The following is a 144,179-nucleotide window of genomic DNA, read 5'->3' as shown; positions in this document are numbered from 1 at the left end:
ATGTAGTCAACCACTCAGGGTTGTGGATGACATGAACAACTCTAGGAAGTGAGCTCAAAACTGTAGATGCTATAAGCAATTTATGGTTATGGATGAGATGAACCACTTGAGGTCCTATGAGATAATGACGTTAGATGCTATGAAGAGCTTAGAGTTGTGCATGATATGAACTACTTGGGGTTGTGAGCTCAGGGCTCTAGATGATATAAACAACACAATGTTGTGGATGGTTTGAACAACTCGAGGTCGTCAGCTTTGGGCACTAGATGTTGTGAATAGCTTAGGAAGGTGGATGACATGAACGACTTGGGGTCGTGAGCTTAGTGCTCTAGATGCTAGTAAAAGCTCAGGGTTGTGGATGATATGAACTACTCTGGGTCGTGAGCTTAGGGCTTTAGATGCTATGAAGGGCTCAAGGCTATGAATGACATGAACGAATTTGGGTTGTGAGCTCAGGGCTCTAGATGCTATAAACAACTCAAAAAAAAAAAAAACAAACAAACAAACAAACAAAAAACAAAACAAAACAAAACAAAACAAAAAACAAAAACAAAAACAAAAACAAAAAAAACAAGTTGTTTGCATAAATTGAATTTCACATACCTTTTTTAGGTATTTACAAAAAATTATTTCTTCTTACCCTTATGGATTCCTTGATTGATTCACATAAATAAATAAAAAAACTTTTTGTAGAAATTGAACTTCGTGGACCTAAGGCTAGGCTGAAGTAATTTTTCTCTTTTTTCTTTTTCTTGTTTGATACACAAAGATGGCAACTTTTTAAAGGTTTTGACTCCATTAGGACTATTCTTTTTGGCTTTTTTACTTATTGGTATTTTGGTTACTAAAGGTCATTTTGGTAATTTTAAAAAAGTTGACCTCGAAGGAATTTTCAAAATTTCTCTTCACCTTTGTGAGGACTTAAGAAGAATTTTTAAAATTTCTCTTCACCTTTTTTTTAAGACTTATCATATTGAGTGACCCTTTTAGTCATTTTCACACTTAAACCACCCTATACAATAATTTTCAGGAGAATTGTGTTTTGAGATTAGTTGTGCCTGCTAATTAGCTCAAGATCCTCCTATTACTTCATAATTAAACTCAAAACCCAATGAAAGAGTAGCAATTGAGATGAAGGATATTTGCCTTTAAAAATTCCTAAAATACCCTTGGCTATTAAATAGAAAAACTAACCGACTACCCCACCTTTCTCATCCTCTCTTTCACTCTTTCACCTTCTCTCACATTTATTAGTGGGACCAAGTTGAATGATTTTCCAATCATTTTTCTCCAAAAAAATTGAACATGAGAGATAAATAGTTAAAAAATATTATTACCAAATGCATTTTTGAAGTAAATAACTTTTAAATACTTCATCAAACATTATTCTTGCTTTTTTTTTCAAACTTACATAATATATAATAAATATTTTTTAAATACCTTGGAAACTTCCATAATATATAACAAATATTATTCTTTATTTCAAACTTACATTATTTCTCATATATATTAAACAATTTTTAAAAACCTCGTAAAATATTAGTACTCTTTGTTTGTTCTAACTTGCAAATTAGACATCATCAATTTTTATTTTTTTTTCAAACTTATAGAATATATAATAAATATATTTTAAATCCCTTAGAAAATATTTTTTTTGTTTCTTACTTACAAAATAATAAATATGTTGTACATTATTTCTCATATATATTAAATAATTTTTAAATACCTCATAAAATATTATTATTCTTTTTTTTTTCTAACTTACAAATTAGACGCATGGTGTTTATTATTTTTTATATTATTTTAGAAATAATGTAAACACTCACATGCATATATATATATATATATATATATATATATATATATATATATATATATATATATAAGAAAATAATATTTCTAAGACAAATTTACTACTCTTCCAAAAATAGGGTAATTGGCATAATTAAAGTCTTCAAGATATTCAAAAAATGGTAGCCTTGTACACCCTTGTACACTTAGTACATTTCCCCTGTATAGTTAGTGTAATACCCTTGTATAGTGGTACAAATTCCATATCCCTCCTAAATTATGTGTCCACATGGGTGTGTTAACTATGTTTCCAATGGTTTGGTTGAGAAAATGGTAGATGACTTAGGGTCAAACTAGAGAAAGTATTTGAATTTCTATGGGGGAGTTAAATAAAGTGTATGACATGGGTGTACAATCCGTGAGTGGCAAGGAAAATAAATGAATAGCTCAAAATCGATTGAAATCTTTCACGAAAGATAGCCTTCTACACCCCTTGTACAGTTAGTGAATACCCTTGTATAGTGGTGCAAATTTCATATCCCTACAGTGAATGTGTGCCTATAGGCATATTAAACATTATTCCAATAGTTTGGTTAAGAAATGGTGGAAAACTTAAATCCGACTTCTTTTGTGAATATATTATATTTTTGTGAAAAAATGCACAATTGGCCAATTCCTTTGTTTAATTGTGAACATATTATATTTTTTATTTTATTATTAAAATAACTAATAGAAAAAATAAAAAAGAATAATCAATAAATTTAATTTAATTCTTTTTATTATTTTCATATAAAAAAAATAGTACTAACAAGGTTTTCAATTTTCATTTTTCAAAGTAGTTTTTATTTTTTAGAGACAATATAGAAAATAAAAATAAAAAATAAAAACTAGAAAAATATTTTTAAACCAAACTCAAACATAATTTATATAATTTTTAACTACTTGTTTTCATCTAAAATAAGTAAATATACCATTCAACCTTTTTATATAAGAAAAAATCTATTCTATTATACTATGTATTGATATAATCCACTTTTAAAATTAAGTCATACGCAAAACATTTTAATTGGATATTTAAAATAAAAACTTTCCATCCATTCTCTTTCTTTCTTTTTCTTTTTATTATTTTGATAAATTTTCAATTAATTCAAATCATTAAAAAAAATCTTTAATAAACAAATTTGCAACATTTCATATAACTTATTACCAAAAGTCATGCTCAATTAAAATAAGGAAGAAGATTAAAAGAAAATTTAAACTTTTTATTTTATAATAGTAAAAAATGATAAACTTTAAAATACTTTTTAGTATAAAAAAGAAAAAAGAAAATGGTGAATATGTTTATTTTGAATAGTGTTTTAATCATTAAATTATTTACTTCTAAAATATAAACGATAATTTTTATTCATTTAAATTAATATTTTTTTAGAATGTATTTTTCAAAATAGTTTTTGAGTCATTAATATAATTTTTGCTTATTTATAATTTAAAAATAGAAAATGATGTTGGGTTTTCAATTATTTATAAGAGTTAAAAAAAAACAATGAAAAATTAAAAAATGGTTAAATAAGGATGAATTTGCTAACAGTGACATGTTAAGAGCCCGTGAATGAGTCAAATAGTGTTTTTTTTTTTTATTACTAACTCATATCCATATCTTGTAATCAATTATGGATAATAGGACTTTATATCAATTATCAAGCCCAATAGCTGAAAGCACAATTCTCCCTACTTATTTAAATATGATGTTATAAAATTTTTATATCTTATTTTCTGATTTTAAAAACAGAAAAAGAAAAGCCTGGAATCCAATATCCACCAGTTGAGTAGAGCCAATAATAATAATAATAATTATTATTATTATTATTTTCTGATTTTAGAAACAGAAAATGAAAAAGTATGGAATCCAATATCAATATCTACTGGTTGAATAGAGCCAATAATAATAATGATAATAATAATAAGATTTTAAAAACTAATAATGATATTAAGATTTTTAATACAGAAAAGGAAAAGCATGGAGTTTACCAGTTCAATGGCACCAATAATAATAATATTAATTGGCATCCTTGCATATCTGGTTACCAATGCCACGGCAGCAAAGAATAATGAGACGTAAGTGCTCATTTTCCAACCGACAAATTGAAGTCGGAAGTTGATGTATGGCTGTTGACATATCAAATCATGAGCAATTTCAAGTGATCAAATCATCATGGCGAAATTGATTCAAGAAGCATACACTTCATCCGTAGCTTCCTCAACCACCATCTTTTCATGCTGCGTACTTGGCCCGTTCAGTGGAAACAAAATAACATGCAGAATATGGAGCATGAATTCAAATCAAAACTTCATACCCGGTACCCACAATGTAATATGCATAAAACCTCAAAAACTAGACCACAAAGCAAATGCTCATCAAGACAATTAAGTTGCTAATGACACTGATAATTTTCATAAAACAGATGAACTAAACAAAAAGGAATCACTAGTTTCCATTAACTCTTGCCATGTTTCCATTTTAACTCTTGGCAATATAAGAAATTCTGGCTGCTGGCTACTAGTGATTGGTGGCCCTGGTGTATATCTGCTGGCTAGCATGAGCTGATACCATCCTAATCGAACCTCTTGCCATCAAATCCTTGATTGCCCTGCGTGCTAGCGATCCATTAATCTGCAGATTTGAAAAAGATGAGGGTATCAGACAGACTCATCAGTTAACCATCCCAAATATCGATTTTGGCATTACTGCTGGCATTACAGTAGATGTCAATAGCTTTTTTTTAAAAATAAAAATAAATAATAAAGCCCTACCCAAGAATGCAAAAAAGATTGACGTTCTAAATATGCTAGTATTTGATTGTTTTATGGATAGATCAAAAGGCAATCAATCACAATGAAAAGGGTAACTAAGATTTTCAGCAGCCAGCATCCCATGGTGCTTCTACTTGTCTGAAACCGAAACGTGTCGCAACTCAATAAAATGATGATAGATGACTCAGAGAAATAAAGAGACTGTATTATATATATGTATACATATAAAGTAAAATATATTAAACACTAGGCCTCTTATAAATTTCTTTGCTGATATGGTTTTTGTGAGTTCCAAATTCTCTATTTTTCCCATTATCTTTGCTTGGACCAAATCTAACAAAATTGAAAATTTGCAAAGAAAACAGATGGCAACAGATGTCTTATGTCAATGATTATCCAGTTGTCACAACTCAGATATGATTGTTTTTAACAGGTGAAATGCAATAATAAAGCATACGATAAGAGGGTAGCAATTGATTCAAATAATCTGTTAGAAAAACAGCAGTTATGGTTCATCGATGTTGATTTATTTTGCGTAAGACTGTTAAAATAAAGAGTGTGATATGGCATCTGCATAACTTTCCTACATAACAGCAATCAGTAAACACCAAGGGACATAATCAGGAACACGAAAATTTCTTTCTTGTTATCATTCAGAAAACTCGTAGACAGATATACCAATACAACTTTATTAGATACATTTCAAAGTATCATTAACAAAAGCCAGTATCACGAATTGAAAATAATCACATAACAGGTCTCAGTTCCCACCCATCAACAATTCATACAAACACCAGTTCAATTACTACTAACTTAAGCATTAAATGAAGAAGGCATATGATCAATTAAAGATAAAAGATGTATCTTAAATCCCCTATTTTTAGCTTGTTTCGTTCTCCTTTTTTCCTTTTTTTCTTCTAAGGACTACTACAACAACACATAACAGTAAGTCGACTTCTAGCTATAAACTCTTTTTCTTGGAAATAATTTTTTTTTTCACTTAGATATCTTAATTTAGAAAGCCATGGAATGATCGACACCATAGCACATAAAGTGATTTCTATGCCAAAATCACACATAATGTATAAATGTCATTTAATACGAAGGACTAAATATGTTCCCAACCAAACCAGAGATGATCTAAGTTGCAATTTTAATTAATGAATGTTAAGATGAAAATACCTATCCAAGGACTGTGAACTGTTAGATATAGATTAAGACAGAAAAACGCAACATATACTGCTAAAAATTGCAAAACCAGAAAATTACCCTGAGTCTGTCGGACAGGATCGATGGAGTAATAAGCTTGTACTTAGGAACTTCAGAGAGAAGCTTGTCATAAGTACCTTGATCGAACAAAACCATGTTGTTCACCTTCTCCTTTTGCTTACCTTTGCTCCATTTCTGAGTATCAAGCACAATTGAAATCTCAGCACCCACTAAAGATGAATTAAAAACTCTAAAAAATTAACTAATTTTCTGTTTGGCAGAGAGAAAATCTATGAAAAACCTCATGTAAGTGGTTGCATTAGTAACCAGAGAGTTGGGGATTTGATGATTTAGTATTTCCAAGTTAACGAGATAAAAAAGAAGAAGAAAAACCGAATTTGTCTTATTTTCCCAAAATTTCTTAGCAAACAAACGGGGAATTAATCAGGCTTCGACAAACATGAGTTTCCCTCTTTCCACAGACTAAAACATAGCACTGAATACAAAAATCGTAAGCAATATCTTCAAAACTCAACAAGCTAAAAAAACAGAACGAAACATGAAAACCCTAACCCTAGAATTACCTTCTTTTTCTGTTTACCTCCGCCAGATTTGGCGGGCTTCGAAGACGGTGGAGGAGCCTTTTCCTTCTTCGGCGCCTACAACACAAACCAACTCACATATCAGTACCCCAAAACAAGAGATCTGTTTGTCTGCTGAGAAATTAAGACTTTCTTTCCCTACAGTTTCTTAGCAACCAAACACATAGGTGAAAAAGATACAAATCCAAGGAGAACCAGTCGGAAAATTTACCATGAAAACAGAAAAATGATCTGAGCTCGAGGAACGGAGCACAATGGGAGCTGCCCTATAGGAATGGAACAATTTATAGGGCTAGGGTTTTTAGATAGGCGGGTGTTTGGGGCTGGAGATATGAGTATTCCCGTTCCGGATTTAAGAAATACTAGTCCTTTGATGTTTTTTTTTTTCTTTTCTTTCGCGTGTATATATATATATATCACTTATAAATATACGAGTTGCTTTTCACTTTTTTATTTCTTGAAATACTAATAATCAATTTAAATAATAATTTAATGTTTTCTTTTCATTTTGTTACAGTTTTAATTATTTGATGTAACACAAATCATTCTTAAAATTATCATCACAATCCTAAAAAGCTATTTCAAAATTTAATATTTTTCATACTCATAATTAACTTAAATGGGAATTTAATCATTTTATTTTCTTAGGTTTGACATAAGTCATTCCCGAAATTGGCATCACAAACCTAAAAGGTAATGAAAAAATTAATCTTTTTATTTGCTTCCAATTTTTATTCCATCAACAGGGCTTTAATTTAATTTTTTTTAATTACTTGACATAAAAGACATCCGTATTTTATAACTTCATTTTGATTTTATATTCAAATTCAATACTTTATTTTAATTTTATATTTTTTAGGAATTTGAGACTAATCCAAACTATGGTAATCACTCTATAGGGGGGATAAATAGGGTAAAGGTCTCTTTTTGCAAATTTAAACAAGTGAATGCAAGAGACAATTATATGCAAGTATATAATAAACAAAATAAAGACAATTGCATATAATTTAAAAGAGTTAGGGAAGAGAGAGTGCAAATACGAGAGTTTATAGTGGTTCGGCACTTCTTTGCCTACGTTCACTCTCCTCAACCTCCTAACCGAGTGAGGGTTCCACTATCTTAAAGCTTCAACCAAGCTTCCAATCTCTTTACAATTGGATTATGGTTTCAATTCACCCTCTTGGACTTTTGGTTCCAAACACCCTTTACACTTTTTCAAGAGATATCCCTCTCTTGAACAACCTCTCAAGTGATACCCCTCACTTGAGAAAATTCATCACAAAAATATACAAATAATGATCTCACAAAAATCCTAGTAATAGAACTTTAGGCTCAAAGATACAAGAAAAACTAGGATTGAATGGTGCACTAAAGATATGCAAGTTATGAAACAATGGTGTACTCAAAAACACTCTTCAAAGGCTTAAATATAATCAAGAATGATTTGGGAAGGTTAAACTTATGAAACAATGAAAATTGGAGCCTTTTTATAGAAGAAAAAAGTCAAACTAGCCGTTGGGGGTTCAACCGATCAAGTTAGGGTTCGACCGGTTGACTAGCCGTTAGGAAAAGTGACCATTGGGCCTCAACCGGACCTCGACCAGACCTCAACCGGTTGAGGTTCAACCTTGACCGATAAGAGAAAGCCACTAGGAGAGAGAGAAAATTTTTGGCTTCCCTCAACCGGTCCTCGACCGGACGAGCATAACTGGTCGAGCGGTTAAACCGGTTGAGCCATTTTTTTTACTCAACACTCAACTTTTTTCAACTTAAAACCTTTTAACACAAGTTTGAAAATCATTTAACACAAGGTTTTAGTTGAAAACATGAAATCATCCGATTCTTAAGATATTTAAAACAATATTACTCTTACATGATTTTAGTGCATAAATAAAGAATGAAATGCATGAAAGTCCTAGTGCACCAACAACCTTACAAAGAAATCTTAAGAAGCTTTGGTCTTGAAAAACTCTTCTTTTTGAGGTGGTCTTCTTCTCCATGATTTCTCCTTGGCATGATTTGTCTTTGTGATTGCTACTTTGGAAATTGTCTTGCCTAATCACACTTGAAATATGATCATTAGTTCTAAACCTTGTTTTGTTATCATCAAAATCAAGATTAACCAAACCTTGGTTCCACAATATTCAAATTCAATCCTGAAAACTGCTCTAAAAAAACTATAAAAGAAAATTATAATGTTTGTGGGAAACCTCTTAAACCGGGCATTCATCTTTAGGATCCCCTCCAATATAACTACTTTATCCTTCATCTTATTTGACAAAAGATGATATGATCTATCAATATAATGTTTATTAGCCTCAACCATTGATTTTGGCTTATTTATAATATGTATGTAAAGAAGTCTAGTTATGGTAGGAGATCATCACAAAGTGTTTTTTTATTTTAGATTTAGAATTTAGATGAAAGATAGTTAAGGTTTGTTTGGAACTCTCCCATAAATTAGGTTTTTTTTTTTTTTTTTTTTTTTTAAAAATAACAAATTTGAAGTATTTTAAATCATATTTGAGTGTGTTTTGAGAAAATAAATAAAATGTATTTAATACTTATATTTATTATTATTTTTTTCTTATCCTAACCTATCTTTCATTTCTAATTAGTTTTTTTTTAAGGATGATATGATCTATTAATATAATGTTTATTAGCCTCAACAATTGATTTTGGCTTATTTATAATATGTATGTAAAGAAGTCTAGTTATGGTAGGAGATCATCACAAAGTGTTTTTTATTTTATTTTAGATTTAGAATTTAGATGAAAGATAGTTAAGGTTTGTTTAGAACTCTCCCATAAATCAGGTTTTTTTTATTAAAAAAAATAACAAATTTGAAGTATTTTAAATCATATTTGAGTGTGTTTTGAGAAAATAAACAAAATGTATTTAATACTTATATTTATTTATTTATTTTTCTTATCCTAACCTATCTTTCATTTCTAATTAGTTTTTTTTTTTAAAAAAAAAATTACATGAAACTTTATACTTTTTATAACCGTAATAGTGATTTCCATTCATTTTGAGATATTTAAATCTTTTAAACTTTTATATTTAATTAAATAATAATGAATTAATAATAACACTTATTATATTATAGATAATTATTGAATAAAAAGTTTCATCACTCATTTACATTATTTATTTAAACAAATTTAAATTTATTAAGAAAATTACTATACTGTTTTAAAAATATTAAGATTTTGATATAAAATTTACCAAAATGATGAAAAATATTCTATTGAGATCTTAATTCTTTTGATTTTTTAAATATTTTTAGAACAAAACTTATTTTTCTTTTATATATATTTCGTTTGATTGAATAACTTGATATATTATATATATTTTTTTATATGAAATTGTTTAATTTAATTTGGATTCTATTTTCTGATATGAAATTATTTAATTTAATCTGGTTCTATTTTATATCTTTACAAACAAAAAATAATAATAAGTTTTACAAAATATATAATAGTTATTAAAAACGAAATAAAAATATAATTTTTAATAGCATAATATAAGTCAAAGATTTTTTCATAAGAATTTTAAAATTTAACATATGGTAGACCCCTCTTTTCAAATCAAGTGTAATGGTTTGTTGTTACTATTTTATTATTACTATTTTTATAATTTGAAACAAAGGGCATTTTATGACCAACCGGGAGAGTGGAATTTTTCCATTTTTTTAAAGTAGGGGGACCTCTTTTCTGGAGAAAGACCAGCTGCATGGACGGGTGGCAAGGAGCATGGCTGGCCATGGTGGTGGTTAAAGATGACATGCTTCCTGATCGGCGAACAGGGGAGCGTGTAGTGGCTTGCTAAGGAAGACAAAAACAAGGTAGAAAATGGAGGATATTCTGAAAAGGGGTGAGGTTTTTTTTAGCGGGTTTTGAGAAGAGAGGTAGGGGGATTCTTTCTGGAGGGAGGTTCTTTTGCTGGAGCAAGGGAGGACCTGGAGAGTAGAGGAGCGTATTCTGATGAGGTTTACAGAGAGGTTTTGAGAGTGAAGCTTGGAGAAGGAGATAATAGAGAAAGAGAGTGGCTGCAGGTGAGCTTGAGGTGAGTTCCTTGCTTACTTTGATTTTTATACTCCTCATCTCCTTCCCATTTGTTTGCTTTGTATTTGTTTGTAGATTTGGGTATGGATGACGAGGGTTACACCCTGAACTCCGTTGATTTCTGGATCATGTTCCTACTTTGTTGTTGTTGATCTCATTGCCATTCTTGTGGTTTAGTTTGGGGCTCGTATGACTCCGCTTTATATACACTGTGCTAACCCAGTTTCAAGAATCCCACCTGTTTTGAGCCTCCTGAAATGAGGCCCTATATAGTTGTGTGTTGCATGTCATCCTACTGGTTCTAACCTCAGCATTCACTCTAACTTATGTTCTTGCTTTCATCTCTATATTCTCACTGTGATGGGTGGATTATTTGATCTGGGGTTTGAATAAAACGAGCCGAGCCGTACCTATGGTTTTGGGCTTTCTTGTTGATAGTTTGTGGTTTAAAAGGAAGATGAGGAGCTAGATGTAAGCAGAGGGGGACTTTTGGAGCATTAGTTACATTGCCGTGATTGCAAAAATGGAGAATGTTGGCTCATTAAAGAAGTTGAAGGAGATCATGGATTTGTGCCTTGACACGATCAGAAAGCTTGCTGACAATTGCATTGGGGTTCCAAGGGTTCTTTGTTTTTTTCATGATTGTTGATGAAAGGACTGGCTCAGTTCTCAGATCTTTGCTGCTGGAGTGTCTTTCTGTGGATTATGGGCAGAATTTGAGACTACGTTTCACTGTTTTCCCATTCCACCACCTCATCTATTCAAACCCATTTCCTACGCCAGGCAAAAGCCACCCTAAGCCCTTCTCAAGATCATACATCACAGTTCCCTTTCCATCATAACTGAATCCCAAACTGAGTCATTATACTATCCCTTTTAGCCACATGCTGAACGTACTCATCATGCGTGCACCTATGGCCATCTTTCAACGGTCACTCAACCTCATGCCACCATGCCCCTAACCCAACATATGACCATATCCATTCATACCCATTCTCCCTCACTTGCCCTATTTCCACTACTTTTCAATCCCTCATGTCTCCCCAACCCCTGTGGCTACGTGAAGTTGAAATGGAGGATCAAGATATCTGAATAAAAAGGGTAGTTATTGGAATCATTATACTTCCAATAAGCATGTGGTTGAAGCACCTATATCAAAATGACATAACATACCCCTGACAATATCTCTATGAACAGAGTTTGTGTTCTGAATGCGATTGTGGGTCCGAATGAGCCGCTGGCGGTTTTGCTTTACTTACCTCAAGCCGTGATTGCTTCGCGGAGAAAGTCCTGAGGAAACAAAAAAATCCCATGAGGGCATCAACCTCAGTATCCACTCGACGTGGCCTCAATCCCCATTTTGGGATCAGAGCAGTAAAGGAATCAACGAACCATATTGTTAAGTCTCGCTGCTGCCTTACAGAAAAATTGCCACGTATTGAGCCCAGAAAAGCTTTGTGTTGCTGACCACCCACTGTGACGTGGATTGGGTTCGGAGCCTTCAAGACCCAGCGTCCCATGATGTCCCGGAGCATAGAAAGCCATGTCTGTTGGTGGGATTGGAATGGATAGAGAGTTTGATTGCATGCATGGCGAAAATCCTTTACCAAAATCCAATTGCACGGGAATGACAGTGCATGATGTTGAGCTATTGACCGAATGGATTCCAATGGAGGCACGCAATCTCAGAATACAAGAAGTGGTTTTCCACTTTGTGGCTCTTCAAGATATAGTATACCTGGCCGTAGGTGAGGAGCTTTGACCCAAAAGACTACATTTAAAAAAAAAAATCCATACAGTACCCCTATTTAAAAAATAATGCCCAATCTAATGTATCTGTGCCACGTAAATTGCCACGTCATAAAACCGTAGTTGGTAACCACAGTTTTATTTTTTTAAAATTTAAAACCGTAGTTGGTGACTACGGCTTTGACTATTTTTAAAAACAGTTAAAGCCGTAGTCACCAACTACGGCTTTAACTTTAATTTTATATATAAATAAATAAATAAATAAATATATATATATATATATATATTTAACTTTAATTGATCTCATTATTTAAAGAATAGTAATATATGAAATTAAATAATTGAGGTCTTTAATTTGATATAAAAATATATTTTGATAATTTTATTAAAATATTTGGCACTACACTCAATATAAATATAATTAGTTATAAATATACTATTTTATACCCTCATAATGAAGAACATTATATTATTTTGTAACTTTGTGTAAAAATTAAAGGCAGTTATGCACTTGAACAAAATATAATACGACTTCAAGTGGGTAAATAATTGGAAAATTACTTAAATACAACAAAAATATTTTTTTTTCCATTTTTCTCCTTTCAAAATGGGATCAAAATGGAATGGAAAGACTTAAAATGTTAAACTTAAAATGCCAACCTAAAAGAATTTGTTTTTCCACTTCTTAAAATATAGAATTGTAGAAAGAAAATACATTTGTTTTTCCAATCAATTCACTATTTAATTTAATTGTTTTGGTAAATAGATGAAAATGCTTTTGGAATATTTTTGTAAATTCATTGATAATAGGAAAAATGTTTCTTATTGGGTACTAATGGGAGTTTTGGGCAAAAAATGATTTCTTTAAAACAGAAAATTCATAAAATAATTTTATTCTCAAAATAATTTTCAATGTGATGTGTGTCATATTCATGTAGGTATTCACATCACAAAACTGTAATTGGTAATCATGATTTTTGATTTTTTTTTTAAATAGTCAAAATAGTAGTTGGTGATCATAACTTTAAATTTAAACCTAAAACCAATTTTTTAAGTTCAAATTTTAAATCATGTGAATGTTCAATTTTTAAAAATTATTTTGATTGGAGGTTTAGATTGTAATTTTTTTTAATACATTATTTTTTCTATATCAATATAGTGTTGTTGTAACTAATTAGTTATAAATATAATTAGTTTAAATTTAAACCTAAAACCAATATTTTAGATTGTCAGATTGCTATATGCCGTTTGCTGACCAGGTATGTACCCACTCTCACTCTGGTCATCCTCTATGTATGTTCTGATTCTCATACGTGCGATCATACTGATTATTCATTGATTACCTCATCAATTGCTACGTCAGTTTCATTTTATTAATAGAGACCCGACTTTAGGGACTTAGAGGGGTGCTACGATCTTTATCGTACCTTCCCGATAAGTAACCTGACCCCCAAGTCTTATCTGGTTTTTCACATACCACCTTTTACAAAATAAGGAGTCATACTTAAGGTTTTCTTTCTTATTTTGTTTACCTTTTTAAAAATAAAACAAAAATAAGTGGCAACTCCAAGTCATTTTTTAATAAATAAAATCATTTTAAAATAAAAATCGAGCTCGCTGTCGAGTGGAAAACGCATGAGCCGAAATGCGGGGTCCACATATATATATATATTTTATTTTCTTTAAAAGAAAATGTATCATAAACCAATCATTAATTTTTTTATTTACTTTTCACTTTTTTCATTCCAAAAATGTCTTAAAAGTTATAAATTTCATTATCTTTAAAACCACACTATTAATATAATCCATGTTATAAAAATTTATAAATAAAAGTTCGAAAACTTTTCAAATTTCTTGTAATCATTTCATTTTTCATCTTTAAAGTTTGAAATTTTTTCTCTTCTTTTGTCATTCTTTATTCTTTTCAAAATTTTCTCTTCAGCTCTTTCAAGTATGCTATCCGTTATTTTTATTTTTATTTTTTTTTTAAAGATTTTTCTTTTTTTTTTAATCCATAAATTTCTTCCTCAAATTAAGTCATTTTTGTTATGATTTCTATTCAAAATCTCTCACATAAAAGAAAAAAAGTATTTAAATTATATATAAAATAATTAATTCAAAAAAATTTACAAATTTAGTGTAAAAGAAAGAAATGATGGGTTTAAATTAAGATTGATAAATGTTATGTTAAGGACCAAGATGGTATTTATTTATTTTTTTAATATAAGAAAATTGGTTAAAAAATAATTTTATTATCATAAAATTTGGTGCCAAAAAGTGTGATCTTATTTATATCTAATTCCATTTATTTTTTAAATTTGGTTTCATGTTTAATTCAATTATTTGATTTTCGATCTCTACCTGATTTCTATATAAAGTCTTGAAATAATAAATTCACATATTAATTTTTTTATTGTACTTTTTTCATATTTCTTACTAGTATATATATATAACATTAATGTGTATACTTCTGTATGGAAACAATTTATTAGTTGAAAGCCTACAATGAACTAAAAATCAAAAGAACATGTTAACTTCACCAGCACACATGTTATTTAGAAACATATTTGATAAATATATTTTCACTTTCTCCTTTGGCATGAATCACCTTAAATTTAAAAGGGTTATGTTTTAAGAAATTCTTATTTTTAAAAGAAATTATACCTGCATCCATTTAATTACTTTTCATATTTGCTTGGTTTGGGATATTTTTAAGACAAAAATGCCCTTTAATAAAACGATCAAAATACCATTAAAGTTCAACATACATTTATCTCTCTTCTAATTGCTTCAAAATCCTAACTAAATTTTGAACAAATAATAGATAAACAAATAGTCATTTATAGATGATGCTAGAAGTGTATTTTTATTACTTTTGTGTATTTTTTTTTCACTTTTTTGAGGTGTTGATAAAAATCAAGAGTGTTTGAAATTGGAAGGTTTGATGGTTTTTGAAGTGTAACACTATTTTTTTTTAGTATCTAGACATCCAATGGTATACCTCCATATCCCTTTAAGGGTGTCCTGTTTTTGAGGTTCTTGCATCCATGATTTTTTTTCTATTTTGTTCAATTTTCTTTCATCTTTTCAAAGGGTTTCACTTCTAAATCACTTTTAAGTTAATCCTAAACGTTTTTTTATTATTATTTTTAGACAAATATTTGTTAAAAATTATATAAATAACAAACGCTAAATTATATTCATGTGAAACAAATAATATATTAGCATATGGATTAAAAAAAACACATAAAAAAACTTGGAATTAGTTTTCAATTAACTACGCTTTTTTTTAATTGACAAATAAGTTTAGGAGAAGAAATTTTTTTGGAAAAAAAAAGAGAATTTTTCAATATATTGGTGATATTTAGGTGGGTGTGAGAGGAGGATTTATGTTTTAAGGTGAATGTCTAAATAAGTTAGATGTATAGAAATATGAATTAATTTCATTGAGATCCCTGAGGTTTAGTATAAATACACCTAACCATCATTAGTTTCAAATTAGTCGACTAACACCCCTATAAATTTATTCCTTTTATAAAAATTATTTTTTAGAGAAATTTTAGATAAAAATATTTTAAAGAGGAGTACAAAACAATTTTCTAAAAACTAAATTTTATTCTTTAAAAAATAAATTTTATATATAAAATATATTTATAGGGTGATGAAATTTGAAACCTATGATCACTTAATATATTTACACTAAACTTTAGGGGTCTTAATGAAATTAACCCATAAAAATATTAGATGGATGTATATATAATTTCTCATTTTTTAAAACTATATTTTTATTATTTGGTGGTAACAATTTGGGCATGAAACATATTTAGAATTTCATGCATTTCCCGTTATTTTTCAAGATACTCTCAAACTACCTTTCTCACTTAATGCGTCATACTTAAGTTTTTAACGGTTCTTAAATATTAAAATTACTGAATTTTTAAAAAATAAAAATTATATTTTCTTTGAATTTTTAAAATTTTATTCTCCTACATTTTATGATGTTTTCTTGACAACCAAATGGATCATTAAAAAAACCACCAAGTAACAATGAAGATAAATATTCTAAAACCGTATAATGATCATTTGACCGTAAACCACAACACAACATGATTTTAGTGGGTCAGAACCTTGGAAATTCAAATTGGTGTGAACAAGTACCTAAAATGAACCTTAGAAAGTGAAATCATAGAAAAAATATTTCTCAAATTTAAATGAAAAAAATTACAAGAAAGTATTTGGCATAGGATAAGAAAGATGAGGTTGAAAATGACACAGAGAATATAATAACATCGACAAAGACACCCTAACGATGACGAGAAAAGGAAGGCTTAGACGGAGAAGGCACCATAATGATGGTGAAATATAAGTACAAAATGACTTTTACAACAATGAAGACACCCCAACGATGTGGAGAAAAGAAAAGATTGGGCAGAGAGGGGCATTGCAACAATGGATGTGCATATGGTTTTTTTTTTCCCTTTCTTTCTTTTCTAACAAGTTGTATTTTAAAAATTTTGAGTCAAATGACAAATCAATTTGATAAAAAAATTGTGTTTTCAAAGGACTTATCAATTTAGGTAATCCCTTCAAGTCATTTTCACCCCTAGCTTTTCCTATTAAGTAATTTTTCCAAAATTAAAGCTTAGTTTCGAACCATTGAGTCACAAATAAGCTCAAATTAAATATGTCTTCCACTTTTAAACTTAGAGTTTGTTTGACAATGTTTTTTTTTTCTTTTTTTTTTTAAGAAAAAACACTTGATGGGTAACTTTTACAAAAACACTTCAAATAAAAACACTACTAAGCACACTCTCAATTTAAGAACTTTAAATTTGGAAAGTTTAACTCTCTTTGTACGTAGTCCATGGTGCAAAAAACTCTGACAATGGAACACTATGTATCAGCAAAAAACAATGGAGACCTAATGAAATCTGTCTTTACATCTCAACTCCAAGTTTAACTTACCAAAAAAAGAAAAAAAAAAAAGGAGTTTAGAATTATTCTAAATGCAACTAATAAGCTCTTTTCAACTCTTTTTTTTTTTCAATAGTTTTTTTATTCAAAAAGAAAATGACTTATAAAAATCATGAAAATTAAGGGTCATTTGGCCATGTTTTCTAATGCTTGTTTTTAAAATTTGTTTTTAGTAAAAAAAATAAAAATAAGAATGTTTGACAAGTTATTTTTAAAGATAAAAAACAAATAACTTGTTTGGATAAGTTATTTTTAAAAATAATTTTTCTATTTTGATTTTGTAAAAACATTGTAAATTCAATTTATATAATCTTAATTAAATTTAATTTAAGTCTTATTAAAAATAAAACATTTTTGTAATTATAAATAAATAAATTTTAATAAAACATGCATAGTAATATTATAATAAAATCATAAATTATATTTTTGTAAAATATACTATTTTAGTATATGTTAGAAAAATATGGATATTAATATTTTGTAATTTTTTGTTTAAAATAAATAATCATAATTTAAAAATAATAATTGTTCTCTTGGCCTCCTTCAAAAAGACAAAGTTGTGTAATATTTTATTTAGAACAAATAACAATTAAAGTTAATTTTTTTAAAAGTCAAGGTTTTCAATATATGCATTCATTTAGTATTTAATTACGAACATAATTGTGGACCCCGTATTTCAGCTCATGCGTTTCCCACTCGATAGCGAGCTCGATTTTAATATGAAAAATTATGATTTTTATTTATTAAGAAAATGACTTGGAGTCGCCACTTATTTTTGTTTTATTTTTAAAGGGTGAACAAAATAAGAAAGAAAAACCCTAAGTGTGACTCCTTATTTTGGAAAACATGGTCTGTGAAAAACCGGATCGGGTTCGGGGGTCGGGTTACTCATCGGGAAGGTACGATAAAAACCGTAGCACCCCTCTAAGCCCCTAAAGTCGGGTCTCTACTAATAAAATGAAGCAATCATGGCAATTGATGAGGAAAACAATGAATACCCGGAACTATCATGCACATATGGCGAATCAAAACATGTATATGGAAATACCGGAATGGGAATAGATACGTACCTGGGTGACGAGCCACAATGCGCTTATCAAAAAGTGAGGTTAGTGCACAATTAAGAAATAATTCCGAGCATGTCATAGAGCAGAATAAAATCAATCACACATGCAATTAAATCAAAGAAACAATCAATCAATCATAAGGAAAACACATATGTTGGGCCCCCACCAAAGTCCGTTTATTTCGCATGACTTAATGTCACAGATTCCATTATTCTGGAATTATGAAAAATTCGTTCACACTTATTAAAATCAAGAGGAGCAGAAGATTGTTTGAAAGTCAGGGCGGAATTAAAACTATTTGGGAGAAAATTAGATTTTTGAAACTTATTTGAAAATTGGAATCTCGAAGATCACTAGAAAATTGGAATTTAGGAATTAACTTTAGGAATTGGAATTTAGGAATTAAATTTAAAAGAAATTGGAATGTTGAAAATTATTTGAGAGTTTTGAACTATTAAATTATAAAAATTGGAAACTTGGAATTTATTTGAAGGTGAAAGTTTTGAAAATAAATAAATAAAATGATGATAATAAATAAATAAATAAACAAATGTGAAAATTGAAAATTTAGAAATTAGAAATTAAATTTGAAAATTGGAAAATTAGAATTTCGGAAATTGGGAATTAAATTTGAAAATCAAAATTTTGAAGAATTATTTAAAAATGGAATTTTAAAAATAAAATATATAATAATAACGAAGATAGTAATTATTAAATAAATAAATGTAAAAATTGAAATTTTAGAAATTGGAAATTAAATTTTAAAAAATAAAAAAATGAAATTTCGGAAATTAGAGTTTTGAATATTAAATTGAGAAAATGAAGTTTGAAAAATTAATTTTAAAAGAATTCAGAATTTTAAAGATTAAATTTAAAAATTAAATTAAGACATCAACATATGAAATAATAAAAAATAAAAAAAAGAGAAAAAAATTGAGATTGGTAGTGGGTTGGTAGTGTCCGTGGAGACAATGGAAATTAGAACATGGAGTGCAAGATGGCTTTTCATGTGATGGCTAGCTTTTATGGGTTAAGAAAATAATAATAGATAAATAAAAAAATAAAAAAATAAAACAATAAAGAAACACATTTGACTAATGATGAGAACTGGGATGGAGGCTTCTAATGGTGCCCTCATTAAATGCTGCTCCCAAAATCAAAGACAAATTGGAGTTAGCCTTAATGACATTTCATGAGAGAGAAAAGCTTCATGTTCCCACTGTGCAGTCTTGCCGGCATCCCCTCATCGCTGCACAGCTCCGCCAAGAACTCCGACGGAGATCTTCTTGTTCCTCCACAAAAATACATCAACGCGTTTTCCTTCGCCGAGAACTGTGTTAACTAGCTTCTCCCGTCCAAAAAGGCAAAAATCCTTGGCTTTGATGGAAGACGGCGAGAATGGCACCCGCGAGATTATCCAAAAATGATGCTTCTACATTCCTCAAGGATGAATCAATTAAACACAACTTTCATCTAGAGAGCTTCCTCCCAATCCCGGAAAAAAAAATCCCATTCCCCTGTTTATATATATATATATATATATATATTTTATTCTCTCACCCAGATACTCTTTTCAAACATCCCCTCCTCTGTAAGACCTTTTCCCTTTCCTTTTTCTTCCATCTTCATTTCCTATTGTTTGGTTTGTCCAGGTGGGGTAGAAAAGAAAAAAAATTGGGAATATTTGTAGCATAAATAGGTAGCGAAAATCCCATCTTACAGTCACGTTAACTTGCTTCTCAATATTAAAACATTGAAACCAATATTTTTATCTCATGCACCAGTATGCGAAATATCAGTTCTTAGACAAATAATAACATAACAGAATCATGAGAATATGTATAGCGAGATGAAATAAAACACGAAAATTGATTTCGAAAGCATAGCATTCACTAACCTGTTTGTTGTCCACCCCAAAATGGCTCTTAATGGTGTCCTCTGTTTTTTCCCCTAGATAAAAATCTCTCTCTGTTCTCTTTTTTTTTTCAGCCGTTGCCCCCCCTCCCCCCCTCCCCCCTTGGCAAGCCCCAAAGAAATACCTATCTTTTTTCTCTACTGGCAGCTTCTCCTCCAAGCTGTCTCTCGCCGCCACCAGCAGCTCGCCTCATCCCATCCCATGGCCGCCCAAAGCAGCTCGTTTCCCAGGTGGTCAGAAAAGTAATCATGATAGCAAAATAAAAATGGCCAAAAAACCTCATTCCCGGGAGGGGGTCTACAAATATGCCCCTCTTCGGTAGAGTTCACGAGTATAAGAAATGAACACTGGAGTGAAAAGAAAGTATGAATAGTGAGTAGAATGAAGTGAACTCTACCGAAGAACCAAGGAGACCCCCATAGGGATAATAGTGAAATGCAAACTCACTCAGGCTAGCAGACTAACACAAAGGCTCTAATCCTAAAACAAAATGATGTCTCAAAATGCCTCTGCAGCCACACTAGGGATCCAAGCTCCCTCACTAGGGATCCAAACTCCCTCTAAGACGTCTCCAAAAGTGACTCGAAGATCAATGTCAAAGATGAGTAACGGTCGAACCACCCTGGAGTACAAGAAAGAATGTGCCCGAAGGAGACTGCCCTATGTGAACTATACGAGAATGCCAAGTGTAGGGTGCCCAACGACATGATCGAAATATGTGTCACAAACTCAAAGAAGTATGTCATGTGCAGTGGAAGGGAAAGTCTAGAAGAGCAATGATGAATAGGCGATAAGCACCAAGTAACCAGGTGAAGAAAACGACTCTAAACGCCCAAAATGAAGGGAGATGGTGACTAAAAAAAATGTCTGGATGACTATGCACAATGGCTTTAAATGCCAAATCTGGAAATGTGACTCTGAATGTCATACTGAAACAAAGACCTGGACGTCGAACTGACCTGATAGGAAGAATGAATGATCGATCTATATGGGTGTGGTCCCGACTCAAACTAAACACAAACTGATAGGAAAATGACCGATCGATATGGGTGCGGCCCTGACTCAAACAGACATGACAAGATAAAAGATAAGAAGATGGTCGATCGATATAGGTGCGACCCCGACTCAAACTGACACGATAATTACCGATCGATATAGGTGCGGTCCCAGAAATTGAACTGACATGACAAGGAGATGGCCGATCGATATCAGTGCGGCCCCGACTCAAACTGACACGATAATGACCGATCGATATAGGTGCGGTCCCGACTCAAACTGAACTGATAGGAAGACGACCGATCGATATAGGTGCGACCCCAACTCAAACTGACACGACGAATGACCGATCGATATAGGTACGGTCCCAGAAACTGAACTGTCATGACAAGGAGATGGCCGATCGATATAGGTGCGACCCCGACTCAAACTGACATGATAATGACCGATCGATATAGATGCGGTCCCGACTCAAACTGAACTGATAGGAAGATGGCCGATCGATATAGGTGCGGCCCGACTCAAAACTGACAAGACAAATGACCGATTGATATAGGTGTGGTCCCGAATTTAACTGACACGATGATGATCGATCGATATAGGTGCGGTCCCGACTCTAACTGAACTGATAGGAAGATGGCCGATCGATATAGGTGCGGCCCCGACTCAAAACTGACAAGACAAATGACCGATTGATATAGGTGCGGTCCCGAAAACTGAACTGACAAGGAGATGGCCGATCGATATAGGTGCGGCCCCAGACTCTAACTGACATGACAAGGAGATGGCCGATCGATATAGGTGCGGCCCCGACTCCAACTGAACTAACAAGGAGATGGCCTATCGATATAGGTGCGGCCCCAGACCCTAACTGACAAGACAATGACCGATCGATATAGGTGCGGTCCCGACTCAAACTGAACTGATAGGAAGATGGCCGATTGATATAGGTGCGGCCCCAACTCAAACTGACACGACGAATGATCGATCGATATAGGTGCGGTCCCGACTCAAACTGAACTGATAGGAAGATGGCCAATCGATATAGGTGCGGCCCCAGACCCTAACTGACAAGACAATGACCGATCGATATAGGTGCGGTCCCGACTCAAACTAAACTGATAGGAAGATGGCCGATTGATATAGGTGCGGCCCCGACTCGAACTGAACTGATAGGAAGATGGCCGATCGATATAGGTGCGGCCCCAACTCAAACTGACACGACGAATGATCGATCGATATAGGTGCGGTCCCGACTCAAACTGAACTGATAGGAAGATGGCCAATCGATATAGGTGCGGCCCCAGACTCTAACTAACAAGACAATGACCGATCGATATAGGTGCGGTCCCGACTCAAACTGAACTGATAGGAAGATGGCCGATCAATATAGGTACGGCCCCAGACTCTAACTGACAAGACAATGACTGATCGATATAGGTGCGGTCCCGACTCAAACTGAATTGACAGGAAGATGGCCGATCGATATAGGTGCGACCCCGACTCAAACTGACACGACAAATGACCAATCGATATAGGTGCGGCCCCAAACTCTAACTGACATGACAAGGAGATGGCCGATCGATATAGGTGCGGCCCCGACTTAAACTGACAAGATGATGACTGATTGATATAGGTGCGGTCTCGACTCCAACTGAACTGACAAGGAGATGGCCGATCGATATAGGTGCGGCCCCAGACTCTAACTGACATGACAAGGAGATGGCCGATCGATATAGGTGCGACCCCGACTCAAACTGACACGACGAATGATCGATCGATATAGGTGCGGTCCCGACTCAAACTGAACTGATAGGAAGATGGCCAATCGATATAGGTGCGGTCCCGACTCTAACTGAACTGATAGGAAGATGGCCGATCAATATAGGTACGGCCCTAGACTCTAACTGACAAGACAATGACCGATCGATATAGGTGCAGTCCCTACTCAAACTGAATTGACAGGAAGATGGCCGATTGATATAGGTGCGGTCCCGACTCAAACTGAACTGATAGGAAGATGGCCGATCGATATAGGTGAGGCCCCGGACTTTAACTGACAAGACAATGACCGATCGATATAGGTGCGGTCCCGACTCGAACTGAACTGATAGGAAGATGGCCGATCGATATAGTTGCGACCCCGACTCAAACTAAACTGAAACTGACAGGATGAATAATCCGATCAAGTGGCCGAAAGCCAAAGGATGCTAAGATGAAGATACCAACAGACCCGACCGGAGGGGATATGCCCTAGTATGACAACTCATGAGGATCGACAACTAGGTCGAAAGATAATGAAGCTTGTGAAAGGTCCGATGAACTCGGAGAAGGAGGGTATGCCCCAATATGCAACTCTCGGGGTCGACAACTAGATCAAAAGTGAATGAAACCTGTGGAAGGTCCAATGCTCTCAGAGAGGGGGTATGCCCCAGTATGTGATGATGAACAGACAGAGATGCAAAATGCCTCAAAACTACTGTACTCAGAGATATGCTCATCCATCATGTAACGAAAATGTCCAACCTCGAATAAGTAATGCCAAACAGGACCATGTATCGTGACACCATGCTGACTAAACAGAAATAACTGACGAATAAAAACAATGATGACCAGTGCTCAAAATGAGAACAACAAGCAAATCAACACTCAATCATGCCAACTGTCAAAATGAAAGCATCATCACTACTAAATCAACAATCTGTTAGGCCTTGCCATCATGGAAGATGTTGAACCTAAGGTCCAAAAGATGTATGAAAACACAACCAAGGTGATCGAGGACTGATCTACGTCTCCTCCTAATCGAGAAAAGGGTGAGGTCATGCGTCACGGTGGGATGTGTAGGATAAAATAAGGTGATGATCAGGCTCTGGTATGATAGGAGGCATGAAAGTATCCAGGGTGAAATAACTGAGTATGAGATGAAAGGTATGTATCCAAGATCGTCCAAGTATGCCGAGAAGACTAGACCCGAGGTGCCAATAGCTCCATAATCCATCAGAAGTAATAACCATGATCGGAAAGTCAAATCTCGATGTCAAAACATTCAACTAGGTGGCTATGCCCCAGTATGCAATGAGGACAACATGAAATAATCCAATAATCTCCATATCATCTAGTAGATGCTCCAATGTAAAGAACCAATCTGATCTCTCTCCAAAAGATGGATATGCCCCAGCGTAAAGCAGTGCATCCGAGTCGACAACTGCTGGAGAAGATCATGCTAGTGTATACGTCAACAAATCAATCAATCTCAAGTCTCACTGCCAAAAATGATAATATCTCAACATGATCCATACGAATAAGAATCCCCGGGCTCTATGAATGTGAATGAGGTGGCTATGCCCCAGTGTAAACCACCTGAAGTGACTATGCTCCAATGAAAAATCAAAGTCCATCACCGATGAGAGGGCTATGCCTCAAAACAAATCGTCATCTCAAAAATCTACCATCAATGAGTAGAGTGTGTCACAATGCAGAGTATCGAGTAGAGTGACTGTATCTCCCTCTCTGAAGTGGCTATGCCCCAGTGTAGGGTCATCCCACAACTCCTAATCCATCATAATCCACACAAAGAAACAAACTGACTATGCCTCAGTGTAAAGCATCATCCCGAAAGAAAACGTCATCGATGAGGGGGGTATGCCCCAGTGTAGATAACGGCGCCTCTGAAAATCCATCACTGATGATAGGGGTATGCCCCAGTGTAAATCATCATCTCAACTCTACATCCATCATGCTCCGAGAAATAATCACCAACCAAGCTCGAGTACTGCCCATGTGTGAGTCGTCAAACACAATGTGAAGTAATGGCCTCAGGGTGGTCTTCAGACACGGGACGTAACGTAGGCCAAGGTAATAGGGTGAAAGAAACGAAAGGAAACTAGACTCAAATATCCCAATGATATAATCTCCCTACCCCTCATGCATGAGATGCAATGCGTAGAAAATGTCATGAGTCCCAGACCTAAGGGTCTCCACACGAAAAGTGATGTAAATGAATGGTCACATCGAATGAACAAGTATGATGTGCGTGTACCAATCCCAAGTCAAACATCAAGCAGGATGAGAAAAGAAAGAAATCAGAAGAGCTAGGGTGGAATGGAGGAACAAAACAAAGATACAAAAAAACAAAGAGATAGAAAAATGAGTGATGGTCAACCTACATCAAAGCATAGAAAGTAGTCACATCCGAAATAGATGAAATGATGGTAGAATAGGGACCCAGAGATACTAAAGAAAAGTCGCTCGTCTCTCTCACAAAAATCGAATGGATGACTCATACTCTCACCCAAAATATATACCAAGATAGAATCTCATAAATAAGCTCTCATACGAACTCTCTCTAACACATGAACTCAATAAAGCAAACTAGCACATTCATACATGTGCTCAATGGAAAACGGTATAATGAACAATACATTTTTTTTTTTTTTTTTGCGCATACTCTGATCAATAATGAATGAACTCCCACGAAAATACATACCCAAATGATCAAACCCTCTCCACATACGAATGCAGCATGAATCCTCACTAACAAGACAACCTCTCAAAATAACATCTCTGAACCACTGCCCATGGGGTGAATGATAGGAGAGGATGTGACAATCCTCCATGCAGTGACGTGTGAAAAACCATCACCCAAGGTGAAACAAGGATAATGTCGAGTAATCAATGAGGAAAGGAAAAGACAGAGAACGAATATCACAAGTGGTGATATATGATATCGAAAAATAGTGATGAAATGATGTCCAAGTGGAAAATATCACAATGAAGAGTGAAGAATGAGGCTCGAATATGTATGTCAGGTCTGGAACTCATGACGTATCTAAACATAGCATGCAAACACTACAGGGTCCCCAACCCGGTGTAATAGGTAAATGAGGTGATGAAAGAAAAGACTATGTACTTGTGTGAGGCTCAAAGGGCTAGCAACGGGTAACTCTATATGTGAGGGTGATAAAGTAAATAGACTCATGAAATGATGGCCACCCATCCTTTGACCAAAACCTCGAACATCATGCTTTCAATATCTCACATGGTCAATACTAAAGACTGGCATCCATCCAACATAGTCATGGCGACTCCTCTGAAATCGTGCGAAAAGCTCCCACTAATGCTCTATGATAACCGTCAATGTCCTCTGATAATCACCTCACTCCATCATCATAAGCCACTCACCATCGTCTCATAAAATCACCATCTCTAATCATCTCGACTCTCTAAAGTCGCGTGCAATGACTCAAATCTAGATGCTCCATGATAACCCCTCTATCTCAACAATATCGTCAAACAATCAAGCCACTCTCTCATCATGATCCATCTATCATCGTGTAAAGCTCACCTCGGGTCTAACCATCTCGGACTCTACCTAGTCAGATCTAGGAAATGATGGAAAGAAAAGACCATGGTACTGTAGCATGATAAGGCGAACAAGGGTAGTAAAGTCGTGTAATGGTACCAAAGGGTGGTGTCATGTCAGGCTCAAAATGGGTAGGTCGTCAAGTCCACAGAGTCAGGGTATGGATATGGATATGGATATGGTACTGCTCTGAACGAAAGGTGAAATGGGTCACAGTCTCGAACTCCCTAAGTCGATCTCCTAATCTTAGGTCAAAAGGCTCAATATCCTCCATGATAGGTTAGACTAAAGTGATCATGATGTATAAGTGAAAATATGTCTCAAATCAAAAGCATAGCACACATCAACGCAAGATATGCAAAACATACTCATTAGAAAAGAGAATAACACATACTCAAAATAAAAAGATCATATCACTAAATGAACCAAATGAGTACATCATGTGTGAAGCGATAGAGGACTACAAAAGATTAGACTCTCAACATGAACTACAAACAACGACTCTGAACCAAACTGGACTCGACAAAGCGACTCTGATGAGCTAAACACTGGACCCGACAGATCGGGAACGACTCTGATGACGACCATAAATCAAAATGGAAGGTGCTCTGAGCTAAATCGTTGCAAAATGATGTACCCACGTCAACTGAAACAAAGTCCCCAACCCGAGGTGTCCCAAAATACCATGCGACCATCAATACCATCAACATCCAAATCAATCTACTGAAGACGAGGAGGAGGAGGAACTGCATGTGTAGAATGTGCAGGCAGGGGATTGGTGGTCACACTTGGCCTAGCCAAGTCAACCACCCCTGAATCGATCAAATCCTGTATCGCATGATGGAGTGCTAAACAACGCTCAGTATCGTGCCCCGAGGTTTGATGATACAAGCAGTGCTCATGTGAACGGAAATGAGGAGGAATAGGATGGGGCAAAGGTCTCGGCGCCAAAGGAGCAATCACTCCAGCATCTCTGAGCTTCTCAAAAGCTCTAGTCAAGGTCATGCCCAAGGGAGTGAACTGTCTCGGGGGCCTCTGTGTATATGGTCTAGGCGGTGGGTGAGTAGCGGCTCTCGGATGTGGTGGTCGCGGCTGCATGCTAGTCTGAGCAATGTAAGGCTCCTGAGCATAATCCAACTGATACTGACACTGTGGAAGAGAGAAAGGAGCTCTGACTGTAGGAGGCCTATAAGCAAAGTGATGCGCGGGCCTCTGGTGCCGATAGCTAATAGCACCAACCTCTCCAGATCTGGTCAATGGTCCAATCAGCTTCTTCCCTTTACTGTCAGGGGAAGTAGCAGTATCTGTCCATAATCCTCGAGCCATAGCCTCCTCTACACTGAAAGCAGCATGAACCAAACTCCTAAGATCCTGAAATGGGATGCCCACCAGACGCCTAGCAAACCTCGGCTGTAGGTTCCGAAGAACCATATCAATCTGATCCTGCTCCTTAGGCCGGTCTATCATACCAACCACCTTCGCCCTCCAACGAGTGATAAAGGAAGAAATAGACTCATCTGGCCTCTGTCTGGTGGCCTTTAACTCTCGTCTAGATACGTCAATATCGGCACTGAAAGCGAACTGGGTCAGGAACTCACGAGCCACATCCTCCCAAGTGCGGAGTCTCGAAGGCTCAACTGAAGCAAACCATCTCTGAGCTGCCCCACTAAGTGACATGGGAAAGAGGGCCACCAGCTGTGCATCATCTATCCCGTGCGCCCTCATGACAGTGCTGTATAATCTCAAGTGGATCTTGGGATAACCAATCCCACTGTAACGCTCGATGTCTGGCATGCGAAACTTGGCGGGCAAGCTAGCCGCCGGTATGCCATCTCTGTCATCCCAAGTCAAACCTCCGTCCTGCAATCTGATCCGTCTCATCATGGACTCAAGCCTCTCAACCTTGGCCTCCTGCTCGGCCAATCGAGTATCCTCAATAGTAGGAACCATGGGAGGCGGGACTGTGACAGTAGGTGGTGGAATGGTCTCATAATGATCTGCTAGATGGAATGGAGTACCAAGTGAAACCCCAGGTGGACGAGTCTGTGCTGTCTGAGATGCATGAGGAATCGTCTCGTCAGTGACCACGCCAGCCGGATGAGGATCCTGGCGAGAACTCTCTAACTGATCCAAGCGTCTACTGACTCCAGCCATGAATTCCTGAATGGAAGCAAGTGTAGAAGCTAGCTCGTCTGACATCTCAACTGAACTATCTGAACTCGGATATGAATCTGCTCTGATCAATCGTCCTCGAACTCTCCTCCAGGAATGTAACTCCAGACTCAACCGACCCCTAAACTGACTCCCTACAATGTAAACAAAACGGATGAAGGACACGAGATAGAACACTAAAAGACGATAATACAACATACAAGCACATGGTCCTGAGGTGGCAATAAAAAATCTGGATATATGACGAGAACTCTGGAGTCATAAAGGTGTCTACTGTGAGATGGCTACAAATGTGACTAGAGAATCTCCATCAATAATCTGAGATAAAAGAGGTGTGAAAAACACATTATCACGAGATCAATACTCCATTTATAACCACATATCCTTGAATCAACCTTCAACTCGAGCTCCATAAGACAAAAAAATGGTAAGGTGATCAAGACAACTCTCTCGAAAAAAGTGTGAATATGAAAACGTGCATTTCACCTTTCCGTAATGAGAATATGAGCATCGAGTCGAAAATTGAATCAAGGATCAAACAAAGAATGAGGTATTGGGATCGTGATAGGTGTACAGTGCGAAAACAAGAAGATCATGATGGATGAACATATCCCGAAGTATCAAGTAAGTGTCAACAAAGTGAAAGGATGCGTCGAGCCAAAAAAGAAAAACGAAAGCCCTAAGGAGAAAACATGACAAACTCATCGAGTGAAAAGCGTAAACTAAGGCGACAAGACGAAAGGTGATCCAACCGTACTCAAACTCAAACCGATCTCCGAGCACTCTCAACTGGAGACTAAAAAGAGGGAATGTCAAATCCGAACTGTAACTAAAGAGGCTCTGAAGGCCCTCAGATGCACCCACGTGTAGGGAGGGAGTCCTAATCGGAGGATCTACGGCTCAACCTACAAGGTCAAAGTGGTTCTAAATGGATATGGGTGGATTTTAAAGATCCCTAGCAGAAGCGATCGTACCCTCCGGCGGTACGCAACCCTTTGCACACCTCCGAAGAGACGGGGCGCTTCCATGCAAGGTGGTCATCACTTCCACACATGCACTACCTCGACATCCCAGGGGGTTTCCTATGGTGAAACCTCTCAAACTCTCAACGCTCAATGGTCAACTAGAGTGCACAGTGAACGGTGTGGGTGCATCCGAAAACCCTAAGAAGCTAAAACAGGAGAAAAAACACACTGGTCACACGAATATCCATGAAACCTAGCTCCGGGCTATACAGGTCTTCAATGATCGGACTCCTCCCGACATCAGTGTCGCTCTCCTCCAGAATGCTCCCGTGCATCGATATAGCCCGTCGCTAGACCCTACTCCTAATCTCCGGCTCGGTCAAAGAGCAAGCACACAGAAGGTCTCACACTTGCAATAATGAGAACCGAGATGAAAGGAATGACCAACACCAAGAGAGTTGGAGGTAGGGGGATAGAAGTGAGACCCACATAGACAAACGACATGCAATCATGCAGAAGGAGGGCAGTCATGCATCATACAGTCAAGCAGAGTATAGGATATATCACTCATGTCCACACAAAAAGCTATAGCTATCAGGATGAATAGCGATATGAACATCATGCTCAAAGGACGATCAAGATAATATGCAAGTCAGAGAAAACAACACAGCAAGTCAAACGATGTACAATAGTGAGTCTATGCATGTGAAGTGAGCAGAATAATCAAGAAGAAACAAAATCGCTATACCAAGCAAAACAAGGTGAGCAATCTATGATAATCGGCATGTCAATGTACCAAACTAATATAACAATGAAGTACAGAAAAAGCGACATCTGAAGCCCCAAATCAAGATGATCAATCATATCAATGTCACAACACAATATCCAAGCATACATCAAAAACTCCCAATGTGCAATCAAGAGACAGGTACTCGCTGATCGACTCATCAAATGTCATATTTGCTTCATCTTAAGTTCAAGCTTGACCCTCTAAATGATCTCCAGTGGAGTCGCCATTTTGTGGACCCCGCATTTCAGCTCATGCGTTTCCCACTCGATAGCGAGCTCGATTTTAATTTGAAAAATTATGATTTTTATTTATTAAGAAAATGACTTGGAGTCGCCACTTATTTTTGTTTTATTTTTAAAGGGTGAACAAAATAAGAAAGAAAAACCCTAAGTGTGACTCCTTATTTTGGAAAACGTGGTCTGTGAAAAACCGGATCGGGTTCGGGGGTCAGGTTACTCATCGGGAAGGTACGATAAAAACCGTAGCACCCCTCTAAGCCCCTAAAGTCGGGTCTCTACTAATAAAATGAAGCAATCATGGCAATTGATGAGGAAAACAATGAATACCCGGAACTATCATGCACATATGGCGAATCAAAACATGTATATGGAAATACCGGAATGGGAATAGATACTTACCTGGGTGACGAGCCACAATGCGCTTATCAAAAAGTGAGGTTAGTGCACAATTAAGGAATAATTCCGAGCATGTCATAGAGTAGAATAAAATCAATCACACATGCAATTAAATCAAAGAAACAATCAATCAATCATAAGGAAAACACATATGTTGGGCCCCCACCAAAGCCCATTTATTTCGCATGACTTAATGTCACAGATTCCATTATTCTGGAATTATGAAAAATTCGTTCACACTTATTAAAATCAAGAGGAGCAGAAGATTGTTTGAAAGTCAGGGCGGAATTAAAACTATTTGGGAGAAAATTAGATTTTTGAAACTTATTTGAAAATTGGAATCTCGAAGATCACTAGAAAATTGGAATTTAGGAATTAACTTTAGGAATTGGAATTTAGGAATTAAATTTAAAAGAAATTGGAATGTTGAAAATTATTTGAGAGTTTTGAACTATTAAATTATAAAAATTGGAAACTTGGAATTTATTTGAAGGTGAAATTTTTGAAAATAAATAAATAAAATGATGATAATAAATAAATAAATAAACAAATGTGAAAATTGAAAATTTAGAAATTAGAAATTAAATTTGAAAATTGGAAAATTAGAATTTCGGAAATTGGGAATTAAATTTGAAAATCAAAATTTTGAAGAATTATTTAAAAATGGAATTTTAAAAATAAAATATATAATAATAACGAAGATAGTAATTATTAAATAAATAAATGTAAAAATTGAAATTTTAGAAATTGGAAATTAAATTTTAAAAAATAAAAAAATGAAATTTCGGAAATTAGAGTTTTGAATATTAAATTGAGAAAATGAAGTTTGAAAAATTAATTTTAAAAGAATTCAGAATTTTAAAGATTAAATTTAAAAATTAAATTAAGACATCAACATATGAAATAATAAAAAATAAAAAAAAAGAGAAAAAAATTGAGATTGGTAGTGGGTTGGTAGTGTCCGTGGAGACAATGGAAATTAGAACATGGAGTGCAAGATGGCTTTTCATGTGATGGCTAGCTTTTATGGGTTAAGAAAATAATAATAGATAAATAAAAAAATAAAAAAATAAAACAATAAAGAAACACATTTGACTAATGATGAGAACTAGGATGGAGGCTTCTAATGGTGCCCTCATTAAATGCTGCTCCCAAAATCAAAGACAAATTGGAGTTAGCCTTAATGACATTTCATGAGAGAGAAAAGCTTCATGTTCCCACTGTGCAGTCTTGCCGGCATCCCCTCATCGCTGCACAGCTCCGCCAAGAACTCCGGCGGAGATCTTCTTGTTCCTCCACAAAAATACATCAACGCGTTTTCCTTCGCCGAGAACTGTGTTAACCAGCTTCTCCCGTCCAAAAAGGCAAAAATCCTTGGCTTTGATGGAAGACGGCGAGAATGGCACCCGCGAGATTATCCAAAAATGATGCTTCTACATTCCTCAAGGATGAATCAATTAAACACAACTTTCATCTAGAGAGCTTCCTCCCAATCCCGGAAAAAAAAATCCCATTCCCCTGTTTTTATATATATATATATATATATATATATATATATATTTTATTCTCTCACCCAGATACTCTTTTCAAACATCCCCTCCTCTGTAAGACCTTTTCCCTTTCCTTTTTCTTCCATCTTCATTTCCTATTGTTTGGTTTGTCCAGGTGGGGTAGAAAAGAAAAAAAATTGGGAATATTTGTAGCATAAATAGGTAGCAAAAATCCCATCTTACAGTCACGTTAACTTGCTTCTCAATATTAAAACATTGAAACCAATATTTTTATCTCATGCACCAGTATGCGAAATATCAGTTCTTGGACAAATAATAACATAACAGAATCATGAGAATATGTATAGCGAGATGAAATAAAACACGAAAATTGATTTCGAAAGCATAGCATTCACTAACCTGTTTGTTGTCCACCCCAAAATGGCTTCTAATGGTGTCCTCTGTTTTTTCCCCTAGATAAAAATCTCTCTCTGTTCTCCTTTTTTTTTCAGCCGTTGCCCCCCCCTCCCCCCTTGGCAAGCCCCAAAGAAATACCTATCTTTTTTCTCTACTGGCAGCTTCTCCTCCAAGCTGTCTCTCGCCGCCACCAGCAGCTCGCCTCATCCCATCCCATGGCCGCCCAAAGCAGCTCGTTTCCCGGGTGGTCAGAAAAGTAATCATGATAGCAAAATAAAAATGGCCAAAAAACCTCATTCCCGGGAGGGGGTCTACAATAATATTTTTAAATGCTTTGATTTAATATGCAATTAATTGGATTAATTTTTTGAATTCTAAATCATTCTTAAAAATTAAAAGATTCATTAAAGAATTTCAATTATTTATTATGTTTTACTTAATTTACAATCTATTTACCTAGTGAGAAAATTTTAAAAATATAATTGTATGTGTAGGAAAAACAATAAAATCAAGACTCATAATATATCATTTTTAGTCTATTAATATTATTACTATTACTACTACTATTATTATTATTATATCTGTTTTTTGAGTTCCAAACTATTTTAAAAAAATTTCATACTCATTAATAAATTCAATAGAAAGTGTTGCTTGATTTGAAGTTCATTCTTTAGTGAGAAAATTTATAAAAATATAATTATGTGCAAAAAAAAAATAATAAAGTCATTGTAAACCAATTTTTATCTATAAATTTCTTGTATTAATGAGTTTTTTATTTGAATTTTAAATTATTTTTTAAAATTATTAAACTTATTAATGAATTCAAGCTTAGAGTTTATTTGCTTAGTAAAAAAATTGGAGAAATATGATTCTATATAAAAGAGAAACAATAGAGATGTTATTGACCAATTTTTGTCCATAAATTTTTGTTATTAATTGGATCACTTTTGAGTTTTTAGTGATTTCTAAAAATTATTAGATTCGTTAAAAAATATAACGCATTAAATCTTACTTGATTTGAAGTTTATTTATGTAGTGATTTTTTATTTTTATTTTGTAAAAATATGATATATGTAAAGAAGAAACTAACCAAGTCATTAAAATTAAATTTTGGTCTATAATTTTTTAATATTATTGAGTTTCATGACTTTCTAATAGTAATTAAATCAATTTTTGAGTTTCAAATTATTTTTGAAAATTAAAAAAATTTATATATCAAGCATATTTTGATTTTGAATTTATTTGATCAATGAAAAAAATTTAGAGAAGTTAAAACGAATTCAAAAAAGCACATGTAATTCAAAAAAAGATCATATATAAAGATTTTTTGTATCGTAGAGAGAAAAGAAAAATGAGATTATGTTTAACTTTATTTTTATGTTTTTTAAAATTTCTTTATCTTTTCCTTTTGTTTTTAAAAACAATTGAAAACAATTTCTACTTATTTTTTAAAAACTATTATTTATTTCACTTTATTGTTAAAAACTAGAAACATAGAATAAGGGTCAAATAGTCTTATGAATTTTTAAAATTAGTTTTTTGTTTTTAAAAATAGAAAACTATTTTTTAATCATATGATCAAAGAAATTCTTAACAATTTTGCTTTGTAATGAGTCGAGAATTTTTTTAAAATTATTTTAAACCTTTTTCAACTTCTTTAAGTTGCTCAACTGATCAAACAAAAAATTGATAAAAAGAAAAAAAAAAAGAATAATGAGATAAAGTTGTTTTAAAAAAAAAAAAATGAAAGGACTTCTTTATCATCCTAGAAAATAATAGCAGCAAATGCAAAAGTATGCCAAATCATTACTTTTACCCAAATTTGAAACTAACCCTTAAATCAAATCAACCAAACACCCAAAATCTCAACCTAAATAGTGCACACCCTGTAAATTAAATCTCCTTTTAACTTGAATTATGAACTTTCCCCTCAACTAGTGCCAATGAAAGATATCAAATAAAGGCATGAATAACAACCTTCATATGTATTAAGATGGAAAGTCATATAATGCACTAAATAAGAAGGTTTGTCATGTGAATAATCAATTTACTAAGTACATACTAAGCACCTTATGCTTTAGTTGTGATTTGAAAGAGATTTCATCCTGAAACTAAGGTGAGGTGTGTATATGAGTAATTATTAAATTGGACATTTGAAAAAAAAAAGGATAAAAAGACGGGTGATTTCTAAAGCAATTTAGGGAGCTTTATAGCCTTACTTAGATTGAGGGGAGACACTATCTTGAAAGTCACAAGAAAGGAATGAACATAATAACATAGGAAGATGGAATGAGTAATAAAATTTAAAATAATTTTAGTGGAAACTAAATATCTTTTGCATAAGTTTCTATGGTTGGATAAAGTGATGCTTATAGATTGTTCAATTAAGGAGTCTCAAATCTCAAGAGTCTTGCTCTTTTCTTAGTTAAAGTGATCTTTTTAGTATTATTTTCTTTTATTACTAAAGATTAACAATGCTTAAGTTGAGGGGTGTGATTAACAATCATAATTGAAATATTTTCCTATTTAAAACCTAGGTTTAACAAGAAATTTGAGTGTTCATTAGTTTCTTTTAGCTTAAATATGTGCTAAACTCAATTTGAAATTTTGCATTCCTTTCTTATCATTTCTTATCAAAATTAATCAAATATCTCATGTGGACATATTAGAATAAGTGACAAACACTTGGAATCGTAGTTTGAATTATTGTTTTGCGTTTTGATTTATCAAGAATATGATATGAAGTTGTAATATCCATTTTGGCTAGATTTTTGAAGGAGATTTTGATTTGGAGAGGAATTCCAAGTGGATTGGGATATGTTTGAGGTGAGAATTTGCAATAAAAGTGAAAGATGAAGAATATGCAATTTTGATACTAGTCCAATAACACAGTGATCAAACCAATCATTTTTAATAATGCATCTTAGTTTGAACTATGCTATCGGAATAACTTACACCATTTCTGATACTAAAGTCTTATATCCTTTTTAGGCAATAGCTCATCTTCCTATTGGTTTTGCACCTCTCTTTTTCCAATAAATGATAGGGTTGCACTTGGAGGTCACCCCCTACTATCGAATTTCGACATTGAGAGCATCCCATGTCATTTAGTAGAAATGTTTTCTCTAAAACTGTTTTTTTTTTTTTTTTAAGTTTTTCCCCAAAAACACAAGTGATGTTTTAACACTACAAAGTGGTTTTTAAAATTTTAAAAGTGTTTCCTAAATTTTGCCAAACATTAAGTTTTCTTCAAAAAAAAAAAAAAAAAAAACACTTTTTAGGTTAAAAATGTTTTTTTAAAAAACACTACCAAATGGACTCTTAATATGGTAGGGATGACAGAATCAATTTTAGAGTCCGTCACCAAGAATTCTTATGATTTTGAATACTTAGAATTGTTGCAACATAGTTTGAATGCAAAAATGAAAGGAAAAAAATATTTTTCCTTATTTTAGATGAGGTATGGAATGAGAATCCCAACTATTGGGATGTCTTATAGGTTCCATTTGAGTTGCAACTCTAGGCAATATAATCACAGTAACAACCTGTAACCAAAATGTTGCATCAATTATGAGCACAACCGCTTCTTATCACCTTGGTGAACTTCCTTATGAAGAGTGTTGGTTATTATTTGCACAACAAGCCTTTACCAATGTAAATTCAGTTATACACCAAGACATGGAAATAATTGGTAGAGAGATAGTAAGTAAATGAAAAGGTTTGCCTTTGGCCGTGAAGACACTTGGAGGTTTACTAGGGTCTAAGAGGGATAACAATGCTTATAATGAAGTATTAAATAATGAAATATAGGCTATACCACTGAAGCAAAGTAATATTCTTCCAGCTTTATACTTGAGTTACCCTTATCCTTCAACAAAATTGAAGCCTTGTTTTGCATTATATTTTATATTCCCTAAGGATTATGATTTGAAAGGAAACTTTAGTCTTGCTATAAATGGTAGTAACTTTGCTAGATGGCTCAAGAAAGGAGGTCACAATTGAAAATGTTGGTGAGATATATTTTGATAACCTATTTTTAGGGTTGTTCTTTCAACAATCTAGCAATCATGAATCACAGTATGTAATGCATGATCTTATTCATGATTTAGCACACTTCATGATTTTTCATACATTGCTAAATTTAATCTTATAATTTACAAACCTTTCTTCCACTATGGAGGCCTTACCAATATGGAGCTAATGGTCACTTGAGCTAGAAAGTCTAACATCTTTTACTACTAACACTAAGATGTTTATAAATTTTGTCTTTGTTTAATTATTGTATTCACATACTTGTTGAATTCAATCGGTAGCCTAAAATGTCTACTCTTCTTAGATCTTTCTCATACTCCAAATTAGAAGATTACCTAAATTAGTAACTACTCTTTTCAACTTAATAGATGTTGATCTTGTCAAATTGTAAATATCTCATTGATCTACCAAGAAAGATGGAAAAACTAATCACCTTACGCCACCTTAACATTAGTGGAATTGACCTTGAAGGGATGCCAACAAACTGGAATATGTTGAAAATCTTCGAAAATTGACTCCTTTTATTATTGGTGATTACACGAGGACAAGGCTTAGAAGTTAAAGGACCTTTATGTTGGGAACCCTGGATTACTCCCTCTCCATGTCCCGAATCTCATAGGATGCATGCATCTATCCTTAGGGTTCTCTAGATCTAACGCAATAGAAAATAATGGCTTCAAAAACCATTATCAAATAAATATCTAGAGAAAAAGTGCTCATACTTGGATTTGGATGTTGCCAAATCAATTCATTGCGGTGAAGAACATGTTTAGAAAAATTGGAAAATCTCTCCTCGTGTTGCTACCCACATGCACGTCCCATGCACATGACCTATGCACATCACATGTGATTCCCGTGTATGCAGCCTATGCGCATCCCATGCGGTTCTTGTGCATGCAGCTTGTGTGATTCCAATGCGTTTCTCGTACACCCAAGATCTTCTGCCCAATGACTCTTTCTTATGTCTAGGCATTGAGATGGTGGAGATCTCAAGGGTGGAGGCTAAAGTTTTCTTTCTGGACTGAAAATGGAAAATGATAAGACATAGAAATCCTAACCCCTAAAGGGGTATTTATAGGCTTCCTATTATCACCATAGCCTTAGGTCACTTAATCTAGCCCAAAAAGGTTACTAATTGATTAATTATTCATACAAGAGTCTAGTTAATCAATTAGCCTAGTCCAAAGATACCACTCACTTATCCTTGTGCAACCTTGTGTAATTACTAAAACACCCTTATGCATAAAAGTGAACTAAAAACCCATCAATCCTAATAAACCGTGTCATCAAGGAATATAAGATTAGAGCGGGGACCACTGGGACTCACAAGAGTACTGGTTCCCTCAGAATCAAGTTCTGATATTGACTCAACATCCCACTATAGATATTCAACTACACTCCAATACCCTATGTATATTACAATGAGGCACCAAGTGCTCAGGTCTGTGACCTACTATCCATTGCATGTAGACTTCCCATGAACTTGTTTCCATAATCTAACAAGGTAATGTTATCACCTATTAAGATTACCTCTCAAATTCTTGAGTTACAAATTTCACTTATTATGTGATCAAATGATATACTCTTGCTCCAAGGAGTATATGTCAAATTCCACTAAAGGAATTATTATGGCCATAGATTTCATGATCACATGTCCTTTAGATCACCCAAAGGGACAAACCGTCTCAATCCCATGAGATATCATAGTGTCTATATTGAGAATACATATTGTTAACAACCTCCATCAACAATGACCCAATTCATAGGGATATATGACCACTTTAGGGTCTCACCCATTGGTCAAAGCCTCCTATTGATTTTGGCACAGACTTCATATCATCTCAAGGTTGAGAGTCCATGCAGTATGGTAGTTTGGTGAATCATGGCAATTGATAGTCTTGTGTCATGATTCACCATAGGTCCTGTCCAGTGTGCATCACATATATTAGTGCACTCACCATGGGAAACCCATCCCAACGGCCAAGACAAGTCATCCCTCTAATTAGGAGGTGGTACATTGTAGTCTCTATTGGATTGCTCAAATCCATGAATCAATTGTGGACAACTTATTTACTTACAAGGAGCCCATGACTTGTATCTTCTATACAACTTCTGATGCACTTAAGTCATGTACAATGTAAGATATACGGGTTGAAAATGCTCAAATAAATGTCAAATCACCAAAAGGATAGCAAGGGAATAGTTAAGTCTAACTTTGTTACATCATGTCTTGCTTTTAGGAGTTCAATCCCTACACTTTCTCACATTGTAGGAACACTCTATTTTCAAGTTGGAGAATGTGGAACAAGCTATGGATTCTATAGTTGATTTGAAGGGTAAGGGATGCTTGTATGGGCTAGTGTTTAAATGGGATGCTAATGCAACTAGTGGTGATTTGAAGAAGGAAACAAGTTTGATTGAAAAGTTATAACCATATACCAACTTGAAACAACTCACTATTCAATCCTATCCTAGTAAAAAATTTCTAGATTGGTTAGGGAAAACTTCATTCATGAACAAGGATTTCTCTAAAAAAATCTCTGGATTGGGAGGATCAATGGAATATAGAGGGTGGTTTTAAGTGTATGGAAATGGGTCATCTTCATTTAAGTCATTTGGATCCTTGGAGACTCTAATGTTTCAAGAAATGTTGGAGTGGGAATGTGTTCGAATGTAAATAAATGTTTAGAAATTGTTTCATTTTCAGAGGAAAGGTTGTCGAATAACTTAGAATTTGGATTTGTAACAACTCATGGCCTTTGGGATGGACTGTGACTTGTAAACACGTTCCTTTCTCAGAGAAATTGAAATTGGAAGTGGAAATGAAGAAAGGTCAAAGTCATTTCTAGATTAGTGGATGTTGCCCTCCATTCTCACCTTTCTTAGCATCTAAAATCTTCCAAATCTTAAATCATTCAACAAGAATAGGCTTCAAAGTCTCAACTCTCTTGAAAGGCTAGAGATTTACAACTACAATAAGTTGAAGTCCTTCCCAAAACATGAGCAACCCTCCTTTTTCTCTCTTCCCAAAATAGGAGTTGCACTTCTCTCTCTCTTGTCTTATGATTGAGGATTATTTTTTTGCTTAAAAAGACATTGTCTAAGGGATAAAGGGAAAGAGTGGCAAAAAATTGCTCACATCCCATGCATAAAAATTATTGGTGAAATCATCTTATCATGAAGATGAAAATTTCTATTTTCTTTGCATTAAGGGGAGTTTGTATCTCAAACCAACTTCATTGAATTGAAAATTTTCATTTAGGTACATACCTTTTGGTTTGACTTTTACTACTTCTAAAATTTTCTCCTTAAAATTCATATACTGATTTTGTGTTAGTCTATAATAGGTTCCATACTAGCTTTAAAAGAGAATAGATGTAAAAGTTGGTCCATGTGTATTGTGTTGTGTGCCTTTGGGGCTTGTCTACATTTTCCAATGAATGTTTTCCCATCCTACCAACCTTTCTTGTGTTTCTAGGTGGGATAGTTTATATCATCTATTGTTTCACTTGGCCATATGATCTATTAAACTAACTTAGGTTCTTTACAATCCACCAGGTGTTACATTCAAGTCCTGCCTTAGCCTCATTGTGGGGCGCTCATATTCTCATACTGATTTTGTGTTAGTCTATAATAGGTTCCATACTAGCTTTAAAAGAGAATAGATGTAAAAGTTGGTCCATGTGTATTGTGTTGTGTGCCTTTGGGGCTTGTCTACATTTTCCAATGAATGTTTTCCCATCCTACCAACCTTTCTTGTGTTTCTAGGTGGGATAGTTTATATCATCTATTGTTTCACTTGGCCATATGATCTATTAAACTAACTTAGGTTCTTTACAATCCACCAGGTGTTACATTCAAGTCCTGCCTTAGCCTCATTGTGGGGCGCTCATATTCTCATACTGATTTTGTGTTAGTCTATAATAGGTTCCATACTAGCTTTAAAAGAGAATAGATGTAAAAGTTGGTCCATGTGTATTGTGTTGTGTGCCTTTGGGGCTTGTCTACATTTTCCAATGAATGTTTTCCCATCCTACCAACCTTTCTTGTGTTTCTAGGTGGGATAGTTTATATCATCTATTGTTTCACTTGGCCATATGATCTATTAAACTAACTTAGGTTCTTTACAATCCACCAGGTGTTACATTCAAGTCCCGCCTTAGCCTCATTGTGGGGCGCTCATATTCTCCTCAAGTCATCTATATAAAGGCATAGAGTCATCTAAATAATGGCATAATAGAAAAAGGCTAAGTAGCCTTGTTCGTCTGGTCCTAGGTTATCAGACAGACATAAAACTAACTAAGCATTGATTGCGATGCTTGATAAGCATTAATTGCAGACAAGCATTAAGTGACATGAAAAGCATGACAACTGTTATGAGCTGACAGTCATTGACTTTAAAGGCCATAACTCGTAATCAAAGAACCATTAAGGCACCAAAGGAGACATTACACTTGAACAAGAATAAATGGCTACCCATGACCATAAGAAAGGTATGCTACCATTTTTCCAAAACAAGTCTTTTCTTGCTCAAGTCTTCTCTCTCTAACTTAAGCTTTGGAGGGGCGTTCCCGAAAAACTCATTCGGACATTCCTTTGTGCAGGTCAGACCTCCGTCTACATCTTGGGAACTAGCCAAATTACATTCTTGTTGGTCGCGCACCAACATTAGCATCGTTTGTGGGAAAATGAACACAAAAGCCACAAAAACATGATGGTTAATACGCCTCCTGATTACTACCCAAAAAGTGCTATTTTATACCTTTAATTCAATATCTTTTAAGCACTTTTGTGTAGTAATTCTCCATCTTTATTCCAATTGGCATGTTAAGGACCTAGCAATGACTTCTAATCATATTTGTGGCTAGTTTTAGTGTTTTGACAGCTTTTTGGATCATTAAGACAAGCCAAGCAAAGGAGAGAAGCAAAGAGAAGCAAAGAGAAAATGAAGAAAACAGAGGACAGCAGCTGCAGTCTTCCTTCACACTTTTGGAGCACTTTCCGAAGTCCATTTTCTACATGCTATATACCATTTCAAAGCTCAAGAAGTCAAGAATCCAACGCTTCAATCCGTGTACGATTTGGAGCTGAAATGAGGAAGATATGGCATTTGGAAGACAACTGCTCCAGGCTTGTGCGAAATTCGCACAACACCTTCCAAATTCGCACAGCCCATGCGTGGTGCGAATTTTCCTCTGTTTCGCCGACTCCATGCGAGATATTTTCTTTTAGATATTTTTGTATAAATTTCCATTCTTCTCCTTGTAATCCACCAACCATATGACTTCTTAGCTAGGAAGGTTGGAAAAAACTTCTCTATATATATTCCCTTGCATCCATTGTAATATACATCGATCAATATATAGAATATACAGAGCCTTGTTCTGTTTTTCTCTCTTCTCCTGTTCTTCCCCATTTCTATTTTCTTAGTAGCCAAACAGCCTCTGAGGGCTTTTCCTCAGAGGATGATTGGCTAAAACTTTTAGTTTCTCAAAGTATGGATGTTATGTGATGACTTGGATGCAATCCCATGGAAATTTCTCACACCTGGAAGGTAAGGTAATCGTTTTTCATTAAAGGTTCATTAATGCAAAGTTTGGTTTTTATTTCCTTTGGACAACTTCCAACGGCCAATACTTGATAATCTTTTGGATTTCTATCCATTAGTTATCTCCTACGAGCTATTGGAAGGTGAAGTTTTCAATTCCAAGTTTTGCATTAATCCGTTAGAACCAATTTCAATGGCCATTGAAAGGTGAGTTTATCACCTGGAATGACTTTGAGTTGCCAATATTTGGTAAGCTTTTGGCTTTAGACCATTAGTTATCTCTTACGAGCCATTCAAAGGAAGTCTAAGGTGAATAACCATTGATGAAATTCACTACCATCTGTTTTGCCATTTTAAAGGATTAAAACGTGATTTGCTAAATCCATACCGGTTCGGGAAGCAAGCATCACCATAGTTGCAACCCCAACGCGAGGAGCCTATCCTGAGATTTCCAATTTGCATAAGAGCCAGAGCATAGCTATCCTATATTTGAGAAACTTGTTTTTACACCCTTTCATTTTAGTCTTTAATGTTAGCTTAGATTAGTTTAAATCTTTCTAAAACATTTACATCTTCTTTTAAAGCTAACCTTGAAATGAAAAAGCATCAATTCATATTTGAATTAATATCATTTGTGAAGTGAAAACCCATCCCAGTGAACGATCCTAGAACCACTATGCTATAGTAGCTTGACTACTTTAGTAATAGTATTTAAGGTATAAATTTTGTTGATACGCCTTTAAAGCTAAGCTACCATGAGTCGAATCACCTCCTACAACTTAATCAACTAATCCCGACGAGCAATTCCAAGCTTGGCAAGAAAAGATGGAGAAGAAGCAAAAAGAGAATGAGCATCAAATGCAATCCCTGCTCTGGTAGGTAGAACAATTAAAACAAGAAAACCAAGAGCTACGGGCTCAAATGGCTATGGGACACCGCTCAAAAAGCCACCATACCCCTAATCAACAGATAGCTTCGAGACAGAATCGAAGCTAGATGGAGAGAGCATTGCAACAATACGTTGATTCATCCCTACAAGTAGGCAAAGAACTATTTGATAGTAGTTCCCTAACGCCGCCCAAGATTGAGTATGCATCAACTGATTGAACTCAACCAGAAGAGGTCGTAAGTTCCATAAGAGAAAAGAGGAAGAGAGGGCAAGAATGGGGTTCGTGTCTATCTAACGCCCTAGAAGCCCATTTAGGGCCTCTGGACCCAAGAACATCAACAATGTTGTGCATGTCAGAGGCCTTGAAGGCATGATTGAGCCAACCCAATGATGAGGCATCACCCAACCATTTGCCTCAGTTTTCAACACCAAGCTTGCCGCCAGCACATGACCAGACGACGAAGGCCACACTTGGCTCCATAAGTCGACAGTTGGATGACATGCTCTCCACACCATTTGGCTTCGTAAAATGAATTTGAAGTAATAAATAAAAATAATTGGGAAAAATGGGTTTTGACTGACTAATTAAAATATATAGAAAAAACCTCACATTTTATAAATCAGTTTTATATTTGTTTATTTAAAAATATTTTTAAATACATGTACTTTTATATAAGTAAGATATTTATTTCCTTGAAATACTCTTTTACTTGATAATATTATAAAAAAAAAATTAATTTATCATTTTAATTGGATAAAAATATCTTACAAATAAATATATTATAATTTTTTATTATATAATATCTGATACAAATCATTTTGAAAAATTTCTTTAGGACCCTCAAAGTGATAAATAAAATTTTTCTAATTCTCTAATTAATAATGATATTAAATACTGTATTGTATAAATATACTCATCTTCTCATTTTTTTTTAATAAAATTGAATAAAAAATTTATTAGTTGGCATCAACAATAAATAAATAAAAATTTAAAATTAAAAATACAATTAAAACTAAAATACTTAAAAATTAAATACAATTAAAATAAAAAAATTAGAAATTAAATACAATTAAAACCAAAAAACTTAAAAATTTAAAAAATAAAATATTGACTTTTATTGTATTTCCAACTCTTTCTTAATATATATATTTTCTACTAGTACCATTTAACAAAGTGAAAGTTAATATTTTATTTTTATATTTTTAGCTTTAAAGTTTTTTAATTTTAATTGTATTTTTCAATTTTTTACTTTAATTAATTTTAAAAATTTGTCAAGTGGTGTTATTATCTTAAAAAGTAAAAGGTAATTCTAGGAAATAAATATGTGATTTATCAAATAGTGCATGTATTTTAAATATTTTTAAATAGGTGAAGATAAAACTGATTTATAAAAGTTAAGGTTCCTTTTTATATAATTATTTTTTTTAATTAGTGAATCAAAACTCACTTTTCCCAAATATAATTTATCGACCTTTAATCTATTTTTTATTTTCCTTTACTCTTTCTTTCATTCTATTTTTCCTTTGTATTATCCCTCAAATTTTTTGGAAACCAAACATAGCCAAATGGATGGAATTTGCTGCCATTGGACAAAAACCAAAGTTGGTTGTTCCCAAAATGCTCTCACTATTGCACTTCTTCTTACCCATTTTTATTTCTCCCACTTGAAAATACTTGCTATCACACCTCTCTTTAACCATGTGTTTGGAGATAAATGAGCCACATCAAAGATTCATAATACTCCTATAAATACATCACTCTTCTTGTTCTTCTTCACCATCACCACACCACTTCTCTGATCTCTCATTATTCTTCATCATTTCTCCCTTCTATATATATACACCTACTCTCTTATTATTATTCATTACTTAGATCTTCATTTCTCTCTCTCTCATTTGTCCTTACTACACCTAGATCTTCTTGTATGTTTACCACGTCCCTTCCGGGGAAAAGCAAAAGTTGTTTTCTTTTTGGTTTTGATCTTCCCCATCGTGCCTTTTGCATCTTCAAAGCCTTTGAATGATGTGGAGCCAATTGGAAGGACCCTTGTTCATGCAATATGGGTTCTTCATGAGAGAGCTTTTGTGACACCCTCTGCCCATTCTCCTTGCACCCATCTTCCTCGCACTGGAGGTGGCCATTGCCCAAATCCTCCATGAACTCTGGATTTTTTTATAATATTTTGATAACAAATTGTTTAAAAAAATTATTCAAAATAATGAATTTCTCACTTGCTCTGGCATAAGTCGATCAAGTAGATACCTATACTAGTAACACATGCATAGGCATCGAAGTAGTACAAAACCCATCTCTCCAACTACAAAAAGAATATATATTAAAAGTTTGTATGATTGTTTATTTATGTATATATGTGTTTACGTATGCTATAACTAAGGTTGAATACATACCACATGCCTAAAGGTGGTTGTGGTACTACTCCATCATGTAGGGCCGAATGTAAGCACATAGATGCTATAAAGGGAAATCTATCCAATATCCATAACTGTAACAAAATGAGAGGACCCGATACATCATGTGCATCAATATGGGATGCTTGACACATCTCTCGATATAGCCAAGCTAGGCAAGCACTACCCCAACTATAAGTACCAGTAACTCCAAAATCCTCAAGTAGTGGTAAAAACATTAAATGTACTCTATTGTTCGATTTATCCGCAAAAAGAAAACCTCCAATCAACTGTAAGATGAATGCCCTAACATAGCATCACACATACTCCACATTAGCATCAGGTGCCAATGAAGGCAAATGTTCTGTCAACCAAGTCAAACAAAATATTTGTCGAAATATATCTCTATCTTCAGGCACCACTCCTAATGATGTAGCACATACCTCTCTCCGATCCAAGCATGTGCTACCGCTAATTGCAACACCATCAATCGATAAGCCTAAAATAATGCTAACATCCTAAAGTGTGATGGTACACTCTCCCTGAGGTACATGAAAAGTGTGGCTCTTAGAGCGCTATCTCACTATAAATGTTGTAATAAGGTGCCAATCCAATGAAATGAAACCTAATCAAGCAACACCATAGAATCCAAATTGTTGCAAATATGGAATGATGTGTGCATTTAAAACACTATTACGATATAAACTAGCTTCACGACGTCGACAATGAGCTCTCTAGGATCATTTCCTTCCCATATAAGCGAAAATTGGTGTACTTCCTGGTTATACAGAATAGAACGATCTACAAGTCCAGGATCCATGAGAATGTATTCCCTGCATCATTTAAATAATTTCATTAGTTTATTACAAGACATTCCAATGACATTATATGAAAATAACTCAATGTTCATCTTTAATGTTAAAAAAAAAACTTTCATTTAAATAGTAAAATTTTCAACTTGAACTTACAATATCATTGAGCAATTGTGTTAGAAGACTCCCCTCTATTAGGACATTTTCAACAATTGTGACCCTCCTATTTACAAAGCCCACATCGGACTTTGACACTTGGTTCTCTCCAATCCATTTCATTCTCAATCCTTAAAGATCTTGGTCTTCCTTTATCACGTACTAGAGTTGGATTAGGATGAACAATTGGAAAATTAGGTTCTGACCAATAGGCTTGATGTGGAATTGGATTGAATTGTGGTGTATAGCAACAACCATATACATCCATCCTATAATGTTTGTCAACAAATTGCCAACTATCAATCCTTGCACATGCACATACTACTAGCACATGTGAACATGGGATACCAAATGATTACCATTTATTACAAATACATGTTCTTTCTTTCAACTTCACATTTTGTATGTTGTTTCCTTTATCCATATGAAACCCATGGGGAGCAATTGTCACTTCAAATATCTCATTTGAACGGTGAAAGATATTGACAGTGTGTCCAATAGCCCTTGATTCATATTTTGTTATTTGGTTAATGACATAGGAAGTATACAAATCTCCATTTTCAATTTGAGTTTGTATCTCTGTTCGACGAGTCTCCAAATACGAAACACAACGATAGAAAGTTAATCCAACAAGAGCAATGATAGGTAACATTCTAGCCCCTTTAAGCACTCCATTGATGCATTCAACAATATTTGTAGTCATCCACCCATATCGATGTCCTCCATCATGTGCCAAAGTCCATTTCTTCATGTCTAACATGTTAAACCATTCTAAGCATTTCTCATCTAATCGTTTTAACTCAGTCATACATGACTTATACTTTCTTGGTTGATGTTGAGACCCAACTCTATACACTAAGTCTTTTAACATCTTATTTCTATATTTATCATTGAAATTGCTTGCCACATGCCTAAGACAATATCGATGGTGTGCATAAAGCGAGTTCCATCCAACACTAGGATCCCTAATGGCTTGTATTCCTGCATGACAATCAGAAATGAGACATATGTCTTCTCTTTGTGTGACTTGACTCCTTAATGTATAAAGAAACCAAGACCAACTATCCGATGATCCATCTTCAACTATTGCAAATACAAGAGGGAAGATAAGACCATTAGCATCGATTGATGTTGCAATCAATAGTTTCCCTATGTATTTTCCATATAAAAAAGTACCATCTATTTGTATTATTGGTCTACAATGCTTAAATCCTTCAACGCATGCCCTAAAATCCTAGAACACACGCATAAAACAAACATTTCCATTGCAACCTGCTAGTATTGATGTCTTCCAAACAACCTTTTTCCCAGGGTTAGTAAGTTTAACAATATTCATCCACCTAGGTAAAGCTTGGTAAGATTCATCCCAACCACCAAATATCCTTATGATTGCTTTCTTCTTTGCTTCCCAAATCCTCTTGTAATGAAAATTATAACCAAATTTATCTTTCACTATTTGATGTAATGTAGCAATTGAAATTGTGTGATTACTTTGGACTACATTTTGAACTTCTTGTGCAATGAATGTGGAGTCTAATTGTGAGTGATCTTGTGATAGTTTAGGGTAAACACAAGTGTGAGGACCTGTGTACTTTGTTATCTCAAACAACCATGAGATTTATGATGACATGCACGAAGCCTCCAATTACAACCCTTAGACCACTTTTTGCACTTTACAACCCACATATCTGGCCCAGATTCAATAACAATCAAATGTTGATTCCTACATATGGAATAACGTTTAACAACATATATATTAGATACATTAAAATATCCATTTAAATAAGTCAAATAACATTTTAGTTTTATTTATACTTTTATTTATATTTATATTTTTACATCTCATTGTTTTACAACAATTTTTTCAATGATTTAAGACTAATATTAATTTAAAAAAATATATAGGATAAATTCATAATTTCGTATAATGTTGTATTTCTATTTTTTAGATTTTAATATTTTTTAAATCATATATTATGCAAAATATATAGATATATAATTATTCTATTATTATTATTTTTCATTCTCATTTTACTAATATTTTATTTTATTTTTATTTTTTAATTTTAATATTTTATAAAATGTATTATTTGATTGATAAACATAAACAATAATCCTATTATTTCATATTAATTAAATAAACTAATATCACTTTTATTTTTTGACTGATTTAATTCATTTATTTTTATATAATGATAATTTACAATAAATAATATTCTAAAAAAAATTACCATAAATCCAATAAATTTAAAAAATACATATAACAACAAATATCTATCATGCATTACACAATAAATATGAAACAAAGGCAAAAATATTACCTAGGAATAAAATAATATAACTTTTATTTTTTTGAATATTTAATCTATTTAAAATAATAATTTCCAATAAATATTATTCAAACAAATATTATATAATCCAAATAAATTTAAAAACTTTTATAATAATAAAAACCATACATTACAAAATAACTTGAAATAAAAATAAAGCAAAAATATTACCTTATAAGCAGCGTGAGTGTCAAAGAAAAGAGAGGAGATATGCTAAGAAGTTTCCTAAAGAGAAAGGAGGGATATAGATAGAAGTGATGGAAGGTGAAAAACTTGTAAGTGAAAAACTGAGTTTCAAATGGGGAAGAATGAGAAAATGAGAATGAAGAAGTTTGAAGCTGATTTATATTGTAAGAGAAGTTGGGAAAAGGTAGGATGAATGTAGTGTGTAAGATAGGAGGTGACTATTTGAATGTTTAAGAAGAAATGACATGAAACCGTCAAATTGGTGGAATATTTCATCATTTCAAAAGAAATGACAACACAACTTCAAATTGGTTGAGTGCAATTGTAGTGTAATAGTGTGTGAAATGATGAAGTGCAATAGGTAAGATTCTCCTATGAACTATGAGTGTAGTGCATTGTTGGAATTGAGGAAATGAAGCGTGTAGTGGAGGCCTTGTGGTAAGTTAAATTCTCATATAGTGAAATTTTAACTTAAAAATTAATATTTTTAATCTTAAAATTTATATAATAAAATTAATTTAAAAATTAAAACAAAACAAAATAATTTATTTTGTAAATAATTATTTAATAAATTAATAACAAATTTGTTTTTTTTTAAACTTGTTTTTTCACATAAATTGATAATAGTTTTTTTTTTAATTTCAAAGTGAAAGAAAAAAAATAGATAAATATTATTTATCTTATATTAAATTTAGCAAATAAAATTAATTAATTTACAATATATATTTATAATAATTGTATGAGTATAATTAGTTTTTTAATTCCAAATTGGATTTATAATATATTTTTGTATTAAATTGTATTATTTTTTTTATAATATATAGATAATTAATTTTATTATAATATATATTAAATTTTATTTTATTTTTTATTTTTTTTTTGTGGAAATCGTCTCTTTAAGAGACGATTTCCAATTGCTTAAATTTTTTTTTTTTGGTGGAAATCAACTCTTCAAGAGATGATTTCCAATTGCTTATTTTTTTAATTTATTTTTTTTGAAATCTTCTTTTCAAGAGACGATTTCTAAATAAAAAATGATATAAATCGTCTTTTGAAGAGATGATTTAAATATATATATATATATCCCTCCCTCCTACCTGACAAAAATTACCGTAGATTTGGAATTATTTTTCCAATTACGGTAATTTAACAATTATTTTTTAAAATTATCGTTCTCTTATAAAAAATCCCATGAACTCTCTATTTGCTTTGGTACACCGCCCGCAAACTGCTTGATAATCCAAGTTGTATGTTCTTTTCCTAGTTTGATTTTCATTTTAAAAACAGTAGTGGGGTATATGTGTTAGTGGTTATGTATGTAGCCCTCCTAATCCCCTTCTCCCCCATCCCAATTACCATACTTCAATGAAGTTATATGATCCCTCCCATATGGTTTCAAGCCATAGTATATTATATGTATTAATAGTATTGTTGCCATTTTAATTACTCTTCGAAAATATGTTTTATTTTATTTTATTTTCAATTTTGCTCTTATAAACTCGAAAAATAAATTCCTCTGCCCCCTTTAATTTTTAAGGTATCCAAATACAGTGGAATAGAACTTTAAAATACCACTTTTATTGTCCATTAATATACATGAGAATACATCTAAATGGAATGGATATTTTCAAATTTGTCACCAATAAGGTCCATGTCCAATTGAGAGGTGTATGTTATGAAAAGTTTAGGTAATAAGAATAGTTTTGATATAGTATGAATTAATTTCACTAATCTTTTTTGAGATTTAGGTTAAATGAATTTAATTACTATTAGTCTAAAACTTCATCAAATACTGTACCACTTTTACTTTTAAGTCAACGAGTGAAAAGAATAAAGAAGATATTCAATGAAATGTTAAATTAATGATAACTAAATATATTTCACCCAAATCTCAAGAGAGATGAGTGAAATTAACCAAAAATTTAAAGTTGATATGTTTTTAAAAAATTATGGTGTATGCTTTACTCTTAGCTCAAAGTCAAGTGAAATATATTGCATTAGACTCGGGATTTTATTAATGCATTAAACTATATATTAAATGTAATTATTCTTAATTATTGATATCCATGTCCATTTTAAAATTATTACATATAAATTCTAGATTTTAGGTATTCATTCAACTTGGCATCCACTCGATGCATTTGGTATAATTATTTTGTACCTTTTTTTTCTTTTTGTATGATTATGCTATACATTTCGATCATTCAAAATCAACGAGGGTAAAAATATATGGAACATGATAGAAATAAGTGAAAAAGTATAAAAAAAAAATGAAAAATAAAATCAAGATATAAAATAATAAGAAATAGGCTTCAATGAATAGGAATAGGATAGTATATTATATATATTGATTACTAAATTATTACAAATTTTCAATTTGTCACTTCTTTAGTTCCTATTGAGTATCTTTATGCAATTAATTTCATAAAAGGAGTACAACAATTATGAATATATTAATTTCATAAATCCATTATTTATAGATGTTTAAAATTTCCTAAAATACGTTCCCGATTTCGCACTCTCCTAAATCCTAAATTCCAAACCACAACAGAGCAAATGCAGAGATGTCATCCAGCACCGCATTAACGGTCGCCACCAAACGCCAATGAACAAAGGATTTTTTTATTATGGCAGCCTATCAACCAGGGCACCGGTGACGATATGACTGAAGAAGAGGGCTACCACCGAAATCTGATGCAGCTTTCCTAAGTCTGAAGCCATAGATCTGAGTTAACTCGCAGAATTTTCGGTGAACCGACCTGTATAACCGAGGGATTTCACAAACTCAACCGATTTACCACCAAGTCATTGGACCTTGTTGATTGGGCTGAGTTGTACCGGACTCAACCGATACTTTGAACCTGGGTTCACTTTAGCGAGTAACTCTTGGATGATATTAGAGGCATCCTACAAGGACCAATGGGACTCTAAGCTGATAAAATGTCTAACTTAATAATAAAAGAGAAATGAGAAGAATACAGCGACAAACTAACCTTTAATTTCTTTCTTAGATTTGCCTCCTCAATGTCTCGTCGTTCCCTTTCTTCTGAGAATGTTTCAATTAGACTGTCTTGTTCTTTGTTCCTTTCCTCGATTGTCTGTATTGCCTCCTGGAGCTGATCGATAGTGAAGAATTTTTGAAAAGTTAGGAAATAAAGAGAAGAAAAGATATAAGAGAAAAGGAATGGAGCGTTGTTGAGTTCACTGCTTCAAACTGAATTCTAGCTTAATTCCTTTTTATCGAATAACATTTTCTTTTGAAGGGAATTTGACAACTCAGATAGAAAAAAGATCATTCAATCCCACAAATCAAGTGGATCTTCGTAGGGGTGGTAATTCAAATAACACGATTATACTAACCCAAACCCGTGAAAAATATGTTAAGTTTGAATCATATTGATCATATCAAGCTTTGTCGTCCCTATTCTTCAGTTAACAGTCACATCGCATGGAAAAACCCGAGGATTGAAAACTATAGCAGCTCAATTATAGCCAGGGATATATATTTGTAGGCATCAACATCTCATACAAGTTGAATGTGTGTGTAAATCATCAACATCAAAGTACTTACCTGGGTTTCAAGTAATCTACACTTCCCTCTTTCTTTCTCCAAATCATGTTGCAAGGCAACTACTATATCACCCTCCTTTCTCTTTAATCTGCACAAACAGAAAATAGAGGAAAAGGAAATTGAAGATAATGATTTATTAGTATAAGTATGAAGTGAAAAACAGTACATTTGTCTCATGGAAAGAATAACACACCTTTCCTTCAACTCGTAATCCAAAGAACTTTGATCTCTTCTAAGTTGTGTGGACATATTTGTTGTCTTTTCCTGCTTACTGAATGAATGTCCATTTCCATTTCCATAACCCTGGTCAACTGTTTCCGGAGTTCTTTCCAATTCTCCCCCTCCCTGCTTCTGATTTGAGTGTGAAGCTTGTGGAGTCTTGCTACTACTTGAGGCACTAACTTTCATTTTAAGTAGTGAAGATGTTTTTGGAAGATGATCAGGAGGTGTTTCTACAAAATTAGCAAATATATATTAGTAAGAGGTGACAAGATGACTTGGAAGTTCTCTCAATATACAAAAATTTACGAACAGGGAAAAACTGTTGGGATCCAACTAAATACCTCTAACAGATTCGTTGATGAGTTTCTTGTTACCCCGAGGAGCATAGCCAATTTTATGACAGTATGTAGTCCTGAATGAGATGGTGAATAGCAATTATTAACAATCAACCTTGAAAAACCCAACATAAAAAAGCTATTAAAGTGACCAATTTAGCCCAAAGGCTTAAGTGGTTAGATAATGGACCAATTTAGCTTTGACAACGACTCTCAAGACTCCTGTTACATGTTAAGTACATCAAATAGGGCACAAACAAATGATAACTTTGGAACCCAAGACCCCAAAAAGGGCTTGATATCACGTTAAAAATGATCAATTTAAACAAAAAGGTTAAGCTATCAGGCAATGGGCCATTAATGTATATGAAACCTTATGATATTTTGGTTAATTGCCTTAACAGAGATGAGAAGAACAAACCAGTATGTCTTTTGCATTTGTTGCAATCGTGTCTCAAGCCTTGAAAGAACTATTGTACGCTCAAACCCCTGCTTATCATGAGCTGGTTCAACAAAATCAGCCTCTAATACACCTGCATTAGAAATGAAATATATGAAAAATTGAACTCAAGTTAGTTGGTTAATATTATACACTAAGGATTCTCAAAGCAGAAACAAGACCTATTACTCCTCGGCCATCACTCCCTGCAGCATTCCAAAGCCTCCAAAAGGGCTGCCAAAACAACAATACTTTGATCAATGATGCAACTATAGAAAAAAGCATGCAAACATTTATCATTTATTACTATTAACGGGTAGGAATTTTTTCCAACATGAGGTACATAAAAAAAATTGATTTTGTTTTTCACAAAGAACATTCAGCATTATGGGGCAAAAATTTTTACAAAACATTTTAGAAAACAGTACTGTTAGATTTTGTATTTAGTAAGCTGACAGAGTTGAAAATATAAACATTGAACTATCTATTTAGGGAGAAATTTCAGAAAAGAATTTAAAAGAAAAACTCTTGCAAAGAAAATTAAGACAAGAAACCTACTGAGAAATTACAGAAATGAAATGACTCAATTGTATTTTTTTTATCCTTCTAAGGAAGAAGGCTTAGGCACACCTTTAGTGCACCTAATTTCTCAACCCAAAGTGAGAGCCTTGTGCCATTTGTGGTTCATGATTGAAGGCCTCATTCACCAAGCCATACACCAGTTTACAACTATAGTTTTAATATATTTCTTTAAAAAACTAGTACCATAAGATAGAATTATACGTAGGAACCATTTCTAATGAGCATCTTAGGAGAAAGGAACAACAAGATAGTTCGATAAATGAGATCATGCAGCATCTGATTGTCATTTAAATGGAAGAAAACTAATCTTAATGAGTCGATTCTTGTGATAGACATTGAACCCTTGAACATCAATATGGTGCCTTGCATCCTTGACGAATCCAACAGTAACAACAGCAACCATTTAATAACACAGTGACATGCAATCAGCACTAGTTACCACAAATTTGCAAGTACAGAATTCTAAGACTTGAGAGCATGAAAATATTTTCCATTATGCTGGTTGTAATGAGGGGTAATCCTAATTACTAAGAGGGATGATAAGCTCTGACTTCACTAAGACAGCTGTAACAGGGGAAGCTCTTTGGAGCTGCCTCTAGCTTCCACAAGAGCACAAATTTCTTTTGAATTGTCCCATTGATAATGACTGAGTGACTAGTTAGCACATAATCTAACCCAACACACCCAAACTAGGAACATTATGGTGAATCATTGGCTCATTCATAATCCATTAACTACAAAGACCTGCAACCAAGATCTCTTCCACAGGTTAAAACCCAGGATCTATCAGCAAATAATCTTACCGAAGTTGCTTGAAAACAATTATTTGAGATCTTATGCATCACAGATGTGACTAGTGGATGTACTCAGGAAGAAAAAAAAAGAGAAGATATTTCTGTTTACTCTTTACTCATTTTAAGATTTCAAGCTCCTTTTTCACTATTGTAAAAAGCCCTATCCTGATCATTGGGAGTCTGCTACATGAATGGCATTACACCATCCAGGATCTCCACGTTAATATTGTTCAAGTAATGATTTGACACAGATTTTCTACCTAAACCATCTGTTCTTCCTCCAGCTTGAAAGTAGTTGAACAAAATCAGGCACTAAATACAAGTGAGGCAGGATTTAATGACAATTAAGAATGTTAAGCAGTAACTTCTGCAGCTAGTTTCTGTTTACTGTTTACTATTTTCTCATTCAAATGTATTTTCCACTTGTCTCATTCTTTCTTCTTTCCTCTCTTTCTTTGTTCTTTGTTTTCCAATCTACCTAAGAAAGTTCCTTCTTTCCTTTGCTACATACTTCAAACAAATGTTCAAATTAGTCCTAGATGGCCACAAGGCCTTGTAAGATTGTTATTGAGTGGTATAAACAAAAATTAAATAGATGTAAGAAAGCAATATCAATTATTTTTGAAGGTTGGCATGTGAGCTAGTCATCATTCTTTTAGCACAGAACAGAAGATCTCATCATCTCTATCATGCAAACCAGAAAAATGGTACTGTTTACCCTTAATGAATGCCGGTAAGTCAAAAAGTGCCTGGAGTTTGGAAACTGTTTTGCCATTTGTATATTCTTCTCATCTCGGTTGACGCCTCTAATATGAATGTCCTGCAATATTATATAGCATTACCAAATTAATCTTATAGATAGAATTCTGTAGAGAATCTCATTCAAGAACCATGAAACATGAAAGCATGGAAACTAGTTGAAAAATTGAAGTTGTCAGAGGCTTACTTGCTGATCAGTGTCAAAATCAAGTTCCAACTGCCCTGAGTCATCCTCCCAAAGGTTGTATATGATTATACGCATTCCATTTTCTTTCAGAAAATTGAACTACATAGCAATAGAAAAAAAAAACTCAAGACATGCTATAGAGTAATGCAAGAAAAATCATGCATCACAAAAAAAAAAAAAAAAAAAAACGAAGTGAAAACTAAAAAGAAAGGAAAAGAAACATGTGACATGATTTGAAGTTAAGATACATGCTAGCATCAATTCTACACCCCATTTGAGTGCTTTACTTAAAGTGATTAATTCAAACAAGAAGAAAGAAAAATGAAAATTTCATGTTTCCTATGTAACGAACGATGATAATAAGTGATGCTCGCTAAATTTGAAAATTAACCAAAAACTCATGTTTGCCATACATTGTACAATAAAAATACAAAATTTATCCTACTGCTATGACCCTGCCTGCCATATCTGAATCATACGTTTTTAGGATTAGCTGTGTCCATGTATGCATCCATGTCCATGCCACATAGTAACTAAGAAAAGAAGTAATATGCATGATGCAAAAAGAGGAATATACATGAAAAATGCATATTGTAAGAGATAAACGTTTCCACATTAGAAGAATGGAGAATAGCCTGTTGAAGAAGATCTGCTTCACTTGAAAATGGAGACCACTGCACTATTGTTTCCACGTTCTTATTCCAATCAGCAGCATATGATCGTATTATCTTGTTCCATTCTTGTCCTCCTTTTTCACAGTCAATCTTCTCGATCGTTTCAATTCAGAAAACAACAGTAATTAGAGGCTCATAATTACAAGTAACTTACCAGCCTACAAAAACTGCCTGAACTATGTTCCAGAGTGAAGAGACATTAAAAACGAAGCTAGTTGGCAGGCATGAGCAAGATACTGAACTACGGTGGCTGTAGTGCATCATCCGACATCACTCCACCGCCTATAGTTTCACTCAAGACACAAAAATAACAGTTTGAGACTATAGTATTCCTCCAAAATAAGACCTTGTTTTTTTAGGATAGTTTGTCCATAGAACCTAATAAGGTGGAGAATTTTAGGCAAACAATCAATGCATAAATTTAGTAAAGAACACAAATCATGAAAATTCAAGTATTTGTTGCGAGAGTTGGTTATAGATATAGAGCAACCCTAAAAATGAATGGGATGCAACATGTTCAATTATGTTTTATGAAGATCAGTTACATGGCAACTCCTAAAAGTGACATGTCAGTTCTGCACCAAGATGCAGTAGAAGCAAGCAGGCCTTCTTATTACCATGTCCATCAAATCAATCCAATGCTCCTTATATATCAACTGATTGTCAAATTCACATATCAAAGATATAAGCTGTAAACTGCACACAGAAAATATATCATGTCCAAAGATAAAACATAGAAATATGCACATCTTCCTTCCCTGTACTCTTCAAAAATGTGTAAGACAACAATCCAATGCTCTGTGTGGAGCTAAAAGAAAACATCGAAATGACTTAAAATTAGTTTTAATGACATAAAAGTAATAGTACCCCCCCAAAAAAAAAGACCATAGAACAAACAGAAATAAAATATCAGATAGAGAAATATGTAGATAAAAAGGTTAGACTATTATTGAAAGAAGTACAGTTTTTTTCTTTTTTTGGATACATTAACACATGAATTTGACAATTTTATCATTGTTAATCAACAAAGCTAATGAAAAAAAAAACATACTTTAACAATGTAATGCTAATTTATTATATATGAACCAAAAAAAGGTATAGCATTTACCATCCATAACAGCAAAAGCTACACAAAAGAAAATGTTTCGTAAACAAACAAACAAAATGAAAACCTTTTTCCATCCTTTCAACAGCAACGTGAGAACACAATAACATCTGCTCCGAGCCTCATGGTACTTGTCTTAAAACCATTTCCTTCTGATAAAAAAATATACACCAAACAAAAAATCCATAAACTATATTGCTATGGTTACTCAAAAAGGAAGGAGTCATCTTTTTCCACTGGTGACTTATATTGCCCGATGGTGTTTGCTATCTTGCTTTTTTCAGAATACCCAAGAGACATGCATTGTCGCATTTTCTCTGGATCCATCCCACCTCCATTGTCTGCAAAATGAAATTCAAAATTCGACCATAATAACAACAAAATTATGAAAGACATTGAATTTAATGCTTGTTGGACACATACATAGAATTCAGGGGACTGTTAGCAACAAATAAAATCACACACAGCACATGGACCTCAGAAATATGAACAAAAAACCAGAAGCGGGTTTAAGGAGTTGAAGAAATTTTCTCTACCCCCAAAAGGAGAAAAAGCAATATCTATCCACTTCTAAATTCTAGACTTCGGTCCAATACCACAGGGAACTTATTAACTTAGATTCATAAATTAAAGAACCACTTGTACCTCCAGATACAAACAATCTGCAAATCCAAAAGAATAGAACTCAATGTTCTCCTCATTTGATGATGATTATAGTAAAAAACTCATTCAATTTTACAAGTTTAATGATCAAAAAGAGAGTATAGTACTCCATAAAACAATAGCTCTTCCTATCAATACTTTATTCCAATTTTCTCTTAGAATTCCCATTTTGAACCTCCAGAAAGCATGAACTTGTGGGGCTTCTGGGCACAAAATTACACCTACAAAACGCACCCAAGATATGAAAAACCCATCATAATTTTAAGACCAACAATTAAAACAGAAAAATATGACATGCAAGGACACATGGTAATTTTAAGACCAAAAGAAGGGATAGAATTGCTTTTGTATTGCTTTGTCTTAACTGAACTCACATGCGCATGCTCATGCACACACACACACTCAGAGGCATCAAATACCTTCAATCAGCAACATTTTGTTCCCATCTCTCTTATTTTGAAGGATATCTACATTAACGTATGTGGCTCCATTGCAGATCTGACATCAAAACAAATAATTTAGTCAAATTGAGAAAAGAAGAAACACACATTAGACATGGTTTAATAAGAACAAAAAAATAAAAAATAAAAGAAGAAATGCAAAATACCTCATCCAGAGAATTGTCCAAAAGCTCTGCAAAAGCTGCAAATTTCCATGGCCATTAGAAGTAGATTCCACAGAAGAAGAACACAAATTCAAGGACATGCAGGTAAGCTGAAGATTTTAACATAGATTGAGCAAGTTTACCTCCAAGGGCCCATTTATGACTAGTGGCGTTGGAGTGTAGGAACTTGGGTGGACCCTGACGTGATCCAAGCCACCTTACAGATATGAAAGAAATATGGTATAGTAGTTGCTCCTTGCTCTTGAAAGTACATTAATTAATGAAGATATCAAAACCTCAGAATGTATTAGGCGGGAAATTATTGAAAACTGACAGGCAATATCGAGACAGACAATAAGACCTACTTTGCTTGGGACACAAGGCAAAGACCCAAGCAATACAAGGCAATAAAAAGTGCCATATATACTTCCTACCATAAGGCAAAAGCACCATAAAAATGCATGAATCATCATATAAAATATAACTAAATTGCCAAACTTTACAACATTTCATAATTCCAAAATTCTGAATTTTATATGTTGTTTGGTAGCTGAGAAAATTTAGACAAATATAGAAACCGAGTGCCTGTTCCATATAATTTCTGTTTTTATATTTTTAAAAACAAAAACTAGTAATAACTTCTATATAAAATAGAAAAATTCTCGGGGAGACTTGGCATTGAAAATGTAATGTAATGATTTTTAAAAATTTATTAAAAATCTAAAATATTAAAAAAAAATTACCTACTTCAAAATTTAAAATTTCTTAAAATAAATTTTAAGGATTCATATAAGCTAAGTGTATACTTCTTTTTTGTATAAGAGTTTCTATAGGTCTCTATAATTTTAAATAACATATTTTTCATTGTTTGACTAACGATTACGACGCACAGAAAACAAGATAACACAAGAGAATGAGAAATTCCTTTAATATAAAGATGAAGTTTCCTACTAGCATAATGGGAAATATTATTACTAAAATAGGGTTAAGATTCCAAACATTGGAGGTCTAAACTAACATTTTCTTTATTACATAATTTTAAATAAATTTGTAGTAGTATATAATTGTGTCTTGATTAACAATATATAGATTCTTGAATTGTATTTTCTATAATAGAAAATAAGTGTTAATAACTGTTTTTTATTGATTAACTTTCCTCAAAGGAATATTTAAAATTAGATGAAGGAAGATAATGTTTTCCTCTTTATTTCTATTCTATTGAGTATTCACAAGAAAATAAAAATAAAAATAAAAATTATGTACACTATATTTAGTTTTTCAATACATCATATAATTTCTTTTAATAGCCCTTACTGAAACCAAGCTTCCGACTTACAACTTGAAAGAAAGTTGATTTTTTCAAAGTAGCCTTCCTAACGAGTTATGAATAAATTTTTAATTTCTTAACTTATATAACAAATAATATTAGAAAATACTTAATTTGGAAAAACAGAGGAGAAAGAGAGTAACCAACCATATGTGGTGTGATCCCCATGTGGTTTCAAGCCCTTAGTATCATATGTATTAAATGTATTGCTATCAATCAAATTAGTCTTTCAAATTAATTCCAATTATCTTTAAAGCTAATAAGTGACTCCATTGTACTTTTTTTTTAGGTCCTTTTAAGGAAAGAAGGCTTAGTGTCATGAACTTAGACTTTTCTTAAGCTCATGTGCAACGCTTAAACAATTCAAACCACTTGACATTATTAAGTGAACTTTCCCTACATACTTAGCTAGTTATACTAAGCAATGTGCCCAACTTAGAAGTTAGGGACACGAACAAAACTACACTTAGAGATTTTGGAAGAATGGAACTTGTATTGCACAAGAATGTTTTACAAGACTAGATTGCTCACAAGTGCTTAGTGTCTTGGCCAAATGAGTCAATCCCTTTTTATAGGCACCCAAGAAACTTTCTAGAACTCATAAAGGTTTTCCACTTACTCTAAAATTATCTATAATATCCTATATAAGTCTTATGTACAAGTTATGTATAAGATGACTTTGGAACTCTCCAAAATAGCATACACCTTTCTCTTATCTTCCATCCTAGAGTAGAGATGTGTGGACATCTCTAGGTTTCTCTAAAATCTTCCACACTTCTGCATTAGTAGACCAATGTAGTTTGCTCTAGGAGGTTCCAAAAACTTCCTACTTTCCTATATAAGCTCAAAGAAGAGTCATTTGAGCAAGTTGTGAATTAGAAACATTTTTAGTGCACCTGAGCTCTCAACTTAAAGTGGGTGCCTTGTGCCATTTGTGATGCATGATTGAAGGCCTCACTCACCATAGTTGTACACCAGTTTATAGCTATGGTTTTGGTATATATATTTTACAAAACTAGTACTATAAGATAGAATTATATGTAGAAAACCATTTGTAATGAGCATCTTAGGAGAAAGGAACAAATAGATAGTTTAATAAATAAGATCATGTAGTATCTTATTATCATTCAAATGAAGAAAATTGATCTTAATGAGTCGATTCTTGTTATAAACATTGAATCCTTGAGCATTAATGTGATGCTTTACATCCTTGACAAATCCAACAGTCACAATAGCAATAATACAATGGCATGAAATTAATACTAGTTACCATGAATTGGTACACAAGGGGAGGTATCTCATATCAAACATTGGTTTTAACAAGTATTACATTCAAATCCTTAGGAACCCCATTAGCACTAGCCCGTGGTTAGTATGTAACCTCATGTGTTAGCATTATAACATTTACCACATTGTGGTGCTCAATATCTTTCCCACGAAGAATAATTCGAAAGCCAAGTGGAAGTTTGAGATATAGAATTGATGCATAACTCTGCAGATTGAAATAAAACAATAGGAACCAGATGAGATAAGAAACAAACAATTATCCTCCATAACCTAAAAGAGGAAAAAATTTTATGCAGCTTCATGATAAATAATAATTCATGAGTTACACTTTTTTTTTATCACATATTTGAGAATAGAATATTTTAATTAGTTATTACAACATGGTGGGAGGCAAATATATCACTTAATTTCATTTTTCACTAGGAAAATGAACTCCAAATTAAACAAGATTTAGGTAGTATTTGTTTTTTAGCTTAATAGAAAGAGCTCCTTTTTGACTCCAACATGTCTATAATCAATAATGAATTTTCTTATTATCATATCTTTGTCAATTAATTTTATAATTTTTTTAAATTTAAAATTTTCTTTTTATACTCAACAATGAATTTTAGGAAAAAAAGAAAAAATAAATAATATGATAAAGATAAGAAAAAAAGAAAGGTAGAGACATTAAAATACTTTTTAAAAGTACTTTTATGATCCAAAGTCCAAACAAACTCCTTATTTTTGTTTGATTTAGGGTTTAGAGTCTTATTATTAATTAATAAAAAATTTGGCTCTCTAAGATTGTATAAACCAGAATTATCTTCCAATTTTAATTTTTATTCTATGAAGAAAAATGAAAAATTATAAAAATAATTTAAAATAAGTGGGATACATCATACATGTTAGTGGAGACTCAGTCTCGCACGTGCAGTCGCATGTGGGGAAGTGGGGTGGAGAGTATGAGCAATGAAGCAGAGTAGTTATAGTGGTCGCCTGGGAACCATTTGAGCCGATGGCGTATGGATATAACATTTTTGAGAAAACAAAGGCTATGTTTAGTTAAGAAAAACACCCAAAAGGGGGGGGGGGGGGGGGGGAGGTGAATTGGGTTTTTAAAATCTTTTCAATCACAACAAAATTAAACAAAAGATGAGCAAAGTAAAGAGATAGAATTGAGAGAATTCAAACTCGGGTTTATAATGGTTCGGCACTTCCTTGCCTACGTCCACTCTCCTCAACCTCCTAACCGAGTGAGGGTTCCACTAACTTGAAGCTTCAATTAAGCTTCCGATCTTCTTACACTTGGATTCCGGCTCCAATGGGCTCTTACACAACCTCTTCAAGATTCAACCCTCTTGAAGGCTTTAACACTCAGATTGTTACAAGATATAATCACTCAACCTAGCTTAAAGATGGCTCAAATACAAGATAAGGCTAGGATGACAAACAAGAGTGCACTAAAGGATATGCAAGTGGTGATTTAATGCACAATGAAGGAAATGAGAGCTTTTTGATCAAGAACAAGTAAGTAGGCTTTGAATGCAATTGTTATCTTATCAATAAATGAAATGGAGCTCTCAATTTATAGGTTTCTAAGCTCGGGAGTCAAAATCAGCAAAAGGCAACCTCATCCGGTCGAGCTAGGGGTCGACCGGTTCACTGGCCGTTGGAGCATTTAATGCATGACAGGTTATCGTTGCCTCAACCGGTAAAGAAATCACCTCGACCAAGAAGAGAAGGCTACTGGGAGAGAGAGAAGGTTTTTAACCTTCCTCGACCAGTCCTCGATCGGACGACCTCAACCGGTCGACCGGTTGAGCCTTTTTGGCCCCGAAAAACCTAATTTTTGATTCCTTTCTTTCCTAACACTTAAACAAGGTCTTTAGGTAAATTATTAAGCCAATTTTGAAACATTTTGCCTAAGGTAAATTAGTTAAAAACTCGGGTTTTAATGAAGTCAACGTTTTAAAGAATAAACCGAGTTTTCTAAGATGCATGAAAACGTATGAAAGTCCTAAGTACACTCATGCATTCATCTTACATTAGTTTCCTATGATCTCAAGTCTTCCAAGCGTCTCGATGTTATATCCATTTGGTCCTTTGATGAATTTTCGAGTTTATACTTGAGATTCTTAAACATTAAACCAATTAGATACTTAACCATGGTTTGTTATCATCAAAACCCGATTAGGAGAACCCTTGGGCTAACAATTTTTTTGCAAGAAAAGACAATAATGGCGTGTGTCTACATGGAGGAGAACCAGGTGGTGGTGCGATGTAACCTATGGCCTATTGTGCCCATGCCTATGAGGCTACAAGGAGTAACTAAAGGGGAAAGTGGGAGGTTTCCATTTAAAAATAGCAAAATTCTATGGTACCCATTTTGATACCATACCTCGTAGGATTAGAAGCTAAGATTTGAACCATCCAAATGGAAAAAGGAAAAGAAAAAAAAAAGAAAGAAAATTCTCCAATCGGTTGTTGGTATTTCCCGCCATTCTCTATAGCCGGTGTTGTCTTGTCATGTCATTGGCTGCGATCTCCCACCATCTCGTTTGTATTCTTACTTCTTGTCATTTTCCCTTTATTCCGGCCTCCCTGTATCTCGACTCTGACCTTCACCAACAGTGGTTCCCCATATCTCGTCTCCTCTCTCCCTCTATCTCCCTTTTATCCCTGTAGCAAATCACAAGCATTGTCCTTTGTCCCTTGAATCTTGTATCCTTTGTCTCAGCATCTTCCCTCAGAAACATCGTTCGATAATGATGGTTTTGAGGGCCAAGGTAGGGACATCAAAGTGAAGGAGTTGTGTGAGAATTGTAGACAACAGAAGAAGAAGAAAATGAGGAAAACAAGAAGTAAAGGAGTGGTACTTTTAAGGTTTAAAAAATATTAGTATTGTTGATGTTTGAAAAAAAATAAATTATATAACGTGGAATGATTCTCCACCGAGTTTGTTATTGTCCTTCATACAATTATAATAAAATACACCATAAAAGAAAATGTGAGGAAAAAAAATAAATGATTGATAAATATAATAAATTGGGAAATCAATTTATTTGTTTTTTATGTATTAATTAACATATGTGTTTATTGAGAAGTAAGGAAATTTGAAATTGTCTTTATTAAACATAGTTTATGTGGGAGTTATTTATGTTGGGAAGGGGTAATGAAGATGTTTTGACATTCATTATGAAGGTAATAATGGAAGGCTTCTTGGTAGTTTGAGAATTGAAAATGGAGAGTGATTACTACTCAAAAAGTGTTCTTTTATAGCTTTTTATAAACTCTTTTAAACACTTTTCAGTAATATTTATTACCTTTTAACTCAATTGGGACATTAAGGACCCTTGCAAGGATTACTGATCAGTTTTTGCTAAGTTTTGGTGGTTTTGATAGCTTTTTGATAATTAAAACGAGCCAAGAATGAGGGAGAACTTTGTGTAGTCCATGGCAAAGCAAGTTGAAGCTCAATTACATGAAGAATCCAAGTTTTGGAGAGTTTCGTAGCCTTTGCCAAATCCATCAAGTAAGCAAGGAAGAGAATTAGAGAAGAAATCTAATAGCCAACAATTTCGCAATGCTTTGCGAAATTTTCGCAAGCTTGCGAAATGCCCAAGAGGAGTACAAGTTGCAAGGCAGAGAGCAAGGTTGTGAAGATGAATTTCACAACCCCTTGCAAAATTTCGCAAGCCTTGCGAAACTAAGGAAAATGAATTTCGCAACCCCTTGCGAAATTTTCGCAGGCCTTGCGAAACCAAAGCTGAGAAAATCAATTTCGTACCTTCTGCGAAATTTTCGCAAGCGTTGCAAAATCCTCCTGTGTAATCTTCAGATATTTTTGCACCAACTCTGTTAGATTTTTATCTCAAGATATTTTGTGTAATTACCTATTCTCTCCTTGTAGTCAACTAAAGATTTTTTTAGATATTTAGGATATCTAATTGAGGGGTTAAAAATATCTCTCTATATATGTCTTAAGATATCTCTTTTTGAAATATCTCGAAATCTCGGAAGAAATTCTTGGGATCACTTGTAATCTCTCGGAAGAAATTCCAGAGAAGTCTTGTACATTCTTTTTAGTAAGAAATATACAGATCGTTGCTCTGCCTTATCTACTCATTTTGATTTTATTTTCTTTCTAGCCAAACAGTCTCTAAGGATGTTTTTCCAGAGGATGAGTGGTTGAGCTTTTTGTTTCTTGGATTGAAGGAAGCTAGGTAAGGGATCCGGATACAAAAGTGGGAGTTTTCCTTATGTCATTTTTAAATGAAGAGAGGTTGTAACCTGTTAATGGTTTTTATATTTTTAGTTAACTTAAAATCCCTTAAAATCACTTGGGCCAACACTTGATAATCTTTTTGGACTCCATCCATTGAGATCCATTAGTTATCTCTTGCGAGCCTTTGGGGGGTGGTTTAAAGGTAGGATTACCTAGAATACCAACACTTGGTAAGCTTTTCAGACTCCCCGGAGACATCCATTAGTTATCTCTTACGAGCTTTTGAAGGGTAATCCAAGGTTAAGGATCACCTTGAATGGCCAATACTAGGTGAGAGGTATGAACCATTGCAAGATGAATCAGTGGGAGGGATTTAGTGTTTGAAACCATTAATGGGAAGTAATTGTACCACACCGGTTCAGGAAATAACTATAGGTTAAAACCCCAATGCGAGGAAAAGATCCGGAATCTTCCCCTTTTGTCTAAGTAGCATGAACCTAATGACTTGAAACTCCAAGAAATCTTTTCTTTGTAATAAAACTCAATTACTATTTTTGGTTAGCTTAAAACCAAACCTTTTCAACCAACTTTATGTTCTCTTTTAAAGCTATCTCATAAAAGAAAAAACACCAGTTTTGTACTTCAACGAATATCACGTGTGAGATGAAAACCCATCCCTGTGGACGATCCTAGAACCACTATGCTATGCTAGCTATGCTACCCTAGTATATGGTGAATTAGGTGTATAAATTTTGTTGATAACTCTCGTCTGAGGACTGAATTAAATATTACACCAATTGGGGATGAATCAAATGGCGCCGTTATCGGGGATGGTGCCACTTCACAATGATATGATCTTTTCAGAACACTTATGATCTTCATCACAAGTTGGGTGATTTTTCTTTTCTTTTACTAACTCTTTTTATTTGTTTTTACTAACTCTTTTTATTTGTTTTTATTTTAGTATATCTTTTATCTAGTTTTTAGTTAATCTTAATTTTATTTTCTCTTTCTAGAATTGTTTTTCTTTTTTTTTTTCTTTTGTTTTCTTTGTTTTTGTTTCATTTATTGCTAGTTGTGCATGCCATATTGGATACTAGATAGTGAGGGAAGACTTGTGAAAATAAAAAATCCTCACGAAACAGAGTTGGAGTTGTGTGTGAACGTCATGGAAGCTACACCTGAAGATTAGCATAGTTAACATGCTCTAGAGGAGAATATCAACGTATACCGATCCATGAGGGATCGCATGCATCCACCTCGTATGAGTGCACTGTCATGTATAGTGCCACCTACAAAGCAACTAGTGATCCGACCACATATTGTGCCACTTCTACCTACTTTCCATGGGATGGAAAGTGAGAATCCCTACGCACATATCAAGGAATTTGAGGAGGTTTGTAATACTTTCCTAGAAGGAGGAGCTTCAATCGACTTGATGAGGCTCAAGCTATTTCCTTTCACTTTGAAGGATAAGGCCAATGTTTGGCTTAATTCTTTAAGGCTAAAGAGTATCCGAGCTTTGACTGATTTGCAAGCTGAATTTCTCAAGAAATTTTTTCTGACTCATAGGACCAATGGCTTGAAAAGGTAAATTTCAAACTTCTCAGCTAAAGAGAATGAGAAATTCTATGAGTGTTAGGAGAGATACATGGAAGCTATCAATGCTTGTCCTCACCATGGCTTTGATACATGGTTGTTAGTGAGCTATTTTTATGACGGTATGTCTTCCTCAATGAAGCAACTCTTAGAAACGATGTGTGGAGGAGACTTCATGAGTAAGAATCCAGAGGAAGCCATGGATTTCTTGAGTTATGTAGCTGAAGTTTCAAGAGGATGGGATGAGCCGAATGCTAGAAAAGTGGGAAGAATGAAGTCTCAACCTAATGCTTCAAATGCTAAGGCTGGGATGTATGCTTTGAATGAAGACACCGACATAAAAGCAAAATTCGCAACTATGGCAAGAAGATTGGAGGAGCTAGAAGTGAAGAAGATACGAGAAGTGCAGGCCATTTCTGAAACACCAATGCAAGCTATGCCGTGTTCCATTTGTCAATCTTTTGAGCACTTGGTGGCAGAGTGTCCTACGATTCCAGCTGTGAGAGAGATGTTTGGGGATCAAGCAAATGTTATTGGATAATTTAAGGCTAATAACAGCACTTCATATGGAAACACCTACAATTCAAATTAAAGGAACCATTCGAATTTCTCCTAGAAGCCAAGGGCACCTTCGTACACGCAACCTGGCCAAGCACCCCCGCAAGCCTCAAATCTTGAACAAGCCATTGTGAATCTTAGCAAGGTCGTGGGAGACTTTGTTGGAGACCAGAAATCCATCAATGCTCAAGTCAGGCAAAAAATTGACAGTTTAGCCAAAATGATGGATGGAAGACAAAATGATCTATCTCAAAAGATAGATAATCTCCAATACTCAATCTCAAGGCTTACCAATCTCCACACAGTGCAAGAGAAAGGAAGATTTCCTTCTCAACCTCATCAGAATCCCAAGGGTATCCATGAAGTCGAGGCTCAGGAGGGAGAATCTTCACAGGTGAGGGAAGTCAAAGCAGTGATCACTCTAAGGAGTGGTAAAGAGGTTGATCTGCCTACATCCAAGTCAAAGCATGAGCCAAAGAGTGAAGTAGAGAAAGAGAAGATGGAGGAAATCAAAGGAAAGAGAAAAGGGAATAGTGAAAAGAAAGAGGACCTTGAATCTACTACAAATGAAGAACCGAAGAAGACCATCAACTAGGATGATATGATGAAGAAACGCACACCTCCACCATTCCCACAAGCTTTGCATGGCAAAAAGGGAATCAATAATGCATCAAAAATTCTTGAAGTGTTGAGGCAAGTGAAAGTTAACATCCCTTTGCTAGACATGATCAAACAAGTTCCGACTTATGCAAAATTCCTGAAGGACTTATGTACTATAAAAAGAGGGTTTAATGTGAGTAAGAAAGCCTTCTTAACTGAGCAAGTAAACTCCATTATACAGTACAAGTCTCCAGTGAAATACAAAGATTTGGGTTGTCCTACCATCTCAGTGATGATTGGAGAGACGTGTTTGGAGAAAGCTTTATTGGACTTGGGGGCGAGTGTGAATTTGCTACCCCACTCTGTCTACAAGCAATTGGGACTTGGAGATTTGAAATCTAAATCAATCACTCTATCTCTAGCAGATAGATCAGTGAAAATTCCAAGAGGTATGATTGAAGATGTCCTAGTTCAAGTTGACAAATTCTACTACCCAGTGGATTTTGTTGTTCTTGATACGGACCCTATTGCCAAAGGAACTAACTTTATTCCTATCATACTTGGAAGACCATTCCTAGCTACATCAAATGCCATCATTAATTGTAGGAATTGAGTCATGTAACTTACATTTGGTAACATGACGCTAGAGCTCAACATCTTCTATATGTGCTAGAAACAATTCCATCCGGAAGAAGAAGAAGGACCAGAAGAGGTGTGCATGATTGATAACCTAGTGGAGGAGCATTGTGATTAGAAAATGCTAGAAGATTTGAATGAGAGCCTTGGGGATCTTGATGAAGGGTTACTTGAACCCTCAGATGTGCTTGCTACTCTACCCCCTTTGAAGGGGTGGGAAGAAATTCTACCTTTATTCAATGGGGAAGAGACACAAGAGGCCGTTAAGGAGGAGCCCCCAAAGCTTATTTTGAAGCCATTACCCACGAAGTTGAAGTATACATACCTAGAAGAGAACAAACAGAGCTCTGTTGTTATTTCTTCATCTCTTAATACTACTGAGGAGGATTGTCTACTTGAAGTCCTTAGAAGATGCAAGAAGGCGATAGGGGGAAAAATTTATGATCTGAAAGGGATGAGCCCTTTAGTCTGTACCCATCATATATACATGGAAGAAGAAGCTAAGCCAGTTCATCAACCCTAGAGAAAGTTGAATCCTCACATGCAAGAGGTGGTGCAAGCTGAAGTGCTTAAGCTACTTCAGGCCAGTATTATTTACCCCATATTAGATAGCCCATGTGTGAGTCCTACGCAAGTCGTGCCAAAGAAATCAGGGATTACAATGGTGCAAAATGATAAGGGAGAAGAAGTTTCTACACGCCTCACTTCAGTTGGACGGTGTGTATTGATTATAGAAAGTTGAATGCTATAACAAGGAAGGACCACTTCCCATTGCCGTTTATTGATTAAGTGCTTGAGAGGGTCTTTAGCCAACCATTCTACTGTTTCTTAGAATGGCTACTCTGGGTATTTTCAAATAGAAATTGTTGTTGAAGATCAGGAGAAGACCACTTTCACATGTCCATTCGGAACCTACGCATACAGAAAAATGTCTTTCGGTTTACGCAATGCACCAGCAACATTCCAAAGATGCATGTTAAGCATTTTCAGTGATATGGTGGAGCATATTATGGAAGTCTTTATGGACAACATCACCGTATATGGAGGTGCATTTGACGAATGCTTATTCAACTTGGAAGCTGTGCTGAACCGATGCATTGAGAAGGACTTGGTACTTAACTAGGAGAAATGCCATTTCATGGTACCCCAAGGGATTGTCCTTGGGCATATTATCTTAAAGCAAGGCATTGAAGTGGACAAAGCAAAGGTTGAACTTATTGTCAAGTTGCCATCGCCTACAACTGTCAAAGGAGTAAGGCAATTCCTTGGCCATGCTAGGTTCTATAGGAGGTTTATTAAAGATTTCTTTAAACTTGCAAGACTTTTTTGTGAACTATTGGTAAAGGATGCTAAATTCGTATGGGATGATCGATGTCAACAAAGTTTTGAAGAACTGAAGCTATTGCTGATGATCGCTCCAATAGTGAGAGCTCTCAATTGGAAATTGCCCTTTAAAGTGATATGCGATGCTAGTGACTTTGCTATAGGAGTTGTTCTTGGGCAAAGAGAAGTTTGAAAGCCCTATATGATCTACTAAGCGAGCAAAACATTGAATGAAGTGTAAAGAAACTACACAACCACATAGAAAGAATTGTTGGCTGTAGTTTTTGCCTTAGACAAATTCTGCGCTTACTTGGTGGGGTCTTTCATTGTGGTTTTCATTGATTATTCAGCCTTGAAATATTTGCTTGCTAAGCAAGATGCAAAAGCAAGGCTGATTAGATGGATTCTCTTGCTTCAAGAGTTCAATCTTCAGATCAAAGACAAGAAAGGAGTGGAGAATGTGGTAGCCGGCCATCTGTCAAGGCTAGCCATCGCACATAATTCCCATAGTTTGCCCATTAATGATGATTTTATAGAAGAGTCACTCATGTTGATACAAGCCACTCCTTGGTATGCTCATATTGCTAACTATTTAGTTACAAGAGAAGTTCCAAGTAAGTGGAAAGCATAAGATAAGAAGCACTTCTTTGCAAAAATTCATGCCTACTATTGGGAAGAGCCATTTCTATTCAAATATTGTGCGGATCAAATAATACGGAAGTGCGTCCCTGAGCAAGAGCAACAGGAGATCCTCAGTCATTGCCACAAAAGCGCATGTGGAGGCCATTTTGCTTCTCAAAAGACAGCTATGAAGGTATTGCGATCGGATTTTTGTTGGCCATCACTTTTCAAAGATGCCCACACCATGTGCAGGAGGTGTGACAAATGCCAGAGGCTTGGGAAATTAACACGTAAGAACATGATGCCTTTGAACCCCATTTTAATTGTTTATCTTTTTTATGTTTAGGGCATAGACTTCATGGGACCTTTTCCTATGTCCTTTGGCTACTCTTACATCTTGGTGGGAGTGGATTATGTTTCTAAATGGGTTAAAGAGATCCCGTGCAAACGCAATGATCACAGAGTTGTTCTCAAATTTCTCAAAGAGAACATCTTTTCCAGATTTGGAGTATCCAAGGCCATAATTAGTGATGGGGGTACTCATTTTTGTAACAAGTCGTTCGAAACTCTCTTAGCCAAGTACGGGGTGAAGCATAAGGTAGCTACACCTTACCAACCTCAAACTTCTGGGCAAGTTGAGTTAGCTAATCGGGAGATCAAAAACATATTGATGAAGGTGGTGAATATGAGCAGAAGAAATTGGTCTGTTAAGCTTCATGATTCACTATGGGCGAACAAAACAACTTACAAAACCATTCTTGGAATGTCTCCTTATCACCTAGTATATGGAAAAGCATGCCATCTCCCTGTTGAAGTGCAATACAAAGCTTGGTGGGCAATCAAGACGCTCAACATGGACTTGAACCAAGCCTAAATGAAGAGGTTTCTAAACCTTAATTAGATGGAGGAACTGAGAAATGACGCCTACAACAATTCAAACATTGCAAAACAAAGATGGAAAAGGTGTCATGATCAATTAGTCTCTCGCAAAGAATTCCAAAAGGGACAAAGAGTCTTACTGCATGACTCTAAGCTCCACCTCTTCCTGAGAAAGTTGAAGTCAAGGTGGATAGGTCCGTTTACTATCCAACAAGTGTATTCAAATGGAGTAGTGGAACTACTCAATTCTAATAGCACCGGGAGTTTCAAAGTCAATGGCCAACATCTCAAACCATTCGTGGAGCCTTTTTCTCGAGACAAGGAGGAAATCAACCTCCTTGAGCCACATCAAGCTTAACAGGACAAATGGTTAGATGGACTTAGTTTGCTGGAAGACACTAAGTCCATATTTTTTGTTTTAATGTTTATTTAAAGTTTTATTGATTTAATACTTGTTTTAATTTATTTTGTTGTGAATTAATTTAAATTTTTGATGATCAATTACAGGTGGAATAAAAAACAGATGGAAAAACTTTTCAAATTTATCTGAAGGAGGAAAAACAGAGCATTTTGCAAGCCCTGGGAAAATTTTGCAGGGTTGCAAAAATCCCAAATGCCATTTTGCAAGGGTTGCGAAAAATTTGTAAACCCACTTTGCCTTGCGAATTGCTTTACAAAATTGAAAAGCCTATGCAAACTCATTTTGCACACCCAAAACTGCTTTGCAAAAACCTTGCAAAATTTGAAAGAGGTTGCAAACTCAATTCGCAACCTTGCGAGTTCCAACAACCATGTGAAAAACCAACGGTCATCTAAAAATCTATTTAAAGCCTTTCAGACCTTGAACCCATTTCGCACGCCGCATTTCCCATTGCCAAAATCCTCCACCACCTTGCCACGCCCAAGCGATCATCGACTTTCTCTTTATTCAATGCCCCGCGACCACCATTTGCAGAGACGACCTACACCTCTCACTTCATTTCTGCCATGGCGCGCATTAGAGGAGGCCATACCGACCCTTCAGTATCTTGCGAGTCCAGGCCAAGAGCCTTCTCTCCTCAAGATTCATCTCAGGCCCCTCATGCCCCTACCGTTCCATCTTTTGAGGGTGGAGTGCCCTCTATCCCTCCTCAGCGCCGATACAAGACACGAAGACCACCAATTTCTCTACCCCTTGAGAGCTCAGATTGCCGCCCTCTAGCTAAGAGGACTAGGACCTCAGGCCTTGGAGAGACGTCTAGACAGGCACAACCTGATACTCAGGCCCCTGCCGATTCTCAATGTCCTTCCGAAATCTCTCCGAAAGCCATCATTATGGTCACCGTGCCCCCTATTGAGGGGAATTCAGATTGTAAAGTCTGACCATTCCATTCCGAGCTTTATTTTGACATTGAGGCCATGCGACAACAACCGAAGCTTTAGGACTCATTTGGACTGCTCCAAAGGTACCATCTCGAGCGCCTTATGACTCTTAGGGAGTTCTTCTAGCCCAAAGTGGCAATGGACTTCTATCAGTCCATGACTACTCAGGGCGCCCAAAGTCCTACCACCATTCATTTCAGCATTGATGGGCGCCGGGGTATCCTTGAAGCAAGGCACATTGTTGAGGCTCTTCATATTCCATACAAGCCAGTGGATCCAACACATTTTCGGGAGTGGTCCCTTATATCTTAGCGGGACATGGTCCACATCCTATCTAGGGGGACTTCAGGAGATTCAGTCCTTCTATGTAAGGAGCTTCCATCTGGGATGTTCCTAGTAGATGTGTTGTTGCGGTCCAACATTTTTCCTCTTCAGCATCTAGTGCAGAGACGAGAAGCCATCTTGGAAGCTTTATTCAGGATATTTGAGGGCTTCTATTTTGGACCACATCACTTGATTATGGTCACTCTCCTCCACTTTTAGGTGAAAGTTCATAGGAAGAAGCTACAAAGAGCCGACACCATTCCACTGTTGTTTCCAAGGCTACTCTGTCACATATTGGAGCACATGGGCTATCCTACTGAGCCCCACCTTGAGCGCCACCACCATTGTTGAGAGCATTTCACTCTTAACAAATGGACACAGTTGGTAGGCTATTCGACACCTGTAGTAGTACCACCCAGGCAGCACCTCTAGTGCCACCATAGGCTGAGCAGCCATAGTAGGATGAGCTTCCCACGGAGTCTGTACCACTTGCCCTTACTGCACCACCTATGCCTGAGGTCGTTTATACTGCTCTTCTTACCACTTCGGCCGTTCCATCGGTTGCACCTTCTACATCAGAGACCTCATTCACCATTTCTGCCACAGAGTTTCATGCCATGGTACATTTATTCCAAACACTAACCACTACACATAATGTTTTATTCCGGCAGATAGCTGACATACTTGCTTAGCAGGACTAGCATACTGCTATCATTCGTCAGATTCAGCAGCATCTGGGACTCCTGCCACCATCTCAGACTGACATTCCTAGACCATCAGAGCCCAAAGCTCCAGTTGAGGAGACCACTAGAGCCGATGTCCCTATCCAGGCCACTCACGAGGTAGCCATAGAACCATCATCTCCACCAGAGAGCCCCGCTACTTGATCATTTCTTTATTTTGTATTTACTAGTATATTAGTAGACATTATTACTTGTTTTGATATTTTATATTCTGGGATTAGATGCATTACATGATCATACCTTGCATTGTACTTTCTCAAAGTAATATATACACATCATTTTTGTTTATACTTGGCATTTTTTCTATTTCCTTTACTCATTAATCTTTTGGTTTTTGAATCATGTGGTTTCTCCTATACGACTCAGACTCCATGTCACTCAGGAGGTGCCATTTTCTCCCTTTATTTGCAATCGCTCTTGCCACATTGAGGGCAATGTTGATCTTGGTTGGGGGGAGAGTAAAGGAAGGACGTTTAGTTTAGTTAATAATGCTAAGATATTTTGTTAATTTAGTACTTTTGCTTAATTTTAAAAAGTTTTTACTCTAATCTCCATGGTTATTAAGGAAAAATTCTCAAAATGAAATGGGAGAAATTGAGTTCTTGCCTTTTTACTTGAATATTAGAGTCATATTATGCTTATTGAGGTTGATGAATTATTGAAACTTCTATTGGATTCAACATTATTTCTTCCACTTTAATCTTACCACACACTGTGCACATTATGTTCTGATTATAAGATGAAAAACTATCTCACTCCTTGAACTTAGGAAAATTTCGACTTGGTACCTTTGACCTTGTTTTAATAGGGTTGGGACACCTGATAAAAGGCCAATGAGCCTTTTGAAAAGAAAAAAGAAAGAGAAAAAGAACAAAGTGTTTCGCTTGCTTTGAAACTTGAGCAAGGTCCGAGGGATATATGGTGAAAGTCTTTGAAACCCGGTGCCCTAAGCCTTTATTGGTTGGGAGTCACCGACCTCAATGCTCGTTACAAGGGTGAATAGGTGGAGTTTAACATATTGTAGGTGCTTGGGTATTAAATTCCAATCTCAAAAGTCCAGGCTAAATCCGAGGAGTTAGTGGTTGAAAGATCCTTAAAGCTTGATGCCCTAAACCTTGATTGGTTGGGAGTCATTGATGGATCCCCGTTACATGGACACTTTAGAAAATAATACCTTAAGCATTGCACACCTACAATGAAAAAAATTGTGAAATAAAAGAGGTGCATTCTTAGCCTATTGGAAGTGGTCAGTTTGCTAAAGTCTGAGAAAGAACTAGGTTGGGGGGAGAGATTAGTTCAACATACTATATTCGGAAACTAATAAGCTTAACACATAGATTTTTGTGGAAGAGTAATGATTGAGCCTATGAGAGTGGAAATCCTTTTAATACTTAAATTTGCATAATGCCTACTCTTTATGAATTATGTTCAGACAAGATATTTGATATACTCTTGTTGAAGATTGGGTTTTGCTTCTTTAATATTCCATGAGAGAGTATGCTCTACATCATGCCACTTATGATTTTTTGAAGTGATCAACATGATTTTGTAAATTATTTTACTATCTTATTTTTGTTTTTCTCTCCTTCATTGCTAAGGGACTAGCAATATGTGGGTTGGGGGGAGTGATTACTACTCAAAAAGTGCTCTTTTATAGCTTTTTATAAACTCTTTTAAACACTTTTGAGTAGTATTTATTACCTTTTAACTCAATTGGCACATTAAGGACCCTTGCAAGGATTACTGATCAATTTTTGGTAAGTTTTGGTGCTTTGGATAGCTTTTTGATAATTAAAACGAGCCAAGAATGAGGGAGAACTTTGTGTAGTCCATGGAAAAGCAAGTTGAAGCTCAATTACATGAAGAATCCAAGTTTTGGAGAGCTTTATAGCCTTTGCAAAATCCATCAAGTAAGCAAGGAAGAGAATCGAGAAGAAATCTAACAGCCAACAATTTTGCAATGCTTTGTGAAATTTTCGCAAGCTTGCGAAATGCCTAAGAGGAGTTCAAGCTGCAGAACAGAGAGCAAGGCTGTGAAGATGAATTTCGCAACCCCTTACAAAATTTAGCAAGCCTTGCGAAACTGAGGAAAATGAATTTCACAACCCCTTGTGAAATTTTCGCAGGCCTTGCAAAACCAAAGCTGAGAAAATCAATTTCGCACCTTGTGCAAAATTTTCACAAGCGTTGTGAAATCCTCTTGTGTAATCTTCAAATATTTTTCCATTGACTCCGTTAGATTTTTATCTCAAGATATTTTATGTAATTACCTATTCTCTCTTTTTAATTAGCTAAAGATCTTTTTAGATATTTAGGATATCTAATTGAGGGGTTAAAAATATCTCTCTATATATGTCTTAAGATATCTCTTTTTAAAATATCTCGGAATCTCGAAAGAAATTCTTGGGATCACTTGTAATCTCTTGGAAGAAATTCCAGAGAAGACTTGTACATTCTTTTTAGTAAGAAATATACACAGCGTTGCTCTACCTTACCTACTCATTTTGATTTTATTTTCTTTCTAGCCAAGCAGTCTCTAAGGATGTTTTTCCAGAGGATGAGTGGCTAGGCTTTTTGTTTCTTGGACTGAAGGAAGCTAGGTAAGGGATTCGGATACAAAAGTGAGAGTTTTCCTTGTTTCAGTTTTAAATGAAGAGGGGTTGTGACCCGTTAACGGTTTTTATATTTTTAGTTAACTTAAAATCCCTTAAAATCACCTAGGCCAACACTTGATAATCTTTTCGGACTCCATCCATTGAGATCCATTAGTTATCTCTTGCGAGCCTTTGGGAGGTGGTTTAAAGGTAGGATTACCTAGAATAACCAACACTTGGTAAGCTTTTCGGACTCCCTAGAGACATCCATTAGTTATCTCTTGCTAGCTTTTGAAGGGTAATCCAAGGTTAAGGATCACCTTGAATGGCCAATACTAGGTGAGAGGTATCAACCATTGCAAGATGAATCAGTGAGAGGCATTTAGTGTTTGAAACCATTAATGGGAATAACTGTACCACACCAGTTTAGGAAATAACTATAGGTTAAATCCCCAATGCGAGGAAAAGATTCGGAATCTTCCCCTTTTGTCTAAGAAGCTTGAACCTAGTGACCTGAAACTCCAAGAAATCTTTTCTTTGTAATAAATCTCAATTACTATTTTTGGTTAGCTTAAAACCAAACCTTTTCAGCCAACTTTATGTTCTCTTTTAAAGCTATCTCATAAAAGAAAAAGCACCATTTTAGTACTTTAATGAATATCACGTGTGAAATGAAAACCCATCCCTGTGGATGATTCTAGAACCATTATGCTATGCTAGCTATGCTACCCTAGTATATGGTGAATTAGGTTTATAAATTTTGTTGATAACTCCCGTCTGAGGATTGAATTAAATATTACACCAATTGGGGATGAATCAGAGAGATATTTGTGGGCCTTTCAAAGTTGGTATTTCCTTGATATGTTGGTTGTCATTTATTTGATAGTATAAGATAGTAATACAAAATTATAAATGAATTTACTTGAACCAAAATTCGCCCTTACATATTTAGTATAGAAGAATGAAAAGAAAAGTAGACACAAATTCTAATGATTTATAAAAGAAAATGAATGATCTATTTTTTAAGAGCATGCATGATGGTAGCGAAGTTACGCCAAATCTTAAGAGATCCATTGGAACTTGGATTCATTTCTAGTAAGGCTAAATTACGATTTGTAACATGTACATGATTTTGTTGTCCTTTTGTTGTACTTATATTATTTTGAAATTATTGTGTAGTAAAGATGAATTGAAGATGATAAAAGAAAACGATAAAGGGATACAAAATTGTTTTTTTTCATGTCATGCTTCCATTACATGTCAAATTTGAAATTTGAACTAAGTAGAAAACAATTGTAGTTGAGGAAAACTTTGAGTAAAAAATGAAGCGCACTTTTGAAGAAGAGAAAGAAGGATTTATACTAGAGTCCAAACAAAGTTTAAAAGAATATTCAGTTAAAAAGCGTGTGAGTGAAAAGGTACAAGTAATTGTAATTAAGAAATAGTTACAATTAAAAAAGTATTTTTTGTTTTATTTTTCTTTTTTACTATTATTCTCTAAATATGTTAACATATGTTTTCATATGTATCTTCAAACACATTGCTCGCTTGATCGAGTAGTTATCTTCAAGGGTTGCAATCAAAACAAAAGATAAAAAAATTGACCTTGATTAGTGCCTTAGGTTGATAAATAATTTCAAGCCATACTTTTACATGTTGGAATTGCATAGCACTTATATAAAATTGTTGTCCATAGATGTAGAGTTTATTTTAGGGTTGAAGGTCAAAGGGTTGAGAATTGATATGAATAATGACAATGTTATTAAGAAGGATTTGTGTAATAAATATTGTGATAAAAAGGGACAATTGTAATTAGTTATGTTAGAAAAACAAATTAAGGAGGATATAGATGGAGGGGATGAATTTAAAGTTTATTTTGTATTATTTATGTTAGGTGCATTGTTATACCCAATAATGAAGGTTTAAGTTAAACACTTCTTCCTACATCTTTTAGAGTAAAGATGAATTAAGCCAAATTTGTTTTCTTATTTCTTATGCATGGAATCCAAGAGTTTAAGATGAACAACCAAAGTGGCGTCTTTGATTACTTACTATTTTTTATGGTAATGTCATTGTATATGAATTATGTGAAGGGAAAAAACTGAATCTCTCTGTTTCCCAAGTCTAGATCATGTTAGGAACAAGCATAACTATCCTAGGCTTTTTCTAAATCTTATGCGTAGCAAAAAAAAAAAACATTTTTATACTTTAAAAGGATTCAGAAAGTGCTAACGAAAACCATACCTCATATTCGGATGTTCCCGAATCAAATCCATATGGTGAAGATGAAGATCGAAGTCATAGAAGTCTTGTAAACTCAAAGTCTTTCGCTCGATGACTCGAGCCTTGATCTTGGTGCACTTCCGATAGGAAGGAAAAGAGGGCGGAGGCTATGGCTCTTAATCTCTCTGGATGGTAGAAGACAAAAACTATAGAAACCCTAACCCTTAGGGGGTATTTATAAGGTTCCTAAGTGGCCTTAAGTGACTTGAACCCACATGGGCTTGGGTCACTTAATTTAGCCCAAAATGGGTCCTAATTGATTAATTAACCTAAGGAGGCCAACTAATTAATCAATTAGCCCAATCCAGAGACCTTGTTCACTTACCCCTGTGTAACCTTGTGTAATTATCTGAACGTTCTTATGCACAAAAGTGAACATAAAGTCAATCTGACCCTCATAATCCATGTTAACAAGGTATATGAGCTCAAAACGGGGACCACTGGGACCCATAGGAATACTGGCTCCCTTAGAATTCAATTCTAAAGTTGATTCAACATCCACTATAGAGAATCAACTAATCTCCAATATCCTATGTAAATAACAATGAGACACTAAGTGCTCAGGTCTATGACCTGCTATCCATTGTGTTCAGTCTTCCTATGAACTGGTGTTTGTTATCTAACAAAGTGAAAACTATTAGCCTTTCAAGACTACCTCTACCATCCTTGAGTTACAAATCCTCCTATTATGTGTTCAATTGACATATCTTAGCTCTCAGAGAGCCTATGTCAAGTTCCACTTAAGGAACTACTATGACCATAGTTTCCATGAACACACATCCTTAAGTTCACCCAAGGGGACACATTGTCTCAATCCTAAGAGATATCATGATGCCTATATTGAGAATACCTATTGCTACAAGCTTTCATCAACAATGACCCAATCCATAGGGAATATATGATCAACTTACGATTTCACCCGTAGGTTAAAGTCATTAATAACTTTAGCACAAACTCAATATTCTCTCAAGGTTGAGAGACAACACAATGAAGTAACTTGGTGAGGTCATGACTACTTGATAGCCTTAAGTCATGGCTCATTGTATGTCCAGTCCAATGTGTAACCATACACACTAATGCACTCACAATGGAAAACTCATCCCGATAGCTAAGACCAACCATCCTTCTAATTGAGAAGTGGTGAACTACAACCTCTAATGGGTTGCCTAAACCCATGAAACGGTTGTGACCAAATCATCTATTTGCAAGGAACCCTAGATATTTTGTGCAACTCCTAATGCACCTAAGTCATGTACAATACAAAAGATGCAAACAAGAATGCTCATAAAGTATAATACATGAAATAAGGATAAATAAAAGTGAAACTGAAACATTATTAAATAAATAATGAATTCCAAATTTATTACATCATGTCATACTTTTAAGAGCTCTATCCTAACATTATGTTATAAGTAATTTTGAGTTTCTTATAAAATGTGAGGTATATTGACTATATGTCCTTTGAACTTAAATTTGCAGTTATTCTATCATGAGAGTATATCATTTGCAAAAGACTGTGCACCGTTATCAACTCTACTAGGTCCACATCTTAGTGCTTAGGGACATAAGGAGCTATGGAAGATGAAGCAGAAAATTAAAAAGCTAGGTGGTTATAAAAATCCAAACGTAATTTACATTGACTAATTTGCGTCAATATGTATTTGTTCTATAGTACTTTTTTACTTTGTTGTGTATTTAATTTTCAATAACTTATTATAGGTGAGAATATGGGTGATAAAGAACAATGAATCTGGTGGAACAAAGAAACATGCTTCGATTAGAAAAAAAAAAGAAGATATGAACGCTGAAAAATGAGATATGCAGATGGAGATGTTTTGAAGGAAGTATGTATTAGCATATTTTTTAACATATGTTATCAGTAATAGTAATTAAACTTTATGTGATTATCTTATTAATCATTATTTTAATATATTACCAGGTTGATGATGGAATGTTAATTGAAATGGACAAAGCTTTTGAACACTTTTAGAGATAAATATTTAGCTTATGTAATTGTGGGAGTAGTGACAATTTCCAAAGTGTTTTCAAAGAATTTGAGGGAAAATACACAACACTGAAACAACTTATTCTTCCCCAATTGGTGTACTCTTGATTCACTCCTCAGACGGGAGTTATCAACAAAATTTATAAACCTAATTCACCATATACTAGGGTAGCATAGCTAGCATAGCATAGTGGTTCTAAGATCGTCCATAGAGATGGGTTTTCATTTCACACATGATATTAGTTTAAAGAATTGGATTAGTGCTTTTTCTTTTGTAAGTTAGCTTTAAAAGAAAACATAACGATGATTGAAAAAGGTTTGGTTTTAAGCTAAACAAAAATAGTAACTGATTTTAATTATAAAGAAAAGGTTTCTTGGAGTTTCAGGTCACTAGGTTCAGGTTCCTTATACAAAAGGGGATATTCCGGATCTTTTCCTTGCATTGGGGATTTAACCTATAGTTATCCTCCCAACCGGTGTGTTACAACTACTTCCCATTAATGGTTTCAACGCTAAATCCCTCTCACTGAATCATCTTGAAATGGCTCATACCTCTCACCTAGTATTTGCCATTCAAGGTGATTCTTAACCTTGGATTACCCTTCAAAAGCTCGTAGAAGATAGCTAATGGATGTCTCCGGGGAGTCCGAAAGCTTACCAAGTGTTGGCCATTCTAGGTAATCCTACCTTTAGACCACCTCCTAGAGGCTCGCAAGAGATAAATAATGGATCTCTATGGATTAAGTCCGAAAAGCTTACCAAGTGTTGGCCTAGGTAATCATAAGGGATTTTAAGTTAACTAAAAATATAAAAACCATTAATGGGTCACAACCTTCTCTTCATTAAAAACTAAAACAAGGAAAACTCCCACTTTTGTATCCAGATCCCTTACCTAGCTTTCTTCAGTCCAAGAAACAAAAAGCTTAGCCACTCATCCTCTAAGAAAACATCCTCAGAGGTTCTTTGGCTAGAAAGAAAATACAATCAAAGTGAGTAGGTAAAGCAGAGCAAAGCTTTGTATATTTCTTACTAAAAATGTACAAGTGATCACTAAGAATTTCTTCCGAGATCCTGAGATATTACAAAAGGAGATATCTTAAGACATATATATAGAGAGATATTTTTAACCCCTCAATTAGATATCCTAAATATCTAAAAAGATCTTTAGCTTATTACAAGAAGAGAATAGGTAATTACACAAAATATCTTGAGATAAAAAATCAAACTGAGTCGGTGCAAAATATCTGAAGATTACAAGAAGATTTCGCAAGGCTGAAAAGGGGTTGTGATATTTCCTTCTGGCTTGCGAAAATTTCGCAAGGGGTTGCGAAAATTTCGCAAGGGGTTGCGAAATTCCTTCTAGCTTGCAAAAATTTCGCAAGGGGTTGCAAAATTCTTCAATGTTAGATTCCTTCTCTGATTCTTTTCCTTGCATATTTGATTGATTTGGAAAAGGCTTCGAAGCTCTCCAAAACTTGGATTCTTCATGTAATTTAGCTTCAATCTTGCTTTGTCATGGGCTATACCAAGTTCTCCCTCATTCTTGGCTTGTTTTAATGATAAAAAAGCTACCAAAAGCACCAAAACTTGCTAAAAACTGATTAGTAACACTTGCAAGGGTCCTTAATGTGCCAATTGAGTTAAAAAGTAACAAATACTACTCAAAAGTGTTTTGAAAGAGTTTATAACAAGCTATAAAAGAGCACTTTCTGAGTAGTAATCACTCCCCCCAACTGACATATTGCTAGTCCTTTAGCAATGAAGGAGAGAAAAACAAAAATAAGACAGTAATATAATTTACAAAATCATGCTAATCACTCCAAAAAATCATAAGTGGCATGATGTAAAGCATACTCTCATATGAAACATTAAAGAAGTAAAACCCAACCTTCAACCAGAGTATATCAAATATCTTACTTGATCATAATTCAAAAAGAGTAGGTATTATGCAAATTTGAGTTTTAAAGGATTTCCACTCTCATAGACTCAATCCTTACTCTTCCACAAAAATCTATGTGTTAAGCTTATTAGTTTCTGAATATAGTACTCTGAACTAATCTCTCTCCCCCTCCCCCTCCCCCCCCCAACCTAGTTCTTTCTCAGACTTTAGCAAACTGACCACTTCAAATAGGCTAAGAACGCACCTCTTTTATTTCACAATTTTTTTTTCTTGTAGGTGTGCAATGCTTAAGGTATTTCTTTCTAAAGTGTCCATGTAATGGGGATACATCGATGACTCCCAACCAATCAAGGTTTAGGGCATCAAGCTTTAAGGATCTTTCAACCACTAACTCCTTGGATTTTAACCTGGACTTTTGAAATTGGAATTTAATACCCAAGCACCTACAATATGTTAAACTCCACCTATTCACCCTTGTAACAAGCATTAAGGTCAGTGACTCCTAACCAATAAAGGTTTAAGGCACCGGGTTTTAAAGATTTTCACCATATACTCTTCGGACCTTGCTCGGGTTTCAAGGCAAGTGCAACACTTTGTTCTTTCTCTTTTTTTTTCAAAGGCCCATTGGCCTTTTATAAGGTGTCCCAACACTATTAAAACGAGGTCAAAGGTACCAAGTCTAAATTTTCCAAAGTTCAAGGGGTGAGATAGTTTTTCATCTTATAAACGGAATCTAATGTGCACAGTGTGTGGTAAGATTAAAGTGGAAGAAATAAGGTTGAATTCAATAGGAGTTTCAATAATTCATCAACTTCAATAAGCATAATACAAACTCTAATATTTAAGTAAAAATGTAAAAATTCAATTTCTCCTATTTCATTTTGAGAATTTTTCCTTAATAATCATGGAGAGTAGAGTAATTTTTTTTTTAATTTAAGTAAAAAGTACTAAATTAACAATATAACTTAACATTATTAACAAAACTTCCTTCCTTTACTCTCTCCCAACCAAGATCAACATTGTCCTCAATGTGGCAAGAACCTTTGAACTAATAGAAGTCTATCGCCGCTCTGGGGTAGGAAAACTCCTTGGGAGTCATAAGGCGCTCGAGATGGTACCTCTGGAACAGTTTAAATGAATCCCGAAGCTCCGGCTGCTGTCGCATGGCCTTAATGTCGAAATAAAGCTCATAATGAAATGGTCTGGCTCTACAATTTGAATTACCCTCAATGGGCGGCACGGTAACCATAGGTCTCTTGATGATGACTTCTAAAGCAATGCCGTAAGCATGCTGAGGATCCACTAGGGCCTGAGGTTCAGGCTATGAATGCCTAAACGTCTCTCCAAGGCATGAGGACCTGGCTCTCTTTGGTGGAATGCAGTGTATTGATGGCTCAGGGGGTGGAGAAGTTGGTGGTCTCCGTGTCGAGTATCGGTGCTGAGGAGGGCTAGAGAGCACCACGCCCTCAAAAGACGGAACGGTCGGGGCCTGAGGGGCCTGAAATGAATCCTGAGGAGCGGAGGCTCTTAGTCTGGCCTCACGAGATACTGAAGGGTCGGTATGGCCTCCTCTGATGCGCGTCATGGCTGAAATGGAGCGAGAGGTGTAGATTGCCTCTTCAAATTGGTGTCCGCGGGGCATTGAATGGAGAGAAAACCAATTGGCAAGGTGGCGCTGAGTTTCACGAGTAAATGGGCTTACGAAATGAATAGAGGCAGATTAGGCAGCGGGAGGTCTTTAAATAAGCTTGTTTTAAGTGACCTTTAGCTTTCCCATTGACCATTAGCATTTCGCACAGAGACTGTTGGAATTCGCAAGGTTGCACAGGCTTTTCAAATTTCGCATGGGTTTCGCAAGACAAAAACGGGTTTGCGAATTGTTGGCAGCCCTTGCTAAATTTTCGCAAGGCACATTTGGGGTTGCGAAATTTTCGCATGCCCTGCATTTGATCATCAAAAATTAAATTAAGTCACAATAAAATAAAATTAAAGCAAGAAATTTTAATTTAAAACATATACTAAATCAATAAAACTTGAAATTAACATTAAACAAAAATTATGGACTTAGTGTCTTCCGACAGACTAAGTCCATCTAACCATTTGTCTTTTTAAGCTTGATGTGGTTCAAGGAGGTTGATTTCCTCCTTGTCTCGAGAAAATGGCTCTAGGAATGGCTTGAGACATTGGCCATTGACTTTGAAACTCCTAGTATTGTTGAGTAGCTCTACTACTCCATTTGAATACACTTGTTGGATAGTAAACGGACCTATCCACCTTGACTTCAACTTTCCCGGGAAGATGTGGAGCTTAGAGTCATAAAGCAAGACTCTTTGTCCCTTCTGGAATTCTTTTCGGGAGACTAACTAATCGTGCCATCTTTAAAATCTTTGCTTTGCAATGTTTAAATTATTGTAAGCGTCATTTCTCAGTTCCTCCATCTCATTAAGGTCTAGAAATCTCTTCATGTCGGCTTTGTTCAAGTCTATGTTGAGCATCTTGATTGCCCACCAAGCTTTGTATTGCACTTCAACGGGGAGATGACACGCTTTGCCATAGACTAGGCGATAAGGGGATATTCCAAGAATGGTATTGTAAGCTGTTTTGTAAGCCCATAGTAAATCATGAAGCTTAACAGACCAATCTCTTATGCTCGCATTCACCACCTTCATCAGTATGTTTTTTATCTCCCAGTTGGCTAACCCAACTTGGCTAGAGGTCTGAGGGTGGTAAGGTGTAGCTACCTTATGCTTCACCCCGTACTTGGCTAAGAGAATTTCGAACGACTTGTTACAAAAATGAGTACTCCCATCACTAATTATGGCTTTGGGTACTCTAAATTTGGAGAAGATGTTCTCTTTAAGAAATTTGAGAACAACTCTATGATCATTTCGTTTGCACGGGATTGCTTCAACCCATTTAGAAACATAATCTACTCCCACCAAGATGTAGGAATAGCCAAAGGACATAGGAAAAGGTCCCATGAAGTCAATGGCCCATACATAAAAAAGATCAACTATTAAAATAAGGTTCAAAGGCATCATGTTCTTAAGTGTTAATTTCCCAAGTCTCTGGCATCTGTCACAGCTCTTGCACATGGTGTGGGCATCTTTGAAAAGTGATGGCCAGCAAAAACCCGATTGCAATACCTTCATAGCTATCTTCTGAGAAGAAAAGTGGCCTCCACATGCGCTTTCGTGGCAATGACTGAGGATCCCCTGTTGCTCTTGCTAAGGGACGCACTTCCGTATTATTTGATCCGCACAATATTTGAATAGAAATGGCTTTTCCCAATAGTAGGCATGAATTTTTGCAAAGAAGTGTTTCTTAACTTGTGCTTTCCACTCACTTGGGACTTCTCCGGTAACTAAATAGTTAGCAATATGAGCATACCAAAGAGCGGCTTCTATCAACATGAGTGACTCCTCTGGAAAATCATCATTAATTGGCAAACTATGGGAATTATGTGCGATGGCTAACCTTAACAGATGGTCGGCTACCACATTCTCCACTCCTTTTTTGTCTTTGATATGAAGATTGAACTCTTGTAGCAAGAGAATCCATCTAATCAACCTCGCTTTTGCATCTTGTTTAGTCAGTAGATGTTTCAAGGCTGAGTGGTCAGTGAAAACCACAATGAAAGACCCTACTAAGTAAGCGCGGAATTTGTTTAAGGCAAAAACTACAACCAACAATTCTTTTTCTGTGGTTGTGTAGTCTTTTTACACTGCATTCAATGTTTTGCTCGCATAGTAGATCACATAGGGCTTTCCATCTTCTCTTTGCCCAAGAACAGCTCCTATAGCAAAGTCACTAGCATCGCACATCACTTCAAAGGGCAATTGCCAGTTGGGAGCTCTCACTATTGGAGCAGTTGTCAGTAATAATTTCAATTCTTCAAAACTCCATTGACATCGATCATCCTATACAAATTTAGCATCCTTTACCAATAGTTCACAAAGAAGTCTTGCAAGTTTAGAGAAATCTTTGATAAACCTCCTATAGAACCCAGCGTGGCCAAGGAATTGCCTTACTCCTTTGACAATTGTTGGCGATGGCAACTTGACAATAAGTTCAACCTTTGCTTTGTCCACTTCAATGCCTTTCTTCGAGATAACATGCCCAAGGACAATCCCTTGGGGTATCATGAAATGGCATTTCTCCCAATTAAGCACTAAGTCTTTCGCAATGCATCGTTTCAGCACAACTTCCAAGTTGACTAAGTATTCGTCAAACGCACTTCCATATACGGTGATATCGCTCATAAAGACTTCCATAATATGCTCCACCATATCACTGAAAATGCTTAACATGCATATTTGGAATGTTGTTGGTGCATTGCATAAGCCGAAAGGCATTCTTCTGTATGTGTAGGTTCCGAATGGACAAGTGAAAGTGGTCTTCTCCTGATCTTCAACAGCAATTTCTATTTGAAAATACCCGGAGTAGCCATCCAAGAAATAGTAGAATGGATGGCTTGAGACCCTCTTAAGCACTTGATCAATAAAACGACAACGGGAAGTGGTCCTTCCTGGTTACAACATTTAACTTTCTGTAATCAATACACACTTTCCAACCTAAAGTGAGGCATATAGAAACTTCTTCTCCCTTATCATTGTGCACCACTGTGATCCCTAATTTCTTTGGCACGACTTGCATAGGACTCACCCATGGGCTATCTGATATGGGGTAGATAATACCGGCTTGAAGTAGCTTAAGCACTTCATCTCGCACCACCTCTTGCATGTGAGGGTTCAACCTTCTTTGGGGTTGATGAACTGGCTTAGCTTCTTCTTCCATGTATATATGATGGGTATAAACTAAAGGGCTGATCCCTTTTAGATCAGAAATTTTCCACCCTATCGCCTTCTTGCATCTCCTAAGGATTTCAAGTAAACAATCCTCCTGAGTAGTGATAAGAGATGAAGAAATAACAACAGGGCTCTGTTTTTTCTCCTCCAAGTATGCATACTTCAACTCCGTGGGTAATGGCTTCAGAATAAGCTTTGGAGACTCTTCCTTAACGGCTTCTTGTGTCTCCTCCTCATTGAATAAAGAGAGAATTTCTTTCCTCAACTTTAAAGGAGGCAGAGTAGCAAGCAAATAAGAGGTTTTAGGTAACCCTTCGTTAAGATCCCCAAGACTCTTGTTCAAATTTTCTAGCATTTTCTTATCACAATGCTCCTCCACTAAGTTGTCAATCATGCACACCTCTTCTGGTCCTTCTTCTTCTTCCGGATGGAATTGTTTATTTCACATATAGAAGATATTGAGCTCCAACGTCATGTTGCCAAATGTAAGTTGCATGAATCCATTCCTATAATTGATGATAGCATTTGATGTAGCTAGGAATGGTCTTCCAAGTATGATAGGAATACAATTAGTTCCTTTGGCAATCGGGTCCGTATTAAGAACAACAAAATCCACTGGATAGTAGAACTTGTCAACTTGAATTAGGACATCTTCAATCATACCTCTTGGAATTTTCACAGATCTATGTTCTAGAGATAGAGTGATTGATGTTGGTTTCAACTCTCCAAGTCCCAATTGCTTATAGACAAAGTAGGGTAGCAAATTCACACTTGCTCCCAAGTCTAACAAAGCTTTCTCCACACATGTCTCTCCAATCATCACTGAGATGGTAGGACAACCCAAATCTTTATATTTTACTGGAGACTTACACTGTATAATGGAACTTACTTGCTCAGTTAAGAAGGCCTTCTTACTCACATTTAACCCTATTTTTATAATGCATAAGTCTTTCAGGAATTTTGCATAATTCGGAACTTGTTTGATCATGTCTAGCAAAGGGATGTTAACCTTCACTTGCCTCAACACTCCAATAATTTATGATACGTTGTTGATTCCCTTTTTGCCATGCAAAGCTTGGGGGAATGGTGGAGGTGTGTGCTTCTTTGTCATTTCTTCTTAGTTGATGGTTCTCTCTGGTTTTTCATTCACAGTAGCTTCAAGGTCCTTATTCTTTGTACTGTTCTCTTTCCTCTTTCCTTTGATTTCCTCCCTCTTCTCTTTCTCTGCTTCACTCTCTATTTCATGTTCTGGTTTGGATGTAGGCAGATCAACCTCTTTACCACTCCTTAGAGTGATCATTGCTTTGACTTCCCTCACCTATGATGCTTCTCCCTCCTGAGCCTCCACTTCATGGATACCCTTGGGATTTTGATAAGGTTGAGAAGGAAATTTTCCTTTCTCTTGCACTGTGTTGAGATTGGTGAGCCTTGAGATCGAGTATTGGAGATTATCTATCTTCTGAGATAGATCTTTTGCCTCTCATCCATCTTTTTGTCTAAATTGTCAATTCTTTGACTGAGTTGAGCATTGATGGATTTCTGGTCTCCAACAAACCCACGACCTTGCTAAGATTCACAATGGCTTGTTCAAGATTTGAGGCTTGCGGGGGTGCTTGGCCAGGTTGCGTGTACTGGGGTGCCCTTGGCTTCCAAGAGAAATTCGGATTGTTCCTCCAATTTGAATTGTAGATGTTGTTATATGAAGCATTTTTATTGGGCTTAAATTGTCCAATAACATTTGCTTGATCCCCAAACATTTCTCTCACAGTTGGCATCGTAGGACACTCCTCCACCAAGTGCTCAAAATATTGACAAATGGAACACGACATAGCTTGCACTGGTGCTTCTGAAATGGCCTGCACTACGCGTATCTTCTTCACTTCTAGCTCCTCCAATCTTCTTGCCATAACTGCAGATTTTGATTTCATATCGGTGTCTTCATTTAAAGTATGCATCCCAGCCTTAGCATTAGAAGCATTAGGTTGAGATTTCATTCTTCCCACTTCTCTGGTATTCTGCTCATCCCATCATCTTGAAACTTCAGCTACATAACTCAAGAAATCCATGGCTTCCTCTGGATTCTTACTCATGAAGTCTCCTCCGCACATCGTTTCTAAGAGTTGCTTCATTAAGGAAGACATACCATCGTAAAAATAGCTCACCAATAGCCATGTATCAAAGCCATGGTGAGGACAAGCATTGATAGCTTCCATGTATCTCTCCCAACATTCATAGAATTTCTCATTCTCTTTAGCTCAGAAGTTTGAAATTTGCTTTTTCAAGCCATTGGTCTTATGAGTCGGGAAAAATTTCTTGAGAAATTCAACTTGCAAATCAATCCAAGTTCGGATACTCCTTGGCCTTAAAGAATTAAGCCAGACCTTGGCCTTGTCCTTTAAAGTGAAAGGAAATAGCTTGAGCCTCATCAAGTCGATTGAAGCTCCTCCTTCTCGGAATGTATTACAAACCTCCTCAAATTCCTTGATATGCGCGTAGGGATTCTCACTTTCCATCACATGGAAATTAGGTAGAAGTGGCACAATATGTGGTCGGATCACTAGTTGTTCTGTAGGTGGCACTATACATGATGGTGCACTCATATGAGGTGGATGCATGTGGTCGCTCATGGATCGATATGCGTTGATATTCTCTTTTAGAGCATGTTGACTATATTGATCTTCAGGTGTAGCTTCCATGACTTTCGCACTCAATTCCAACTTTGTTTCGTGAGGATTTTTTATTTTCACAACTCTTCCCTCATTGTCTCGTATCCAATATGGCATGCACAATTAGCAATAACTAAAACAAAAACAAATAAAACAAAATAAAAACAATTCTAAAAGAAAGAAAAAATTAAGGTTAACTAAAAGCTAAATAAAAGATAAACTAAAAATAGAAACAAATAAAGAGTTAGTAAAAGAAAAGAAAAATCACCAAACTTGCGATGAAGATCACAAGTGTTCTGGAAAGATTATATTACTGTGAAGTGGCACCATCCCCGGTAGCGGCGCCATTTGATTTGTTCCCAATTGGTGTACTCTTGATTCAGTCCTCAGACAGGAGTTATCAACAAAATTTATAAACTTAATTCACCATATACTAGGGTAGCATAGCTAGCATAGCATAGTGGTTCTAGGATCGTCCACAGGGATGGGTTTTCATTTCACACATGATATTAGTTTAAAAAATTGGATTGGTGCTTTTACTTTTGTAAGTTAGCTTTAAAAGAAAACATAATGATGGTTGAAAAAGGTTTGGTTTTAAGCTAACCAAAAATAGTAACTGATTTTAATTATAAAGAAAAGGTTTCTTGGAGTTTCAGGTCACTAGGTTCAGGTTCCTTATACAAAAGGGGAGATTCCAGATCTTTTCCTCGCATTGGGGATTTAACCTATAGTTATCTTCCCAACTGGTGTGTTACAACGGCTTCCCATTAATGGTTTCAATGCTCAATCCCTCTCACTGAATCATCTTGTAATGGCTCGTACCTCTCACCTAGTATTTGCCATTCAATGTGATTCTTAACCTTGGATTACCCTTCAAAAGCTCATAGGAGATAACTAATGGATGTCTCCGGGGAGTCCAAAAGCTTACCAAGTGTTGGCTATTCTAGGTAATCCTACCTTTAAACCACCTCCTAGAGGCTCGTAAGAGATAACTAATGGATCTCTATGGATTGAGTCTGAAAAGCTTACCAAGTGTTGGCCTAGGTGATTATAAGGAATTTTAAGTTAACTAAAAATATAAAAACCATTAACGGGTCACAACCTTCTCTTCATTAAAAACTGAAACAAGGAAAACTCCCACTTTTGTATCCAGATCCCTTACCTAGCTTCCTTAAGTTCAAGAAACAAAAAGCCTAGCCACTCATCCTCTGAGAAAACATCCTCAAAGGTTGTTTGGCTAGAAAGAAAATACAATCAAAGTGAGTAGGTAAGGCAGAGCAAAGCTCTATATATTTCTTACTAAAAATGTACAAGTGATCACCAAGAATTTCTTCCAAGATCCTGAGATATTACAAAAGGAGATATCTTAAGACATATATAGAGAGATATTTTTAACCCCTCAATTAGATATCCTAAATATCTAAAAAGATCTTTAGCTAATTACAAGGAGAGAATAGGTAATTACACAAAATATATTGAGATAAAAAATTTAACTGAGTCGATGCAAAATATCTGAAGATTACAGGAAGATTTTGCAAGGTTGTGAAAATTTCGCAAGACTGAAAAGGGGTTGCAAAATTTCCTTTTGGCTTGCAAAAATTTCGCAAGGGGTTGCGAAATTCTTCAGTTTCGCAAGCCTTGCCAAATTCCTTCTGGCTTACAAAAATTTCGCAAGGGGTTGCGAAAGTCTTCAATGTTAGATTCCTTCTCTGATTCTCTTCCTTGCATACTTGATTGATTTGGAAAAGGCTTCGAAGCTCTCCAAAACTTGGATTCGTCATGTAATTTAGCTTCAATCTTGCTTTGCCATGGACTATACCAAGTTCTCCCTCATTCTTGGCTTGTTTTAATGATCAAAAAGCTACCAAAAGCACCAAAACATGCCAAAAACTTATTAGTAACACTTGCAAGGGTTCTTAATGTGCTAATTGAGTTAAAAGGTAAAAAATACTACTCAAAAGTGTTTAAAAGAGTTTATAACAAGCTATAAAAGAGCACTTTTTGAGTAGTAATCAACAACTGTTGGTAGATTTAAGAGACAAAACTTGTCAAGAGAATGACAATAAAATGGACAATGACATTATTTCAGTTGAGAAATCTTTGGAAGAGAAGAAGGAGAAGAGAAAAATAGATGAAAAACGAAAAAAAAAAATGGTGACGCTTGTTCAATTGACATGTGCATGAAGGAGAAAAAGATTGCAAAAATTGTACATGAAAATCCAATTTGTAAAGAAGTACACGTCTCTTGTGAAGAACAAGTAGATAAGTCACCACTTTTGATCAATAGTGAAGAGAATGCTAATGGGAATGTATATTTAACATCGACATGTGTTCTTTCTTTTTATTATTACCAATATTCCATTAAATAACACATATATGTGTACTAATGATATTTTGCTTCTTAGAAACCTGTACACCCACTATATGGTCTCCATAGTCGTATCATGCAAACACATTCATCATAGAAGAGGAAGCCCGGTAGATTTAAGGTTTCACCATATCTTGCCAATTTAGCAAAGAATGGGAAACATAAAACATATGAGGTATACTACTATAGACCCTCCATTTTGTCCCCTTGGTACATACCTTAATTAAGTACTCTTTCAATACTTTATAGCAGTTCTTGGAAGCTTATTATTACTCACATATCGTACCTCTTTGAGTCATTCTAGATATTAGGTACACTTTTATGATAGTTTGCTTAGACATTTTTAAGCCCATTAGACACACCTTAGCACACTTAGACACACCCTAGGTCACTTGAATACTATTCTGGTCACCCTAGGTCACTTAGGCACTTTCTTGATGCTAGGTCACTTAGACACTTTTTTTAGTATAGATCACTTGGACACTTCTTTAGGTTTGTTTCACTTTAGGTTAGGCCTTGATTTCAATTGCTTTATTTTTTAGATTATGTGAGTATTTGGCTTGATTTCAATTATTGATTGCATGAGATGGTTTTTTGATATTTAGTGGTGTAAGTTCGATATTCTGTTTTCATTATTTTCTATTGCATTATTTTTATTTTGGAATTTTAATTACCTAGGTGATATTTATTTATTTATTCATTTATTTACTTATTTTTTGTTAGTTTATTTATTTATTGGGAAATTGCTTAAGATTATGATTCTAGTTTTTTTTTTTAAGTCCTTTCTATTTTCTTTTTTCCTCTTATTGGATTATTTGAGATTTTATTTTATTTTTTGATATTATTACGCAATTTCTACTTTCTATTTTTTGTATTTATTTTTTGCATGATTTCGTGGAGATATTCTAGATGTATTAATAGAGAAATTTTTGAAGAGTTGCAACTGACTTATAAACTACAAAGAGACTTGGTGCATGTGGAATTTTAGGGGACTAAAGCACATCGACTTGTCTTGGGAAGGCAACCATACACGATTGCTAGTGGAGGCATGAGTACATTTTTTTTAATGGTAATTCATGAATTCAATGGCTATGTGTTAGCGTATGAATTTGCCATTAGTGGAATTTGGAAGTTCAAGTGCTTAATGGAATTTAATGGCCAGGTATAGACACACTAGTGGAATTTCAAAATTTCAAGGGTCCTAATATAAAATTCATGGCATTATAAGTGGCTTTTGGTGGTTGCATTTTAAATGGAGAGTAAAGAATCCATATGGCAAACTAGAAAATGCTTTAGTGAATGTTTCTTTAAGGAAAATCCATAGGTGAATGTTTGAAGGCTTGAAATTTTTAAGGAAAAATTCATGATCAATGTGGCTGCATGTGGAGACTTCTAATATGAGAATTTGGTGATAAATTCAGTCGCATAGGAAAGCCTTTTAGGGTGGAATTTGATGATGAATTATGGTTGCATACATGAAACTCATGGTTGAAATTCAGTGATGTTTAGCATGAATTCGATAACTTAGGTAATGGAGAGGATCAAGCCACATATGGAAGGTGGGCTACCACTTATTGGAAGGATAGAATTCTCAAGATATAGGTTGCATTTTTGGAAATGAGATTACGCTTTTTGTTTTGGAAAAATATAATGACTGAATATTGACTCTAAAAATGACGGTTTGGAAAAAATACTAGGAGAGAAGATGAAGGGAGGGGAACCGCACCATGGGAAATTGGGTTGTTGCATAGGAAAGGGAAAATTTTGACTTGAAGGAAGTGAGATGGAGAGGACAGTTTAGTAGAGGAGAGACTCTTTAAAAGAAGGTGATTAGGAGAAGAAGGAGGGTAGAAGCAAAGAGGAGGACACGTCTGGAGGCCCTCTGTTTTTTTTAGAGGAGGGAAGACAGACGAGGAGCCTAGAAAATCTTGCTAAATGGGAGCAATTTCAGGTATGTTTGTTGAGAGTTATGTTGTCACTTTGTTCTTCATTCTTCCTTGTTTTTATCACAATTTGATTATCTGGGTATGGATGTGATATTGCTATGCCTTTTTTTTTCTCATTTTATTTCGATTTTCATTTGAGGATAAACTTGGATATAGTTTCAGTTGTACCACTGATCTTGGAACCCATTGATTTTAGCATGAAATGGATTTCTACTTCCCGAGTCTCTTGTTTGTTTATTCTTTTGATCATGCTTTGTTTCATGACATTCATCTACGTATTGGATGCATGTCAAATCTGTGTCTTTGCTTTTGGATCATATCTTTTGGTTTGTGCTCTGATATGCTTGAGATTGGGGAGGAGTTCAGTCGGTTTTCAGAAAAAGACTTTGGAAGGAGGATGCTATGGGAAGAAAAAAAATGTGTGGAGGGAGACAATTGGACGATAAGATTAGAGGGGGATGGCAGGTTGTGATCTTGAGAGGAGGACCTTCAAAATGTTTTGAGAGATGCATAGATAAAGAAGATTAGGTTGTCACTTGGAAGATGATGCACAAATTTCTTCATGGATTGCACCCACTTGTACCACGCACGATCTGGACTTCGAAGGGCCCACACCATTCAGAACTGGAGGGCTACCACTTTTCGATACCACACATGGCTGCAATCAGAGCTTGAACAGACACACCAAGAGATCCATTTCAGTTGACAAGGGACACGATGATTGTTTGATTCAAGCAAGAAAGTGTCTTCTACTTCCTATTTCAGTTGAAGAAAGTTGATTGTGGGCTGGTTTGGTTATGCATGGCCATGGTTTGAAACATGGATTGGAATTAGTTGTTGTCGTGGAGACTGAATTGATGATAATAAAATTTTGCCACTGTACCAAACAAAGTCCTTGCAAATACACTAAACTGACTAAGCATATGGATTTTTCAGCTGGTGAATCAGATACACCTGACATTGCAAATAAATCAACTTCTTGTGAGTTGGAATCTTAACTAACCCTCTTCGGGTTTGGGAAGTTCAGTCGTGGTCATGTCATGATACTACAAGACATTTGAATTTGAGTTTAAGCAACCACAAAAGGCTTCTTCCAAGCTGGCAGCACCACCTAGTTTTGAATTTGAGCAGAGTTTGAAGGAGGTTGTGGACAAATTTCAAGGACTGAATTTATATGTAAAAAAACCTAGATGATAGCATCGCTGATGATAAATTAAAGGAATTATTCTCATAATTTGGGACTATTACTTCATGCAAGGTTATGCGTGACCCTAATGGAATTAGTAGAGGATCGGGTTTTGTTGCCTTCTCAACTGCAAAAGAAGCATCCCGAGTGCTTGCGGACATGAATGGTAAAATGGTTGCTAGCAAACCCCTTTATGTTGCACTTGCACAATGGAAAGAAGATAGGAGAACAAGGTTGCAGGCACAATTTTCGCAAATGCGTCCAACTGCAATGGCACCTTCAGTAGGCCCTCGAATGTCCATGTATCCCCCTGGTACTCCAGGTCTTGGACAACAACTATTCTATGGTCAAGGCCCCCAACTATTATCCCTCCCCAACCAGAATTTGGGTACTAGCACCACCTAGTTTCAGTCCTTAGCTCCAGCCAATCCAAACCGCTTCTCCACTGCCACTGACACTGACCCCTATGAAAGAAAACGTAGTAACATAAGTTCCTTGCTGTGTGATGGTTATCATTTTGAGATGTTGAGTGGGTTCATTTGGCGTGTCGAAGATCATGACTTGCACGGTTCAAATCCTTTATATATGGGTATGAATAAAACTTGGTATAGGACTTCCCAAGTTGGCAAGCTGTTGGATTTTTTTTTAAAGTAGGGCAAGTGCTGGATCAGCTCACCACCAACAAAACTTACACCTTTGTACCCCAGGTCTCCACTTTGCATGGCCACCTTTGGCATGCAATTCCAAACATCCCATCATTTTTATTTTTCATCCTCACATGTCAAACTTAAAATTTCAAAATTCCAATTTTCAATTTAATTTTCAAAACTTCAATTTTCAAAACATCCATTTTCAAATAATTTTTCAAAATTCCAATTTTCATAATTTCCACTTTTAAATAATTTTCCAAAATTTCAATTTTCAAATTTAATTTTCAAAGCTTCCATTTTCAAATAATTCTTCAAAATTATAATTTTAAATTTAATTTATAAAACTTCAATCTTTAAATAATTTTCCAAAATTCCAATTTCCAAATTTAATTTTTATTCTCCATTTTAAAATAATTTTTAAATTTAATTCTTAAGAAATTCCATTCTCAAATAATTCTCCAAAATTCCAATTTTCAAATAATTTTCCAAAATTCTAATTCTCAAATTTAATTTTCAAAGCTTTCATTTTCAAATAATTCTTCAAAATTCTAATTTTAAATTTAATTTTAAATACTTTAATCTTTAAATAATTTTCCAAAATTCTAATTTCCAAATTTATTTATTTTTTAAAAAAAATTCCATTTTCAAACAATTTTCAATTTTAATTTTTAAGAAATCTCATTCTCAAATAATTCTTCAAAATTCCAATTTTTTAAACATCCATTTTCAAATAATTTTTCAAAACTACAATTCTCAAATTTAATTTTCAAAAAATTCCATTTTCAAATAATTTTCCAAAATTCCAATTCTCAAATTTAATTTCCAAAACTCCCATTTTCAAATAACTTACAAAATTCCAATTTTCAAATAATTCTCAAAACTCTAGTTTTCTTTCAAATAATTTTAATTTCACTCCAATTTTCAAATATTGAATTCTATAACTTTTCATCCTTTATTAGGGTTTTAGGTATAAAAAAAATATCGTTTTTAATAAACTTGCTACATTTCCCTTCAGGTAAGCACTTTCACAAATTTTCTTTGATTTTAAAATAATTTTTTGTTTTCTTTGATTTTTAATATGCATGAAAGCAATTTTCATAATTCCAAAATAATAGAATTTGTGGGATTAATTCATGTAGAATAAATTGGGCTTTGGTGAGGGGCCAACATTCATAACATTTCTTTTGAAAATAATTCAAGTGAATTGTATGGTTGATATTGTTTGATTTCGATTGGTTTTGTGTGAGATATTTTACACTTAACATTGTGCACTAACTTTGTTTCATGATAGCGCTTTATTATCCGTTGTCAAGGTACGCTCTCACTCTCACTTTGTTAATTCATTCGTTATCATGACTTGATTTTGATCTATGATCATTTTGGTATCCATTGATTTCCTAGTTAATTGTCATGCTTGTTTCACCTTATTTAGTAGAGATCTGTTTTTTAGGGACTTAGAGGAGTGCTATGGTTTTTTATCGTACCTTCCCAATGAGTAACCTGACACCCGGAACCGACTTTGGTTTTCCATAGACTATCTTTTTCAAATAAGGACTCACACTTAGGGTTTTCTTTCTTATTTTGTTTTCCCTTAAAAAAATAAATAAATAAGTGGCGACTCCAAGATTTTTCTGAAAATCATATTTTCACTAAATAAAATAAAAAAGCGAGTCATGCCATTGAGTGGGAACACATCGTGAAGAATGCGGGGTCCACAACTACAAGTTAGTGGAATGAAAATTTCCTACTTGGTGACACCTGAAATTGTAACTAATAGTTGTGCATCGTAGTTCATATAGTCAATCCCTATGTCCATTCATGGAGACATGGTGGATTTATAATCAATCAATAGACTTGAGTCTCTTGTTAGTGAATGTATTTTCAATAAGTCATTGTCACCAAGGTTTGTAATGTACTCAATATTCAGTAATGTAAGTTAATGATTTCATGTCATGGTCTTCCATATATGTATCATAAAATTTTATAATAACTATTGTTTTAGTGAGGTTATTATGAATTTTGATCATGAACATGGACGTCGAGTGGATTTTGATTCTTTACGTCCAACATAATACTTGTTTGATGTGGTAAGTTTATATATCGTTGCTCCATATTTACTTTTCCATCTCAGTTATTAAACTTATTTTGCATAAGACATATTAAATCTTCAAGCATGTCAGCCAACTTTTTTTGAGAGGCAGTTCAAACACATCCAAAGCATAAGATGCTACCTTCTGACCATGTTTTCAGTAAGATCATTCCTATGTATGTTGTTATTTTAGATGTGAAATATATTATGCTAATGGTTATACTATTTTCTATATTTAGCAACTAATTTTGGATGCCAACAACATGGATCACTCAAATACGAATTCATCGATTATGAGTAAGAATATATCCCACTTGGACAACTGTGACAAGGTTAGTAATACACTTATTTTGTTATTGCAAATCTCACATTATGTGCACATACCCTAGTTGGTAGAATAGAGGTTCACTTTATAATTTTTTTTTCCATTTCAGATTTGATTCATTGCAATGTTTGGTATTTATGCATAGTTAATATTCAAGAAGGTTATATCTATATTTATGATTCATTGCGATCAAAACAAAGGGATAACATTTGATATAACAGGGTACAAAAAGTGGTATTTTTTTTCCTTCTTACATCATATGTTGCGCTCTTTTATAAGATTCTAACACTTTACTATTACAAATAGGTTGAATATTTCCAAAGCTTTTTCAAGCTTCATGAGCTTGGGAAATATGTAACAAAGTTTCCCATTGAGTGGCCATCTTGGGCTCCAACTCAAGATAATGGGTAAGATTCATAATTGGGTTGAGTATATTTTTGTGTATTTAACCATTAATAATCTTATCCCTTTACTAATATGTTTTGTGTGATGACCTACCTTTGTAGGCGTCATTCCCATAAGACAATGTCTCCTCTATAATCTAAAGATTGAGATGGAGATACTATTTTATGAAGGGAATTTACTTGTGATAAAATAAAATTGTGTTAGAGCAAAATAAGGAAGCATATTAAAGAAACTATACAATCATTATGCTTTTGAGATACAAAGCTTTTAGTACACCAAGGTTAGGCTTAAGTGACCAAAACTTGTACATACCTAAGGAAATGGTTACATGCCAGCAGTCTATCCAAAAGAAGCAAAAAAAGGAAAAAAAAAAAAAAGGCAACAATAGCTATATGCCTTGTTGTTCATGCTCTAGAACCAAGGATTAAAATATCTGGATATATTACCGATATATTGGTAATATATCCAATATCCGTGGATACCGATAAAAAATTCGGGAAGATATATCCATCAACCAATATTTTCAGATATTTTACTGATATTATTATGATAATATGTCTAATTTTAAAATATATTTAATATTAAAATTATGATTCATTTTAATTTAAATGTATTCAATGATATCAAATAAATAACAATATATGTACAATTTTTTAATATTTATATTTATTATATTTAATAAATATATAGATTATATATAAAAAAAAAAAACCTATTAAGAAAGTTATGTTTTTATATTTTTGGTAATAAATTAAATCAAATATAAAAATAAAATAATTATAATTTATTAATTTAATAATAAAAAAATTCGGGAAGATATATCCATCAACCGATATTTTATCGATTTTTCGATTTTTTCGTGTTTCAACCGATATTTCAGCGATATTTTTGAATATTTTACTGATATTTCACTAAGTTTTCAATTTTTTTATTACTAAATAAATAAATTATAATTATTTTATTTTTATATTTGATTTAATTTATTACCAAAAATATAAAAACATAATTTTCTTAATAGGTATTTTTTATATAATCTATATATTTTTTAAATATAATAAATATAAATATTTAAAAAATTATACATGTATTATTATTTATTTGATATCATTGGATACATTTAAATTAAAATGAATCATAATTTTAATATTAAATATATTTTAAAATTATACATATTATCATAATAATATTGTAAAATAATCTATAATGCAACTTAATAATAAATGTACATTTATAAATTTGTATATTTTTACTGATGTAAAGGATATTATTATCAAATATGACAAATTATATATATATATATATATATATATATATATATATATATTTAAAAAATAACTTTAAAATATCTATTTTTACTTCTTATATAATTTTTTTAGATTTTTTAGATATTTTCATAATTTTTATTAATTTTTATGTCATCGATATTTGTGTCAAAATATCCGTCGATATATCTTCAATATATCTTATATATCCATAATATCGAAGTACCGATATATCCATGATTACCGATATTTTCATCATTGTCTAAAACTTGCTCAATATATGGTTTTACTAGGTCCTCGTCTAAAAATTTTAGGAAACTATAGAGTGAGTATAACTTAGTGAATGATCATACAATACAGGTTTTAGGATGGTCATTCCAAGATAGAAAAAAAAGTTTCATCATGCATGTAATACTCAACGTAGATAAATATATAGTGTAATAATCAAGTAAGCATACAACATTAACAACCCAATGTATAATCAATTAAACAAATGCATAATCCACGACTACGGTGCCACTCCAACTCTCGACACATCCCAAAATCATGCAATATAACTACTACAGTGCCCCTTCATCCATCAGCATATGCATCCACATATGACATATGTCTCACGTATGCATCTGCAGACGACCTATGTCTCACATATCATGGTGCCTTATAAACATAGTGCCCCTACATCTCTCGACACACTTCTCATACAAACTGCTCCAATGCCCCTTCATTTGATGGCACAAAAAATCACTAGGTCAATTGGTTACGGATGCCCTTCTATCTCTACGACACAATATAGGTTTAGGATATATTATAATTACATCCATAGTAATAATGTAAAGTACCACAATGACAATACCAGTGATATTAGCGAATAGTACGTACAATGTAAACTCCTAGGAAAGATTGGAAGGGCAATGGTCCCGCTTAAAACCCAGCCTCCTTAGATAGAGCTTCCCTAAACAGTACCCATCCCTTCATGACCACTGAACCATCTTAACGATTTATATATATACATATCAAGGATACAAGGAACACATATTTGAAAATAACATAACATTTAACCAACACATTTTCAAAACATATCTTATGAATTTTAAAAATATAATAAATACATGTAACATTTAAAGCATGAGATACATAATTCTAAAACTATGTAAAATCATGCATTATAAGATTACTCACCTTTTAGATTGCGATTGTCGCACTACATCTATTACGAGGACCTAAAAATCTAACCCTTAAAATAGTAGCACCATAGGAGCTCTTCATACTTCTCTAGTTTCCTTTATTGGTAGGTGAATGCCCTTATTTATAGGAACCTAAGCAAGATGACACATAGGTGACTCGTTGCTAGGTGTCAATCAAAAGGAAGTGATTAGCATCTTCATTATTGCATGGAGACAACACATGACACGTGCTTAATCCTTGTAGCTGCTTGGCTGGTGCAACACGTGGGATATGATTAATCCTTGTAGTTGTTTGGTAGGTCTGACACGTGGCACGTGCTTAATCTTTGTAGCTACTTGGCAGGTGCAGCAGTTTTCTGGAGGTGGCATGTGGCACATGCTTGTAGTTGCTTAGCTAGTGTAGCAACTTAGACACCTCATGCTTAGTTGCCCACCATAGACACCTCAAGCTTGGTTGAGGATAGACAAAAAGGTGATGCTCTTGCTTTCTTAGTAAGAAGGTAATTGAAAGGAAACTTCAAAATTATTAATATTAAAAGTTAAAGATGTTACATTTTGTGTTTCTAATATTTACATTAGGTGGGACTATGGAATGAACGTAATTAAACATATGCAGACATTTGAGTATATCAAACCCATTAAGGCATCCACCAAGACAAATTTCTCTCAGATGCATCGTCAATTAGCAATTGACTTAGTCCTCCATGATGGAAACAAAAAAGAAAAAGAAAAAAGGATCACATTCTAACATCAATTTGCACTAAATGGAAGAACATGAGGGTGAAACTATAAGTCATGTCATTATGCAATCTTAAGTCTTTTTATACTTATACGTTGCAAATATATTTTTGTAATTAAACATTGTAATTACATATTTGTACATATTTATTTACAAATATACATTATGTAATCACACTCCATGGAACAATGTTGAAATTCTTTTGAAATTATGAATAGAGTGTGAAGACTATTGGTATTCATATAAGTTGTACAATGTGTCTATAAATATTCCACAATAGGATTGTGAATATCAATATATCATAAAATCTATCTACAAATGTCATATTGGAATAACATTGTTGCACAAATGAAGGGGATGCCACATTTTATATTTCATTTAACTTTCTATTTTGAATTAAATGTACAATTAGTCATTGCTAACCATTAATTTGTCACATACTTGCAATGGATCCTTAAAAAAATGATTCAATTAAAGTCCATTGGTTAGTCAGAATGCATCTGTCCATCCAAATTAGTACTAGTACATATAAGATTTCAACTTATGGCCACTGCTACAAAAAAATCGAATGCTGAAATTCAATCAATCAACTGCAATTATTCTACTGATCATGTTATCCATCTTTAGGTAGAAATGGTTGCATGGCTTCCTTCATTACCAGAGGCAACTAGTATAAGAAAAATATGTACCGGTTGAGTTTTCAATTTGACCGTTACTTACTGGTGCTTTATGTTTGAATGTAAGTTTAAATTGATCGACCAATACAATAGTATCGATAGAGTTTTTTAAGTTCTTACATTATTCTTCCTATTATGGTTGAATGCATAAATTTCCTATATTGATAACATAAACATAATAATTTGGAGAAATCTATAAACGAGATTACCATATGTAAACAACATATAACTATATATATACTCATTTTTCCATACATAAGCATTGACAATCTGTCCAAAAAGTTAACATAGCCAACAAAGTATCCATAAATTTAACATATCAAAACATGGCATGTATACAACATTGCCAACATATGTTATTGTGCAATCATATTAACCATAAACATTGATCAATTGATTTTTCTATTTTATCACATCAAAACACAATTTATAACCTAATTCAATATTCTAGAGTAACTTGTACCCAATCAAAAAGTGGTTTTAGCACAAACTACTATAGTATAGTGGTTTTTAGGTGTCGTCCTCTAGGATTGATTGTTCTCAGTAATTAAGGCTTGAATGAGACGAGAAGAAATGATTGTGATCAAGTGAAATGATTTGAAAATTTATGGTGAAAAATCAATTTAACAATGGTTTCTAATTGAGAAGAACGATAAAATGTGAAATAAAAGAAAATTAATAGGAGATGAAATTCTTAGAGTTAGAATTTTCTAGAAAATAAATTCCAGGGTGAATAAATGTTAAGATCTAATTTTCATCAAGTTAGATTGAAAGCCTAAATTTTTATCTAAACCGATTTTTTTATTTAGCTTTAGGTCTAGATCTAATTTCTTTTCAAATTAGGTCATTTAATCTAAGAGATCAATTCAAATCATATATTCAATTCATCTTAAATTATCTTCCAATGATTCACACAATGCAACTATTCAATCTCATTAAATCTATCTTTAAAAATTTAATTAATCTACCTAGTTTGTATTATAGTAATCATCCAAGGCAATTTGAAGAAAAAAATCCCCAAAATTCAATTAATCAATCAATTGGATCAATTTACCTTTACAATTAAAGTTCATTTCTCTAATTCACTATAGATCTAGCCTCTAAATCCTCCTTCCTCCGAGAAAAACGAGATTTAGCCACTTATACTTGGAGATTTGGTCTCACAAGGCATGTTTGGCTAGTGAGAAAATGAGAGAAAATAAAGGAAAATAGAGAATTCTATTGAGAGAGAAAATCTGAAAAATTCTACAATTAGAAGTGTCCAAAAAAAAAACTTTTTACATGAGAAATTCAAGTTTCTATTTATAGGCCAAGGTCAAGTGGACACTTGGCAACCTCTCATTGGTCTTATAGAACCTTCCAAATTTAAAGAAATCTGGAAGTTTAACATTTCGCATGAAATTTGGACATTTCGCATGAGTGTGCGGAATTTTCCCACGATCATGCGAAATCAACTTACATCTTCCTTAGCCTACAACCACTTTTCCTCTGGTTCATTTTGCACAATCATGTGAAATTTTCGCATGATCATGCGAATCTACAACATTTGGTTTTTGAGCTTCCCTTTGTCATTTATTCCATTTCCTTTTTTTGATTCCACCTTAACTACCTGCAATGAGCTCAAATCCCTGTCCAAACCAATTGCATTACTTCTTTCATTGTGCATTTGGATCATCATCAATATTACTTGTTTTCTTCAATTTGATTCATCTCTTTTGTCACCAACTTATCAAAATTATACCTTGAAATGACTCCAAAACTTCATAAAACTTGTTAGTAACTCTTGCAAGGGCAACAACATGTTAATTGAGTGTTTTAGGCATAATTACTACTCAAAAGATGTGAAACTCATGAGAATTATTATCTAAAATATGCTCTTTTTGAGTAGTATCAAATATCGATCCAAATTGTAACAAATATCACTCTTACGGTGGCTGCTCAATTAAGAACCTTGCTCAAATACAAGTCATCATCTTCTCATGTTGTTTAGTCATCGGTTGCATACATGAATTGAACTCCTCCTGAAGCTTATCAAGTCACCCCTCTATAGATGTCAAACGACTATCATTATCCAATGCGATCTCTTTCAAATGAACTACTAATGAGTTGAAGTCCGCATAGGGTGCCCATCGACTCTAATTAGTGGGATGACTTATTTGCCACCCCTTCCTGTTGAGGGATTGACTACTCAGGTCCACTGCCCTCTTATCCATTTTCTCCTCCCATTTTTGGAATTTCTTCCCCATCATCCTCCTCTGATGGCACATTCAAACCTTTAGACTATACATTATCCTTCCTAATCCAGGTCCTATCTTCCATCAACTCGAATTTCATACACCCAAGCATGGAAATATTGTAAATAGGATAACCCTTCAACTTTCAAATTTTCAGCTCTTCCCTCAACTTGACACCAAATACTTTCATTATCTTCGTGATGAACATCCCATATGGAAGAACGGAGGTTGTGCTATCAGTACATTTTTTCATGTGCTCAAAAATTATATAACCTATGTTAATTCTCTTATGTGTCAATATGGAGTCAACCAAAAAGCCCTCAAAACAAGATACATCGTCCCTATGACCTTCCTTAGGAATGAATATATAGTTGATCATGTGTTGGTTGTTGTGTGGTGACATTATAAAAAGAAACCCTCACATCCTCTACACTGCTTCTACAGGGCTAAAACCAATAACCTTTAACCAACTTTTTGATTCATATATTTTCATTCTAACATTTTCAATATCTAAAATTTCACAAAGTTGGTCAACATCAAACTTAATTTCCACCCCATTCACAAATGTTGTAATGGGTCCTCACTCCTCTAAGGTCATGTTTGAATAAAAACATTTGACTAACCATGTATAGAACACCTCATTCAAGGATACAAGAGGTAGCCATCTCATTGTAACAAATAGACGATCAAACCCAAAGTAGCTTAACTCACCAAAGTCTATTCTCCTACTCGGTATGACACACCAATGAGAGAAAAGTTCAAGATATCTCTTCCCCTTCTCCACATTGTTGAGCATTCGAGTATCATAGGTGGCCCTTTTCCTTGCCTTTATAGAGGGTTCCACCACTAGCTGCTTATCCCCTGCTAGAGCAAGTCTTTTAGGAGCCATGAAATAAAAAATTACTTCAAAATTGGGAAGGATCCGTTAAACACTATGTCCACAAATTAGGGTTTGTTTTCCATAAATACCGAAGATGAGCCCTCCACTTCATTTCCCAACACCACGTATGAGGAGTGACACAAACAAATTGATTGAATGGTCGACCCAATGGAACCCCACCGGTCCTACTTCAAATGTGATAATTGCTTCAGCAATGGTGGATCGTAGTGAAGGGGTTTACGGTTCATGGGTAACCCATTATACAGTTTTTCATAATTTCTTATTATTATTTTATTTTATAACTTTTAAATTATATTTTGTAATTAAGGGTTATAGGCATTGGTTTCATTATTAATTTTTTGAAGATTGATTAAGAATTTCAAAAATTAAAATGCTACTTTATATAATATAGTCATGATGTGTGCATTACATCAAGATTTAGGGCTCAATTATCATTAGAAACCATATAGGCATTGGTTTCATTATTAATTTTTTGAAGATTGATTAAGAATTTCAAATATTAAAATGTTATTTTATATAGTATAGTCATGATGTGTGCATTATATCAAATTTTAGAGCTCAATTATCATTAGAAACCATATAGGCATGGGTTTTATCAATAATTAGAAATTGGAATATTTATTCCTAATATCATAAATTATGTGTTCACATGGAAATGTTTCCAAATAAAATTATTTTATTCACAATGTATAAATAGTTAAATTTCCTATGATATGTAATAGTATATCGGAAGACGACGAAGTTGAACACGTACCTATTGTCATATCCAAAATGACATGGTTCAATAAGTACCGATCGACCTACATATATAACTATACTGGTTCAAATCCGTTTTGCCATAATTGGTTCATTTAATTTTGTGTGTCTAATTGGAAGGGAGAGCATTCGAAATCAGATCACTACTCACTCCATTTTTTGTATAGCGTACTCATAACAATATTAATGCATGGGCAAGAGATGGACATGTCCAATATATTTTGAAATTTTAGTTGAACTCTCTATGGGCAGCCCAATCCCTTTCAGTTCAACCATTTAATATGGGGAGTCATTCAATTATTGAAACTTGGCAGTAATTTTCCTCATTGTATGAAGATATTTTTGTTTATTATAGTTCAATTGACATCAATTACCGATTATGATTAGTAAACTTCCTGATCTCAATGTAGGACTTCCCTTCAAAGATACCCCAAATATTCAAGTTACCAATTCTGATGTGCAAACTTCTTGATCTCATTTATAATTATTTTTTTTAATTCTGATATCTCTACATACGAACATAAAAAGTAAGGGTATTTTGGATTGTTGTTTTTAATGAGGGTAACTAGCTTATAATGGTAGGGGGGGAAAAAATACCCATACCCATTAAGGGTTTAAACACAAAAAAATGACCATATCCATATAGGCCTACCGATATATGATTATTATTAATATAAAACTTATTATGCCATTATTAGGAAATATTTAATTGCCACCGGTCAACCTATACAGGCCTACCGGTATATGAGTAGGCAACATGTGTGCACTAATCTTGCGTGTAAGTTAGTACCATCTCTAGTGCAAATAGAGTCAAATTGAGTCTTAAGTATATTAAAAATACGTGATAGAAAACAAGATATGAACATATAACAACAATTATCCATATAACAACATAAGATATGTGTCACAACCATCACATTACAAAGTAAAAACATATCCATAGTTGGCATGTATATAACATCGTCAAAATGTAGTAAATTTGTAAATTATGTGACAAAAAACATCCAAATCCAATGTAACATGCATCATTCCTTCAACGGCTACTCTAGTGGGAACATGGCTTCCAGCTTCTTCCAAAAGGTCATCATGCAAGCGAGTCAGAAGATGGATATTGACATTGAAGTCCTCCTAAAACTTGTCAATTCAACTCTTCAACGATGCTAAACACATATCAGTGGCTAATGTCATCTCCTCCTAACAAACTTGAAGCGAGCTCATCTACACACAGAGGCTATGAATGGATATTGATTCATCAGATGACTTTTTGCAAGTGCTTCTATTTTAGGGATTGACTTCTGTTGTCCAATTTCCTCCACTCCAAAAGGCCCTTCTAAACTAGTAAATTCCTTTTCCCCTTCCTTATCCTCGTCTTCCTCATCCACCTCCTCCTCCTCTTTTAAAGGCAGATCCAAACCGGTAAACACTGCATTTTCCTTTCTTCCCCACGTCCCATCCTCCATTAACTCAAACTTCATACGACCAAGAGACGTAATATTGTAAGTATGATAAGCTTTCAACTTATGCATTTCTGGTTCCCCCATAATAAGACATCAAAACATTTCATTACGTTAGTAATGAACATCCCATAAGGAAGGACTGACAGTGTGCTACGCGAACATTTTTTCATGTGTTGAAAAATGACATAACCAATGTTAACTCGCCTATAGGCCAAGATGCAGTCAACTAAAAAGCCTCAAAATAGGAAACTTCATCTCAATGCCCCCTCTTAGGAAGGAAAATGTAGCTTATCATGTGCTAAAGTATTTGACTTAGCACCTTCAAACTGTGACATGGTGGTCTCGTTGTCACATTTGAAGACTCAAGGCCACACATTTTGTCACACCCTGGTTTTTGTTATTCTTCAAACTAAACAATTGATACTCAAATACAGTATAAGTGCTCTCAAAAATTTAAATGTTGAGTTCCTGCTTGATTTTGTGCAAAAAGAGGATATGCAAAACCTGTTATAAGGAGTACATCCTGTATTAAACTTTGTAACTTGTAGTTAACAAAATATTGTTCGTTTCTTAAAAGAAACTTGTACTACATTAATTTACATATACCAAAACCCCATTGTTCACTACGGGTAGCCCATACTACAAGTGTAGCTGACAAATATATATATTACATCATTCCTACAAAAAGATTTAGTCTTTGATACAAAAGGCAAGGCCTTAAAAGACTTTCAATGCGAGCAAACAACATCCAATCACAGTAAAGCATTGCTCAAGCATTATTTCGTTCATAGGCCTTTCGACCTGCATCTAAAGGTGGAAGGAATAAGGTGAGTTCACAACTCAGTAGGAAGGTTATAACCATCCTTAGCATACCCTTAAAAACCTTGAATTAAACGTTTAATAGCATGCATGATAAACATTTTATAACCATTAACAAATGTGTAATCATGTCAAACATGTATGCATGTGTTTGTTGGTTTCATCCTTACTTTTCCCCATCCATCCTTTCACAACTGATAAACTACTGACCCCCAACAATCTATACATCAAATATCAATGCTCCACAAGATACACGATCAATATAATAATGACTATTCTGGGACATCACCTAAGGGCAAGTCAAACCCCTGGTCTTTTGGGACTCATACCCAAGGGCAGGACCAACCCCGTGTCTTTAGGGACTAAAACCCAGGGGCAGGACCAACCCCATATACCCACATCAGAGTGTCTTCCTTGAGGGCTTTAGGGACTTTCACCTAAGGACCCACGGTCCCACATAAACAATATATCAAATGATAATGCCTGTAGCATCACATAAAAACTTCCCACCAATCAATTCTCTGAATATCATCTGTGATAATTCTATATCCTTCTTACAATGCAACCACACCATGAACCATTTCAACAACATAGAACCACGAATCTTCATACCAATATATGTTCCAATATCATGGTAACATTTCAATGCTATAAACTGAGATGCAATGACACATTAAAACATTTTATGAAATCATATAAATAATGTGAAATTCCAACAAATGATTCAAGGAAAGAAATCAAATACACCATAGAATAACATAAAATTCCCTACCTTACATTAGTTTCCTTTTTGTGTTTCTTCTACATAGGCAATCTTTGCCTATTATGAGGAACTGAAATGAAACAACATAATTTAGGTTTCCTAACCATGAAAATTTATACAGTTTACTGTTGCTAATTTTTAATTCTCATATTCTCTAATCTATATACCTTTAGGTTTTCAAATCAAATTTGAATTGAATTAAACAATATTTACAATGCATATTAATTTCCCTAATTAATTACCAAACACTAACTGTTTTGATTTTCTTAAAGCCTAACCCATTAACAAATCCCAAGTGTCCAAATAATCTAATTAATCACATGTTTATTAATCTATTTTTCAATCAAACCAAATTAAACAAAGATTTATGCTTATCTTACCATTAATAAAATACTTAAGTTAAAATACTTTAATCCTTAATTAATTGTGATTTTTAACTAAAACATGTTTATAGCTAATTAAACTAAACTTTTACACAAATTTTACCGTTAACTCTTTTCAGCATACCATTAGGAACCAAATAAATGAAATTTACAAAATTAAACAACTTGCTTACCTCAAATCCACACTTTCTCTCTCTAGATTCTCTCTCTAACCCAAGTTGCTATAGGTGAAATGGTGGAAAACGAGCTACAGCCCCCTTATTAAGGGGTCTCCATGCAGCCAAGCATGAGGTGGCAGCCATGTGGCTACCACCAATCCACCCCAATAGGAGGTGGCATTCCACTAACTCCAATTCCCATATTTTGCACTTTAGTCCTTCAAGTTATCAAAAATAAAACCCATAATTGCTCATTAGTCCTTTAGGTTTTCATAACCCTAATCAACCCCTAAGAACCTAATAAGCATGCTTAAGTCATTAACTAATCTCACTTAACCTTAATCAAAGTTTAGTTCATAATTAAACAAGATTAGCACTAAACTAGTTTTAACATCTAATTAAGCATGCTTAAAGTTAAGTACTAAGATAATCATTATTGCCTATTTAATTCATTAGTACTAGGTGTTACACATTCTTTGAACCGCTTCACCTAGCTTAAAACCATCCACTTTGGGCCAACTGTTGGATTCATATATGCTTACTCCTTCATCTTTAATCTCTAGAATTTAACACAGCTCTCGAACACCAAATTTGATTTCAATTCCGCTCACATATGTTTTAATTAGTCTCTCATCTTCGCAAGTCATATTGGAATAAAAGCATCTCACTAGTCGTGGATAGAAAAACCCTTATTCATATAAACAAGAGGTAGCCATCCCATGGCACCAAAAAGGCGCTCAAATCCAAAGTATTTCAACTCAAAAAAATTAATTTTCCTACTTGGGAAGACAGTTCAGTGGGTTAAAAAAACAATATATCTCTTTCCTTGTTCCATGATCTTAAACATGCGTGTATCATACTTCACCTTTTTTCATGCCTCTGTAATTGATTCTAGCATAGCTTGCTTTCCTTTAGCCTTGTTCCCGAATGGTACACCTCCATTGGATTCCATTCCTTTGTAACTAGTTGTGTGTACAATTGGCATCACTGTAAGGGACGGGTGAAGAATTTGGGAGACATCATCCCTAAATAACTCTTTAAATTTCCAATTCCTAAGTTCAATTTCCAATTTCCGAAATTCTAACTTCCGCAATTATTTATCCAATCATTATTATTTCATCATTATTATCATTTCATTTATTTATTTATTCACTTATTCATTTATTTAAAATTCCGTCTTTAAATAATTCTTCAAAATTCCGATTCCCAAATTTAGTTCTCTGAAATTCCAATTTTCTAATAACCAAACTTAATTTTCAGCTTCCAATATTCCAATTCTCGCATTTATTCCTTTACTTATTTATTATTATCATTATATTCATTTATTTCTAAAAAAATTTCCTTCGAATGATTTCCAAAATTTCCAATTTTTATAATTCAATTTTCATAATTTCTACTTCTCAAATGATTTTCAATTATGATTTCTTTCAAAATTTAATTCCCAAAGTCCCAATTTTCATAATTTTATTTTTTTAAAATCCCAAACTCTCAAATAATTTCTAAAATTCCAATTTCTTTTAAATTTAATTTCTAAAATTCTCAATCTTACATTTAATTTCTAAAAATCCAATTTTCAAATGACTTCTAAAACTCTAATTTTCATATAATCTCTAAGACTCCAATTTCCAAATAAATTTCAAAAATTCAGTTTTCTCTCAAACAATTTTAATTTCTGTTTGGTGATGCATGTGATATGTTTTGTGCTCTTTATTGTACACTAACCCCATTTTTTATGATAACGTATTGCTCGTTCGCGGCCCAGGTACACATACATTCTCATTCTGGTCATTCTCTATGCATGTTTTGATTCCCATATGTGCATGATCAATTTGAGTATCCATTGATTTTTCTATTGATTGCCACGTCAGCTTCATTTTATTAGTAGAGACCCGAATTTAGGGACTTAGAGGGATACTACGGTCTTTATCGTACCTTCCCGATAAGTAACCTAACCCCCGAGCCCAATCCGATTTTTCAAAGACTATCTTTTCCAAAATAAGGAGTCGCACTTAGGGTTTTCTTTCTTATTTTGTTTACCCTTTTAAAAATAAAACAAAAATAAGTGGCGACTCCAAGTCATTTTTTTTTTAATAAATAAAATCATTTTCAAATAAAAATCGAGCTCGCCATCGAGTGGAAAACACATGAGCCGAAATACGAGGTCCACAGTCATGCACTTTATTTAATTCCCGCATGAAAATTCTAATACTTTCTCCAATAATTATATTTGGGGAAAAAAATTTTGACATTAAGTCATCCACCATCTTCTCAACTAAACCATTGGAAATATGGTTAAACACTCCTACGTGGACATAGGCACATAACTTAGGAGGGATATGAAATTTGTGCCATTATATAAGGGTATTACACTAATTATACAAAGGAAATGTACTAATTGTACAAAGGTGTACAAGATTACCCTTTGTGAATTATTTTAATCAATTCTAAACCACGTTTTTATTTTCCTTGTCACCCAAGGATTGTACGCCTATGTCATGCATTTTATTTAACTGTCACATGGAAATTCTAATATATTCCCTAATAATGATATTTGGAGGAAAAAAAATTGATTCTAAGTCATCCACCATTCTCTTAACCAAACCATTGAAAATATGATTAATACACCTACATGAATATATAACTTATGAGAAATATGAAATTTGTGTCATTGTACAAGGGTATTACACTAATTGTACAAGGGAAATGTGCTAAGTGTACAAGGATGTACAAGGCTCCTAATAGGTTTTGTATAATTTTTAAACAACTTGAATTTGACATTAAGATGATTATTGATAGTTTTTTTTTCTTTTTTTACCAAACTATGTCATTAAGACATTCCCTACAAAAATTAACACATAGGAAATAAAATTAAAATCAATCATGTTTGAAATGTTCATTATAAGTAAACTAAATGAAATATATATTTTTACTATGTTGCCTTTATAAACATAATTTCATTGTTATCAATAGAGATTCAAAAAATCATATTTAAATGGAATTAAAAATAAAAAAAATATTTTTATAACATTTTTATTTTTTAAAATCATTAATTTAAATTATGAAATTAGTTTTAAAATTAAAAATATTTGTTGTAATTATAGTTTTGAAGATTTCATGATTTTTATCTTATTACTTTGAAAAAATTGCTTTAATAAGAAAATATTTATTTTAATGATTTTAAATATTTAAATCTTTATTTAAAAAAAAATATTTAGGATTAGTGTTGAGAGCAATTAGGTAATTTTGGAATGGAGAAATTTTGAATATTTTGAAGACTTTAATTCGGCCAATTACCCTATTTACACTTTTAAAATTATTGGAAGTTTGGTAAATTAATATTTAAAATATTGTCTTCTTTATTAATATTATATATATATATACATGTGAGTGTTTACATTATTTTTGAAATAATAAACACCATGTGTCTAATTTGCAAGTTAGAAAAAAAAAATATTTTATGAAGTATTTAAAAAGTATTTATTATATGTTCTATAAATTTGAAAAAATATAATATTTGATAATACCTAATTTACAAGTTAGAACAAACAAATAATGTTAATATTTTATGAGGTGTTTAAAAATTATTTAATATATATGAGAAATAATATAAGTTTGAAATAAAGAATAATATTTATTATATATTATGTAAGTTTTCAACATATTTAAAAAATATTTATTATATATTATGTAAGTTTGAAAAAAAAATATATTTGATGAGGTATTTAAAAGTTATTCACTTCAAAAATACATTTGGAAATAATAATTTTTAACCATTTTTCATATTCAATTTGATGAAAAAAAATTATTCAAGTTGATTCCACTATTAAATGAGTGAGAAAAGAGTAAAAGAGTTAAAGAGAAAATAAGAAATGTGAGATGATAGGTTAGTTTTTCATTTAATAGTCAAAGGTATTTGAGGGATTTTTTAAAGATAATATCTTTTATTTCAATTTCTAATCTTTCATTGAGTTTTGAATTTAATTAAGAGTGATGGAAACACCTTACCTCAATTACCAAACTTAGTTGGGTTAAAAATACAATTCTCCCAAAGAATAATTTGCAACTGCTGGATCCTACACTTGGTGACCACAGGGATGAGTTTAATAGATTGGTCATTGATATGGAACATATTCTGGGATTAGAAACTGATTTTGTGGTTGTAAGGAATGAGAGGAATTAAGTTGAGTTGCTTTATAGGGTTGACCCGGAAACTGGGGATTTTAGCAGTGGGTCTCTCAAGGTTTCCAGTCCTGTTGGTTCTACTTCGGATGAACAACATACAAGACCAGGATGGAGATTGAGAAACTTTCCCAACAACAACACTTGGCTTGTTGATTTGATTCAGCGGAATAATGACTTATTCTTGTATGAAGCATGGCGGTGCCTTCTACATACAATCCCAAAGACACATTACCAGGAGGGTCCCTACATATCGATGCCTTCTGTTCAATTCACTAGGCATGATACCTCTGGCCACAACATAGCAAACCTTGCAGTCCCATAAGGAATTAGATATATAAAGTTTGTGAATCTGTCGCCCATTATTGGACTAATTCAAGCTTAATGCCCCCATTGATATATTCTATCCTCGAGAACTCAGGGCATCTTGCTGTTGGTCCAGTCTTGATGGCATCACTGGTCATAGGTACGGTGTTAAATAACATGGTTTCTTACACTGAAGATCTAAATCTGTATCCCAAATTGGTTTTCACTGCAACCTTCTTTGCTGTCATAATATCTCTACAACAATTGAAAGAGACACGAGTAGTCCTGGCAAACTATCGACATGGGATCTTGCTGCCTTGACAAGGTTTATTGAAACATTTGACACCTCAAATGAAGATGGAAGGGAGGGTATATCTGTTTCAATAGGTATTCTAGTATGGAAAATATCTCGGGAAAGGAGATGGGCTCTTACACCGGTGCATTTGTTGAAGGCTCTAGAATGAAGGATTCATCCCTATGATTACTGCCGAAAGCTTCAAGAATTTCGAGAAAGCATTATGTACTGCTCTCTGTGAGGGACCCATTGTTTGTGAAATAGTATGCTCCAGTTTGCTGATTCTCATTCAACAAACTAAAGGGACTATAGATGGAAAAATTGATCTACATGGTCCAGACACGATCAGTTCCAGACAGAGAACCTTAACCAGTTATGCCCTACAAGTTGTAGTAGAACATGGAGACTGCTTAAGGTGGTCTGTGATTGAAGAATGGGAAGTCCGTAGTCAGAGTAATGATTTTGGGTTGATGCGGACAACTGAGTTAGAGAATTGTTTTCCAAAATTTGATTACAGAATTTGCTTTTGAATCGACCTATGTGCCAACCCAGTTTCTTTTGGGTCTCATGGTAAACTCATCTTTGATTTGGAATATTGATCTGGTGGGTTTTCTTTTTGCAACACTAATGATATCAACACTCCAGAGTTCTCATTGCCTGTTCCCTTAATGCCCAGACAGCTTCTCATTCATCAGCCTTAGCACTAACACCACTTATAAGAGGACAGCTACAGAGCTTACGTGAAGCAATTGATAGTTTGATACATGTCTCAATAGCACTCTACACCAGTCCGTGGCTCAACCTCCGCTACAGTTGTTGAAATTTCCAACACCTTGATGGCCCTCTGGCTCATTTGCCTACGGTTCTGCATTGGGCATTGCTCGAGCAATGGAATGCTTACGTTCTCACGGGATCATACATACCGATCTGAACCCATAACTAAGCTCCTCAATACACATGCAAGGAGAAGAAGAATTACGGAGGTATAAACTTGGCGAAATCAGGTGCTTTTTCTTTTTTCTTTTTTCTTTTTTTTAAAAAAAGAAGGGTTTAGATGCATTTTCTTGGAAAAGAGAAGGGACTCTCACTGTTGAAGATTCACTCACGCATGGGACCTAACTCTGTGATGAATGTGATATACCCTGACAACCAAGTGACTTTATCCTCCCCGTTATTGCATGTTTCAATGGCCACGACGGGCATCAGAGTTATACACTGCATGTGGTCGATCACAACCTACATCAAATGCTTTGGCAAAGGATGCTCGTGTTCTGGAAGATGCTAAACCCTTCTAATGAAGTTCCTGGTGGGATTCCTGAGGAGTTGGCAGAATTCAGGGACACGTGTAAGAAGAATTTTGTGTACATAATCAGAGATTCCAGTTTCAAATAATGCGTTGTTCAGAGGCTTTGGTTTTGTGAAATTTGAGAATCCGGAAAATGCCAAACGAGCACTGGAAGCTTAATGAATCACCTTTCGGTTCGAAGGTTCTGTATGTAGCAAGAGCACAAAAGAAGGCAGAATGCAGATGAGGATTAAGCATCAGATCGTACAACAATGCAGAACTTTGGACCCTGAGCCTCACTACCGCATCAGAGTGCTAGGGCACCCTAAAGCACGTGTGATTCACCCCTTATTTCTTCACGCATGCTTTCAAATTTGATTTTCAAAAAAATCCAGTTTTCAAATAATAAAAACTCCTTAACCCTTATTTTTATTATTCATCCTTGAAATTATAGGTCAATAAAAATCCAACTTTTAATAAATTAGTTTACTGCCAAAATTTCTTTTTGGCATGCTGTGGACCCCATATTTCGGCTCATGCGTTTCCCACTCGAAGGCGAGCTCAATTTTTGTTTAAAAAATTGATTTTATTGATTAAGAAAAAAAAAGACTTGGAGTCGCCACTTATTTTTGTTTTATTTTTAAAGGGTAAACAAAATAAGAAAGAAAAACCCTAAATGTGACTCCTTACTTTGGAAAATGTAGTATGTGAAAAATCGGATCGGGTTCGAGGGTCAGGTTACTTATCAGGAAGGTACGATAAAGACCGTAGCACCCCTCTAAGTCCCTAAAATGGGGTCTCTACTAATAAAATAAAGCAATCATGGCAATTGATGAGGGAATCAATGAATACTCAGAGTGATCATGCACATGTGAGAATCTAAACATGCATACAGAAAATGACCCGAGCGGGTGTGGATGCGTACCTGGGCAGTAATCCATAAAGCGCTATCAAGAAGTGAAGTTAGCGCACAATTAAGGAATAATTTCGAGCATGTCATAGAGCAGAATAAAATCGATCATGTATGGTAATTAAATCAAACAAACAATCAATCAATCATAAGGAAATCACATATGTTGGGCCCCAACCAAAGCCCGATTGATCTTGCATGAATTAATCTCACAAATTTCATTATTTTGAAATTATGAAAATTCATTATTCTTGCTTATGTAAAACCAAGAAAAACATAAGGTTTGAGAATCGGAGTAGAATTAAAATTGTTCAAGTGAAAATTGGATTTTTGGAATTTATTTGAAAATTGGAGCTTTGGGAATTAAATTTGAAAATTGGAATTTTGAGAATTAAATTTAAGAATTTGAATTTTGGGAATTAAATTTGAAAGAAATTGAAAATCAGGATTTTAAAGAATTATTTAAAAAAGGAATTTAAAAAAAAAAAAAGAATTTGAGAATAGAATTTTGGAAAATTCGAACTTTGGAGAATTATTTGAAAATGAAAATTTGTTTTGAAAAAAAAAATAAACTTTGATAAAAATAAAATAAATGAATAAATAATAATAAAATAAATGAATAAATAAGTAAATAAAATGGATAAGTGGGCTGCCCGTGAATAAAGGTGGATTGGAGAAAAGTTATGGAAAAAGTGAGAGAGAGAAAAAGAATTGAATATATGATTAAATAATGGTTTGGTGGTGAAATGAGATTCAAACTTATTATTTTTTTTTCATGACCCACTTTCCCATAACTCTTGCAGATTTGGGCTAAATAATTGAAGTTAATTTACACCACATGCAAAATGCCAGCCACAGTCACATATATGACGATAAAAAGCTATTAGAATGGGCGCTTTGACTTTTGTGGGAAACACGCGTATCATCCTCAGCAGCGTGGGATGCTTGAAGGACCAAATAAAATATATATATATATATATATATATGGCGTTGTAGAACCTAGTGTTGAGCTGTTGAACGACGAGGCTGAAATCGCGAGAAGCCTTGTGGAGAAGAGTGTAGCAGAAGACCCAGCGCGGCTCCGGAGGGAGCTGCTTCTTGACATGGCAATCCGCCATTTTCAGCTTCAACAGCAGGTATATGTCACCCGGGTGTGTCAAAATCTCTCCCAAACTGCCCATTTTCTCCACATTTCTCTGTATTTCGAGATTTGAAATTCGAGATTTGGAAATAGAGGAGTGACGGGCATGAAAAAAATTAAGAAGATGACAAGCTGAAGGTGGGCGTGCTCATGAGACTTCATGTACATGGAAAAAATGAAGAAATGAGCTGAAGATGGGTATCAGTGATGGAAATGGGTATGACAGATATGGGCGTGAGAGAAACGAGAACGGTGATCTTGATTCGCGAAGGCTGCCGTGAGAGGCCATGACTCACCCTTCTTCCTTATAGCTCATGCATTCAGATGAGTGTCGAAAAATAGAGGAAAATTATAGCAAAGAGACATCTCCACAAACAGAGCATAATAACACGAATAGCATAGGATGTCCGTCAAGGCTTCACCGCATGAATTATTAGTGAGTTGGCTGATTGAGTGGGGGAGACCAAATCGAATATGAACAAAACATGATTTTCATGCACTCACAATACGAACAAAACAGAGTAAAAACATCTTTTAGCAAAATGCAATGGAATAGCTAATATAAAACAATAACAAGCAACCCATATCCATCTCAAAGATCCCCAAGTAAATCAAAAGTGTAGCTTTAAGCCCACACTCGGTCTAAATGATGCAAAGAAACCAGTGAAGAGTAAGGTAAAAAAAAAAGAATAATTAGGAAAACAGAGACCTTGAGCCCACACTTACCTTTTGATCTTCTTTCTTTTCAAATGTCTGTTTTGCTTTAGGATAAATACGTCTGAAAGTGATCCACCCCAACCCTCCCAGTCACATAGCTCCCCGTTGCTCCTTTTGAGAAAATCCTCTCTAGTCGAAAACGAGTCAGCCCCCTCTCAGCTCTGCTCTAAAAAATATCCTCCTGGACAGCCCGAAAAATCCCTTCTTCCATCTGTGGCCATCCCCCTCCTTTGCTTTTTCTATATCCCTCTTCTCCCTTTTCTTCCATGTTTGTGTCTTCCTCAGCAAGCCATCCTGCCTGCTGCTACACGTCCCATCTGGTGGCTACCACCCATCCTCTCTAGCTGCCCGAGAGCAGCCCACTTGAGAGGCAGTCAGAAAATAATAAAATAAAATAAAAGCTAAAGCTCCTCGAGGGGGTCTACAAATATGCCCATCTTCGGTACAGTTCACGAGTGCAAGGAATATGAATACTGGAATGAAAAGAAAGTGTGAATAGTGAGTGTAATGAAGTGAACTCTATCGAAGAACGAAAGAGACCCCCAAAAGGACACTAGTAAAATAAGAATTCACTCAAACCAACAGATGAACACAAATGCTCTAACCCTAAAAGAAAAAGCACATCTCAAAACGCCTCTAAGGTTGCACCAAGGATCCACACTCTCTCCAAGATGTCTCCAAAAGTGACTCGAAGATCGATGTCAAAGATGAGTAACGGTCGAACCACCCTGGAGTACAAGAAAGAATGTGCCCGAAGGAGACTACCCTACGCGAACTATATGAGAATGCCAAGTGTAAGGTGCCCAACAGCATGATCGAAATATGCGTCACAGACTCAAAGAACTATGTCATGTGCAATGGAAGGGGAAGTCTAGAAGAGCAATGATGAATAGGCGATAAGCATCAAGTAACCAGGTGAGGAAAATAACTCTGAAAAACCAAAATGGAGGAATAATGGTGACTCAGAATGCAAAGAAGACTCAACTATGCAGGCGTGACTCGGAGGTGAACAAGACTCAACTCAATCCGACAAAACAATGACCGATCGATATAGGTGCGGTCCTGACTCAAACTAAACACGAAATGACAAGATGATGACCGATTGATATAGGTGCGGTCCTAGAAACTGAACTGACATGAAGATGAGATGACCGATCGATACAGGTGCTGCCCCGACTCAAACTGACACGATAATGACTGATCGATATAGGTGTGGTCCCAAAAACTGAACTAACATGAAGATGAGATGGCCGATCGATATAGGTGCGGCCCCGGACTCTAACTGACAAGACAATGACCGATCGATATAGGTGCAGTCCCAACTCAAACTGAACTGATAGGAAGATGGTCGATCGATATAGGTGCGGCCCCGACTCAAACCGACATGACGAATGACCGATCGATATAGGTGCGGTCCCGACTCAAACTGACATGGAAAATGACCGATTGATATAGGTGCGGTCCCAGAAACTGAACTGTCATGACAAGGAGATGGTCGATCGATATAGGTGCGGCCCCGACTCAAACTATAAGATGATGACCGATCGATATAGGTGCGGTTCCGACTCAAACTAATATGGAAAATGACCGATTGATATAGGTGCGGTCCCAGAAACTGAACTGTCATGACAAGGAGATGGCCAATCGATATAGGTGCGGCCCCGAATCAAACTGATAAGATAATGACCGATCGATATAGGTGCGGCCCCGACTCTAACTGACAAGATGATGACCGATCGATATAGGTGCGGTCCTAGAAACTGAGCTGACATGACAAGGAGATGGTCGATCAATATAGGTGCGACCCCGACTCAAACTGAACTGATAGGAAGATGGCCGATTGATATAGGTGCAGCCCCGAAAACTGGACTAACATGATGATGACCGATCGATATAGGTGCGGTCCCGAGTCAAACTGAACTGATAGGAAGATGGCTTATTGAGATAGGTGCGGCCCCGGACTCTAACTGACAAGACAATGACCGATCGATATAGGTGCGGTCCCGACTCAAACTGAACTGATTGGAAGATGGCCGATTGATATAGGTGCGGCCCCGAAAACTGGCAAGACAATGATCGATCGATATGGGTGCGGTCCCGACTCAAACTGAACTGATAGGAAGATGGCTGATTGATATAGGTGGGCCCCGGACTCTAACTGACAAGACAATGACCGATCGATATAGGTGCGGTCCCGACTCAAACTGAACTGATAGGAAGATGGCCGATTGATATAAGTGCGACCCCGAAAACTGGACTAACATGATGATGACCGATCGATATAGGTGAGGTCCCGACTCAAACTGAACTGATAGGAAGATGGCCGATTGATATAGGTGCGGCCCCGGAAACTGAACTGACATGACAGGAAGATGGCCGATCGATATAGGTGCGGCCCCGACTCAAACTAACACAACGAATGACCGATCGATATAGGTGCGGTCCTGACTCGAAAAACACAAACTAACAAGAAGATAGCCGATCGATATAGGTGCGGCCCCGACTCAGACTGACATGATGAATGACCGATCTATATAGGTGCGATCCCAAACTCAATCTAAACACGAAAAGTGATAGGAACATGGCCGATCGCTATAGGTGCGGCCCCGAAAACTCGAACTGACACAGAAAATGACCGATCGATATAGGTGCGGTCCCGACTCAAAATTCAAACTCAAACTAACATGACGAATGACCGATTTATAGGTGCGGTCCCAAAAACTGAACTGACATGACAAGGAGATGGCCGATCGATATAGGTGCGGCCTCGACTTGAAAACTCAAACTGATAGGAAGATGGTCGATCGAATGGCCCAAAGCCAAAGGATAACCCAGATAACGATGCAAGCAAACTCGGTCGAAGGGGATATGCCCCAGTATGACAACTCATGAGGATCGACAACTAGGTCAAAAGATAATGAAGCTTGTGAAAGGTCCGATGATCCTAGGGAAGAAGGGTATGCCCCAATATGACAACTCGCAAGGGTCAATAACTAGATCAAAAGGTGAATGAAGACTATGGAAAGCCCGATGCTCTCGAATGTAGGGTATGCCCTAGTATGTGACAGTGAACAGACTGAGATACACAATGTCTCAAAATTATTGTACTTTGAAATATGCTCATCCATCATGTAATGAAAATGTTCAACCTCAAATAGGTAATGCCAAACAGGACCATGTATCGTGACACCATGCTGACAAAACAAGACTAACTGGTGAATAACAACAATAATGATCAATACTCAAAATGAGAAAGAACAAGAAAATCAACACTCAACATGCCAACTGTCAAAGTGAAAACATCGTCACTAATAAATCAACAATCTGTCAGGCCCTGCCATCATGGAAGATGTTGAACCTAAAGTCCAAAAGATGTATGAAAGCACAACCAAGGTGATCGAGGACTGATCTACATCTCCTCCTAATTGAGAAAAGGGTGAGGTCATGTGTCACGGTAGGATGTGCAGGGTAAAAGAAGGTGATGGTCAGGCTCTGGTATGATAGAAGGCACGAAAGTATCCATGGTGAAATGTCTGAGTATGAAATGAGAGGTATGTAAGTATCTGAGATCATCCAGGTATGTCGGGGAGGCTAGACCCAAGGTGTCAATAGCTCCGTAATCCATCAGAAGTAAGCAATCACAAACAAAAAGCCAAATCCCGATGTCGAAACATCCAACTAGGTGGCTATGCCCCAGTATGCAATGAGGACAATATGAAATAGTCCAATAATCTCCATATCATCTGGTAGATGCTCCAATGTCAAGAACCAATTTGATCTCCCTCCAAAAGATGGATATGCCTCAGTGTAAAGCAATGCATCCGAGTCAACAACTGTTGAAAATGACCACGCATAGTGCATATCAATAAATCAATCGATCTCCACTCCTGATGCCAAAAATGGAAACATCTCAACATGATCCATACGAATAAGAATCCCCGGGCTCTATGAATGTGAATGAGGTGGCTATGCCCCAGTGTAAACCACCTGAAGTGACTATGCTCCAATGAAAAATCCAAGTCCATCATCGATGAGAGGGCTATGCCTCAAAATAAATCATCATCTCAAAAATCAACCATCAATGAGTAGAGTGTCCCAATGCAGAGTATCGAGTAGAGTGACTGTATCTCTAATAAAAGTGCTATCTGAAGTGGCTATGCCCCAGTGTAAGGTCATCCCGAAACTCCTAATCCATCATAACCCAAGTGAAGAAGCAAACTGACTATGCCTCAGTGCAAAGCATCATCCCGAAAGAAAACATCATCGATGAGCGGGGTATGCCCCAGTGTAGATAACGACGCCTCTGAAAATCCATCACTGATAATAGGGGTACGCCCCAGTGTAAATCATCATCTCAACTCCCCATCCATCATGCTCCGAGGAATAATCTCCGACTAATCTCGAGTATTGCCCATGTGTGAGCTGTCAAACACAATGTGAAGTAATGGCCTCAGGGTGGTCTTCAAACTCGGGACGTAACGTAGGCTAAGGTAATAAGGTGAAAGAAATGAAAGGAAACTAGGCTCAAAGATCCCAATGATATAATCCCCATACCCCTCATGCATGAGATGCAATGCGTAGAAAACGTCATGAGTCCCGGACCTAGGGATCCCCACACGAAAAGTGATGATAAATGAATGGTCACATCGAATGAACAAGTATGATGTGTGTGTACCAATCCCAAGTTAAACATCAAGCAGGATGAGAAAAGAAAGAAATCAGAAGAGCTAGGGTGGAATGGAGGAACAAAACAAAGATACAAGAAAACAAAGAGATAGAAAAATGAGTGATGGTCAACCTGCATCAAAGCATAGAAAGTAGTCACATCCGAAATAGATGGAATGATGGATAGAACAGGGACCCAGAGATACTAAAGAAAGGTCGCTCGTCTCTCTCACAAAAATCGAATGGATGACTTATACTCTCATCCAAAATATACATCAAGATGAATCTCAGAAAGAAGCTCTCATACGAACTCTCTCTAACACATGAACTCAATGAAGCAACCCGGCACGTCCATACACATGCCCAATGAAGAACGATAAAATGAACAATGCGCTATATTTTTTTTTTCTTTTTTTCTTTTTTCTTTTTTTTTCTTTTCTTTTTTCCTTTTTTTTTTTTTTTTTTTTTTTTTGCGCATACTCTGATCAATAATGAATGAACTCCCATGAAAATACATACCCAAATGATCAAACCCTCTCCACATACGAATGTAACATGAATCATCACTAACAAGACAACCCCTCAAAATAACATCTCTGAACCACTGCCCATGGGGTGAATGATAGGAAAGAATGTGACAATCCTCCATGCAGTGACTTGTGAAAAACCACCACTCAATGTGAAACAAGGATAATGTCGAGTAATCAATGAGGAAAGGAAAAGGCAGAGAACGAATATCACAAGTAGTGGTATGTGATATCGAAAAATAGTGATGAAATGATGTCCAAGCAAAAAATATCACAGTGAAGAGTGAAGAATGAGGCTCGAATATGTATGTCAGGTCTGGAACTCATGACGTATCCAAACATAGCATGCAAGCACTACAGGGTCCCCAACCCGGTGTAATAGGTAGATGAGGTGATGAAAGAAAAGGCTACATGCTCGTGCGAGGCTCAAAGGGCTAGCAACGGGTAACTCTATATATGAGGGTGATAAAGTAAATAGGCTCATGAAATGATGACCACCCATCCTTTGACCAAAACCTCGAACATCGTGCTTTCGAGATCTCACATGGCCAATACTAAAGACTGGCATCCATCCAACATAGGTCATGTCAACTCCTCCGAAATCGTGTGAAAGCTCTCACTGATGCTCTATGATAACCATCAATGTACTCTGAAAATCAACTCTCTCTATCATCACAAGCCACTCTCTATCGTCTCATAAAATCACCATCTCTAATCATCCCGACTCTCTGAAGTCATGTGCAATGACTCAAATCTGGATGCTCCATGATAACCCCTCTATCTCAACAATATCGCCAAACAGTCAAACCACTCTCTCATCATGATCCATCTATCATCGTGTAAAGCTCACCTCGGGTCTAGCCATCTTGGACTCTACCTAGTCAGATCAAGGAAATGATGGAAAGGAAAGACAATGGTACTGTAGCATGATAAGGCGAACAAGGGTAGTAAAGTCGTACAGTAGTACCAAAGGGTGGTGTCATGTCAGGCTCAAAATGGGTAAGTCATCAAGTCCACAGAGTCAAGGTGTGAATATGGGTATGGTACTGCTGTAATCAAAAGGTGAAATGGGTCACAGCCTCAAACTCCCTAGGTCGATCTCCTGATCCTAGGTCAAAAAGCTCAATATCCTCCATGATAGGTCAGGCTAGAGTGATCGTGATGTGCAAATGAATAAATGTCCCAAGTCAAAAGTACAACACATCATGATATATGGTCCTGTGATGGCAATCTAAAATTGGAAATATGATAGAAACTCTAAGGCCATAAAGGTGTCCACTGTGAGATGGCTACAAATGTGACTAGAGAATTCCCATCAATAATCCAAGATGAAAGAGGTGTGAAAAACACGCTATCACGAGATCGATACTTCATCAATAAACATATATCTTTAACTCAACTTTCGACTCGAGCTCCATAAGAGAAAAATAATAAGGTGATCAAGACGAATCTCTCGAAAAAAAGTGTGGATGTTAAAATGCGCCTTTCACCTTTTTGTAATGAACATATGAGCATCGAGTTGAAAATTGAATCAAGTATCCAACGAAGAAATGAGGTACTGAGCCCGTGATAGGTGTACAATACAAAAACAAGATAATCATGATCGATGAACATATCCCAAAACATCGAGTGAGTGATAACAAAGTGAAGGGGTGTGTCGAGCCAAGAAATGAGAACGAAAACCCTAGGGAGAAAACATGCTAAACTCGTCAAGTAAAAAACATAATCTAGAGCGACGAGACGAAAGGTGATCCAACCGATACTCAAACTCATACCGATCTCCGAACACTCTCAACTGGAGACTAAAAAGAGGGAATACTGGATCCGAACTGTAACTAAAGAGGCTCTGAAGGCCCTCAGATGCACCCACGTGTAGGGAGGGAGTCCTAATCGAAGGATCTACGGCTCAACCTACGAGGTCAAGGTGGCTCTAAATGGATATGGGTAGACTTTAAAAATCCCTAGCAGAAGCGATCATACCCTCCGGCGATACACAACCCTCTACACGCCTCCGAAGAGACGGGGCGCTTCCATGCAAGGTGGTCATCACCTCCACACATGCACTACCTCAACATCCTAGGGGGTTTCCTATGGTGAAACCTCTCAAACTCTCAACACTCAATAGTCAACTAGAGTGCACAGTGATGGTGTGGGTGCATCTGAAAAACCTAGGAAGCTAAAACGGGAAAGGAAACACACTGACCACACAAATATCCATGAAACCTAGCTCCGGGCTATACAGGTCTTCAATGATCGGACTCCAATTGACATCAAAGTGTCGCTCTCCTCCAGAATGCTCCCGTACATCGATATAGCCCGTCGCTAGACCCTACTCCTAATCCCTGGCTCGGTCAGAGAGCAAGCACACAGAAGGCCTCACACTTGCAATAGTGAGAGCCTAGATGAAAGGAATGACCGAAACCAAGAGATTTGGAGGTAGGGGGATAGAAGTGCGACCCACATAGACAAAAAGCATGCAATCACACGGAATGAGAAAAGTCATGCAACAAACAGTCATGCAAAACAGGTATCTATCATCCAAATCTACACACAAACTAATCGAGAAAAATATCTGACAAATGGTAGCATGCTCTATGATAATCAAGATAATATATAACCCAAAAGAAACAATCATGTCAAATCAAATGATATACAATGTCGAGTCTATACATGTGAAGTGATCAGAACAAAACATGGCAAAAATCAGAGTTACTATGCTAAGCAAGGTAAGATGATCAATCAACATAAACAGCATATCAATGTCTCGAACAAATAATAACAATGAAGCACGGGAAAAAATCACCACAATCGGAATCCTCAATCAAGATAAACAAGCATCATAATCAACATGTCAATGTCCCCAGTAAAAACAAACACCCAAGCATGCAACCAATAGTATCGGGAACTCTCAATGTGCAATCAAGAAATAGGTATCCACTGATCGACCTATCAATCGCCACGTTTGTTTCATCTTAAGTTCAAGCTTGACCCTCTAAACGATCCCCAGTGGAGTCGCCATTTTGTGGACCCCGCATTTCGGCTCATGTGTTTCCCACTCGAAGGCGAGCTCGATTTTTGTTTGAAAAATTGATTTTATTGATTAAGAAAAAAAAGACTTGGAATCGCCACTTATTTTTGTTTTATTTTTAAAGGATAAACAAAATAAGAAAGAAAAACCCTAAGTGTGACTCCTTACTTTGGAAAATGTGGTATGTGAAAAACCGGATCAGGTTCGAGGGTTAGGTTACTTATCAGGAAGGTACGGTAAAGACCGTAGCACCCCTCTAAGTCCCTAAAATGGGGTCTCTACTAATAAAGTAAAGCAATCATGGCAATTGATGAGGGAATCAATGAATACTCAGAGTGATCATGCACATGTGAGAATCTAAACATGCATACAGAAAATGACCCGAGCGGGTGTGGATGCGTACCTGGGCAGTAATCCATAAAGCGCTATCAAGAAGTGAAGTTAGCGCACAATTAAGGAATAATTTCCAGCATGTCATAGAGCATAATAAAATCGATCATGTATGGCAATTAAATCAAACAAACAATCAATCAATCATAAGGCATATCACATATGTTGGGCCCCCACCAAAGCCCGATTGATCTTGCATGAATTAATCTCACAAATTCCATTATTTTGAAATTATGAAAATTCATTATTCTTGCTTATGTAAAACCAAGAAAAACATAAGGTTTGAGAATCGGAGTAGAATTAAAATTGTTCAAGTGAAAATTGGATTTTTGGAATTTATTTGAAAATTGGAGCTTTGGGAATTAAATTTGAAAATTGGAATTTTGAGAATTAAATTTAAGAATTTGAATTTTGAGAATTAAATTTGAAAGAAATTGAAAATCAGAATTTTAAAGAATTATTTAAAAAAGGAATTTAAAAAAAAAAAGAATTTGAGAATAGAATTTTGGAAAATTCGAACTTTGGAGAATTATTTGAAAATGAAAATTTGTTTTGAAAAAAAAAATAAACTTTGATAAAAATAAAATAAATGAATAAATAATAATAAAATAAATGAATAAATAAGTAAATAAAATGGATAAGTGGGCTGCCCGTGAATAAAGGTGGATTGGAGAAAAGTTATGGAAAAAGTGAGAGAGAGAAAAAGAATTGAATAAATGATTAAATAATGGTTTGGTGGTGAAATGAGATTCAAACTTTTTTTTTTTTTTTCATGACCCACTTTCCCATAACTCTTGCAGATTTGGGCTAAATAATTGAAGTTAATTTACACCACATGCAAAATGCCAGCCACAGTCACATATATGACGATAAAAAGCTATTAGAATGGGCGCTTTGACTTTTGTGGGAAACACGCGTATCATCCTCAGCAGCGTGGGATGCTTGAAGGACCAAATAAAATATATATATATATATATATATATGGCGTTGCAGAACCTGGTGTCGAGCTGTTGAACGACGAGGCTGAAATCGCGAGAAGCCTTGTGGAGAAGAGTGTAGCAGAAGACCCAGCGCGGCTCCGGAGGGAGCTGCTTCTTGACATGGCAATCCGCCATTTTCAGCTTCAACAGCAGGTATATGTCACCCGGGTGTGTCAAAATCTCTCCCAAACTGCCCATTTTCTCCACATTTCTCTATATTTCGAGATTTGAAATTCGAGATTTGGAAATAGAGGAGTGACGGGCATGAAAAAAATTAAGAAGATGACAAGCTGAAGGTGGGCGTGCTCGTGAGACTTCATGTACGTGGAAAAAAATGAAGAAATGAGCTGAAGATGGGTATCAGTGATGGAAATGGGTATGACAGATATGGGCGTGAGAGAAACGAGAACGATGATCTTGACTCGCGAAGGCTGCCGTGAGAGGCCATGACTCACCCTTCTTCCTTATAGCTCATGCATTCAGATGAGTGTCGAAAAACAGAGAAAAATTATAGCAAAGAGACATCTCCACAAACAGAGCATAATAACACGAATAGCATAGGATGTCCGTCAAGGCTTCACCGCATGAATTATTAGTGAGTTGGCTGATTGAGTGGGGGAGACCAAATCGAATATGAACAAAACATGATTTTCATGCACTCACAATACGAACAAAACAGAGTAAAAACAATTTTTAGCAAAATGCAATGGAATAGCTAATATAAAACAATAACAAGCAACCCATATCCATCTCAAAGATCCCCAAGTAAATCAAAAGTGTAGCTTTAAGCCCACATTCGGTCTAAATGATGCAAAGAAACCAGTGAAGAGTAAGGTAAAAAAAAAAAGAATAATTAGGAAAACAGAGACCTTGAGCCCACACTTACCTTTTGATCTTCTTTCTTTTCAAATGTCTGTTTTGCTTTAGGATAAATACGTCTGAAAGTGATCCACCCCAACCCTCCCAGTCACATAGCTCCCCGTTGCTCCTTTTGAGAAAATCCTCTCTAGTCGAAAACAAGCCAGCCCCCTCTCAGCTCTGCTCTAAAAAATATCCTCCTGAACGGCCCGAAAAATCCCTTCTTCCATCTGTGGCCATCCCCCTCCTTTGCTTTTTCTATATCCCTCTTCTCCCTTTTCTTCCCTGTTTGTGTCTTCCTCAGCAAGCCATCTTGCCTGCTGCTACACGTCCCATCTGGTGGCTACCACCCATCCTCTCTAGCTGCCCAAGAGCAGCTCACTTGAGAGGCCGTCAAAAAATAATAAAATAAAATAAAAACTAAAGCTCCTGGGGGGTCTACACATGCATTCTTTTCATTTTCTCTAGTTTTTAATGATTTTATATTTTTCTTTATTTAAAAAAAAAACAAATAAATTTCATAATTTATGAATTAATGAAATTTATATAATTATTCCATACATAACTAAAATGGGTTGTGGTGAGACCACTCTATACACATGATGTACTTCATTAAGTTGATTCAGATTACGATATTTATTAAGTGAATGATTGATTTAGCCTTGTTTAAGAATATACAAGAGATATCATATGCTTATGCTTATTATTGTTGTGCACAAACCTTGTTTTCTCTTCGAGCATATTATTGTTCATAGCTAAGGTACACTCCAAATCTATTTCGCTTATTTATTCCTTATTATTATCATGATCAGTCTCGATATCTATTAAATTAATTAATCAATCATCTTAGTTGTTTTACCTTAATTAGTAGAGACCTAACTTTAAGGTTTAGAGGGATGTTACGACTTATCACCATATCTTTTCTAACTCGAATCCGATTCAATTTAACTTAAAAATGATTTTTAAAAACAAAATTTAAAAAACATGATCAAATGTGACTTAAAATTTATTCTATTTTATTTTATATTTCTCCACATTTATGCCCACCCCTCATCACATCTTATTGTGGCTTGATGATTTATGTACATTTAAAGATGTCACAACAATCTAAGAGTTTGTTTGTAATTATTTCTAAAAACAATTATTTATTCTTAGATATCCGTTTTTCAATCTTGAAAATATGTTTGGTAGTTTTCTAGTAGAAAGTAGTTTTTTAACTCTTTTTTTTTTCCCTGAAAACATAATATTTCTTTGTAACATATTTTAATCGGTTTTAATCATTTTCATTTGTGTTTATGAAGGTGATTTATAAAAAAATTATATAAATATAGAAAATAATTAAAAGTAAAGCACCGAACGAAAGTGAAAAAAATAGTTAAAAACATAATAAACAAATTTAGAAAATTCCAAATTTTCAAACAAAATTTTATTTTAAAAAATATTACACAACTAGTTTAAAAACTATTCTAAAACAGTGTTTTAAAAATCAGTTCCATAAAATCCTAAAATTTGGGTAAATAATTTTAAATTATTGTCATCAACAATTTTTTATAAAGAACAACATTTTGGGGTTTTTAAATCCTAAAAAAATGTATTCAATCATTTTTAAATGATATGTTTGGTTGTTACCTTTTATTTAGAAGTTGTTCCTCATAAATAAAATTTAGAAATTCCAATTTTTAAAACAAAAAGAAATGGATTAAAAAGATTGATTTTTATTTGTTATTCCTAATCATGGTTTGAAAATGTCACAAAATTTCAACGATAACCATATTCACTTATCAGAGAGAGTCAACACAATATTTGACATTCAAAGTCCATTTTTTTTTACCCATTTTTCTAGAATCTCACCCTTTAAATTCAATTTTTTGCCGTTGGATTCAAACTCAAGCCAAAAGATTTATAAATATATGTTCACAACAAACATGTTAAAGTTCACTATTAAAAAACAAATTAATTAATTAATTCTAATTATTTTATTTTATTGATTAATAAAAATTTAAAAACCATTATTATAATTTTCTTAAAAAAATATTTTTTATATCATTTATATGATAATTAAATATAGAAAATATAAATATTAAAAAATCATATATATTTTATTTTATATTATTAAATTTATTTGAATTAAATAAATTATAATTTTAATATTAAATGTATATCATTTATCTCATTAATCCTATTTTAAAAAATTATTACCATTTGAATTTTAATTTTTTTTATATATCCATTTAATTTTATTTAATTTTGAATGTTTTTATTTTAAAATATTAAAAATATAAATTTATTCAAAAAATATTAAAATAAAAAAATGAAATTCTAATATTTTATAAATTAAAATTAATAGGATAAGATAAATAAAAAATTATTAAGATTAATCTTATTAATATTTTTCTCATTGACAATACTTAGGTAAATTATACTTATAAAATGACTTTAACATATATATTTTTATTTATTTTATTTTTTTAAATATTTCAATAATTTTTGTCTCAATATTTTATTAATGGTCCATAAAATTCAAGTAGACGGAACATTATTTCAAACCATGTTCCTAATAAGCTGATACCAAAAAGTGAGCGGAACGAGGAGACAGCTTATAGAAAAGACAATAAAGCATTTTAGCTTTCCCGCCAAGACACCCACCACTCCCAAATTTCCCGCCATATTTTGACTTACCATTTAAAAGCCCTGACATCGATCGATTTTTCCGTCGACAATTTGAAGATTTCAGAAGAAAAAGCTTGTGTTGGGTATGTAATTGATCTCCACTGCTTCTTCAATTCTTTTTTGATATTCAGCTCTACTTCTTTCTTGGTGTGAATAGCAACTGCTTGATGATAATCCCCTTTACCGAGAAACAATTCCAGATTTTGGTTTTTTTTTTTTTTTTTTTGTTCTTTGATTTTTATGGATCCTCTTCAAATCTTTTCAGTAGATTGGTTTCTCATTCCTTGGTGCTCTTTGCATCTTCATCATACCTGGTATTATCGTAGGGACATACCTTTAATTTTTAGCTTTTGCTTTGTAAATCATCAGAAGTTGTTATGCAGGTTTTGAATGATCATTATCATTATCATTATGTTGATGCTTTCTATTTCTAGAACCATTTTGGTTTAACCCATCATTTCCTTCGGGAATTAGACGCCAAGAGCAAAGAAATCAGTGGAGAGAGTGGCTTTTCATAGCTGTTTTCTAGTAACACCCTCTCCCACATGTGAAGAGGCAGATGACAACGAGAGAATAAACAACAAATAGCCTCCAACATATAGATGAGGGAATAAAGAAACAAAAAGGGTCAAACTTGACAACTCTTAGAATCAGATCTTTTATTCTATGTTGAACCATTGCACCAAAATCTTAATGCTTTTCTGGGCAAGACGTAGCAGACAGATCTCAAATTCCTTGTGGAACCCAACCCCCCTCCCCTTCTCTATAAAGCAAAGAAGAGTTAATCCCATTTGGTTTTTCAGATCTTAGGGTTAATTCAAGTGCAAATCTAGTCCCAAGACCTGATTTGAGTTCGATGGGGTTGTTACTTTGCAGGATATGGATACATCAAGCCCTGCAGTGTTTGTCAACGCAGAGTTGTTGCGAACGTATGTAGGGCGGAAGGTTAGGGCTGTGGTTCAAGTTATTGGATTTGATGGAGGCGTTGTGACCGGAAAATCTGTGGATGACCAGCAATTGATTATTAAGGGCTCTCCCCCATCTGTTCCTGTGATGAACTATATTGAGGTGATTGGCATTGCTGACAGTAACCAGTCCATTCGCGCTGAAATATGGACTAACTTCGGTAGCACATTTGGTACTCACTCACTACCCAATTCATTTTTCTTGTTCTAACTTAAATTTTCATGGAGTCATTCCTCTTCCATATGGAATACGAGGAAGTCCCCAAAGAACTTGAGTTGGATTTCTTTGTGCTTCATTGAACTTCAAGTTTAAGCTGAAATCAAAGGATAATTGCATTGTAGTATATATAATTTTTCCATAATATTATCTTGCCTCTAAACTACTTTTGGTTTGCAGACACACATTCATACAATCAGTTATGCCTGCTTGCAAATGGGGAATTTAAAAGTCTGTTCCTGTAGGAGGCAATGGCAAGGTTTAGCTCAAGGTATGAAGGAAACAAAAGATAGTCTGATTTCCTGGGGGGTTGGGTTTTGTATTTGTTTATAGTAGCTTTGTTTTTCTTGTTATAGTTTTCATGAATTTGGCTATGCTCAGGCCATTGTTGCATTAGAACTGCTTAAGAGTTGAATTTATGTTCTGTTTGGTTGCTGAGAAGGTGAATAGAATATTTGATGCCATATGGGGTTTGAAACAGGAATGAAATTCCAATGTTTTTCTTCTTTTGCCACTGTTAGTTGCTTCTATTATCAACTAATTGTTTAAATTACTTGTTGGGGAAGTGTATTTTAACAAATCCTATGGAGAAAAAAATAAGCTTTCATTAAATAAATTAGGTACTTTATAGTAGAAGAAAATTTGAAATCCTTGAGTAAAGTTGGAAGTGAAATGCTTACTAAGGCTATGTTTGGTTCTTAGAAAATTTGAGGAAAAATGTGAGGGAAAGAAAATAGGGAGGAAAAGCTTAAGGAAAAAAAAAAGTGAAGGAAAATATAAAATAAAATTAAAATCAATAAATTATTTTTATTTGCTATTTCAAACTTATTTTATTTATTTTAATTCATCAATATAAAAATTAAATAATTTCAAAATGCATAAGTTTTTAACTAATTTTAATTAGATTTAATTTATTTTTGGAATTTTCTATGGTACAACCAAACATGAGAAAATCAATTTCATTACTATTATTTTTTATTTCCTTAGTATTTTTTGGGAACCAAATATAACCTTAGTAAATCTTTGGAAAGATGTCTCAAAACTTAATATAAGTCTTGAAAGATGTTGATTGATAAAATACACTTGAAATCAATTTAATGACTTAATATGACTTAATAACTTAATAACTTAATTTAAATTATTAAATAGTAAACATGTTTGATAAAATAATTTAATATTTGAAGTTTAAGTATTAAATTAAAATAATTAATTTATTTTTAATTTTAAATCTTTTTTTTACCTATTTACTCATATTGATGAAATTATATTTTATAATTAAGATTTAATACACTTTACTCTTTCAACTTATATCGTGTTTTGTACACCATCCCCTCGAGTTCAAAATTGAGTAATGTACTCCCCAATCTTTATAATTGCATGTGATGTGCATTTTTTTAGAGACGATATTAATTTTTTTTAATAGAAAGGCATATGTTCTTCATGTGATTGAGGGCAAAATGGTTAATTTTTGGGTTTATTACACTTTGTCCCCCAACGTATAATGTGTTTTACACATTGTCTCCATTGAGTTTCAAAATCAAGCAATGTACCCTCTATTATTTATAATTGTATGTAATGTGTATTTTTTGAGGGACAATGTTATTTTTTTTTATAGAAAGGTATATGCTCTCCATGTGATCGAGGGTAAAATGGTCAATTTATAAAACCCTAACTAGCTTTCTCTTCCTTTGTTCTTCTTCTCTCCATTGTTTCTCTCCTTATTTCCACTATGGTCGGTGCTAGATAAACATTTGGACATTTGTTTTTCACTTGTAAAAAGATATCCACCAAGGAAAAGTTTTGATTTCGTTAAGATTTGTCAAAAAAATTGCAAAATTGTATGATGTGGGTCTTCCAAATTCTTGATTTGGGTTTTCTCAAAATGCTTGGTTTTTTTGGATCTTTGGTTGTGAACGATAATCATATCGAATTGAAGTGTTTTTTTTTTTCCTTTTTTAATTCTATCTTTTAGAGGGTTTAGAGCTTTGACATTGAAGTTGAATTTTCAACTCTTTATAGCCATGAACTCAATTATGTTGAATTGTGGGAGTTATCGGTTTGAATAAAATGGAATATTGGTTTTTTGTTGTTTTCATCACATCCTTCCTCAAAGCCCATCTCTAAATACTTACCTAGTTAGGTTTCAAGGTTGAAATTTCAATCGATGCAGTCATCGATTGGGAAAGGAGAGAGAAAGAATGAAGAGAAAAGAAGAAGAACGAAGGAAGAGGAGGGCAAACTAGTTAGGGTTTTATAAATTGACCATTTTGCCCTTAGTCACATGGAGAGCACATGCCTTTCTATATATATATATATATATATAACGTCGTCTTTCAAAAAATGCACATTGCATATATAAAGGATGAAGGGTACATTGCTCGATTTTGAAACTCAAAGAAGCAATGTGCAAAACACATTATATATTGGGGGGTAAAGTGTAATAAACTTAAAAAATTGACCATTTTGCCCTCATTCATGTGGAGATCACATACCTTTCTATATATATATAAAAAAAAACGTCGTCTCTCAACAAATGCACATTGCATATAATTATAAAGGATAGAGGGTACATTGTTCGATTTTGAAACTCAAGGGGGTAATATATAAAACACATTCTATGTTGAGGGGTAAAGTGTAATAAACCCAAAAAATTGATCAGTTTGCTCTCGATCACATGGAGAGCATATGTCATTTTGTTAAAAAAATTAGCATCGTCTCGCAAAAAATGTACATTGCATGCGATTATAAAGGTTGGAGAGTACATTGCTCAATTTTGAACTCGAATGGGCAATATGCAAAATACGCTATATGGGAGGGTAAAATGTATTAAACCCTTATAATTATAATTATACATCCATGACCTATTTTTATAATAAATATCCTATGATTATCTTGTATATGTATAATGTCTTGTAAACTAAAACCAATAAAAATAAATGAGTTAAAATCAATGCGGATAAATATTAGTTAAATTAATTAACATAATAAATATATCAATTTATAATAAATTTCAAGTTAATTTTATCAAATAACTTTAATACTAATTAAAAAAATTAAGTGATAAATTTAAGTCAATAATTTAATTTAAAACTAATTTAAGTCATTTAATAATAAATATTAAACTTTATAAAATGTTTTGACTAAAAAACAATTAATTGCATGGGAAGAAATGATTTGAGATGGTTAAGAGAAAAGTGTGACTATTTGTATACTAAGCGGGTGTTAAGTAACACTTAATATTTATTATTTAATAATTTTAGTTGATTTTAAGTTAAATTATTATTAAGTTGTTAATTTAAAACTTATTATATATTTTTTATTTTAAGTATGAAAGTTATTTGATAAAATTAACTTAAAATTTATTTTAAGTTATTAAGTTGACATATTTACCCTCATTAATTATAATTAATGTTTATTATTATTAATTTTAATTAATATTTATTTTTATTAATTTTAAACAAGAAATTGAAATATGAAAAATTTTAATTAAATATTCATACTTAAATATATAAAATAATTTAAAAATATTTATTATAAATAATGAATCATGGATATAGAATTATGGTTGTTAAATATATTCTCATGGACAAATAAGACAAAAAAAATTGAATTTAAGAATAAGTTAATTATTTTGATTTAATACTTAAATTCATTTGTGATATTAAGTTACTTTATTAAATATATATTTATTTATTTAATAATTTAAATTAAATTATTAAGTCATTTTAAGTCAATAAATTAATTTATCAAACACCCTTTTAAGTTTGTTGAATAATCCCTCTTTGGTTGGATTATTGCTCATTAAAAAGCTGTAGTTTTCATTAATTTTAGACCAAACTTGTAATATGTATTACAGACTTTGATATATATATATATATATATAGATATTAACATTGATCCGGCCTATTGTGTATCCTCTCAAGCTGACTATGTCAAATACTCCATATGAGCCCTTACGGACTGATCATTGTTAACGTTATGTAAAATGTTTTAAAAAGGAACCGTTTAGTGTTTGGATATGAACTAAATAAAATGTTTATGGGCTTATTTATTCTTTTCATTTGTTATTTTCACTTTTAGTAATTACATGTATTTAACCCATAAAGTTATGGGAGATGAGTCAAATTTACCTTATATTATATAAAAAAAAAGTGATTTTTAGAAAAATAATTTATAATTTTTTTAAGTGATTTGCTTACAAAAGCGATTTTTAAAAGTTTATTAAATATTTATTTTTTAATGAGAAAATCTTTTTATCTTTTCAACTATTAGGAAATGTTTTCATTCTTTCTTCTAAAATTACTATTGGGGATTCTAAATTAGGCTTATTAGCAAGAAAAATAAATGAGCAAAATTTAAAATTGAATTCAAAATACAACCTGATATTTTGCAAAGCATATTTGATCTTTGTTCTAAACCAAGGAATACAACAATTATCCACACCACGCACTTATGGTATGGATCAAACAAATGAACACCTCTTATGGGTCAAAAAACAAATGATATTTTTTATTTTTTATTTTTAAAATAAAAAATAAAAAATAAAAAATATATTCAAAGGAGCGCCAAAATCAAATTTATCTTAACAAATCTAAAAGCACTTAAAATTTTGCATTATTTCATATTACTTCCACAAGTGCTCCCAAATTTTAAAAAATACCCTCTGCTTGTCCTAGAAAAAATGCCCTCTTTCATTTTCCCTCTCGGAATATCTTATCTCCCACAGAAATGCGCTACCCACAAAATTCCTTTCAAAATCCCCTTCTCTCTCTGGCACTTTCACCAACATCAACCCCATGATAATCTGCAAAATCTCTCCTTCATTCTCCCACTCTTAAACCACAACCAAAACAACCTTCCCCTCTATAAAAACCCAAACCCCAACCCCAACCCCAACACTTCCCAAATCTCTGAATTTAAGGCCAAAAAATTTTACCATCCAAATCCAGAATCAGTGACTAGTTCCCATGTGATCACCAACAAGTAATTTATTCTGAGAATTTCTACTCGAATTCTAGCTTTGTGCTAAGTCATATACTAGAATTGATGTGCCCAAATAACATAAAACAAATCTCATCCCAAATACTCAATAGCCAACATCGGCACCCGGCCCATAATGTCCTAATTCTACCAAATATCACCGAGCCACCATCAACCTTCCATGACTCAGTAGAGATCCCCTTCCTTGTGAGTATGAATTACAGAGTCTGAAGTTGGGTATGAAACACAGGTCAGCACGTAACCATTATCCATTTGCTTCTCGTCAAGGAATGATCCATCTGATTGGTCGACAGATCCCAACACCATCTGCCCTGCACAGGTTGAGCAGGCTCCAGCCCTGCATGAGTATGGCAGTTCCAGTCCCGCATTTTCAGCCGAATCAAGGATGTAAACATCATCCGGGGCATCAAACTCGCTTTCCTCACCGTCTGGACCAATCAGTTTCACTTTGTACACTGCCATTGCAGATACTCTGAAGGAGGAAGATTTCAGCCCAAATGCTTTGGAGGTGCTCCTCACAGAACCCAAAGAACCTGGACTCCTGATCAAGGCACAAGATTTCTTCAAGGGTGCACTTTTGAACAAGAATGGCGTAGGAAGGCTCACGGTAGACATATTTACACCTAAACCCAGCACAAAATATAAGATTCATCAGTGATTTATTGGTTACTAGAGTTTAATGCCTGGCTCCCACCGCCACATTCAACACTCTGTCTTTTATGGTTGTAAGGGTAGTTTCAATGTTTCTTCGCCCCAAAATCATTTAGGTGGTGTTTGTTTTTTTACTTAATTCTAAATAGAACCTTAATGTTTAATAGTGTTAAATATTAGGTTATTTGTTTTTATTGTATTTTATTTCTATTAAGTATTAAAAAGTAAAGAAAAATCAATATATTATTTTTTTCTATTTAGAAAAAAACTACATATTTTGGTTTTTTCTATTTAGTAAAAAGTTTATAATAAGTTATGAAAAAATAGAAAAACAAACAACCTAAATTCTGAAAACAAATTGTTTTCCGCAAAAAGCCAAAAAAATAAACACCACCTTACTCTATCAACTATTAGCACGCCATTTATCATGTATTTTGGCAGCAGGAAATGGCAGACAGCTGTAGTGCAATCACATGACTTCATTTTAATGCTAAATTAAAAGCATGTTATGTATCCAGAGACAAGCTGTTGCAATTATGTAGCCAATATTTACATGTGAAATCATAAAAGACCCATAAAAAATGTCATATATGCATAAAGAGAATTTGATTTTAACTCTTAATTACCTACTGCTTTGAGAATGGGCCATTTTCATCTAACTAAAGATTTATTAACAACAATTCTTACAAGCAAAAACAAACTATGAAATAAAGGGGAAGCATGTTCTAACATCATTCCCATAGCAAGCACTGCTTCTATCTTCATATTTGCATTGTATGGAAGATCACTACACATCCACAAACTAATAAATGCCCTTCAAATCAAACAAAGAATTTGGATCTAAAATGAAGTCATTTTTCTCCACTGGCATGAATCTGGAATAATATCCTTTGTAGAATATTTCTGAATTTTGGGAAAGGAAACATAGATCGGTATTTCAAGAGGAATTCATTCTATCTCAAACGGGAAAGAATTCAATGAGTGGAAAGGAAAATAAATGAGATAGGATTGTTTGCTTTTTATAATTTGTTATTGGCTAGATTAAAATTAAAGAAATGGTCAACTGAGAAAAGGGAGATGGGGGGATCGGAACAAGGAATTAACCCATTAAATTCATAAAGGAGAGGAATTGGAAAATGACAAATTTCCCCACAAAAAGTTTAGACAGTGTTCACACTTCTTTTTTTTTTATATAGACAAAGGTAGATTGAATTAAGAAAATGCCAAAACAGGGGGCGCACCCTATGTATATAGGTAGTATACTAAAAGAGCCAAAACCCGGCTGCAAAAAGAAAGAAAAAACCTAGAGCGAGAGAAAGCCAACCACCATGCCAATCACCCAAAAAATTCAGAAAAGAGGAAACGATTAAATCCAAACACTGCTAGGACCACTTTAAAAGTGAACAGAAAAAGAGGTTCCTCAAACTTTGGTCTAACAACTCTTCCTCTCAGAAGAGTTATTTGGTTTCGCTCTACCCAAATATACCAGAAAAGACAAATCGGAACCAATCTCCAAACTACTCTCCTCTTCTTCCCTAACTCTTTAACTTTCCATTCCAGGAGAAGATTTCTCACTAAATCTGGGAACACCCAAACCAGTCCGAAAGATGATAGCAAGAAAGTCCATAACTCTCTTGTTCTAGCACAATGAATCAGAATGTGGTCCGCCAATTTTTCATTGTCTTTACAAAGGCTGCATCTATTGATCATAGGCCAACCCCTCTTCATTAACATGTCTACTATGAATTTTTTTTCCCCAAACTACGTCCCAAGCAAAAAAATGAGTTCTAAGAGAAGCACACAAACCCCAAATCTCTTTGGCTAGGAATAAAAAACAATTCTCAGCCCTTAAAGACCTATAATACGATTTAACATTAAACTTTCCCTTCCCATCATTCTTCCATACTAAGAAATCCTCCCCTTCTTGAACCTTTACCTCAGAAATATGTTCCAAAAAACAAGCCACCTCCTCCAATTCCCAATCTTGGAAAGATCTTTTAAAGTGTACCTCCCAACAGCCTCATCCATCTTCTTTCCTCCCCCATAAGTCAGCCACTGAAGCAGATTTATGGGCAGCAATTCTGAACAGCGTAGGAAAAACATCCTTTAGCTTAGAATCCCCAACCCAAATGTCCCACCAAAATTTCGTGTGTCTATCATTTTCAATACGAAAACTAGTTCTAAGAAGGAATTCCTCCCATCCTTTTTTAATGTCTTTCCAAAGGCCCAACCCATAAGAATCCCTCACCTCTCTAGTGGTCCAACCCCCCTCCACCTCTCCAAATTTTCCAACAGTGACTTTCCTCCAAAAACTTTCCCTCTCTACGGGAATCTCCAAAGTCATTTTCCTAACAAAACTTGATTGAATCCCTCCAAGTGCCTTAACCCCAACCCTCCGTGTTTCTTATCTTTACAAATAACCGACCAACTTATCAAGTACATCTTCCTCCTCTCCTCCATATCTCCCCACAAAAACTCCCTTTGAATTCTCTCCAATCTGATTCTCACTTTCTTTGGAATTACAAAAAGTGACATAAAATAGATTGGGAGGTTTGAACGAGTGCACTTAATAAGGATAAGTCTTCCTCCCTTGGACAAGTATCGTTTTTTCCAAGTAGTCAATTTCCTCTTGGATCCCTCCTCAATAACGTCCCAAACTCTACTTGATTTATGAGGGGCTCCAAGGGGTAAACCTAGATAAGTAGTAGGCAGTTTCCTACTTTACACCCAAATAACGCAGCTACCCTGTCCACATCCTCTGTGCCCCCCACTGGTATAATTTTGCATTTTTGCAAGGGAGGAAGACTCTGTTCACACTTCTCATACTTTTGATACTTTTTTACCTTCATATTCTATCATCACTTTTCATAAAGTGAAGAATAAAACATGTCAAATCTCCTCTTCTTTAAATTCTCTCAATGTCAAAAAGGGGAAGAGGCAATGAAATCCAATTCTATCCATTCCCTTTCCATGGATTCAATTCCGTTATGCCATAAAGGCAAATGAGAAAATTTTTCTTTTCTCTCCCTTTAATTTAGCCCCCTTAATTACTAAGACACTGTAAAAGTTACTCCATATCACATAAATCCTGTATCTCCTGTTTGGTTACTCAGAAACCGAAAGAAATGAAAGTTAAACATAAAATTGAACAATATGCCCTATGTCGTTCTGGTGCATCCAAAAGACGGAAAGCCCACCTAAACTAAAAGCAGGATGTCCTAGGTTTACTTGATTAAATGGCTTTGTTCTTTCAAGTCAACAATAAAAAGGGGACCAGATACTAAAAATTTTCTTTTTCTTTTCCATCATTTTCTCAGCAGCAGGTCGAATCAACACAAGCCCATTACGAAAACAACTCAAATTCAGTAGAAAAATAAAAGAAACGCGGATCAAGGAGAAAGAGACTCACTCTTGGCACGAGAGGAGACAGAGACGCTAGAGATCACGGGATCGCAAAGCCCAAATAAGCCCTAACTAGTCTCTATATAGTGGACGGTGAGTCAGGGATGAACCTTGTTTTTGCCTTTCATATATTGGAAACCTCCTCTCCTACTCACTGGTGACGTAAGTCCACATCACAGGCCAATTGCATTACATGGCATTTCCGAATGGGAGAATCATGTTTACACGTGTTTAAAAAAAAATCATTTTTAGAAAGTGTGACTTTTTGACTTTCCAAGAAAATGAATTTTAGGGAAATAAACTCTTGCACTCAATCGATATTCCAAAGCTGCCTGTAAGCCTCCTCTCATGAGCCGCCTAAGTTTTTCCCCTTTTCTTATTTATTTATTTTTTATTTTTATTTTCACATAACAAGTCAAAGAGCTTGTCATTATTATTATTATTATTATTTTATTTTATTTATTTATTTATTTATTTAATAATGTTGACACCATACCACATCAGTTTTTTTTGTTCTTTTTCCCCTCATCCGTGATATCTCTATCTTTTTATTTTTTTATTTAATGTGTTGACTTGAAGATGTCTTTTTAATTTTTTTTAATATTTCATTTTTCATATTTATTATTTTAATTATTTATTGATATTTTAAATATAAAATA

The 144,179-nt window shown here is 34.6% G+C and overlaps 6 protein-coding genes across 6 annotated transcripts; 1 reads left to right on the top strand and 5 right to left on the bottom strand.

Moving 5' to 3' along the window:
- Nucleotides 1-4,105: 4,105 nt before the first annotated feature.
- Nucleotides 4,106-6,792, bottom strand: LOC100249356 (small ribosomal subunit protein eS25). The gene is made up of 4 exons (XM_002267275.5): nucleotides 6,625-6,792; nucleotides 6,396-6,470; nucleotides 5,872-6,006; nucleotides 4,106-4,462 (listed from the first exon to the last, which is right to left on the bottom strand). Exons 1-4 carry the CDS (start codon nucleotides 6,625-6,627, stop codon nucleotides 4,349-4,351), a joined length of 327 nt encoding a protein of 108 aa, XP_002267311.1. The 5' UTR covers nucleotides 6,628-6,792; the 3' UTR covers nucleotides 4,106-4,348.
- A 12,721-nt stretch (nucleotides 6,793-19,513) lies between these two features.
- LOC104881210 (uncharacterized) lies at nucleotides 19,514-28,742 on the bottom strand. Its single transcript, XM_010660561.1, has 2 exons — nucleotides 27,291-28,742; nucleotides 19,514-19,702 (listed from the first exon to the last, which is right to left on the bottom strand). The coding sequence occupies exons 1-2, from the start codon at nucleotides 28,740-28,742 to the stop codon at nucleotides 19,514-19,516; spliced, it is 1,641 nt and encodes a 546-aa protein (XP_010658863.1).
- Nucleotides 28,743-51,880: 23,138 nt separating this feature from the next.
- On the bottom strand, nucleotides 51,881-53,580 carry LOC132252603 (protein MICRORCHIDIA 4-like). Its single transcript, XM_059742073.1, has 5 exons — nucleotides 53,509-53,580; nucleotides 53,139-53,397; nucleotides 52,946-53,033; nucleotides 52,368-52,490; nucleotides 51,881-52,281 (listed from the first exon to the last, which is right to left on the bottom strand). Exons 2-5 carry the CDS (start codon nucleotides 53,351-53,353, stop codon nucleotides 52,180-52,182), a joined length of 528 nt encoding a protein of 175 aa, XP_059598056.1. The 5' UTR covers nucleotides 53,354-53,397; nucleotides 53,509-53,580; the 3' UTR covers nucleotides 51,881-52,179.
- A 135-nt stretch (nucleotides 53,581-53,715) lies between these two features.
- LOC109123661 (protein MICRORCHIDIA 7-like) lies at nucleotides 53,716-129,954 on the bottom strand. Its single transcript, XM_059741902.1, has 15 exons — nucleotides 129,773-129,954; nucleotides 120,176-120,227; nucleotides 119,308-119,504; nucleotides 59,453-59,526; nucleotides 59,313-59,347; nucleotides 59,125-59,203; nucleotides 58,289-58,383; nucleotides 58,129-58,192; nucleotides 58,046-58,063; nucleotides 56,899-57,044; nucleotides 56,264-56,362; nucleotides 56,036-56,137; nucleotides 54,124-54,175; nucleotides 53,899-54,035; nucleotides 53,716-53,724 (listed from the first exon to the last, which is right to left on the bottom strand). Exons 1-15 carry the CDS (start codon nucleotides 129,952-129,954, stop codon nucleotides 53,716-53,718), a joined length of 1,341 nt encoding a protein of 446 aa, XP_059597885.1.
- A 3,222-nt stretch (nucleotides 129,955-133,176) lies between these two features.
- Nucleotides 133,177-134,980, top strand: LOC100244193 (replication protein A 14 kDa subunit B). The gene is made up of 3 exons (XM_002267544.4): nucleotides 133,177-133,367; nucleotides 134,161-134,422; nucleotides 134,647-134,980. The coding sequence occupies exons 2-3, from the start codon at nucleotides 134,164-134,166 to the stop codon at nucleotides 134,709-134,711; spliced, it is 324 nt and encodes a 107-aa protein (XP_002267580.1). The 5' UTR covers nucleotides 133,177-133,367; nucleotides 134,161-134,163; the 3' UTR covers nucleotides 134,712-134,980.
- A 4,456-nt stretch (nucleotides 134,981-139,436) lies between these two features.
- LOC100266537 (ferredoxin, root R-B1) lies at nucleotides 139,437-143,708 on the bottom strand. Its single transcript, XM_010660506.3, has 2 exons — nucleotides 143,528-143,708; nucleotides 139,437-140,090 (listed from the first exon to the last, which is right to left on the bottom strand). Exon 2 carries the CDS (start codon nucleotides 140,080-140,082, stop codon nucleotides 139,633-139,635), a length of 450 nt encoding a protein of 149 aa, XP_010658808.1. The 5' UTR covers nucleotides 140,083-140,090; nucleotides 143,528-143,708; the 3' UTR covers nucleotides 139,437-139,632.
- Nucleotides 143,709-144,179: the final 471 nt, after the last annotated feature.

Source organism: Vitis vinifera, chromosome 13 (assembly GCF_030704535.1).
Source record: "Vitis vinifera cultivar Pinot Noir 40024 chromosome 13, ASM3070453v1".
Taxonomy (NCBI): domain Eukaryota; kingdom Viridiplantae; phylum Streptophyta; class Magnoliopsida; order Vitales; family Vitaceae; genus Vitis; species Vitis vinifera.
Note: the sequence above shows the minus strand (reverse complement) of the source record. Positions and strands in the feature narration are given on the sequence as shown.

What these genes read in the sequence shown, in the direction of transcription:
- LOC100266537 (XM_010660506.3), bottom strand. Translation starts at nt 140,082, where the DNA reads ATGTCTACCGTGAGCCTTCCTACGCCATTCTTGTTCAAAAGTGCACCC.
- LOC100244193 (XM_002267544.4), top strand. Translation starts at nt 134,164, where the DNA reads ATGGATACATCAAGCCCTGCAGTGTTTGTCAACGCAGAGTTGTTGCGA. An exon ending in TAACTTCGGTAGCACATTTG is followed by an intron (nt 134,423 to 134,646) that starts GTACTCACTCAC and finishes TTTGGTTTGCAG; the next exon opens with ACACACATTCATACAATCAG.
- LOC132252603 (XM_059742073.1), bottom strand. Translation starts at nt 53,353, where the DNA reads ATGAAAGTTAGTGCCTCAAGTAGTAGCAAGACTCCACAAGCTTCACAC. An exon ending in GATTACGAGTTGAAGGAAAG is followed by an intron (nt 53,034 to 53,138) that starts GTGTGTTATTCT and finishes CTGTTTGTGCAG; the next exon opens with ATTAAAGAGAAAGGAGGGTG. An exon ending in GTAGATTACTTGAAACCCAG is followed by an intron (nt 52,491 to 52,945) that starts GTAAGTACTTTG and finishes ACTATCGATCAG; the next exon opens with CTCCAGGAGGCAATACAGAC.
- LOC100249356 (XM_002267275.5), bottom strand. An exon ending in GAGGTAAACAGAAAAAGAAG is followed by an intron (nt 6,007 to 6,395) that starts GTAATTCTAGGG and finishes CTTGATACTCAG; the next exon opens with AAATGGAGCAAAGGTAAGCA. An exon ending in TCCTGTCCGACAGACTCAGG is followed by an intron (nt 4,463 to 5,871) that starts GTAATTTTCTGG and finishes TCAAATCTGCAG; the next exon opens with ATTAATGGATCGCTAGCACG.
- LOC104881210 (XM_010660561.1), bottom strand. Translation starts at nt 28,742, where the DNA reads ATGTCAGACGAGCTAGCTTCTACACTTGCTTCCATTCAGGAATTCATG. An exon ending in CTGCACATTCTACACATGCA is followed by an intron (nt 19,703 to 27,290) that starts GTTCCTCCTCCT and finishes TGAGGAATGTAG; the next exon opens with AAGCATCATTTTTGGATAAT.
- LOC109123661 (XM_059741902.1), bottom strand. Translation starts at nt 129,954, where the DNA reads ATGGGCAGTTTGGGAGAGATTTTGACACACCCGGGTGACATATACCTG. An exon ending in GTTCAACAGCTCAACACTAG is followed by an intron (nt 59,527 to 119,307) that starts GTTCTACAACGC and finishes CATATCTGTAAG; the next exon opens with GTGGCTTGGATCACGTCAGG. An exon ending in TGATGGCCGAGGAGTAATAG is followed by an intron (nt 54,036 to 54,123) that starts GTCTTGTTTCTG and finishes TTTCTAATGCAG; the next exon opens with GTGTATTAGAGGCTGATTTT.